The 123,467-nt window shown below is 38.2% G+C and overlaps 1 protein-coding gene and 1 long non-coding RNA gene across 13 annotated transcripts; one reads left to right on the forward strand and one right to left on the reverse strand.

Moving 5' to 3' along the window:
- The first annotated feature begins 2,866 nt into the window (after positions 1–2,866).
- KIF20B (kinesin family member 20B) lies at positions 2,867–107,547 on the forward strand. Of its 10 annotated transcripts, none has more exons than XM_029932206.1 (36): positions 2,867–3,340; positions 26,051–26,098; positions 37,395–38,320; positions 42,334–42,481; positions 46,974–47,060; positions 47,163–47,279; positions 47,882–48,020; positions 48,583–48,767; positions 51,077–51,113; positions 52,103–52,330; positions 53,487–53,598; positions 54,430–54,501; positions 54,593–54,739; positions 55,418–55,580; positions 56,030–56,320; positions 60,181–60,320; positions 61,775–61,913; positions 62,787–63,015; positions 63,894–63,946; positions 65,314–65,430; positions 69,267–69,420; positions 72,883–74,116; positions 74,466–74,604; positions 81,392–81,511; positions 83,598–83,658; positions 87,696–87,821; positions 88,502–88,629; positions 89,992–90,147; positions 94,345–94,521; positions 96,100–96,210; positions 98,350–98,547; positions 99,307–99,375; positions 100,788–100,889; positions 101,291–101,441; positions 105,608–105,750; positions 107,293–107,547. In XM_029932206.1, exons 4-36 carry the CDS (start codon positions 42,335–42,337, stop codon positions 107,368–107,370), a joined length of 5,550 nt encoding a protein of 1,849 aa, XP_029788066.1. In that variant the 5' UTR covers positions 2,867–3,340; positions 26,051–26,098; positions 37,395–38,320; position 42,334; the 3' UTR covers positions 107,371–107,547. The 10 variants fall into 10 exon arrangements, with proteins under 10 accessions (XP_029788066.1, XP_029788059.1, XP_029788065.1 ...); XM_029932199.1 differs by lacking the exons at positions 2,867–3,340; positions 37,395–38,320 and adding exons at positions 3,615–3,930; positions 5,212–5,418; XM_029932205.1 differs by lacking the exon at positions 2,867–3,340 and adding an exon at positions 3,615–3,930.
- Positions 28,117–38,105, reverse strand: LOC115285679. 3 transcript variants are annotated; one of them, XR_003905647.1, is made up of 5 exons: positions 37,841–38,105; positions 35,146–35,340; positions 33,165–33,299; positions 31,170–31,256; positions 28,117–28,155 (listed from the first exon to the last, which is right to left on the reverse strand). It is a non-coding gene; the product is annotated as an uncharacterized LOC115285679 (long non-coding RNA). The 3 variants fall into 3 exon arrangements; XR_003905646.1 differs by lacking the exon at positions 35,146–35,340; XR_003905648.1 differs by lacking the exons at positions 31,170–31,256; positions 35,146–35,340 and having other exon boundaries at positions 28,120–28,155.
- Positions 107,548–123,467: the final 15,920 nt, after the last annotated feature.

Below are 123,467 nucleotides of genomic sequence, written 5' to 3' on the forward strand. Positions count from 1 at the left end.
TTTTAATCCATTTGTCTACTGATGGACATTTAGGTTGTTTCAATGTTGTGGCAGCTGTGGTGAGGATGGGGGTGCAGAGAGCTGTTTAAGATCCTGATTTTGATTCCTCTGGATACATACCCAAAAGTGTGATTGCTGGATCATATGATAGTTCTGTTTTGAAAATTTTGAAGAGCCTCCACATTGTTTTCCACAGTATCTGTACTACATTAAGTTGAAATAGCAACATGTGGCTAGTGGCTACAGTATTGGACAGCACTGTATACAATGGAGATAATAGATGTATCTACCTAATTTATTTATTTATTCTACAAATACCTATTGAGTATCTTCTATAAACATTTGCAGGTATTGTGCTGGGAAAATGTCATGAAGCTCACCCAGTGAGGCAGTTCAGACTCTCAACAAATGGACAAATAAAATAACTACAGCTCTAGCTAGTAGTATAAAGGAAGTAAACAGGATAGAGTTCTGCAGAATAATAGGAGGCACATTCTTTAGTTGGGGCGCCCGGGGAAGCCTTTTTAAAGAGATGGTGAATGACCCAAACTTTTTCTACCATCCCCATTCAGCTCAGGGTGGCCACGTGATGTAACTCTGGCCAGTGAGACAGATGTGGAAACTAGCCAAGTGATGTTTCCAGAAAGCTTTAGTTTTTCTCATAGAAAAGGAAATGGCAAACCAATGTAAGGGCACTCCCAAAGGCCAGAGATGGGACAACCTGAGCATCAATAAAAAGAGAATAACTGCAGTGTATTAAAATACATCAATATATTTAAATCTTTAAGTTCATAAAGACTATTTTTTATTTTTTATTTATTTTTTGAGAGAGATTCTTAAAAATTTTTTTTAATGTTTATTTATTTTTGAGAGACAGAAAGACAGAGAGACAGAGAGACAGAGCACAAGCAGAGAGAGGGAGGGAGGCAGGGAGAGAGGGAGACACAGAATCCAAAGCAGACTCCAGGCTCCGAACTGTCAGCACAGAGCTTGTTGTGAGGCTCAAACCCACGAACCCGAGATCATGGCTTAAGCTGAAGTCAGATGCCACCCAGGTGCCGCCATAAGGACAATTTTTTAAAAAAGGATTCCTGAGTGGCCATCGTTGGAGGGCGCTAGTGAATCAATTCATTATTTTGAAAACTAGCAAACTCAAGAAAAAGAATCAAGTATTTTACCTTTCCTTTATTGTCTCTATCCATTGGGAAATCTAATAATAGAGCAATTTTCTTTTTATAAAAGTATTCCAACTAATAAATGAAGAAAGAATGATTGAATTAAAGTATCAACATTTTATAACCTAATGAATTAATGGATCTAGACATGAATCATCTGAAGCTGCTAATATCACAAAAAGAGAAACAATCAGATGTTAGGTGACTCCAGGGAGCAGAACACAGCCCCTCCTACAAAGTAGTCTTGCCAAACAAACAAGGAAGCAAATACACAAAGAAATGAACAAAAGCTACAGTAACAAAAAACAAACAAACAAGCCTGAGTTTAATGAAACCCACAGGTCCAACTGAGAGTTTATAAGACACCAAAGACAGAGGATACCATCAGGATGAAATTGGGAAAATCCAGATTGTGGGAAACTCTGGGGACAAATGATTTGATTTCTCAAAAATAAATTGAGAGGAAAAAAAAGACGAAAGGGGATCCTATAGATGAAAAGAGATCAAGAATACATCAATTGCAAGTTCTGGTCTCATTTGGATACTTTAAACTATAAAAAAGATGAATTTTCTGGAAAAATTGGACATTTGAATTCTAGATATTTGATGATATTGAGGAATTGTTCTTTTTTTTTTTTTTTGGTATGGTAGCAGTATTGTGGTTAAATTTATAAAGGAAGAGCTTTATCTTTTAGAGGTAAGTAGTGAAACATTTTGAGAAAAAGTAATACAATGTCTAGGACTTGCTTCAAAATAGTAGGTAGAAAGGGATAAGTAGAAGGGGAAGATTGGCTCCGAGTTGATAATTACTGTGGCTGCATGATGGACCCACAAGGGGGCTGTTATACGATCCGATTCTTTATGTTTGAAATTCTGTGTAATAAAAAGTTAGAGAAGAAGTAGGCTTTGCCCCCTAGGCTAGGGGGTGAAGGCCTTAACATGCAGGAGCCATCTTCTGACCATGAGGCAGCAAGGATGAGGCCAGACAGGGGAGGTCAGCCTATCAAGGGTGGTAGAGCTGAACTCTAGAGCTGCTGTACCAGCCTTAGAATACTGACTTCTGGAAATCTTATTATAGGAGATAGACTTCCATGTGTCTAAGCATTTTTTTAGATGAGGTTCTTTTTATTTGCAGGCAAGAAAGACCATTCATAACTGATACAGTTAAGATCCAAAATAAGAGAAGATGGGTGCAATCTAGGTGATGAGCAAGACAGAGGGCACCATGGGATAGGAAAGTTCAGAACTTCCAGAGGGCCAGCGTGGCTGGAGCATCGCGAGGGAGAAGAGTGGGTTAAGATGAGGTCGAAGGTGTAGGCAGGGGCCTGGGGGATAGAGGCAGTCCATAGCAAACAGTCTAGATCATTCTGAACATAACAGGAAACTGCTGACAGTTTCGAAGCGAACAAGTGACAATAACTGATTTATTTATGTTGAAAAAGAGAACTCTGGATGTTACGTAGGGAATAGGGAGGAGCAGGAACAAGAGGGAAAGCATGGAGGGATCCAACAGGAGGGACCCCTTCAGATGAGAGGTGATGGGAGTTTGGCTCCAGAGATGGACAGAAGAGGACAGTTCTGAGAACTATTTTGGAAGAAAAATCAACAGAAATTATTAAATTAACATGGGGAGTTAGAAAAAGGAACAGGTCTAGGATAACTTCTGGTTTCCTGATTTTAGTAAGAGAGTGGACTTGGAAGAAGTAAGCTTCAAAGCAGTTACATGAACTAAGTGGGCAGGTATGTGAATCTGGAGGTGATAAGAGAGGCCTACACTATAGATACACATTTGAAAGCATCAGCATAATATTATATTTCAAGTTTGTGGTAGATGAAGTCATCTAGGGAAATATGTTGGAATAAAAGAAAAGACAAGCCAGGACCGAATCTTGAGAAGTATCGACATTGACACACGGTGTTAAGAAATGAAAGGAGACGGAGGATGGAGGCCCTCACAAAAGAAGGGGAAGCCAGGAGATGAAGGCTTCACTGAAATGAAGAGAGGAGAACATTTCAGAAAGTCCAAGCTAGCCTGATGCTGCTGAGAAGTGGGAAGGAGAACAATGAAGTGGACATTGCTGTTGACAATAAGAAAGCCATTGGCGACTCTGACAAAAACAATGTCGGAGGAGTGGTGGAGCTGGAATCCAAATCCGAGTGAGCTGGTGAGTGAGAGGTGATGGCATCGAGATGATGTCTGTAGAAACTTCTTCGAGAGTCTGCCAGGAAGGGAGCAGAGAAACAGGGCTGTGCCTGGAGGCAGTGCAGGGGTCAAGGTAAGCTTTCCCAAGATGGGAGATAGTGGGGCCTATTTGAACGCTGACAGAATGATCAGTTCTGTGGGGAGGGGGAAGATGAGGGGATTTAGAACCAAATGGAAGGACAGGTCTATAATAGGAGGAAGGGCCCCTCCTCCACTGTTGTTGAAAGAAGAAAGGAGAAGTAAATGCAGGCGCAAGGAGAAGTTTAGGTTTGATGATTGAAAGATAAGGTAGCTTCCTTGTCTTTTACCGAGAAACCTGAGGTCAGCAGCTGAGGTCATCAAACCTGAGGTCAGCAGCTTGCAGTGAGGCAAACACGGTCCTAGGGGAAGTTTGAGAGAGGAAGGAGGTGAAGGTAACATAGTGCAACATTCAATGTTTGTGTGAAACCGCCAGGCAGTGTTAGCAACCTCTCGAGGATGGTGGTAAGAAATGTGAAGTCATTTTTGATGCTCAGTAAACAGTAGCTATCATCATTACGAAACTCCGGCTAGGTAAGTCTCATTTAATTCTGAAAACACACTTCCTAAGTTAGGTGTTATCATCCTCATTTCAAACAGGAGAAAATTCAGTGCCTCCACATTCATTACGCTGCTCAGAATTAAACAACTAGTTTAGGTGTTGGAACTGGGATTTGATCCCAGTTTGGGATACTGTGAAAGCCAGGGTTTTCCCTCCTATCAGTTAGGCTGGGGTAGCCCAATCATAAGGGTAGCAGGGTGACTGGAGCACCTCTGGCAGTCCGAGGAGTGCCAGCTTTCACAGATCACCCTTGTCTTCTGGGGGTGAAGCAGAGGAGGAAAACTGCCAGCGCAGGCCTTCAGCAGCCACTCCTGCTGCGGCTCTGTAAGAGGTCACATGTATGTCTTTTATTTTATTTTTAAAATTATAAACCTTATTTATTTATTTATTTATTTATTTATTTTTTTAATACAGAGAGAGACAGCATGAGAGGGGGAGGGGCAGAGAGAGAAGGAGACACAGAACCGGAAGCAGGCTCCAGGCTCTGAGCTAGCTGTCAGCACAGAGCCTGAGGCGGGGCTCGAACCCACGAACGTGAGATCTGACCTGAGCCGAAGTGGGAGGCTTAACCGACTGAGCCACCCAGGCGCCCCCACATGTGTGACTTTGGATCAAATCATTGCCAATGGTGAGCAGCTGCTTTTACACGGGAGCCAAGTCAGCGGCTAGGTAGAGTAGGAAGAACACTTATTTTCACCCAGTGTTTCTCATTCAAATTATCTTTTTCAAATTTCAGGGTGGATTAAAAAAAGGTTTTGTTTGTTTAGCGGCATTAAAGAGCATGTGTTATGCTTTTAATTTTGTGGATCTGGAGGTGGGCCAGCACTCAGGAGAAACAGCTCATCTATTCATGACGATGGCTAAGAGGCTGGGATGGCTCCAGTGACCGTAGAGGGCAGGGCTGGTTTCACTGGGGCGGTGTGTCTGAGGCCTTGATTCTGGTTGTGGTTTGTTTCCTCCGTTTTTCTCCACGCCGTATCTCCTTCATTTCCACGTCTGGTACCTAGATTGGGACAGTGGGAGTGGCTTGGGCTGATGGTCACTCTCCACAGGAGTCGCAGAGTGCTCAGAGTTACGTGGTAGCTGGCTTCAAAAATGTATATTCATGCTGTTTAGTGTCAAACTGCTTGGTAGCATCAAGGAATGTCACTGAGAGGACTGGTGCTGTAATTTGACCACTAAGTCATTAACATGTGGACATTCTGAGAAGAAGCAACATAGAAGTGTTTTCCGTTCTTTCATCCTAAAATTAGATCAAAGGGCGTATTGTCAAGTTAGGCCAGCTGCCAGCCGAGGCGGATTCATACCAGTGTGCCCCTTTTGGCACTTGTCCTGCAGCCATCCTCGGTCTTCAGGGTACTTGACCCCATCTGCCAGATCCTGGGATCCCGCCTGGTCCCCATCAGCTGGGATGGCCAATGGCCTTGAAATTTTACCTCTTTGGCACAAGCTATGTCATGGTAAGTAAAGTTGTTATTGGAGATATGAAGATCCAAAAAATGTCCTCATCTTGTAATGTATCTTTAAATTCTACTCATAGGGATTTATCTTAAGCCAAATTCAAAATAAGAAAAATAGCTATATATACAATTGTATATTACAGTGCCATCTACATCAAAGGGAGCGATGGAGAGAGGGAGGGAAGGATAGATTATAAGTAACCTATGCATATGGCAATAAAGAATGATTTATTTCCTTTTTTCTGTTAAAGGTTTGTTTATTATTTATTTATCCATTTATTTATTTATTTTTGAGAGAGCGCAAGCAGGGGAGGGGCAGAGAAGGAGACACAGAATAGGTAGCAGACTCCAGGCTCCGAGCTGTCAGGAGAGAGCCCAATGCAGGGCTCAGACTTGTGAACCACGAGATCATGACTTGAGCTGAAGTCAACTACTTAACCGGCTGCGCCACCCAGGTGCCCCAAGAAAGGTTTTGTTATGCCCAAGATTTCAGTATCGTCCCCAAAAACCAGAGGCCGCCAGGGAGACCGAGTCACGCATGCAAAAGCAAAGGGCTTTATTATTACGGGCGTATAAGCTCAGGCTCACAGAACGCAGTGGATCCGTGCTGAGAGCCCCGAACAAAGGCGGGGCAGGGTCTTTATGGGTTTGGAAAGGGGGAGTTACAGGAAATTGTGACACAGGTACAGTGGTCCACTCAAAACATTTAGAGTATTAATCACTTACAGAGTGGACCCAGGACCCTCACGTAGGGTGTAACTAGCCTTAAGCAATAAGCGATTATCTATAGCTTCTATCTCTAGGCCTGCCCTTAGAAATGTTAAGGGTGTTAGCTGGCCTTTCCTGATTGGGTGTTACAAGGGTGGTCCCTCCTGCCTTGGGCAGTGTGTGTCCTATTATTGTCTAATGATTCTGAGAAACAGACACCTAGGTCTCCTAGGTCTGAGGGCAACTTGAAGCCTGTCATGGAGTCAGTTTGATTCAGACCTGCGTCCTTACAGTTCCTTTCTTTCAAGAGACAGTTCAGTGTAGGGAACAGGAGCATGGAATCATACTGCCCAAGATCAAATCCTGATCCTGCCGCTTACCAGCTCTGTAACGATTTGTTGCAAGTTATTTAACCTCTTTTGTCTTCTCATTTCTAAAATGGTAATAATAATAGTATGTACCTTGTAAGGTTGTTTAGAGGATTAAATAGATAATATGTGGAGACTGATTTGAATAATGCCTGAAAATAGTGAATTAGCATAGTAATAATTTTTTTTATTTTTATAATTTTTTTAATGTGTATTTATTTTTGAGAAAGAGGCAGAGCATGAGCAGGGAAGGGGCAGATAGAGAAGACAGGACGACACAATCTGAAGCAGGCTCCAGGCTCCCAGCTGTCAGCACAGAGCCCGACATGGGGCTCGAACTCACAAACCAGGAGATCGTGACCTGAGCTGAAGTCAGATACTTAACTGAGCCACCCAGGCGGCCCAGTAGTTATAAATTTTAAATTGTTCAAATGACATTTCCTGGGACATGCTTTGTGCCAGATGCTGGAGGGTTGGAAGTGACAGCATAATTCCCACTCTGGGGAGAGAGGTGAGCCTGCAGCATGCATGGGAAGTACAATATAAAATGGAGATACGTAGGAAGGTATCTAGGAGTAGGGAGGTGAGAGTGCCTCCCTCCTTCTGGGCAGGAGAGCAGATGCCAGGCGCCCCCACATGTGTGGATCAAATCATTGCCAATGGTGAGCAGCTGCTTTTACACGGGAGCCAAGTCAGCGGCTAGGTAGAGTAGGAAGAGCACTTATTTTCACCCAGTGTTTCTCATTCAAATTATCTTTTTCAAATTTCAGGGTGGATTAAAAAAAGGTTTTGTTTGTTTAGCGGCAGATGCTCTCCTGCCCAGAAGGCCGCGTTTATGCCAAACCTTAGAGGAGAAGGAGGAGTTTGCTGAGTGGACAGGAGGGGGCAGTGTGGGCGAGTTATTCTGGGCAGAGTAAACCCCATACACTGAGGTGTGCATTTCAGCGAACACAGGGAATATGGTTTGGAGTAGGGGATAGGGGGGTAATGAGACTGAAAATGCAGGCAAGAGCCCAAGCCTGAAGGCGTCTTGTGAGCCATTGGAGTGGTTTGGCCTCTAATGCATAGTGGGTTGGGAATCATTGAAGACACCAGTTTCTTCTGTGTCTTCACAGAGGGTGCTGTGTGGAGGATGGGTTGCTAGAAGACCACAAAAAGCAAGGGCACCAGTTAGAAAACATTTGCAGTAATTTAGGCAAGAGAGTATGTTGTTCTGAACCAGGGCAGTGACAAGAACAACAAAGGTGTAGCTCAGCTTTCTGGCGTTGGGGTCTGAGTGGACGGAGGAATGTGGTCAGTTAGGCGGAATGTCATATATTTCTCAACACAATCACAGTGAAGACGATGTAGCAAGGCGGAAAAATGTTAACTGGTGAAAGCAACCTACTAATCATGGCGGACCATTTATGACTGTAAACAAAGCAAACATACTCAAAGACGAGATGAGGAAGGGCTATGAAATAATCAAAGAGCTTGTTTTCTTAGGATATGAGGCCTGTGGATGCTTTCTTTGTTATTAATTTATAGAAATGCTCTTGTAACTTTGAAGCAAAAATAATATACAAAAACTACAAGGAAATATTGTGCTTGGAATTTTGCCTTTGTTTTTAGATTTCCTTTAATTCCTGAATTAGTTTTTTGGTAAGAGCTTAATGGAGATGGAATTCATATACCATACAATTTATCCATTCAAGGGTGCAATTCAGTGGTGTTTAGTATATTCACAGAATTGTGCAACCATCACCAAAATCAATTTTAGAACATTTTTACAACCCCAAAGGGAAACTTCATACCTATTTGCAGTCACTCCCCACTTCCCCTTAACCCCTAGTCCCAGAGAAACGCTGAACTACATTTTATCTCTATAGATTTGCCTATGCTGGACATTTCATATAGATGAAATCATATAGTATTTGGTTCTTTTGTGACTGCTTTCTTTTGCTTAACACAGTGTTTTCAAGATTCCTCCATGTTGTACATTTCTTTTCATTGGCCATTTCTTTTTATGGATGAATGATATTCTGCTGCAAGGATATACCATATTTCACTCACCTATTTGATAACTGACAGACTTTTGGATTGTTTCCACTTTGGGGCTATTATGAATAATGCTAATAGAATATTTCTATACAAGTTTATGCACAATATTTTGGATATATGTTTTCATTTTTCTTGGGTATGTACTGACTCAAAATACAGAAGTGAAGTGTAAATGGGCACCAAGGATAATTTTGGGAGTAATAAATATATTCTGTATCATGATTGTGGTAGTGGTTACATATCTATATACATTGGCCAAAACTCATTGAATTGTGCTCTCCCTTACCTTATGAGACTAATTGTATTTAATTTATATCTCAGTAAAGCTGACCCACAAAATAAAGGATGGAATGGTGGGGAGATGATTTGGAGCATATGAATATGTATAATGGTTTAACATTATATAATGCTTTTCTGTATACCAGTATTGCACATACTTTCTCATTAAAACCAATCAATCGGGGCGCCTGGGTGGCTCAGTCGGTTAAGCATCTGGCTTCAGGTCAGGTCATGATCTCACAGTTCGTGGGTTTGAGCCCCACGTCGGGCTCTGTGCTGACAGCTAGCTCAGAGCCTGGAGCCTGCTTCAGATACTGTACCTCCCTCTCTCTCTCTGACCCTCCCCTGCTCGCGATGTCTCTCTCTGTCTCTCAAAAATAAATAAAAAACATTAAAAAAAAAAAAGGACAAAGTTCCCCCATATGCTGGCTCTTCCATGACCTAGAATAAAAATAAAAAAGTGATAACTTTAATCACAACACCTAGAACAGAATCTCTCAGAAGCAAGAACATTTAAAAATGTCCCACCTTTGATTGCAATGCTCTTTTAAGTTGCTCTAATCCTTGAGCTTTGATTTTATTGAGAATAGAGTGTTCTACATCTCTTCCTTAGAGTTTCTGTATGTCTGCGTTTGTGTGCTCAGATCCTTTAGTCTGTGGTCTGCCTTCTCTGCTCAGTAAGGCAGGTTCCCTGGTTCCTATCAGGCTGTCTTTCTCAGGCTCCTGGGTCCCTTGGGTTCCAGCTGGCATTAGTCATTGGGTGGCACTCGTGACAGAATGGGTAGAATCTTACTTTCCTTTCCTTGGGTGGCATCTCCACAGCTGCTTCCCTTCTTCCACAGTCTCCAGCACCTTTGGGGATGTGTCTGCCATGGCTTCCTCTTTTTTTGGATGATCTTAACTCCTGGGCTCCAATTAAGCCACCTTCTCCCTGTTTTTCAGTCTAAGGGTGGTGGTGGCTTCGTGCTGTTGCTAACATCTGTGCTGCCTCGTTGTCCTCTGATTAGCTTCTCTGCCTCTTCCTCTTTCCCTCACCATAGAGTCTCTCTTCTAAACCATGGTGGTTTCTGTTCCCTTGGTGGGACCTTGGATGACAGACTGTCTCTGATCTTGACTCAGGACTGGACCTAGGCTTTACCCACTTTGCTTTAACCACTTCATTTGGCATCCCTCTCTAGCCCATCCCCTCAGGCACATTCAGTTATGACATCCATTATTCCATTATGGGCAGGTATATCTGTGTTCAGGAGGAAACTTTAGAAAATTAAAATTTATTTATCAAATTGTCTGGTCTAAAACCATCTAGCTGAAATAATGTATTTAATAGATCTGGAATCTCTGAATAAACATTTAGCTGCTCATTGCTGTGTAACATTTAAATTAGTACAGTGTAGATTTTCTTAGCATAATTAACACTAGTTTCTGTAATAAATAATTACAAATCTCAGTGGCCTAATAAAATAAATGTTTATTTGTTGTTTACAAAGAGTTCAATGTGGTCAGCTGGGGGTTTCTGCTCTGTGCAGTCATTTAGAACCTAGTATTGCCCTAGATGTTGACATCGGTCTCACATATGGGAGACAAGAGAACTCAGAGGATGTGGACTAGGCATAGGAATATCATATAGCAACTTTTTCCACATCTCATTGGCCATAACTCAAGCCAATGGCCCCCATCTAATGGCAGGAGAAGCTGAGAAATGTAGTTTAACTTAGTACCTAGAAGGAAAAAGAAATGAGCTTAGAAAACACATGGTCAGTCTGTCACAATTTGTCCTCTGGTCAATAAACTTCCCTTTCACTCTTCCTCCCATATATAGAGTAAATCCCTCTCCACCCTACCGCTGAGAATGTTTTCCAAAGTCACTGAACCTAGCTAAAGGCCCTGGGAGATGATCAAGCACCTCCATCTGCTACACATGTGGTACTTTTTGGTTGAGTAAAAGCTAAAAAAAAAAAAAAGAGAGAGAGAGCTATCTGTCCCCTTCTCCTTCTCATCCTCAAATATACAGAAGCAAACAGAGACAAACAACCTCAGTGTCCCAACTGGAAAGGGAAGAAATGAAAGACATAAAGTCAACACTTGTCCAAAGCTGTAGAGCAGGCATTCCTTTCTCCAACCAGGAATTGTCCTGAAATGTCTTTGTACTTTGTTTCTATGATAGGACTTATGTCATCCATAGTAGATGTCTGCCCTGCCATACTGATGGGGCATTCAAATAAAATTTGTCTCTGCTAATAACTTTTATTTTGGGAAAGATCCCTTATTTAGATTCTTCTACATAGTTAAAAGAGAGGCAAAAGTTTCTCTTGAGGGACGCCTGGGTGGCTCAGTCAGTTAAGCATCTGACTGTTGACTTCAGCTTAGGTTGTGATGTCACAGTTAGTGAGTGTCAGGTCTGTGCTGGGGACCCCGCTTGGGATTCTCTCTCTCTCGCTCTCTCTCTGCCCCTCCCCTGCTTATGCACCTGCACCCATGCACGCTCTCTTTCAAAATAAATTAATTTAAAAAAAAAGTTTCTCTTGAGCCCACAAGGTCTTGATTGCCTTCAGCTCAAAACAGTCCACATGCTAAAGTGGCACATTTTGGGGAAGACTTGTCCTGAACCCCTTCATTACAATAACAATTATAATAACAGCTAAAATTTTCTGAGCATTTATCATGTGCCAGACACTATACAAAGTGCTTTATATTTATTATATTCATTATAAAAACTCTCTATGGTAGACTCCATAATCTCTACTTTATGAATCAAGGAATTAATGATCAGAGAAGTTAATTTGCTTAGAGTCACACAGCAAATACCGAGTGGAACCAATATTTGAGTTTGGGTCTGTTTGACTGCAGAACTCTTGCTCTTAGTCAGTAGGTTATACACTCACATTGCCAGACATTTCTCACCTACTTCTGGGGAGTCTTTCCAAATTTAATTCTGAAGCTGAAATCCTGGGGTGCCTGGGTGGCTCAATTGGTTAAGTGTCTGACTTCTGTTCAGGTCATGATCTCACAGTTTGTGGGTTCAAGCTCCTTGTCAGACTCTGTGCTGACAGTGTGGAGCCTGCTTGGCATTCTCTGGCCCTCTCCCCACTCTCTTCCTTTCTCTCAAAAATAAGTAAATATTAAAAAAAAATAGAGTTGAAATCTTGACCTCACCATTTGGCCAATACAACACTAATAATTGCTATAGGACGGTATTTACCACCACCAATGGGTGGTAAAATTAGTGGGACAAAGTTTGATAAGAAACAGGATATAAGCATATTTTTAAAGTATCTCAACACAAAATATTTATTAATTATAAAGAGAGCAAGAGTAACTTTATAGCGGAGAAGCCAGGCACACAGCACCATAATCATGTAATGAAAGTTAACATACATCACGTGACTCCTGAAATGCTGCACCAAGAAGGGCACAGCATCACTTCTGTGGTATTCTTGCCAAGAACGTACAACCTGAGTTGAATCATTAGGACATCAGGTAAACCCAAACTTAAGGATATTCTACAAAATAACTGGCCAGCGCTCTCCAAACGTGTCAATGTCATAAAAGACAAGGAAACACTGAGGATCTATCTTAGGTTGAAGGAGACTGAGAAAATATGAGAATTAAATGGAATGTGTGATTCTGGATCAGATCCAGAACCGTAAAAAAATCATAAGTGTGACAATTAGTAAAATCGGAATAAGCTCTGTATATCAGTTAATGGTATGATATCAAAGTTAATTTCCTGATTTTCATAATCACACTGTCTTTATGTAAGTTGTGAAGCTGGGTGAAGGATATATGAGGACTGAGTTTTATTTTTGGTGATGAATTGTTGGTTGGGTTTTTTTGGGCACCTTTTTCGTGAGTCTGAAATTATTTTAAAATAAAAAGTTAAAAGAAAAGCCTTATCTCCCCAGTTTACTTGTTAAAAGTTGTTTACCTACCAAATCATGTCTGGGCTAAAAGTAAATCACTGTCAGTACGTCTCCACCAGCTTTCTCGTCTGTGCTGCATTCTGTGTTCTGTCTCTAGTAGGCTGTCACGTTCCTTTGTCCAGATGGTGCTATGCTCAATGGTGCCAGATCTAAGAGCGAGCTATTTACACCCCAGATAGCATACACTTGTATATGCATTATGACAAATTTCTGGCAAATGAAAGAAAAATGTTTTGTGCTAACAAAATCAATGTATTATGACAGTTTACCGTCATATGGAAGGAAAGTGTCTTGGGAAGGGCATTTTTATTCCTAATTCACATAAAAGAACATTACAGGCCCGCGGTAGCCCTGCAGGGACTCCAATCCTTCCAAAGCTACCACCAAGGGTACAACCTCTCTTCCTCTACATTAGCCCTCATCACAGGCCATCTCTTGGCAGGAAGGATAATCCTTTTCCTCATCTAACCCTCAGCAACAGAATGGAAACCGTCTGTTGGATTTTGAAATGTCCTGAGGTGTGATGTCCCCAGGTTGGTTGTGGGACCAGCCAGTGTGCAAAGAGGAATTGCAACAGGAGCAGTTGGCAGACCTCAGAGTTGTGAGACTGGATAGGCGATTCTCAGAGTTTCCCCCAAGGGCTGGCAAACAGCAGAGAGAGTCATATCAGGGAGGATGCTATGGGCTGCCGGTTACAGAAAAATCGAGTTCAAAGTAGCTTAAACAATAACGTTTATTAACAGGCAACTCCAGAGTTCAGAAGGCTTCCAGGCCCAATGCCATGAGGGCTCCCTTCCATTTATTTGATATTCTCTTGGTTTAGTCTTGCTTTGTGCATCAATGCTGTCTCCAGACTAGGACTCCCATGGTTAATAAGTGACTTACAGGAGCCAATGGGGACATATGTTACTTTGTTCATATTCTACAGGAGAAAAAGAAAACCTTTCACCCAATTGTACTACAGAAATCTTTCCTTTCAATCTGATGCAACTAGGTCACCTGCCCACTCCTCTAGCAATAACATTCCTCAAGGGAAAACTGTACTGTGTATGACTGAAGTCTGAGTTCCTTCCTAACACATTGAATGGCAAGGTAGTGGGATTACCGAGAGTGGTTTAGAATAAGTGAGATACACTTCCAAAGCTGAGGATAAGGTCAAATTCTGTTGCATCTCATGAAGGAAGAGTATACACCTGACCAGTCAGGGCTTTGTCGAGAAAAGGAATGGGAGACAATGGAAGCTGGGAAGTGAATTCCTGCCCCTTGTGAATCTAGGGTGTTGGTCTAACATGACCCTCCACAAACAGGATGCTTTCTTGCCATTTCTACTCTTTTTTTTTTTTAACGTTTATTTATTTTTGAGAGACAAAGAAAGATAGAGTGCAAGAGGTGGGGAGGGGCAGAGAAGGAGGAAGACACAGAACCCGGAGGAGGCTCCAGGCTCTGAGCTGTCAGCACAGGGCCCCAGGCAGGGCTTGAACCCACCAGCTGTGAGATTATGACCTAAGACCAAGTCGGAAGCTTAACTGACCGAGTCACCCAGGTGCCCCACCATTTCTTCCTTTTTATTTTTTATTTTTTATTTTTTTATGTCTTTTATTTATTTTTGAGGGACAGAGAGAGACAGCTCAAGCAGGGGAGGGTCAGAGAGAGAGGGAGACACAGAATCTGAAGCAAGCTCCAGGCTCTGAGCTAGCTGTCAGCACAGAGCCTGATGCGGGGCTCGAACCCACGACCGTGAGATCATGACCTGAGCCGAAGCCGGCCACTCAACCGACTGAGCCACCCAGGCGCCCCCATTTCTTCCTTTTTAAAATATGAGTTCTACCATTGTGGAAAATAGTATGGAGGTTTTTCAAAACGTTAAAAATAGAATCATCATATGATCCCACAATCCCACTGCTGGGTATATAACCAAAGGAATTGAAAGTAGAATCTCAAAGAGACATTTGCATACCTGTGTTCAGAGCAGCACTATTCACAATAACCTAGAGGGAGAAGTAACCCAAATGTCCACCAGTAGATGAGTGAATAAACAAAATTTGGTGTATAGTGTGTGTATGTATGTTATATTATATATTATATACATGTATATGAATATTATTCAGCCTTAAAAAGGAAGGAGATCCTGTCAGAAGCTATAACATGGTTGGACCTTAAGAAAATTATGCTAAGTGAAATAAAGCAGGTACAAAAAGATAAACATTATAGAATTCTATTTATATGAGGTATCTAAGTATTCAAATTTTTGGAAAAACCAAGTAGAATGGTGGTTACCAGGGGCTGGGGCAGAGGGAAAGAAGAGCTATTCAATGGGTGTAGGGTTTCCGATTTGTAAGATAAAGCTGTTCTGCAGATTTGTTTCATGACAATGTAAATATGCTTAACACTACTGAACTGAACACTTAAAAACAGTTGAGATAGCAAATTTTATGTTATGCATTTTTCCATCACAATACAATCTTTATTTTAATTTCGGAAAAAAGCAGGTTATAGAAGCCCCTATCCATTTTAAAACATAAGATACATTTCCAATAAGGAAAGAAAAGATACGGAAAAGGAATAAAACTCATTTCAAATAATGCAAAAAAAGAAAAAGAGGAAAATAATGCCAACATGCTCAATGACAAAGGACTCTTCTCTTCTTTTATTATACAAAATACAAGCACAGGATATACATACTTAAAATGGAGCATGGAAACAGAAACATGTCCTAGAAATTCTTCACCAAAAGCAAAGCAAGGTTTGTTTTGTTTTCTTATATATTCAGACAGACACTGCTTTTTTTTTTTTTTTTTGAGAAAGAGAGAGAGAGAGAGAGGGTACTAGTGGGGGAGGGGCAGAGAAAGAGAGGGAGGGAGACACTCTTAAGCAGCTCAGAGTCCAGCGTGGGGCTCTATCTCACAACCGTGAGATCATAACCTGAGCCAGAATCCAGAGTCAGATGCTTAACTGACTGGGTCACCCAGGTGCCCGTAATTAAGTTGACTGGAAAGCAGCCAAATGACAGTCTATCAGATACCCATTATGAAGAGTCTTTTTTTTAAATAGGGGAAATGCTTATTTTATAACAGCAAGCAAGAAAGAAAAGAGAGAATTCAATAGTTAACCATAACTGCAGAAGAAATGGGCAGCAGTAATGATCGTGGAAATGTGAAACACATGTATATAGCAACATTCCAAAAGAATGAGATGAAAATGGGAACAGTGGTTATTCTTTGGGTGATAGATCTGTAGGAGAGTTTTTCTTTGTACTTTTAATTTTCTTGATTTTTTCCCCTACAATTTATGTGATATGTTTAAAATGTTTAGTAAGGGAGAGAGAACTGGGGTAAACACAAAGATTGTGGGCCCAAGGGTCTCCCTTATTGGAAACCTGAACATTACAACACCTGTCTTGACTGTTGAGAGGACTCACTCCACCTCCCCCATCCCTGCTTTTTAATTTTGAGTGTGTTTTTGATGGTCAAGGTCAGTATAAAAATACTACTGCACACAGAAAAATAAAGACCCAAAATTAAATGGCTGTGTTCTCAGTGAGTTAACTCCTAGCCATTAAAAAATTGATTTGAGTAATACCAAAGTTGCAAGTAAATTAATTTATTAGTACTATTAAAAATTTTTAATGTTTATTTATTTTTGAGGCAGAGAGTGCGAGCAGGGGAGAGGCAGAGAGGGAGGGATAAAGAGAATCTGAAGCAGGCTCTGCACTGTCAGCGAGTGGGGCTTGAACCCTCGGGTGGTGAGATCACGACCTGAGCTGAAGTCAGATCCTCAACTGACTAAGCCACCCAGGCGCCCCGCAAGTAAATTAATTTAGAACAAAATAAAATTCTTGGTTGGAACAGGATTAAAATGAGTCTTCCATCTAGAAATATGAAATTATTGTTCAAATGAATAGAATTCAAAAATCCCCTGAACAAGCACATCCATGTGTAAAAAGCCATTTTGCTTTTCTTCTCTCTTACATAATGTATGTATTACAGATTTGAGAAGGTGCTTGGGTTTGTTCATTTAAATGCTCTTTGGACAGTGCTGTCACTGTGTTTCTGGCAAGCACCGCTCTAAATAAGCATAAACCATATGGAAATGCCAAGATTAGAATAATTTGGACTCTGTCCTTGGGACACACTGTGTTTATCAGTGTAACATGATGGAGCGTCCCTCTGTGGGTGAGACAGGTCGGGGGGTTTGGATTTCAAGCTCCTCTCTGTGAAGATGCAAGTCCCAGCACCTCGTCCCCTGGCGATCTCCATCAGAAACGTCAGGGGGCCACTCTGGGATCTGCAGCTGCCGCTCTCCCCTGCCCAGGGGCGCCTGCCCCGCGGCAACTGGGGTGCACACGGGTTCTCTTCAGGTGGTTTGCTCCAAGAGTGCTGTGGATCCAAGCTCCGCCTCTTAATTGTGGGCTTTGGAGCATTCAGTGACCTCATTTTTGTGGCAGGAAAATTTATTGAGAATCAATTTTTCATATTCTCCATATCCTGTGCTCACCACTCCCTTGCTAAGAAGAGTTTTAGTATTTTCCTGCCTCAGACTTTTTTGCACAAGGAAAGCAGCCATTTCCATGGAGCAGCTTTTTATTTTAGAAAAGTTTAGGGGTACCTGGGTGGCTCAGTCAGTTAAGCTTCTAACTTAGGCTGGAGTCATGATCTCATGGTTCATGGGTTCGAGCCCCACATCCAGCTCTGTGCTGACAGCTCAGAGAGTGAAGCCTGCTTCCAATTCTGTCTCTCTCTCTCTCTGCCCCTCCCTTACTCACAATCTCTCTCTCTCTCTCTCTCAAAAATAAACGCTTAAAAAATTTTTTTAAATAGTTTAAATTCTGCTAGATTCACCTAAATGTCCCTAGGAAGAGAGAACAAAGGGAAACTCTTTGAGAGCAACAGGAAGGGAGAGACAGACACCTCTCCATCACTAACTAAAGGGGTGCGGGTCGAGGGAGGATTTCTGAGATCCCAGTGCACCCAGAGCCGAGGCCGGGGAGGCAGCCAGCGCTCAGAGAGGATGGCTGGGCAGGGAGGTGTATCTGGAGATTCTGAATCCTAGGGACTGGGACTCCAAACTCTTGCAGATCCTTGACATCCTACGTCCACAGAACCATGGCATGTCCCAACCCAGAGGAAATTTTTCTGGTACAGAAAATGGGCATCTAGCAGATAGATTCTTGTGCGAAGCGAAGAGAGATGACAGAGAGGCCCTCTCCGTGCTTCAGCACGCTGGGCAAGATCCAGAATCTTGCGAGGGAAGTCTGAATGTTTTGGCTGTCATCCCCTACCATTGTAGTGGAATCCTGCTCGTTTTAATTAAATTAAAAACATAAAGTAAAAGGACATTTCTTACACATTTGGTATTGTGCATATTCCTGCTGTGTGTGTGTCTGAGCCTCTATTTCTTCATCATGTACTGGAGATCGAAACGCTTGCCTCACAGGTCGAGGCGATTAGGTGAGGTTAACAGGAGAGGCCCAGGAGAATGTTTAGGCATACTTAGTGGGTGCTCAGTTGCTGCTGATTCTCTGAAACAGTTTTACTTATTTCTAAGATGAGACTCCCCGTACAAATGGCAGCAGTTGGTACCAGGACTTATGGAAGGCCTCGGGCTAGGGGAGTTGAAAACCAATGTTTTTAATAGTCACTAGTTCACTAAGAACCTATCATAGGTCAGGCACCCTGGACTATACATCATATCAGTGGTTTAAAAAAATTTTTTTAATGTTTTTTATTTATTTTTGAGAGACAGAGATAGCATGAGCAGGGGAGGGTCAGAGAGAGAGGGAGACACAGAATCTGAAATAGGCTCCAGGCTCTGAGCTAGCTGTCAGCACAGAGCCTGACATGGGGCTCGAACCCACAAACCGTGAGATCATGACCTGAGCCGAAGCAGGACGCTTAACTGACTGAGCCAGCCAGGCGCCCTGTCAGTGGTTTTCAAACTGTTCTGCAGAGTTGTGAGAGTCTGTGGAGGGTGAGAGCCGCAGTGCAGAGCAAAGGGAGACCAGTAAGCTCGTATTCAGGGTTGCCTTCTCTACCTCAAGTATGTCAGTTTTGCTTTTACCTGTTCAATACATTGATCCTCTATATATGGTTTTGTTTGAAATGTAGTAGGTCTGTTAAACATGTTTGAAAACTATGATGAGGTTGGATCCAGAAGGCAGTAAAAACAAACACATGTTCATCTAGACTTCCTTTCCTAGTTTAACCCTAAAACTAATCTCAAGTGCATATGTAAATACATACACAGATATCTGAAGATCATGCTGACTTACAAGATGAATTACTCTAAATGGACCAAAAATTCTACGGGAATTGCTGAAAGACAGAAAGTAGAATTGGGATGGCACGGAAGGAGGGCGCTACTGTCCAGTGTTAATGAACAGGACACCTGTAAACTGTGAGAGAGGCTTCAGCGTTGCTCCAAGCTTGGGGGGAAATGGATATGGGGAGCAGGGGGCCACCCCAATCTAGCATTTGGTGTGATTTGTGTTAATGTTACAGTCAGGTTCCTGCTTCCAGCTGTGCTGTGCAGCAAATAGCAAAGACCATTCCAATGGAAAGTACTAGCTGGGCCTAACAGCAAGGAAGTACCCAAGGGGTGTGTATCCCAAAAGGAACTGGGAGTTCCATTGCCTGGAGGAGTTGCTAATGATCTCCCCAGTCTGGTAGTATGTCCTACCTCTTTCCTAGAACCACGGGAAGCAGAAAATAATAAATAGCCAGGCACTGGGACACATAGGCAGGCCAAAGGGTAGTTGAAAATGCAAACATGACACCACCAAGAATCACCAAACATTTGAAGAGAATCAAAGAGGAATTCCAGAAGGACAGACTAGAGGGAATGGAGGATAGAAAATATTAACAACAACAACAACAACAAAAAAGAATAAAATATCTAATCATCAATGAAAGGCAGGAAATTCCCAATGAAAGGGCCACAGATCGCACATTTGATGGTAACATTTTAGAGAACTAAGGATAGAAGATACTTTTAAAAAATTATCCCTAGATAGTGGTGCCTGGGTGGCTCCATTGGTTAAGTGTCCCACTTTGGCTTAGGTCATGATCTCATGGCTCATGGGTTTGAGCCCTGTGTCAGGCTCTGTGCTGACAGCTCACAGCCTGGAGCCTGCTTCGGATTTGTGACTCCCTCTCTCTGGCCCTCCCCTGTTCATGCTCTGTCTCTCTCTCAAAAGTAAACAAACATTAAATTAAAAAATTATCCCTAGATAAAGAAATTAACAGCTAATTTAAGCATATTATTTGGGAGAGGAAGAAGAATATTATCTTTCATAGAATTTTGCAAAAGTAAAAAAAAAAGAATTTTGCAAAAGTTACAGAGAAAGCCTGAAATAACATAGGAATGGGGTCAATAAATTCAATTACATATGCTTAGTTCCTAGGGTCTGTCTCACCGTATAAAGTTAGGTGTCTACTGGTGACACATATCAATGGGGCAGACCTTTAATCACATGCCTGGCTGATATTTCCAGTGCAGAACAGTGACTCCAGGCATTTCTCAGTGATTGATCACTGGAGGCTGGATAATATTAATGACAGAGAGTCCACCTTCTCATCCCTACACGATGGAGTGCCACTGTCTGCCTCCCCACTGAGACTCTCTGTCCCTTGCATTTCATGCTCTCCTGCTTTTGCTCACCCCAATTCAAAAGCAGTGCTCAGGGGAGAATGGGAGCCAATAGTCAGGTTATGTAGGGGGTCACATGATAGAACCAGATTCCTTACAAGAGCAGCTGGGTCATGAGCCAGTGGGAAGAGAGGGGCAGTTCTGATGGGGAAGCAGTGAAGACAACAGGGAAAGGAAGGCTAGTGTGGCAGAGGGGCTGCAGGATAACGTTACTCAAGGCCTGCGGGTAGCAAGTTCTAAAAATAAAGAGGATAAGCTGAGTGCAGTGTAGGAAATCAGATCTGGTTAGGTCAACTAGGACAGATATGGGAAAATGCTCCCAATATAGTGTTAATTAGAAATAACATGGCCAAAAGCCCCCTGTGAATATAGTTTGACCCTTGAGTATGTGAGTGTGTTTTCCTTATATCTGTTATATGCATGCGGCTGTGGGATGCTGAGCAGAGTAGAGAACAGGAAGGAATCACATGGTTTCCACCCTCATAGGGTTTACAGTTTAGGGCAATAGGGACCTGAAAGTAAACAAATGTTAACAGTGATTATCACAGGTTGTAAGATAAAGGTGAGTTTCTTTTCTTCTTGTAAGTAATATTTTCCTATATTCTACATAGTCATTATACGCCTTTTATAATGAAAGAAAAGCAATAAAACTTATAGACCCTACAGAGAAACCAAAACAAAAGGAGACCAACACATAGGAGGCCAACTGACATTCATCAGGCTAGCAATAGTTTTATTCATAAAACAAAATTCCAATTTAATTCATTCAGCTATGTTCAAGGTCTTATGACAGCAGCTGAGGATAGACACCGAGGATTAGGAATAAATCCTTATTCACAAGAAAGATTAAAATATTGTTTATGGGGTGCTAATGGCAGAGCGAGCTGAGGAAATGGTTAGCAGGCAAATAAGCAATCATGTCTTTGTCGAATAATGTAAAGGCTAATTAGAGATGTATGTATTTTATAAAACCACAGTGTAACTTGTTGTAGTGTAACATTTTCTATCCTCCAATTTGGGAAATGCTTCAATCTCCTGGATGAAGAGTTAAGAGATGCTCTAGTACCTATCAGCAGCATTTCGTGAAAGGCTCCCCTAGGCTGATAAAATCTGAAGAATGCTTACTCTTACTGTGCAAGGTCAATTTATTAACTTCAAAAAGACCTTGTCCTACATTTTCCTTTTAAGAGTAGGGGAATGGAATAGTAATGATAGCAATTACATTTAATGAGCATTTGCTCTATGCCAGGCATTCTACATTAATTATCTTATTGGGTCTTCCCAACAAACTCAAAGGTAAGTACCACAGGTCCACAATCTCTTATCCATAACCCTGGGGACCAGATATATTTTGAAAATGAGAATATTTTGGAATTTATAAAGAATTTGGAACATGGTACATATACTATTAACTTTGTAACATTCCAAATGATTATAGAATATGGTCTCTCTGTGGAGAAATGAAAATTCACACTAAGTGGAATAAAGACCATAAATAATGTTACAATTTATTTACATAAATAGATTTATTGGTAAATGAAATTTGTTGGTAAATAAATTTACCGGTAAATTGAATGGCAGGATATATACTACAAGTACTTAAGCTTTTCATTTCTTTTGTTGCTTATCATAAATATTTTTAGGGGCACCTGGGTGGCTCAGGTGGTTAAGCATCCAACTTTAGCTCAGGTCATGATCTCCTGGTTCGTGGGTTTGAGCTCCGCATCAGGCTCTGTGCTGACAGCTCTTCCCCACCTCACATTCTGTCTTTCTCTCTCTTAAAAAGAAATAAACACTAAAAAATTAAAAGAATATATTTTTAGTGAAATTTTAAATTTATATTTATGAAAAATAACCCATAACACATACAATGAATATGCATCATGTCTAGTTGTTTGAGAATCTTGGAGGAGCAGTTACTCTGGTGCTGTCCTCATCTGTGAAACCAGGCTGGAGCTGGAGCTTGAGGAGGAGCCAAGAATGGGACTCTCAAGAGATGAAGAGGCATTAACAACGAGGGGCCTTTCTAAAGACTTTCTCCAGTATCACTGTTCTCGTTAGGTTTCTGATTAAGCAGTTTCTCTTTAATTGGATAAACTGCCATGATCTCTTGCTTACTGATAAATGCACATTGTTCAAGGCTTGTAATGAATCGATCACACATTTACAGACTTTTCCCGCCTGCCCTCATGTCGTCATCATTATTACTACTATCTTCACATTGATCTGTACTTAACACCATCTCGGCCATTTCCCATCACTGAAAGAATAAACACACAACAGGTACATCATTACCAATGTTGAGCATTTCTTGAATGTCAGCCTCTTCCAACTTATTAACACTTTTGGCCAATAAACTTTTGGAATAAGTAATGAATTTTGATAACATCTTCTCATTATGATCTCCGAATCCTTTAAGATCTTCATTGGCCAGGTCATGTTAAAACATCACTGGAGCCCAAAGCCTGTGCCAAATATTAGTTAATGTTGACTCAGCAACTATGTAGATGGCATCTTTAAGACTAAATTTTTAAAGAAAGCATTGAATTTTCAGGCATTTGTTAACTGAAGCAAACATGCTGGTGAAAATAAAAGTGATAGCTCTTCCTAGAGCATAGAGTTCCTTGGTCATAAGGCTGTATTTCGGATGTCATGTTGGGGGGTATAGCAAATGCCAAAAACATTATTTTTCAACTAATTTCAGGAGGGAGAAGTCCGGAACAGTCGTCTAAGAACACTAAAATTTTGCATTTGTCTTGCCAGGAGTATGTACTTATTGAACCCATCAGAAAAGATTTCTCTGGTTACTGATGCTTTCCAGTTTGCCTAATAATGCACAGGGAGACTGCATGCACCTTTTAAACATTTTGGATATAGGCTTTTTCCAGTCACTGCCAATTTTGTCTTGTGTGTGCCTGCACCATTAGCACACCCAACAGCCAACCTTTGCTCGGCACCTTTGAAATCTGCCGGTGCCCTGTGTGAGCCACTGTCAGTCAAGGTTTTTCTAGGCCTACAGCACCAGTGCAGGGCTGTTTCATCAGCCTTGTACATTTGCTCAGGGCTCAGGTTTTCGGCCTTCCCGTATCAGATATTACCTTAGCAAATTCATCAATGTAATTTTCAGTGGCTTCATAATCAGTAGGAGCTTTTTCACATATGATACTTGATACCATGGCACTTTTTAAATTTCTGCTGTCTTCTGAATATTCATACTCACTTTCAAAGTTTAGTTCTTCATGGTATATTCTAGCTTGTTTCACAACCAACACACCAGTCACTGGCATATCTTTACTTCTTTCTGGTTGGATCCATTCAATCAACACATACCCAAGATCTTCATTTTTGGCCCTATGCAATGTTTTTCTATTTCTCATTAGTTCTTGGTTAAAATTCAACATAAAATTTCAACAACTCATCTGTTTCTTTAAGTCAGAGATGGAGCTGGTTTCCACAGCATATGCTTCAGTAAGATGTCTCACAGACAGAGCACATCAATATTCCATTTTCTGAGCTACTGATAAAGCCTGATGCTTCCCTTTCTTCTTCTCACTGTTACCCATATATTTAACACTTTTGGGAATTTTCACAGTAAAATTAATCCCTAAGTCACAAAGTGGCCACAAACAGCAGAGGGTGTGCGTGATAAATATGAGTATTGAGACATAATTGAGGCTTCAAGTTTGTCCATGGCCAGCTCTGCTGCCAAACAGTCTTGGTGCCAAACTGACAAAAATACTTGTGGGTTTCAGAGTTTTTGTTTTTTTTTATTATTTTTTAATATTAAAAATTTTTTTTATCCTACTTCGGAATTTCAGAGTGCCGATTATGGATTTGTATTAATAATTTTTAAAATTTATTTTTGAGAGACAGACAGTGCGAGCAGGGGAGGGTCAGAGAGAGGGACTGAAACAGGCTCCAGGCTCTGAGCTAGCTGTCAGCACAGAGCCCGATGCAGGGCTCAAACCCACGAACCGTGAGATCATGACCTGAGCCAAAGCCGGATGCTTAACTGACTGAGCCACCCAGGCGCCCCTATGGACTTGTATTAAAGATACCATTTTAATGATGAAAAGACTGAGGCTCTGAGGCTCGATTAGTAACTTGCCCAAGGCAATGCAACCACGATTTGTCTTTTCTGCCTCTATTCAGTCTTCTAAAATTTGGTCACTTTACCAGACAAAGGATTTTTGTTTTGGTATCACTGTCTGCTAGGATGATTTGAGTTGGAATATTTTTAGCAAAGGAACTTGAGACTTTTGGTTGTTTGACTGGCACAGTCAATAGCTGAGCCCCAGGCTGAATAATGTGAGGATGTCTTGGCAAGAAGTGGTTACAAATACTAAATGTGTAGTCATTGAATATAGATGTTTCTCTTTGTACCAAATTATCTGTTTGGTACTTATCTGCCTAGCCACTTATTGCCCCACAATGAGCAATCAGGAAAGCTGAAAGAAAACCGTTCATTTCCGATTACATCCTAAACACTCCCACAAATTTCCCTTAAATATCCACTCATTCCAAAGGTTTTTGGCTTGTTTTTTTAACTGTTCTACAAATTATATACCCCAACTGTGACTCAGAATTATTTTTAATCAAGTCCAGAATTAAAACATATTTTAGACAGTCCACTAATATACTTCTTTCAACTTGGAATTCATGAGAATTTTGAATGACTTCTGTGGTTTGGGCCGCATTTCATGTGTTATTTTATAACTTCTTTTTGGATCGCCATCTTTTCTTACTCATTCCCATCATTCCCATAGTTGTTTATATCTTCATCAAACATTTCATATGAACTACAGGTTTCCCCTGCTATCCGAAAGTGGAGTGTTCCTATGAAGTCTTTTAAAAGCCAAACGGCATAAAGCATAGAAACAATTACCTTTAATTTACATGGAAAATTTTCTGAGTGTGCCCATACCGCAAAGATAACCTCTCTCAGGCTTTTCTGATACCTTGGGATATAGCTAACAAATGTACAAAATACATCTACGTGAAGCACAGATGCTCACTAACAGTTCAAAGCTACAGAGGCTGGATGCTGAGATGCTGAGTGTAGTTCCTGGAGGAGGCGCTTGGTGGCGCCACTCTAGTTGCTGGGGCTGGTGCTGCCTCCGTACGGGCTCAGCTGAACACTGACATGACCTTTTCTCATGACAGCAAAAATCCTCTTTGGATTCCTTCCTCCCTTCCTCCCTTTTGGTTAGTGAAATTTTTTTTGGTTAGTGATTTTGGTTAGTGATTTCTTTTGGCTAGTGAAAAGAGTGCTAATATAGATCTTTAGTAAAAGTGAAGTGCAAAATGTGAACTTTCAAAAAAGTGTGGGTGTGGGTGTGGGTGTGTGTGGGTGGGTGCCTGTATGGTAGAAGACTGAAGACTGTTGATTTGGTCCCAAGTCCTCTCTTTTCCCATTAGGTGCAAGTGTAGTCATTGGGGCAGAGGGGTCTATGGAATGAGGTAAAGCACAGGCCCTGTCATCCCAGGAGAGTTTAAAGCCTAGTAAATAAATATGAGAGTGTATAAAACCCAATGAGGATTCTCTCCCTTTGGAATGGAAGAGATCATATTTGTTAGGTGGGGTTACATCACTCTTGTATTATTTTCCAACACTGGTCTCTCCTGTTAGATTGTAATAATAACTACTACTTAATGGGTGTCTTTGTCTGCCAGGCCGGCACAGAGAGAAGCTGTCATTCAAGAAGCAGCGGATTCAGAAAGGTGTGTTGACTTTGCCTACTGTCACAAACTTCCAACTGACAAAGCTTAGAATCTACCTATTTGACTATAATGCCCATTTTTCTTACCTCAACATACTCTTTCCTTTCTCTTGACCAAACATTCTGCATTCTCACTTCTCCCTTCACTATAGTCTAATCTCCTAATTTATGGTGCATTGTTCCAAGGAGTAAAAATTTCCCAACAAAAGAACAATTCAAATGACTGGTTTTGGGGAAGCTCCCTTGAACAATTAATCAAAACATACAGAGACCTGCCTGATGTTTGTGTTTCTTCTACGTATTTCTATTAAGGGCTAAGTGTTGTTTGGAACCACAGGATTTTGGCCAGTAGTGTTGGGAGATTCTGAATTGAATTAGAATGGACAGTGGGGTGGCTGGGCCGCTGCATCTTTCTGGACTACTATCAGAGAATGCAATGCTCTTGGGAGAGAGTTCTATGATAGCAAAGCAAAGTGCTTAAAAAACCCCTTTTTAAATGTAAGTCATCCTTTTAAGCTATTTAAAAAATATTCATCATAGCACTTGTCATTAGCTGGAAAGAAAAGCATCTCCAAGTGGCCTGAATGGTAATGGTTGCAATGCTGATTATTTCTTAATGTAACTGAAATGTTTTTTAGAAATACCAACTTTTAAAAGAGACATTGGTTAGCACTCACAGATAAAATTTTTACAAGATTTCTGTCAGATTAGTTATATATCAGCCAATAAAGTACTAAAACCTATTTTATCAAATCAGATCATGGGATATTTCTTCTGATTATAGTCAATTCCTATTTTATTTCCTCTTCTGAATTATTTAATTTTTACTATCTCCCAATAACACCTGAATTTGCCAGCTGCTGGACCAATTAGTTATTAGCTACATGACAGACATTGGCTATATGCTCATCATCTGGGTGTCCTCTTGCCGAGTGTACAGGAAAACTACATATCCCATTCTCCTCTGCAGTTAGATTGAGTTCCTTCCAAAGGATATGAGCAGCAGGAATGTACACCACTTCCAGACCTCATTATAAATCCTTCTGGCAACCCTTATTTGAGCTGTCTCTTTCCCTTCAAATAGGTCCACTGAGGTCAATACTGCAGATTATCAACTGAGAGGAACAAAGCCTGTATTTTGAAGGCAGTTGTCCAGCACAGTCACTCTCCTCACAACAGGGCAGTGTATGAAATGCATGAGAAATGAAACAGTGTGGAGCTGCTTTTTTTGTTTTTTTTTTTTTTTTTTTTACAGCAGCTAGCTTTAATTACCCTAATTAGTATATACATTTATCTTCTATTAAACACAAGAAAAGTTTGGATGTCTAATGCAATTAAATGATTTTATCTCTGATTTTTAAGCACACTTTTTATTAAAATTAAAAAATTTAATACCAGAATTCAAATATACATGTGTATATTTCCTAAAGAATATCATATGTATTCTTCTAGGTCTTGCTTCATCAATAACTTCTGGTTTTAGCTGGATACTACATTGCCTATACTGCAAATTAAGTAATAAAAATCTATTACCTTGTTTTAATTAACTAATGTAAAATTAATTATATTAGATCTGTATCATTTTAATATCGATTGCTTTTGGAAATATGCAACAGATTCTATAACTTACTTCTCAGTGTTTTTGATACTATTCCTTAAAAAGGACATTAAATTCAGACTTTTTCTGACAAAATAAATCTTCCAATGTGTCATACAAACTGATTAGTCTGACAGTGAGGACTGGCAATTATGTTATATGACAATTTTCCACACATTCAATAAATGAAACCTTAAAGATCTTGACATAAATACATTTCAAACACATAATGAAAGAAATTTTATAAAAAATATTGCATTTGCACAGTTACTGAAAAACAATATTTTGGGGTGCCTGGGTGGCTCAGTTGGTGAAGCCTCGACTTCGGCTCAGGTCAGATCTCACGTTCGTAGGTTTGTGCCCTGTGTTGGGCTCTGTGCTGACAGCTCAGAGCCTGGAGCCTGCTTCAGATTCTGTGTCTCTCTCTCTCTGCTCCTCCCCCTTTCATGCTCTGTCTCTCTCTGTATCAAAAATAAATAAAACATTTAAAAAAATAAAAGAAAAACAATATTTCAATTTTTATGGAGAATATTGGTTTAAATGAAGTAGCCCTGGGTAAAAGAGTAATAGGTGTAATTAATAGTCACTTATTAATTTTTGATAAAGCCTTTTTGGTGTGGTTTAAGAGTTTGAGACTCTAATGTCTGTATAATAAAACTTTTTTTAAAGGTTTATATGATCTTAATTTTTAAAAAATGTTTATTTTTGAGAGAAAGAGAGCGAGCAAGCAAGCAAGCAGAAAGGGGCAGAGGAAGAGGGAGACAGAATCTGAAGCAGGCTCCAGGCTCTGAGCTGTCAGCCACAGGGTCTGATGCGGGGCTCAAACCCACAAACCATAAGATCATGACCTTAGCCAAAGTCAGATGCTAAACCGACTGAGCCACTCAAGCACCCTAATAAAACTCTTTCTAATTTATAGCTTTCAACAAAATTAAAAGAGGACCTAATTGAACTGTTAGGTGATAAGTCTTTAAAAATAATCTCAGATAATAAGTTACTCTTGTATTTGGCATCTAATGGAATGACACTAATATTCTAATTGCTAAAAATGAGCTTGTTCATGTATTTAAAAAAATGTGTGCTTGTCTCAAAATTGCTAATATGAGATCATACCATGTTAATTATTTATAACTTGGTATTTTTTTCTTGTGTGTCTATTTAAAACAATTGGCTACGTGTGCTGTGTATTCATATTCTGGCTCTGCCATTCACTAACGATGAATGTTTGGGCATGTCACTTAATTTTGCAGAACCTTGTTCTTTCCTTCCTAAAAATGAAAAATTTGAACTAGGTCATTGTGCCCCTTATGTCCCTAATATTCTATACCTCTGTGACCAAAGGCTCAGAAATATTCCTTTAGATAACTGAAAACAAAAATTATATAAGTATGCATTTTTCTTCTTCCTTCTCTTTTTCATTCTTCCCTCCCTCTCCTTCCTTCCTCCTAAGGCCCTGTTGAAGTATATCAACAATGGTATTTTTTAAGTGGTTTATTGAAATTGATCTCATTATTTATCAATTAATTATGGTAATTCAATAGCTTCCCTTAACCAAAAATAGTCATACTATTCATGATATTGTTATTTTCTCTAGTAATTGAAATCTGAAAAGCATATTTTCTATAACAAAGAGATCATATTGGCATGATTCTACTTTCTCCTTCTGAGGAAGGTAGAATCTTGAAATAACTCTTCAAAATAAAACTCTTTGGCATAGATAAATGCACCAGAGAGCCTGTAATTATTGTTGAATATGTATGTGAGGTCCACTAGCACTGCCCTGTGCTATTTTCAAAACAATGCAAGATATGATCTATAAATAGCGCCATTTTGGTTTCAAGTAATTCCATTCTGGTAATGGACTGCTGTGCTTTTTCTTATTTGCTATGTTATGAGCAGTGACAAAAGGTCGTGAAATGTTAGCATTGAGCTTTTTTCTTGCCACACACGTCCATGTGGTTAGATCTATCTGCGACGACTTGTAGAGAACTGAGATTGTTAGATTAGGGCTACAAAGAGAAGGAAACAGTTAATATCCAATTGACTGACCTCCAAAAAATGGCAGAGTTAAAAAGAGAGAACCCATGTGAAGAGAGGGTTGCTGGCCGGTGACTGCAGACCACCCCCAACATGTGAGTGAACATGCCACTTTGGGTAGAGGAGCCTTAAGTCCTGTTGTTGTCACCAGCAGGCCCTTATAGCACCTGCACTTGGCCTCTTGGATTACCAAAGCGAAGGATGCCCACCTGTGCCCTAAGACTTTGCTAGGTTCCCATTTGAACTGCTGCTCTCCGTGGATTTTACCCTTGCCAATAGGACACACTTTTCAAAAACAGTGTGAGTTCCTTCACCACTGGAAGACACTGAAGATGAAATAGAAGCAGAAGCCCCAGCTTTGGCACTTGGAAGGGTCTAGACAGTGGGAAATCCGTTCCTGGTTAAATGTTTTTTTTTTTTTTTAGAAAATACTAGAGTCTTAAGGCTAATGATATGGCATATAAGAATGTATACAGCATTAATTGATTTATACATTCAAATAATAAACTTTTATTGAATACCTAATGAAAACTTATAATAGCTTGTATTTTGAACCAGGCCCTGTGCCTGGCTACTAGGGATACTGAGGGGAAAAAAAGGTTACACCATCATTGTCTTCAGGGACATTATAGGACATTAGAGGTGCATATAACACCTGCAAGACTTCATTCACAGAACAAGTATTTATTGAGCAGCTACTGTTTGCCAGGTACTGTTGTAGGTACTAGGGATACAGTGGTGAATAAGACGGATGAGATCCTGGTCTTGTAAGCTTACCCTGTGGCGGGGAAGACATCCGATCAACAGATAAGGAAATTTCCGTTACTATAAGTGCTACAAAGAAAGTAAGATAGGCCACTGTGATAGAACGTAACTGGTTGGGGGCGGAAGGGAGCAGCTTCAGGGAGGCGGCAAGATAGTCTCGCTGGGGAAGGTATGTTTGAGATGAACACTGAATAATGAGAAGGAGTTAGTCCTGCCCAGACATTTGGAAAGAACAGATAGAGGGAAGAGAAAGTGAAGAAGCTCTCAGACAAGTGCTCGTCTAGTGTGTTCTAGAAAGATGGCCAACTGCACAATCTCTGCAGGTCAGGAGTGGGGAGCCTCACTCACTAAGGAGGTGATGGTGCTATACAGACTGACACACAATAAGTGCTCAATAAAGGAATGCATCTTCCCTCTGACACATTACTTTTAAAAAATATTTATTTAAAGAATTTATAATGCCTTCCCCTCCGCCCCACTCCGCAGCTCCAGTCCTGCTTCCCAGAGGCAACCACTCTTACAGTTTGTTTTTGCTTCTTTTGGTAATTACCATGCATATCTTTGATGTGTATCAAAAATTTGCATGCTCCTAATGTTATTTCTTTTCATATTAATTATAAATATTAACTATTTACTTCCTACAATGACAAACATTGAAGCTCAAGAATCTTACGGTTATTCTTTCTTCCTCTACTGGTTACTTCTGCACCTACATGTAGTCAACTTCTATGTCCTGGTCCTTCATCTCTTGACGGCCACACTGTAAGAAAGACTGAGATGGTACAGACCTGGTCCTTCCTGTTGCTTCTCTTCCTCCACTTTTCCCTCTACAACCTCCTGTGGCTCACAGAATATAGTTCTAAGTCTCTTCAGCATGTCATACAGGGCCCTTTAGGATCTAGGCCCAGCCTAGTTTTTCTATCTCCTGTCATTATACATGTTAGTGATGCTCACAGTCCTGCTGAACTATGTGGTTGCAGTTTTTGGAAACTTTTGTGTGCTCCTGTGTTTGTTCTCATTGCCTCGTGTTTTCATTGCCTCACATGGCACCCCTTTGCATTCACTGCAGATCCCAGTCATTCATTTTAGCCTACATGGCATTTGAAGAAATCTTCCCTGCTGGGGCGCCTGGGTGGTTCAGTTGGTTAAGCGTTCTACTCTTGATTTTGGCTCAGGTCATTATCTCATGGTTCAGGGGTTCAAGCCCCATGCCGGGCTCTGTACTGATAGCACCAAGTCTGCTTGGGATCCTCTCTCTCTGCTCCTCTCCTGCTTGTGTGCATGCGCTCTCTCTCTCTCTCAAATAAATAAACTTAAAAAAAAATCTGTTAAAAAAAAAAAGAAATCTTCCCTGGTAGATGACATTTTTAAATCAAAAAATATTTGCATATTTTATGCAAGACACTGTTATAGATGTCAGGGCTATAGTGGACCAAGACACATACTCTCAAGCTCACATTCTAGTGACTTTAGAAGGAAACTTATAAAAATAACCACCGTTATGAGACCTACTATGTGTCTAGACTGTAATAAGTAACTCACATACACTATTTTAATCCACACAACTTTGAGACTTGAAGAAGTGAAATATTCTTCCTGAGGTCACTTCCTGTAAGTAACTAAGCTTCTAGTCATACTCAGAGCTGTTCCTCCAAAGGTGTATTCACTCTGCTCCTATTACTCTCTGTACACTTCTATCATATTGTCTGCCATACTGTTTTGAAATTGTGCACAAGGTTCCCCACATAAACCACAGAGCACAAAAAGTTATTTGTGTGACTATTTTGTCAGATGGTACAGAAGTAGTACCATACTAGATGCATAGGAGAGAAATTAATGCATTGCACACATTGGGTGACTTAAGAAATTAAAGATTAATTCTTTCTTGGAATCTCAGAGTGATAAGGGCTTGCTTTAGACTGCAGGCTTCTTGCAGGTAACATTTGCTGCATAGCGTGTGCTTGACAAATTTTTGTTGAAACTGTCATTCGAACCTCTGTAATCAATATATACTCAGTTTCTGGATTGAAAAACTATGTTAGTCCTACTTTTGGAGGTGGCTTTTGGGCAGAACCTAGGCACTCAGTCTTCTTTTTAATAGAATTACATGGGTGTTGGGTTGAAACTTCGAGAGGCAGTAGGATATGGTGGTTAACTGCCAGACTACCCAGATTCCGATTCGAATCCCATTGTTTACTATTTATATACATTTAAAAAGTGATTATTTCACTCGTGCCAGGCACGTTTATAGGTACTTTACAAATATTACCTGAATTAAACTTAACACCTGTATGTTAACCTCTATGATTACTTTACTATTCTTTAATAGCTCCATGCCCCATTTTCTCTATTAAATGGGGGATAATAACAACAAAATACCTCAGACGTTACTGTTAAGATTGAGTATAAAATGCTCAGAACACTATCTGGCACATGGGAAGTTAGCTATGACTGGGAACTATCAGCAGTAGAGGCTGTGCTGAGGGAAGGAAATCAGCTTGATGGAACTTAACAACTTCTTCATCTTATGCTAATGATCACTTCAAGGGGACAGATGGAATTATTTGGAATTGGGAGTAAATCTTAAGCATTTCCCAGTTAAGTTGGCTCTGTTTTTAAGGGAACACCCAGTGGCTGGTGCCAAAATGGAAAATATAGGAGAAAATACCTCTGAAATCTTCCAGTTTTCTGTGTCTGCTCTGCCATCTCCCAAGTCCACGTTGCTGGGATGGCTGCAATAGTCTCTTAGCTGGTTCAGTGACTCTTTTTTACCTGCCTCTCTTCGCTGCTCCAGGAGACTGACCTTTTCAAAACACAGAGGCAAACTGAATTGCATTGTGCTCATGCCTTAAACAGTCCACTTGTTTCTCGTCACTATTAGAATAAGGACCCAAACCAGTACTTTGCTGACTGAGTCTGGTAGGACCCAGTCTTGGCCCATTCCCACCAAGCTTGCTTCCAGCTCTCCCTACCCGGTGTCGACTCAGCCACATCAGCCTCCATTCATTGTTCAACAAATATTTATCTGATCACCATGGATTTGCATAGTCACTGAGGATATATCCGTGACCAGGAGAAATAGTTCTTGTACTCATAGAGTTTATATTTGAGGAAGTGGGGGAACCATAATACCCACACAAAAATGCAAATAAAAAAAGAGGAACCACTGAGATAAAGTGGACTGGAAGTCTTCTCTAAGAATGTACTATTAGAGAAATCTGGAGGAGGAAGAGCAGTGAGCCACATCAAGAACGGGAGAAATCAGGCAGAGGGATCAAGCTATATAAAGGCTGATATATGCTAGAGACAGGCTGGCGTGTTTGAGGTGCCCAGAGCAGACCCCCTTCCTGCATAGAGAAAAGGGGAGAGCGAGGTTGGCTGGACAGTGATACTGCAGGGCCTGGTAAAGAACTAGAAACTTTTTTCCTTTGCTTTTTACTTTAGAAAATCTCAGTTATTTTTAAAAATAGAAATCAAGGCACAATGTACATCATTATACCTTTGACCTAGATCCACCAATTACGTTTTACCACGTTTGCTTTTTTTGTCCTATTTCCCCCCATTCTCTTTATTCTTTTGTTCCCTCTCAGGTTCTATTTTGTTTCTGTTTCATTTTTTTGCCAAATCTTTTGAAAGTTGCTGAATACCAGAGCAAGTATCTTCCCCAAGCAATCTTCTATAAAGTCACAAATTATCACATGTAAAAAAATTTCATACTGACTCAGTATCATCTAATATGTAGTCCGTATTTAAATTTCTCCATTGTCCACAAAATGCTTCTTTGTAATTACTTAAACAAATTTTTTTTAATGTTTTTTATTTATTTTTGAGAGACAGAGAGAGACAGCATGAGCAGGGGAGTGGCAGAGAGAGAAGGAGACACAGAATCTGAAGCAGGCTCCAGGCTCTGAGCTAGCCGTCAGCACAGAGTCTGACGCAGGGCTCGAACCCATGAACCGTGAGATCATGACCTGAGCTGAAGCCAGACGCTTAACTGACTGAGCCACCCAGGTGCTCCTCTTTGTAGTTACTTCTTAATAAAAAATCTATGAACCAATCAAGATGTAGGTAATTGCATTTGTAAGGTTTGACTCCTGACTAAAGTACTCCTCCACCTTTTTCTCATTTTTCCTGATGCTTTTTGAAGAGCCTAGGCCTGCTGTCTTATAAAGTGCTCTATATTTTTCATTTTGTTTTGTTTCCTCATAATTAGATTCAGGTTAAACATTTTTGGCACAGATATTATTAGGTGATAGATCACTCAATTATCGGTGATACTAAAGTTTCCTCATTTGATTAAGGTGTGTCCAATAAATAAACCTTTACATTGTAAACTTCCCCTTTCCCTTCTAATTATGAAATAATCTCTAGGACATTCTTTGAGATAGTGTTAATGTCCTATTCCCAACAACCCTGCAGCCAATGGTTTTAGCATCTTTTATCCATTGTTTTAGCATGTATTCATAAGGCTTACTCATATCAATGTTTACATTGGAAGTTGCAAAATGGAGATTTTCCATTTATTGTTTCGTTTGTATTCATTAACTGACATTCTTGTGTAAAAAAGAACTTTTCATTTTTATTCCATCTCTCCTTCTTTCTCTTATGGAAAGAACTTAAAAAAAATTAAATCTGCTTTAATCTCTCACCATTATTCTTTTTGATGCTCAAATTGTTCCAAGTATGGTCAACAGAAGGTCCTTTAAGCCAAGTCCAGTGTCCTTTGAAAAGACTCTATGAATCTTTAAGAACCTCTTTGCTTTCTGACAAGACTGCTCCAGGTTCACTTTGTAATTTCCTTCCTCTGGATGTGAATCAGCCTTCTCTTCAAGGAGCACGAATTCCTTTTAGAGATGAGAATGGTATTTAGAAACTACTTGGGCAGCTTGGTGCTAGTGTGCTTATTATGACACGGGTGTCAGAGTTTCTATGCTAGCTCTAGGCCCTGTCAATGGACCAATTCAGATTAAAAAAAATCACAGCTTTATTCTAACACCAATTCAAATCCAACACTATGGGATTCTTTCTTAGCTGCTATCATTCCATATTTGCTATCTCCCTTCTCCCAGTGAGAAACTTGGTTCCAAACAACATGGATATATTTACTTGTTTGCTTTTTCCAGTAATGCAAGCACAGTAGTTTCAAAACTACTATACCAAGACCCCTTTCAACATCAAAACTAAGTGAAATTACTGGTTTCTTTGTACTTTTTGCTCTTACACTGTATCTCAGAACTCCTAATTCATCCCAGAACTCCTAGTTCATGGAGTACTATATGGTTAGACTGGCAATTTGATATACAGGTATTTTCTCTTTTTTTTAAATTAAATTTCAGGGCTTGCTTTTATTTCCATTGTTTTAGACTTAATGTTTTAAAAGGGCAAAACTATATTTTAAAAAAGGTTACTCAGAGAGGTCAAACTGCTATCACTAATCCTTGCATAACATTCTCACCCCCATAGGTGACCATTTTTCAGCTAATTTTCTGACTTACAGTTTTCAAATTTATCTCTTAAAAAAAAGGAAAAGACTGTGTGGGGTATTTATGTATGTAGACTTTCATTTCTCATTTCTCATGTGTTTTGTATATTCTTTTGCATGTTTTCTTGGCTAAAAATATGATTTTCTTAAAATTTTTAAAAATATATTTATTTATTTTTGAGAGAGAGACAGAGAGACAGACCAAGAGCAGGGGAGGGGCACAGAGCAAGGGAGACACAGAATCTGAAGCAGGCTCCAGGCTCTGAGCTGTCAGCACAGAGCCCAGTGTGGGGCTCAAACTCACGGAACATGAGATCATGACCTCAGCCAAAGTCCGAGGCTCAACCAATGGAGCCACCCAGGTGTCCCTATTTCTCTTCTGAAATCACTGAAGGGGTTTAAGCCAGGAAGTGACTTGGTTGCTCTACAAAAAATGTTGCAGGATCTTAATCGGGAGACACGGGAGGCTCCGTATGGTGGTCTGGGTAATGAAAAGGGCAACATATTTATTTCACTTACAACACAACAGTACAACAGATATATTTGTTTATGCACTGGATAAGGGTGGTGAGGAAAAAGGAGGACGCAAGAATGATTCTTTTATTTGTCTTGAGTAACTGGGCAGAAACATTGTCCCTCTGCTCCACTGTTTCCCTAACTCGTAGCCTAGTTTGACACACAGCAGGTTTCAATAAGTATTTGTCAAATGATAAATATTTGTAGCACCTGGAGGGGTCAACAGCTGGGAATCAGTACTAGCTAAAAGCAATAACGGCATTATGAGCTACGACAGGAAACAGATTTAGGGATAGACTTGCCCAAAGGAGCAATGGAGACTTTGAGACTGAACCCACTAGACTTGAGTTCCAGCCTAGACGGGAAAGCTTAGTTTTTATCTTTCCTCCTTTCTTCCCGTTTACATCGACTTCCTTTGTTCATTTTAACTCCTGGCTCTGCATCCTCTTCTCTACTCCGAACTGGCTTACCTCAAATACAATTATTTTCTGGGGAAAGAAGGCGAACTGAATGAAGAGGCAGTGGGAAGTCAGCTAGGGAAGGGGGAAGTTGAAGGATATATAGAATAAGGTAATTAACACTGTAGTTCATCAAAGTAGGTATTCTAAAACTACTAACCAGTACTACTAAAATAGTAAAAAATATGACCACATGTAAGAGGGTGGTTATTCAGCTGAATTTAAATCCCAGCGCCTCCATTAATAACTGTATGCTTTTAAGCAAATTACTTAACCATATGAACTCAGTTCCCTCAGAATCTATGAAATGGGGATGATAATGTTATCTGCCTCAAAGAGTTGTTCTCAAAATCAGTAAGACGATCCATTTTATATGTTTAGCACCCGAACAAGGTACACGCTCAATTAACCTTAGCAGTTTTTTCTTTAAAATCAAGTACAGCAGGGAGAGATGGTACTGCTTGTCATGAATATTACAGCACCACACTGGAAAGAAGAGGATCCCTTCAAAAGACGCAGAGGAGGCTGTACTGGCGGAGATCTGAAATATGTATGGAATTTAGACTGTCGTAGCACAGCGCCTCGCAGCGGTAGGTACTTGATACCCTCAGAATGAGAAAAAGAGAAAAAGAAGAAAGCAATCAAGCCTATACGCGTCTATTCTGGGAAAAACTTATTTCGTCCATGAGGGCGGCTGGGGATGACAAGGTGGGGTCACGCAGCGAGGGAAGTGGCCCTTAGGGTGCAGGAAGGGCTACTTCTAGGCGACTCTCGGGCCGCGAGAACCTGCTCACGCCCGCAGGGACCGGCCCGGGCGGAGGCTAGCCCCCATTCCTTGGCCCGTCCCCGGGGGAGTCGCGCGGCTAAGTGTGGTGGCAGAGGCCTCACCTCCAGGCCTTTGCTACGTCTTGTCTCCACGACGGTATCCGAGTTTGGCGTCCGTGCCAACGGAGGAGGTACCCGCCACAGCCACCAGGCAGCGTCCCACCCCGCGCGGCACGCGGTGCTCTGCGGGAAGCTCCGACCCTCCGCACGCAGACCACCCACCAGCCCCACCGCACACCACCTGCCGGCGTTCCAACATCCGCCCCGGGTTTGAAAGCTCCTTCCCGGAACCTGTGGGAAGCCCACAGCTCGAGCCTCCACGCTCCCAGGCGCCGTTCCGGAAGCCCCGCCCACTCCCAGCGTGCAGTGCGGTGACTTGGCCGCCATTGTTTGAATTTGAAAAAGGAAACATCGCCCTGCTGCTCGCAGGTCTGGCAGGCCTGGCCGCTTGTGCAGGTGAAGAGGTGGGCCCAGGTGAGGGTGCGACGTGGGTGACTGCGCAAATACCAGGCCCGAGGCTGGGAAACGGCGCTGGCTGTGTAAGTAAGTAACTTCCCAGGGGAACGCGGCGCCCCTGAGTTTCCTCTCGGGGAACTGGGTGCTCCTAGGGCACCGTGGGCACGGTCTTCGCATCGCAGGGTTGAGCCATACTACTTGGGTTGGGTGTCAAATCTCGTCTCCACTGCATTTTAGCTGAGTGAGGCGAGGCAACGTATTTAATCTGTCTAGGTCTCGGTTTGCTCATTTGTTAAAAGGGGTAGTAATAATAGTACTTAATCTCTTCTGGCTCTTGTGAAGATAAAATAAGATTTAAAGTTGCCAGAAACGGTGCCAGTATATAGTAGGCACCAGGTGTTTGCAATCACTAATGTTTTTGTTACTATTGCTGCTGCTGTTGTTGACGCGCAGGCCTCCATTGCTAAGCCTAGTTTTCTGATTCCCGGAGGTGAGTAGTTTGCTTGGCAGGTGATATGAACTCTTTTGAGGGGGAAGCCCTGTCGTGGCCTTAGGTACGTTTATTTCCACGCTGCTGCCACTGCCTGGGGTTTGCCCCTTTGGGCTTTACAGTACCAAGCGGAAGAGGGTGTGTGTGGCGAATGCGAGGACTACTGTCATCCCCCGTTTAGAATGTTTCCCACAACTTGTTCTACTTACTGCTTCAGTGATTCCTGCCTGACACAAGTCTAATATTCCTTGCTTCTGAAGGATTAGTTGACACGGGTACATGCCTTAAGCAATCTTTGCTTAAGGTGATCAGATTCAGGTTCACTTTATTTTTCTATTAAACTTTTAAAAAATGTTTATTTAGGGGCGCCTGGGTGGCTCAGTCGGTTGAGCCTCCGACTTCGGCTCAGGTCAGATCTCACACTCGTGGGTTCGAGCCCCGCATCAGGCTCTGTGCTGACAGCTAGGTAAGAGCTTGGAGCCTGCTTCCGGTTCTGTGTCTCCTTCTCTCTCTGCCCTTCCCCCTCTCATGCTCTGTCTCTCTCTCTATCAAAAATAAATAAAACATTAAAAAATGTTTATTTATTTTGAGAGAGAGAGAGAGAGAGAGACAGAGGAGAGAGGGGAGAGAGAGCAAGCAGGGGAGGGTCAAAGAGAGGGAGAGAAATTTCCTACTGTCAGCCTGGAGCCCTAAGGGGTGGGGCTGGATCCCACTAACACTGAGATCATGACCCAATTGGAAACCAGGAGTCAGATGCTCAGACTGAGAGAGCCATGCACCCAAGGTTTACTTTTGCTTTTAAAACAAGGTAGCATGTTTACCCAGAAGCAGCAGTAACTATGTGTTTTATTAGATGTCCCCGACCCAGGACTTCAAGTTGCAAAATCATGTAAAGGACTCCTCAGTTAGGAGGACGGTTCTTTTGAGACTGTATTTGGTGGATGACATTCAGAAACTTCATTCTGTAGCATATTTGTTATTTTCCCCAAGTGTTCAGCCATGGAATCTCACTGGAGAGAAGATAAAAAGATGCTGATTCTATCACTAAAGTAGTAAAGTAAAGATAATATCACTAAAGTAGTACCAATTTTTTTTTTGGTATAGAGGATTTTATTATTTTTATTTAAGTCATTAGGGAATTTTTATCCTCATACATCTCTAAAGTTGTTGTAGGGGGAACAGAGTAGTTCTTTTTTTTTTTAACTTTTTAATGTTTTATTTATTTTTGATACAGAGAGACACAGAGCATGAAGGGAGGAGGGTCCGAGAGAGAGGGAGACACAGAATCCAAAGACAGGCTCTAGGCCCTGAGCTGTCAGCACAGAGCCCGATGCGGGGCTCGAACCCACGAACGTGGGATCATGACCTGAGCCAAAGTTGGAGGCTTAACCAACTGAGCCACCCAAGCACCCCCAGAGTAGTTCTTCTTGCCCTCAAGAGATTTCCAGTCTGGTTAGGAAGAAGTTAACTTCTCACACTTAAATAAAAGCTCACGAGAATTAAGGTTGTGACAGTAAATGTCAACAATTTTATGAATGTTAAGAGTTCATTGAAACTGAACTATGAATGCTTACAAATTACTATAACCTTGCTTTTTAAAAGAGATATAAATATTCTTTTTAATTCAGAAATTTAATAGAAGACTTAACATTTTTCTTAAACCAAAAATTAATTGAAGGCAAAAAGTGAAATTTATCTTCCATTTCCTGGGTATTTCTGTAAAATCTGAGTTATGTAATGTTAAGCCAGTGCTTAATGTTTTTGTATGTTCTAGATCAGTGGTTATTTCCACTCTATCAGAAACCTCTTTTCTTAATTTTCATGCATACATTGGGTGTTTGAAATATTCTATCAGACTGCATTTTAAGTAATTATCACATATTTATTTATCACTGATAATACAATAAAGACAAAAGCAACCAAGATACTAAAGTGTATGGTTGGTTGATCCTGCAGTTTGCTGGGCTTTGTTGAAGGTAAATAATTTCCTTTGTCTTTTTGAGATTTAGGAAAAACAGTAAAATGAAAACAACTCTGTCGTATTGAGTTTGTGGGTTTCAGGGCTGATCTAGGAGAAAGATATGACCACAGTGTGGCAGTATCACACAAGGAACTTTATTGGGATAGCACTTTAACAGGATTACCTGGGCGAGAGGTCCACCCCAGTGGGGCTGAAACCTTTCAGAAACTAGAGTGAAGGACCACCACATAGAAGGGGAAGAAGGCAAGGGAACCTATGGGGTTGAGAGGGGTTGAGAGGGGAGGGAGAGGAGGATGAGACTTGGGGGCTTATTATATTAAGTGATGTTACGCAGAAGCACAGTGGGATGTCCCAGAGTCAGATGTGATTTTTATAGTCTGGAATTTGTGTGAGCAGAAGTTGGGTGCAGTTTCTGGGATGTGCAAACTAGTTAGGCTCTAGTTGACTTAAAAAGATTACTTGGGCTGTATTAAAAGCAAATTGATATGTAAAAATTTTAATTTGGCACCTAATAGTTTTTTGAACTAACATTCCTGGCATTCTGTGAAGAAGTAAACAACATATGACCAATATACAGGGGCATCCTTGGCTTATTATGTAATATGTATGGATGCCCATTACTATTTTCTTGAGCCAGGAACCCTAGTTTGGGAATCACCATTATGGATATTTCAGAATATTGTCAAAGAACAGCAAGGAGCTCTTTTTCTCCCTGGTATTCTGTACTTAGTAGATTGTCAATAACTATTTGAATGTTCAATTATTTTTATTTAAAGTCAACCTGTAAGTTTACCTTTAAGTTTAGTGACATGATGCTTTAGTTGTAATACTTTGATACATTATTCCATATTCATCTGAATTTTTGACACATTTGTGTCAGGTACTGTTTTGAATGTGTTCACATACATTATTTCACTTTTCACTTGCATTATTTGGAAGAATTCAGTCGAAAGAATTCAGATGTCCAGATAACTGAATTTAACTCCTAAATGCTAAAGCATTACACAGGCTTGTAAGTAACATTTTCAGAAGACTTTAAGTAACTACAACAACACAAGATTATAATTTACAATTACTTGATTTCTGAGAAGATTTCAGGCTGTCTTACTTAATGGACTACCTTTACTCATAAAATCTCTGGCTGAATCAACCTATGAGTTGGATCATATGAATAGTAGTGGTAGGCTCTATTCAATATTACTTGATTCAGAATCTTAATAATTTGGGGGTGCCTGGGTGGCTCAGTCGGTTAAGCACCCGGCTTCGGCTCAGGTCAAATCTCACGGTTTGTGGGTTCGAGCCCTGCGTCGGGCTCTGTGCTGACTGCTAGCTCAGAGCCTGGAGCCTGTTTCAGATTCTGTATCTCCCTCTCTCTCTGACCCTCCCCTGCTCGCACTGTCTCTGTCTCAAAAATAAGTGAAAAGCATTAAAAAAATTAAAAAAAAGAATCTTAATAATTTGATCATTTGTCTTTTCCATGGGCCATCATCGTGTTACAGACGTAATGATTTTTGTCTAGAAATGTAGTTATGTGGGGGTTATTAGTGGGCTGGACTCAGGCTTTTTAAACTATGAGTGGCTTTTATGCTAATTTATTAAAATTCTCTGAAGTTACTCTTATTCTTGCAGAATGGAATCTAATTTAAATCAAGATGGAGTGCCTAGACCATCTTATGTTTTTAGTGCCGACCCAATTGCAAGACCTTCGGAAATAAACTTTGATGGCATTAAACTTAATCTCTCTCATGAATTTTCCTTGGTTGCTTCAAATGCCGAGGTAAGTACAAGGAAAGTATTATTTTGTTTGCCTGGAAAAGTGTGTGTTGTGCACACACTTGCCGACACGTATGTTCAGAGCTTTCCAGACTGTGGATTTAAGGCAACCTTCTCTATCTCAGTAATGTTTTCATGATGTCCTAAATAAATACCAGTTCTTCCTAGTAGTAGGTCCAAGCAACTTAATATATAACTGTACCTTAGCCTAGAGCCATTTGAAAAATATTAATGTAAATGAAAAAAATTTGTCTTTCTTTAGTTACCACAGTTATCTGCTGTAAGGATATGTATATCTTTTGTGCACGTCATAGGTTTTCAAGCTTTGGAATCAGATTAGAAAGTGCCAACCTTCCAACCTTATTTCCTGTTCTTCAGTGGTTTGGGGTAGTACTTGTTTTTTTTTTTTTTTTTTATCATAACAACCACTGAAAAATCCAGCTTCACCAAGATACGACATCAAAAGGAACAGTGTGATCTAATGTGGAAACTGCACTAGTTTGAATGAATAGTTCATGGGTTTGACATATGTTAAGTACTGCTGTGATTTCCTCAAAAATAAAAAATATTCCACAATGCCCTTAGGAATTGTAAGCCTTACTTGAAATAACTCAGTAGTGTTTAAAAGGTAAAAAATCCTTCCTTCTACCACCATACTTACTACCACTGTTTTTTTTTTGTCTTTGTAAACTTTATTGATAATTTTTTAAAGTTTTATTTATTTTGAGAGAGTGAGTGAGCATGTGAGCACAACTGGGGGAGAGGCAGTGAGAGAGGGAGAGAGATAATCATACACAGGCTGCATGCTGTTGGCACAAAGCCCAGAACAGGGCTGATCTAATGAATCATGAGATCATGACCTGAGCTGAAATCAAGAGTCAGATGCTTAGCCTACTGAGCCACCAGGCGTCCCACACTGCCTTGATTACTGTAGCTTATAGAATGTCTTGAAGTCGGATGTGTCAGTCCTCCAACTTTGTTCTTCTCTTTAATTTTATATTGGCTTTTCTGGGTAGTCTTTAGTTTTAGCCATTCTAATAGATATATATGGGTATCAAGTTGGTATTTGCGTTTAATAACTAAAGGTGTTGAATATGTTTTCATGTGCTTATTTGTTATTAGTGTATTTTTGGTAAAGAGTCAGTTTAAATCTTTGCCCATTTAAAAAAATTGGATTGTTTGGGTGCCTGGGCAGCTCAGTCGGTTAAGCACCTGACTTTAGCTCAGGTCATGATCTCACAGTTGGTGGGTTTGAGCCCCACATCGGGCTCTGTGCTGACAGCTGAGAGCCTGGAGCCTTTTTCAGATTCTGTGTCTCTCTCTCTCTCTCTCTCTGCCCCTTCCCCATTCGTACTCTGTCTCTTAAAAGTAAACAAATATTTAAAAAAATTGAATTGTTTTTATATTATTATTTAATTTAAGTGTTCTTTATATTTTTCAGATGCATTTGTTCATCAGATATATGCTTTGTAAATATATTTTCCTACTCTCTGAGTTGCCTGTAGTCCCTAAACAGTGTTTTTTTTGAAAAACAAGTTTTTTAAAAAATATATATATAATTTATTGTCAAGTTAGCTAACTCTTGGCTTAGGGAGTAGATTCCTGTGATTTATCACTTACATGCAACACCCAGTGCCCATTCCTACTAGTGCCCTCCTTAATGCCCATCACCCATTTTCCCCACCTCCATCAACCCTCAGTTTGTTCCCTGTGTTTAAGAGTCTCTTATGGTTTGTCTCCCTTTCTGTTTGTAGCTATGTTGTTGTTTTTTTTCTTTCCCTTCCCCCTTGATATTCTCTTGTTTCTTAACTTAAACATATGAGTGAAGTTGTCTTTCTCTGACTGACTTATTTCACCTAGCATAGTACCATCCAGTCCCATCCATGTTGTTGCAGATGGCAAGATTTCATTATTTTTCATTGCCAAGTAGTATTCTATTGCGTCTGTCTATACACCACATCTTCATCTTCTGTCTTCATTCATTAGTTGATGGACTTTTGGCCTCTTTCCATAATTTGGCTATTGTTGATGGTGCTGCTATAAACTTTGGGGTACGTGTGCCCAGTGGATCAGCACTCCTGTATCCTTTGGATAAATTCCTAGTAGTGCTATTGTTGGGCTGTAGGGTAATTTTATTTTTAATTTTTTGAGGAAACTCCACATTGTTTCCAAAGCAGCCCCACCAGTTTGCTTTCCCACCAACAGTGCAAGAGGGGAAAACTGAAGTTCTTAATTTCATCACCTTTTTTCTGTTGTGGATTGTCCTTTTGGTGTTATACCTAAGAAATCTTTGCCTAACTCAAGTCCACAAAGATTTTCTTCAATGTGTTCTTTTAGAAGTTTTACAGTTTTAGTTTTACATTAGGATATGATCCATTTTGAATTTTTATAAACAATGTGAAGTGTGTATCCAAATTCTTATTTTTTTATAGATCATCTGTTCTAGCATGATTTGTTGAAAAAACTATGCTTGCTGTACTACATTCCTTTGTACCTTTATTATAAATCAAATGTCCTTCTTTGTGGGAGTTTATTTCTGAATATTGTTTCTTTCATTTGTCTGTCTTTCTTCCAGTACCCCGTTTTGATCACTGTAGTTTTGAAGTGAGTGTTGAAATCAGGTAGCGTTAGTCCACCCAATTTCTGTTTCATAGTTTTGAGTATTCTAGGTACTCCCTAGCTAAAAATTCTGTGAGAATTTTTAGATGAGTTTGTCAGTTGCCACAACAAAAGCCTCTTGGGATTTTAATCACAATTGCATTGAATATGTAGATCTATTTTAGAAGAATTGACATCTTAACAATATTGAGTTTACCAAATGATGAACAAGGTGTATCAATTTCTTTTGACCTTTAATTTCTCTGAGCAGTGTTTTGTAATTTTCAGGGTGTAGGTATCTCACATCTCTTGTCAAATTTATCCCTTAAGTATTTTATGATTTTTTGATCTCTTCCAAATGGTATTGATTTTTAAAATCAATTTCTGGTGTTTCTTCCCAGTTATAAAAGAATAATTGATTTTGCACGTTGATCTTGTAACATGTTACATTGCTAACCTCATTTAATAGTTCTAGAGATGTTTTTGTAGGTTCTGTTTAATTTTTGTATGTAGATGCTAATGTGTGTGAATGAAGACAGTTTTATTTCTTCCCAATCTGGATGCCTTTTCTTTCTTCCTCACTTGCTTCCTTTTCTTTTTCCTCCCACCCTTCCTTCCTTCGGTTTCTTTCTTTTCTTTCTTCCTTCCTTCCTTCCCTCCCTCCTTCCCTCCCTTCCTTCCTTTCTTTTCTTTCTTACTCTTTCTCTCCCTCCCTCCCTTCCTTCCTCTTTCTCCCCTTCCTACCCCTCCTTTCCCCTGCTTATCATGTGCTAGAACCTCTAGTGCAAAGTTGAATAAAAGTTGTGAGAGCAGAAATCCTTGTTACTTGCTACCCATCTTAGATTCAGTCTTTGACCATAAAGTATGAGGTTAGCTGTAGGTTTTTGTAAATTTTCTTTCTCAGGTGAAGGAAGTTCCTGTCTTTCTACTTTGCTGAGAATTTTTGTGAGTAGATGTTGACTATATATGTCAATATCCTGTCATCATTCAATGCTTTTTTTTTTTTTTACATTTATTGGCGATAAGTGTTTCTTGATTCTTTTAATGTGGTTAATTACCCAAATTGATTTTTGAATGCTAAATTAACCTTGCATTCCTGAGATAAAACACTTTTGGTCAGGATGTATTATCCTATGTTGTATGTTGGCTAATACTTTGTTGGGGAATTTTTGCACCTATCTTAATTAGGGATATTGTTCTATAATTTCTTCTGAGGGTATCTTTGTCAATCATGGTGTCAAGGTTATGTCATACTCAAAATTAGTTGAAAAGTGTTCTCTTTATTTTCATAAAGGGCGATGAGTTAAGTTCTTAAAGGGCTAGAAGTTTTTCTTAAGATGAATTTCTTTAATAAATATAAGGCTGTTCAGATTTTCTGGCTTTTATAGTTTGTTTTTAGTAAATTCTATTTGTTTCCTTTTTATTTAAAAAACACATTTCTTTATAATTATTTTAAAAAGTGAATTAATTTCTTCTCCAAAGGGAGTAGTAAAGAAAATGTGGTTTAGGAAAAAAATTTTTAAATAGAATTGAACATTTGGGTTAATAGACAATTCTGGTTGCTTATAATTTATTTTGGAATTCGATGTTTTAGTGATGTAGAGCCCTAGTAGTTGTTTTTAGTTATAAAGGTCAGGATTTTAGGGAAAAGAGGTGTATTATAAACTTCAAACATAAATATATAAGGTAGAGGAAATCAAGTGTTTTGTGGTATTTTTTTTTAAGCAGATTTGCATTTCTTTTGACTTACAAAATGGTTACAAACAGAAGAACCACTAATTGCGTAGAGATTCTATATGATCTCAGATGGTTATGCAGTAGCCACTGTAAAAAAGGTAATTTCTGAAAAGCCATGTTTTGTATTTTTAAAATACAGTTATTTTGTTCTTCTTTTTAAGGCAAATAGTTTGGAATCCAAAGATTATCTCCAGGTTTGTCTTCGAATAAGACCGTTTACACAGTCAGAAAAAGAGCATGAATCTGAGGTTTGTGTTGTTTAATTGGGTTTTAGTTTCATTCAATGGGCAAAATGCCAGAGTTTTTATTTATTGTGGGCTTTTATTGATTGATTAATTGATGTGTTCTAGGGCTGTGTGTATGTTCTAGACTCACAGACTATTCTGCTGAAAGATCCTCAAAGCATCCTTGGTCGGTTAAGTGAGAAAAGCTCTGGGCAGATGGCACAGAAATTCAGTTTTTCCAAGGTAAGTCTTATGTGAAACTGCAGATTTTCTTTTAAGTAGAAGAGATTTGGCTTGTGCTATATTGCTATGTTATTGTGTATAATGAACTATATATGTCTTGTACTTATGGAACGTAGGTGCCAGGCATTGGTACTTTTTTCTTAAGAGTGGAACTCAAATTTGAGGTTTGTAAGCATATAATTGGAAGTGAATAAATTGCTGTGTAATGGTTTAATCTTTTTAAGGAGATGTTCTTTCCAAAATTTACTTGAAACTTGATTGACTGGGTCAGATTTCTATCTTGAAAACTTCCTGAAGTAGTTAATCTGTCAGGTATCTTTGTGGGAGTTGGGGATATGGCAGTTACCTTAAGTATGAATCTTGTGAAGGAAACCTTTTAAATTTATAAGATACAAGAGGGTGGCTGGCTGGCTTAGTTGGGGTAGAACCAACTCTTGATCTCGGGGTCATAAGTTTGACCCTCAGGCTGGGTGTTGAGATTACTTAAATAAATAAATAAACTTAAAAAAAAGTTTTTAAAAACACGAGTTATAGGGTAGAACTCATTGTAAAAATTTCCTTGAATTTTCTAAAAAGACTTGTTTTAAAAAATGCTTGTTTAGGTTTTTGGCCCAGAAACTACACAGAAGGAGTTTTTCCAGGGTTGCATTATGCAGCCAGTAAAAGACCTTTTGAAAGGACAAAGTCGGCTGATTTTTACGTATGGGCTAACCAATTCAGGAAAAACATATACATTTCAAGGTAAATTGTATTATTTTTGCTTGCAAGGACAAAAAGCAGTCATATTCACTCATTTTCATAGTACTTACATGTAGTTATGTTTCCATTACCTAGTACATTTCCTCTATTTTTAATACTAATATAGTGAATGTATTGCCAATGGCTTTTAATTCAGATTGATTTAACTCATTTGGAAAATTACTTTACCCATATGATGGAGAATTAGATGACAAAATTTGGAAAAGATTTATGTGACATAGTGAACTAAGCTTGGATAACCAGGGAAGCGTTTTATATTTCATTTTACTTTTCTAATTTGTGATTATGGATGACTGCAAATACTATGGCTTGATCTGAATGTAAAATTTCAAGTTTTGCATCAGTATGATAGTTGATAAAATGTCTATTATACAATGAAGACCAAAGTGATAGAAAATTGAGTAATGCTGCAACTTCTTTCACTTTTGTCTTAGATGCTTATTCTTCCCTCTTGGTGCTATGAAAGGAGCCATGGCAATCTCGGAATGTTTCCACTTTGCTAATAATACTCTGAGAGAATATGAAACAAAAATTCTTTTCACAGGCACAGAAGAAAATATTGGTATTCTGCCGCGAACTTTGAATGTATTATTTGATAGTCTTCAGGAAAGACTGTATACAAAGATGAACCTTAAACCACATAGATCTAGAGAATTCTTACGGTTATCACCAGACCAAGAGAAAGAAGAGGTTGCTAGCAAAGTTGCACTGCTTCGGCAAATTAAAGAGGTATGGAAGTAGTCTAGTATGTGAAATATATATATACGTCATGACCTTTTATAAGCTCTTTAGTTTGTTTCAGCCTATACTGGAATATTTTGCGGTGGTGGTGATGGTGATGGTTGTCTTTTCTTTTCTAGAAAAGTATTATAACTTTGAAGTTTCTCTTCTCCTTGCTTTATATTGTACAAATAGCTGAAATGTTTAAACAATACAAATGTAAATGATTCTGAAATTTCATTCAGTTGTTGTAGAAATGGCACTATACTTTATGTAATGATTAAAAAAAATTCTTTTGGGGCGCCTGGGTGGCTCGGTTGAGTGTCCAGCTTCGGCTCAGGTTATGATCTCACGGTTCGTGGGTTCGAGCCCCGCATCGGACTCTGTGCTGACAGCTAGCTCACAGCCTGGAGCCTGCTTCGGATTCTACGTCTCCCTCTCTCTCTCTGACCCTCCCCTGCTCGCACTGTCTCTATCAAAAATAAATAAAAACCACACACACACACACACAAAAAAATTCTTTTTAGGGTGCTTGCAAGACTCAGTCAGTTGAGTATCCAGCTCTTGGTTTTGGCTCAGTTCTTAATCCCTGGGTCATGAGATCAAGGCCCACATCAAGCTCTGTGCCAACAGTGCAGAGCCTGCTTGGAATTCATTCTCTCTCTCTCTCTCTCTCTCTCTCTTTCTCTCTCCCCCCCCCGTCTCTCAAAATAAATAATAAATAAATAAGTAAGTAAATAAACAACAACAAAAAAAGATTTTCTCCCTCTGCCCCTTTCTACTACTCGCATGCTTTTTCTCTTTCTGAAATTAAAAAAAATATTTTTTGATTATAAAAATAATTTGTGCACACAAAATCTAAACAAGGGAATGTGAGAAATATAAAGAGAAAATTTCTTGTGACTTAATTTCTAAAGAGAAGATCACATTAACAGATTGGAAAGTATCTTTGATTCTTAAACAAAATCTGTAGAGCTTTCTGTATATCTCTGTATATACATAAGCACAGTCACATGTGTAGTTGCACATATCTTCAAATCTTTTGATTTTTTGCTCAGTGAAGTTTATTACTTAAAAAATCTTTTTTTACATTTGTTTATTTTTTGAGAGATAGAATGAGACAGAGCATGAGCAGGGAGAATCAGAGAGAAGGAGATGCAGAATCCGAAGCGGGCTCCGGGCTCTGAGCAAGCATTCAGCACATGACCTGAGCCAAAGTCAGATGCTTAACTGACTGAGCCACTCAGGCTTACCTTGCTCAGTAGAGTTTAAAGTTCAGAGTCCAGGATTATGATCTCTGAAAGTAAACTAGTATAAATAGAAATTATGGAGATTAGTAGAGGATTGCACAGGTAATTCTTAGAGAAAATTAAAGTCAATGAAAAATTTTCCTAATGAGTTATTCAGTTAAAACATTATTTTGCTATAAAATTATTAGAATACTTAAAAAGTGAAATCCTGCTTTCATACATTGATTGTAAACTGTGCTTCCTAGAAGCACATCTCTAGGAAGAAAAAAATTTTCATATCTTTCCATCCACTATTCCAATTTAGGGATATATCCTAAGGAAATATTAGAATGCAGAAGAAAAAATAACAAATTGAGGTATTTATTTTAGTATTATTTTTACTGGCAAAAATTTGTGAATAAACTAAATGTTCAATAATAGGGGAATAATTAAGACATTTCACATCTGTTCAGTTATACAGCCACCAAATATTTACAAATGATTTTTAATTATAGCAAGTAAAAGTAAAAGCTTTCAAGGTAACAAGTGTGGGGAAAAGAGTAGAAAGGCATATATTAAAATATTAATAGTAATTGCCTCTGAGTGGCGGATCATATATGATAATTTTTCCTTTTCCTTTTTTCTTTAAAACATTTTAAAAAACATTTAATTTTGAGAGAGCGAGCAAGCGAACAAGCAAGCAGGTGAGGGGAGGGACAAAGAGAGAGGGAGACACAGAATCCGAAGCAGGTTCCAGGCTCTGAGCTGTCTGCACAGAGCCTGATGCGGGGCTCAAACTTGCAAACTGTAAGATCATGACCTGAGTCAAAGTCGGTTGCTTAACCAACTGGGCCACCCAGGCGCCCTTATGATATTCTTTTTAATATTCTTCTGTAGTATCCCAGATTTCTTATTATGAGAATGTATTTAACTAGGATGAAGAATTAATAGAGGGCATTGAACTGAGTAGATGAAAGGTTGTGATTTGGTGGGTGACTTGTTTGGATGGATAGATAGATAATTAACACACTGGTTATTTAACCTTAATTAAAAGTGACTTTTAACTTAAAAAAGCTTATTCCTTTTTAGGTTGTGATGCAAAATGACAGTTATGATATTCTTCACGGTAAGGTTTCCTTTCTCACTTATCAAGTGTTGATTATGTGAAATACATTTGAATAGCTTTTAATTTTTGAATCAGTCCTAGAGATTTAATTTTTTAATGAGATAGTAATTCTTGGAAAATGGTACATAACTATATGAAATATCAATGACTGTAAAGTTTTATTTGGATTTATTATTATAGAGAAGCCCTTTCACTTACAACTTTTATGTAGAATTCAAGAGAGCTACTATTTTTCCTCTGTCCTTTACCTGAAACTTCAATTTGGTTCATTGGCTTTTTTTCAAAAAGGAAAGAAAGATAACAAGAAGCCAGGCTTTGGTTAATATAAATTTTATTTATATCTGCTTTGGTCCAAAAAGTGATCAACGTTGCTGAATAAAAGAGTAAGGAAAGCTACTTGGGTGCCTGGGTGGCTCAGTTAAGTGTCCGACTCTGGATTTTGGCTCAGTTCATAAGGTCACTGGGTCTGAGTTTCTGAGTTTGAGCCCCATGTCTGCGTTGACAGCATAGAGCCTGCTTGGGATTCTCCCTCTCCCTTACCCCCTCCCTCTTCCTTCCTCCTTCCCTCCCTCTGCCCCGTGTTGGCACTGATAGCACACAGCCTGCTTGGGATTCTCTCTCCACCCCTTTCCCTGCTCGCTCGCTCTCTCCCAAGAAAAGTAGAGATTAAGGATACTTAGTTTTTAAGTCCAAAAGTCCTTTTTTTAATTTTTGAGACAGAGAGACAAAGACAGAGACAGAGTGAGAGCAGGGGAGAGGCAGAGAGATAGAGACAGAGACACAGAATCCGAAGCAGGCTCCAGGCTCTGAGCTGTCTGCACAGAGCCTGATGTGGGACTCAAACCCACAAACTGCGAGATCATGACTTGAGCCGAAGTTGGACGCTTAACTGACTGAGCCACCCAGGCGTCCCAAAGTCCAAAAGTCTTGATCTGTCTTATTTTGTCTATTTCTTAATTTTGTGATTATCCTTTTTTATTTTTTTGTAGGAAGTTTAATAAACTCTTTGGATATCCCAGAGTGTGAAGAATCCATGAAAGATTGTGAACAAGCCAGCTTGAATATTGATAATAATATAAAATTTTCTGTGTGGGTTTCTTTCTTTGAGATTTACAATGAATGTATTTATGACTTGTTTGTTCCTGTATCATCTAAGTTCCAAAAGAGAAAGATGCTACGCCTTTCACAAGATGTAAAGGGGTATTCTTTTATAAAAGGTATAGTGATGAATGCTTTTTATTTTATTGTCCCAAAGTTTCCTTCTAGACTTTGCTATAACAAACTAGAGATCGAAAATTTTTATATTAATTGTTAGCATCAACATAATAAGAGAAATTTGTGCTTTCCAGGTATGTTTTGGTATTTAATCAAACCTGAATGGAAGGGGTCAGTGTTAATCTTGTTTTCCTTGAGTATCATTGCAGGGGTTTGATGGGGGGGAAGCTGTGTGTTGGTGTTCACGTTATTCTGCTCCTTTGCAGCAGTGCACAAACATTGGAGCTTTCCACAGTGTGTTTTTCCAACTTTTTAAAACCACTATTCAAAGTAGGAAGTACTTACGCATATTAACATTATGATCTAGTAGTTGCATGTGTACATAATATACATGTATATTTACAACTCCGAAGTTTCATGAATTATACTTACCCTTAGTACAAGCAATGCACTTTGGTATTTTCTGTATTTCAATTCAGTTTTATAAAATGGTGGTGTCGATTCTAAATTTGACTTAATGATTCACTAATGAATGCAACCTGCAGTGTCTCACATCTAGGTAGTTTTATAGGGTTAATCCCAGGTGTGCTTTGTCTTTGTCTTTGTCCTCCCCACCCCCACCCACCCCCAGACTTTTAATTGTAAGGAATCTCTTCTATTTTTAATTTTCCCTTTGGCCTACTTTTGAAAAACTTTTGTCTGTGCTTGTATAATGTAAATATTAGAAAGTAATTATAATATCCTCCTCTTCTGTTTCACTTTTCTAGTGGAATATGGAAGAGCTGAGTGGATTCCACGTTGGGGAATTATCTTATTAAAAGATTTCATCATAGGGGCATCTGGGTGGCTCAGTTGGTTAAGCATCCGGCTCTTGATTTCAGCTTAGGTCATGGCCTCATGCTTCATGAGGTTGAGCCCTGCATTGGGCTCTGTGCTAACAACGCAGAGCCTGCTTGAGATTCTTTCTCTCCCTCTCTCTCTGCCCCTTCTCTACTGATACTCTCGGTCTCTCTCTCACAATAAATAAACTTTAAAAAATATTTAAAAAGTCTTCATTATATGTCTTTGAGAAAAGAGGTTACAAATCTCCAAAGAAATTACATTGTACAACAAATGCTGTTTGTATAAACTGATATGTGTCCTTTTTATTTTTTAAAGATCTACAATGGATTCAAGTGTCTGATGCCAAAGAAGCATACAGACTTTTAAAACTAGGAATAAAACACCAGAGTGTTGCCTTCACAAAGCTGAACAATGCTTCTAGTAGAAGGTAAAAAAGAGACACCATCGTGTGAACTTGAAGCCCTCAGGGTATCTGTACTACTGTAAATACAACTAATTTAAGATTGAAGTGGGCAGTAGTTTCTCTGATAGGTTAGATGAATTCATAGGCATAAAAAATATTCTATTAACTGAAGATCACTAAAACACAGAAGATTATCAGAACTGTTTCTTGTACTAACATAAAATTTACTAATTTGCACAAAATCTCAGGTGTTTTTATATGAATATCTAAACTCTATTTTAAGAGTAGCCTATAATACACATCTCAAGGTTAAGGAATGATATTTTTGAGCGAAGGGCTTGGGGCATAAGAGATAAAAGGAAAAAGTTTAAGCAGTGAGATATTTAAAACAGGTTGTCTCTTAAGGGGGAAAGAGCCCTGATTCCCATACTTAGTGTGGCATGAAGATAGTATCTGATCCAGATAAGCCATACTTGGGCTAAATGTATGCTTTGCTTTAGGTAGAAGATTAGCAGTGTATATACCATTTTAACTAATAATATCTTTGCAAGTTTCAAATTGAAATTTTATTGTAAATGATTCCACTAATAGAAGTTGGAATGTTAGGAGAAGGAGAGGGCTCGAGGAATTTGGGGCTAAATGAAAGATAGGACATATAAATTTAGGCAGTTAGGTAATTAGGTGACACTGGAACATTGGATTGAAATATCTGGCAACTAGTTGGAAAATGCAGTGCTAGAGGTGTGGCTCATGTTAGGGTGTAAACAAATGTCAGTTTAGATTCTGGTTTCACCCGTATGGAATGCAGAAATTAAAATTGAAAGATAACATTTGATTTTTGTATATTTCTTGTAGTCACAGCATATTCACTATTAGACTGTTACAGATTGAAGATTCTGAAATGCCTCGTGTAATGCGAGTCAGTGAGTAAGTTGAGCATTCTTTAAATTGTAATTATTTTGAATTGTTTCATTTTGAAGAGCTTTTCATAGTTTTTTGTTTTTGTTTTTTAATTCAGATTGTGTTTATGTGACCTAGCTGGTTCAGAAAGAAGCATGAAGACACAGAATGAAGGGGAAAGGTTAAGAGAGACGGGGAACATCAATACTTCTTTATTGACTCTGGGAAAGTGTATCAATGTTTTGAAAAACAGTGAAAAATCAAAGTAAGTGTTGCTGAACATGCTATTAGCATATTAAGTGTTACAATAATCGAACTTCCGACTCTAGTTTTAGAAAGTTCTTTTTTGTTTTTAACTTGCTTCTTATGTGATGACTATATATGGATTACAGTGGGAATACTTAGCGTTCTTGGTTTAAAAAAATTGAAATAAAAAATGTTAGTTGATGCCAGTGACTCATCAAGTAAAACACATTGTTTTCCATAACAAATGTATGTCAACACACTAGATAATCTTCTTATGATCCTGGTTTAGCATCTAAAACTACTTTATTCTTACTGATCTTACTAATGCATTATGTTCTAGATGTGATAGATTTCTGCATTAATTACCACTTTAGGCCTAGTAAATTGTAATTAGCCTTCATTTTTAGTTAATGTGTTCCATGGCATATATTGTATAATTACTTTTCCCTAGAAAACACAACCCAGTTGAATGTGATTTTCTTAACATTTTGCATACTGAGTTATTGTTAGTATTCGTATTAGTAGTAGTATTTAAAGAAAACAGAAACAGAAAATGACTTTTATAGGCAGAACTAATCACTAACCTAGAGTTTAAGTCCATGATAGCTAGATTAATTATTTCTTTGTAAATTTTATCAGCATTCTTACTTTATGAGATTTGTTTTAACATATAGTTTTTTGAAAAATTTTTTTATAGGTTCCAACAGCATGTGCCTTTCCGGGAAAGTAAACTGACTCACTATTTTCAAAGTTTTTTTAATGGTAAAGGGAAAATATGCATGATTGTCAATATCAGCCAGTGTTATTTTTCTTATGATGAAACCCTCAATGTGTTGAAATTCTCAGCCATTGCACAAAAAGTAAGTATATCCATATTTCTGAAGAATTGATTGTTTATTAGAATATGAACCATTTTTTCTTGGTGTAGCTAATCCATTTTGTACTTATAACTGTAAACCTGGGAAATAATCAAAAATTTAAAATGTGAATATTTTATGAAGTCAGAGAACATTAAAAAGATTGGAAGTTTCTCCTGCAAGTATTAAATAACCTTAATAATAAGTGTTAATAATACACACTCATTACAAATTACGAGTATTATTGTGGTGACTTGTCTGCCCTGCCGTCCATCTGGTTCACTTTGTGGCTAATCAGGAACCCTTCTGCTAGGAGTCATTCTTGTAGGTTTGTTTGCGTAGTAAGTCTTTTTAAACACCAGAATTATTATTTGACTTAAATTTATAGATTTCTTTTTTAGTTGACAGTTTTTCCTTTTCTGTTTTAAAAGTCACATTGGATATTTTTATAGGTTTGTGTTCCAGACATTTTAAATTCTTCTCAAGAGAAACCATTTGGACCTGTCAAGTCTTCTCAAGATGTATCATTAGATATTAATAATTCAGTTAATAAAATATTAAATGTAAAAAGATCCACGATTTCATGGGAAAGTAGTCTAGAAGACCTGGTGGAAGATGAAGATATAATTGAGGGTCTAGAAAAAGGTGAAGAAAACCAGCGTGTACAAAGTGAACTTACTGATGAAGATCTAGATAAAACATCGGAAGAAGATAAGGCTTTCATTAGCCATGAGGAGAAAAAGGTATGTATTAAGAACTCAAGTTTTAAGCTGGATTACTATTATTATTATTATTATTATGAAAGTTAGGGTTAATAACACCCTTCTAGTTTTTTCATCAATATGCTAAATTTTTATGTATCTCAACTTCATATATATTTTTTAATATTTTAATTTTTTTAATGTTTGTTATTTTTGAGAGACAGAGACAGAGCAGGAGTCGGGGAGGGACAGAGAGAGAGGGAGATGTAGAATCTGAAGCAGGCTCCAGGCTCTGAGCTGTCAGCACAGAGCCTGATGTGAGAGTTGAACTCACAAATAGATCATGACCTGAGCAGAAGTCAGACACTTAAATGATTGAACCACCCATGTGCCCCTCAACTTTATATTTTGAAAAAATTTAAACCTACAGATAGACTAGTACAATGAAACTCATTTATACTTCACCTGAATTTGCCAGTTATTAACATTTTACCATATTTAATTCTCCATGTGTATGTGAATGCACATTTTTTTTTTTTTGCTAGTACCATTTGAAAACAAGATGTAGACATAATGACACCTTACACTGACTACTTCAGCATATATTTCCTAACAATGTAGACGTATTCATGATCACAGCACCATTTTCACACCTAGGCAATTTAACATTGATACAATAATATGAGTATTATACTGCCCCTATTGATACTTCTTCAGTGGTCCCAGTATGTCCTTTATAGTCATTTTTCAAAAAATTTTATCTTGAATGAGAGACAGCGAGCACATGTGCCCAGGCTTGTGTGCATGTGCATGCTTGTATGCATGAGTAGGGGAGGGGCAGAGAGAGAGCGGGGAGAGAATCCCAAGCAGGCTCTTGCTGTCAGCACAGAGCCTGCTGCGGGGCTCTTCCTCATAAACCATGAGATTGTGACCTGAGCTGAAATGAGGAGTCGGTGCTTAACTGACTGACCCGCCCAGGTGCCCCACCATTATGTTTTTGATCTTCAACTCAAGTTAACACATTGCTTTTGATTGGTACGTTTCTTGAGTTATTTGTAATCTAACAATGATATTCTTGAGAAATTGAGGCTAGTTGTCTTACAGAATAACCTCAATCTCAGTTTCTCGGATTGTCTCCTCATGTTTCAGATTTTATAGTTCATATATTCTATTATTTAGGTCAGGTTGTGACTTTTCCATTGGATCCTATCAGGAGACACATGATTTCTGATTTCCTCATTCTTGGTGATGCTAAGTTTGCTAACTTGGTTAAATCTCCTTTCATTGTGAAAGTATCATCTGTGGGATCATACTTTGAGACCATGTGACTATCTTGTTCACCAGTACCCTTTACTCAGTGATTTTAGCATAATACACCAAACTTACTTTGCAGTCAAGTACAAGCACTCAGAGTGTCTGCCCACTACCAATTCTTCTGTTTCTTCAAAAACAGGATGGTTGGTTGTCTTACATTTATAGTAAATACATAAAATTGAACAGTTATTTATATGTGTGTGTGTATATATATATATATATGTGTGTATATATATATATATAATACATGCAACATATATATTATACATACATATATATAGATTTACTTTTATTTATTTTTGAGAGACAGAGAGAGACAGCACAAGTCAGGGAGAGGCAGAGAGAGAGAGACTGAGACACAGAATCCAAAGCAGGCTCCAGGCTTTGAGCTGTCAGCACAGAGCCTGATGTGAGGCTGTAAATCACAAACCGTGAGATCATGACCTGAGAGGAAGTCAGATGCTTAACCAGCTGAGCCACCTAGGTGCCCCTGTAGTAGTCTTTTAATGTTTGTTTATTTTTTTAAGTTTTTTAAAAATGTTTTTTATTTATTTTTGAGAGACAGCGTAAGCAGGGGAGTGTCAGAGAGAGGGAGACCCAGAATCTGAAACAGGCTCCAGGCTCTCAGCTAGCTGTTAGCACAGAGCCTGATGCAGGGCTCGAAACCATGAACCCTGAGATCATGACCTGAGCCGAAGTCGGGCACTTAACTGACTGAGCCACCCAGGCGCCCCTAATGTTTATTTTTGTGAGAGAGAGAAAGAGCGTGAGTGGGGGAGAGGTGGAGAGAGGGAGACACAGAATCTGAAGCAGGCTCCAGGCTCTGAGCTGTCACCAGAGTGCCCAGTGTGGGACTTCAACTCAGGAATAGCAAGATCATGACCTAAGCTGAAGTCAGACTCTTTTTTTTTTTTTTTTTAAATGTTTTATTTATTTTTGAGACAGAGAGAGATAGAGCATGAGAGGGGGAGGGGCAGAGAGAGAAGGAGACACAGAACCAGAAGCAGGCTCCAGGCTCTGAGCTAACTGACGCGGGGCTCGAACCCACGGACGTGAGATCTGACCTGAGCCGAAGTCAGAGGCTTAACCGACTGAGCCACCCAGGCGCCCCACATCTGACTCTTGATTTTCACTCAGGTCATGATCTTCTGGCTTATGAGATCTCTCTCTTTCTCAAAATAAATAAACACTTAAAAAAAAAATAGAGTGGGAAAATATGGTTGTTTGAAATTATAAAAGTATTATTTAATCATTGTGGAATCTGGAAAAAAGGAAACTATAAAGATTTCTCCACATACTGCTTGTATTAATGGATTTTTACTCTTCATTTTTGTTTTTTAATTCTTTATTGATTGATTTTTGAGAGAGCAAGAGAGAGAGAAAATGTGAGCGGGGCAGAGGGGGAGAGAGAGAGAGAGAGAGGGACAGAGAATCCGAAGCAGGCTCTGTGCTGACAGCAGAGAACCCAACATCAGACTTGAACTCATGAATGGTGAGATTGTGACCTGAGCCAAAATTGGGCACTTAATCAACTGGGCCACCCAGACGCCCCTATACATTACTCTTTTGTATCCTGACTTTCTTCACTTAAAAGGAAATCATGCAAAGTGTGAATTATTAATACAAGTCATTGTTCATTACAGTAGGTTTCTATATGATTGTGCTATAATTGAACCAATCTTTTTTGTTTGACTGTTGAGTTGGGTTTCCCTTTTCCTTTAAGTACAACCACTTAAATAAAACAACAACACTGTGATAACTATTTTCACAGTCAAAACCCTGGGTCCTGTTATAGAAGTATTTCCACATTGTAGCTTCTTAGAAGCAGAATTTCAAAGTTGGAATATTTATGGAAATATTTTCAGTATCAAATTGAGACATTGAAAGATCTACAGTTTTGAGAGAATTTATTGGTTAATTTGTTGTTGAGAAAATTTAAGTAGAAACCTTAGGAATATCAAGCTGTTATGCTATAATATTTTATTAAAGATCTATACTGGCCATGTCAAGTGTTAATTGCTTTATTTATCCACTGTCCATATTTACATAATCATGCTTTTTCCAAGGTCCTAAGTTGTTGCTCACCAAATACGTTTATGAAACATCTCGTTTTTCCATTTTGGAATGTGTTTGGGAGTTCTTAGAAACTACTCTTTGTAACAATTAGGGTTTAGCTCTTAATTTAAAATCCAGCCTTTAACACTTCTCACAGACCTGGTCCTTACTTTACCCACCTACAAAGTGTAGATGCTGCTACCAAGCTCACAGAAGGTATGTGGATTGAAAGGCATCAAATATGACCTCCCCAGTGTAGTTCCTGGTAGATAATGGACCTTCAGCTTTTTTCTGTACTTTCTTGCTTAGTGTAACCACACAGACATCTGGGTTACTGTAAGTGTATTTTTAAAATGTAGAGAGGTCTCTCAGATTCATGAGTCCCTCCAAATACATAATTTTCAGTGAGAATATTATCATTATTAAAAGGATGCATAATTATAGTCAACTAAATGAAGAATTGTTGAATGCTCGGACAGTAATATTTCCCTTGTGATATACTTGTTCTTAGGATGTTAATATTTATGTTTTAGAAACTGTTGGATTTAATAGAAGACTTGAAGAAAAAACTAATAAGTGAAAGAAAAGAAAAGTTAACATTGGAATTTAAAATTCGTGATGAAGTTACACAGGAGTTTACTCAATATTTAGCTCAACGGGAAGCTGACTTTAAGTACGTTATTTCTTTTATGTCCTGGTAAAAATTGAGAATTTTATTTGTTCAGAATTTTTTAAAGTTATTTACTTTTTTTTTAATATCAAGTGCTTTCTGAATTCTGACATCTTTCTAGTGCCTTGAAAGTAGCTGTTGCGGGGTGCCTGGGTGGCTCAGTTGGTTAAGCATCTGACTTCAGCTCAGGTCATGATCTTACGGTTTGTGGGTTCGAGCCCCATGTCAGGCTCTGTGCTGACAGCTAGCTCAGAGCCTAGAGCCTGTTTTCGGTTTCTGTCTCCCTCTCTCTCTGCCCCTCCCCTGCTCATGCTGTCTTCCTCTCTCTCTCTCAAAAATAAATAAAACATTAAAAAAAATTAGAAAAAAAGAAAGTAGCTATTGCTAATTCTGACATTGGTTCTGAACTGTACATGAATGATTTAAATTCTGCTTTTAATTTACAATATATTTAATCTTAGAAATTTATTATTTTGTCATCATAAGTATACTTTTTTTAAAAAAATTAATTCATTTATATTTGGGAGAGAGAGCCAGGGTATGAGCTTGGTAGTGCAGAGAAAGGGAGACGCAGAATCTGATGCTGGCTCCAGTCTCTGAGCTGTCAGCATAGAGCCCGATGCAGGGCTTGAACCCACTGACTTTGAGATCATGACCTAAGCTGAAGTCTGATGCTTAACCAACTGAGCCACCCAGGTGCCCTGATAAATTTACTTATTAATCCCCATCATCTATTTGACCCATGCCCCCATCCACCTCCCCTCTGGTAACCATCAGTTCTGTAGAGGTAAGAATATGTTTCTTGGGGCACCTGGATGGCTCAGTCGGTTGAATGTCCGGTTTCGGCTCAGGTCATGATCTTACGGTTTGTAGGTTCAAGCCCCGCATCATGCTCTGTGCTGGCAGCTAGCTCAGAGTCTGGAGCATGTCTTCAGATTCTGTATCTCTCTCTCTCTCTCTCCCTGACCCGCTCATGCAGGAGCTGTCTGTCTCTCTCTCTCTCAAAAGTAAATTTAAAAAAATATATGTTTCTTGATTTGTTTCTTTTTTTTTTTTACCTTTGCTCGTTTATTTTCTTTCTTAAATTCCACATATGAGTGAGATCATATGGTATTTGTGTTTCTCTGACTTAGTTAGCTTAGCATTATACCCTCTGGCTCCATTCGGGTTGTTGCATATGGCAGGATTTCATTCTTTTTTATTCCATTCCATATTCCATTGTGTGTGTGTGTATATATGTATATACATTTATGTATATGTGTGTATATATACATACACCACATTTTCTTTACCCAGTTTTCTGTCGGTGGACACTTGGGCTGCTTCCATAGTTTGGCTATCGTAAGTAATGCTGCAATAATGCATAGGAGTGCATGTCTCCTTAATCTTAGAAATTTAAAAGAAAAACACAAAGTCGTGCTTTTATGTTCCTAATGGGGTTAATTTGTGTTATGAAGGGAAACTCTCCTTCATGAACGAGAGATACTTGAGGAAAATGCTGAATGTCGTTTGGCTATCTTCAAGGATTTGGTTGGTAAATGTGACACTCAAGAAGAACCAAAGAATGAAGATTGTGACATGAAAGTTGAAAACAAAGTATGTTCACTGAAATGTGAAATCCAGTGATGTTTTTGGTCTGTGTGTAGTGTACCACATCTGTGATGAGAAACACTAATATGCTTCAGAATTAGACACTTACTAGGTAGCTTTATTATAATTAAGCATGCTTTGTTACTAATGTAAGCACAATTAGTTAAAACATAGCTATTAGACTAGAAAGAAACTATGTGTCATGTTTATATTTCTTTTTGTGTTGCTTTTGCGACATATTGATTGTAGGTAGATTTCTTCTAGTCTGATTTGTGTTAATCTTAAACAGTTTTGCTCTGATTAAAGCAAAAACATTTACATATGAAAAGGATTGCTCTTGTTGGCTGATTGACCATTCCCTACTATTGAGAAAACATACTTTTCTTCTGCTTCCACTGCAGTTGATGTCTTTTAGGGGTTGATTTTGGCTTTTTTAATAACTGAGTTTAGGGGCCTTGGACGGTGATGTCCTGGCTCTTGCTGTCAAATCCTCTTTATGTGTGCCAGACATGGTTTGGCTCTTGGTCTGAGTTGTCATGATGGAGGTTTGTTTCCCGAGCTGCCCCACCCGAGCCATAGGAGACGTTATATAACTGAAAGTATACCTGAACTGACAGTCATAATTGTTCTAGAAGGATTTCTCATAGCTTATGGGGTTTTTAAAATAGGAAATGGTGTCTAATGTTCCATAAAACAGTAATGAGTAATGGAACACAGCTTTTTAATAGTTGGAGATATTTTGATATAATTTATTGAAAAAAATTTTAAGTTGTGAGTTTTTTTGCTATGTTTTCTTTAAACTGTCTAAATTAGAGAGTGCCACATTGCAAGAGTGAAAGCCACTGTTAACATTAGGCATGTGGTTTTTGCTATTTTTAGGAAGCACATAATTATGTAGGAATTGAAGATATTATTGATTCTCTTCAAGATGATGTCACTGATATTAAGAAACAGGCTGAAATTGCTCACTTATATATTGCATCTCTTGCTGACCCCCAGGAAGCTTTTGCTTGTTTAGAAATAAAGTTTAATCAAGTTAAAGCTGAATTAGCTAAAACTAAAGAAGAGTTAATCAAAACCCAGGAAGAGTTAAAAAAGAAAGAAAATGGTAAGTAGATGTATTTTATCCATATTTACATGTTATAAATTCATAAAAATATTTGGTGAGTATAAGAGATTTATGCTTATTATTTATTGTAGCGTCTAGAAAATTCTTTGATCTAGGCAACAGTTAATATTTTAACATTTTAATGGCTTTGTAGTAATGTATTAAAATTTTTTGCCTTCATTTACTTTTAGACTAATATTAGTAGAAAGTAGACCCTTAAAAACAACAAGAACAACAAACACCAAACTAAGCATTAGTTTTATCAGCAAATTAAGATCTTAGGAAATTATAAAGCTGGGAATTTTGTTGTTCTGTAATTTTTATGTTCTCTCATAGTATGGTAGATTCTGCTCTGAGCTTATAGGTTTGGGATAGAGTAACTCTTATGGACTGGTTTTAAATTTGTTAGATTGGGGCTCCATTCCAGCCTGCGCCTACGCGCGCTCGCTCTCTCTCTCTCGCTCTCACACAATGTCTTGTCGTCTGGTTTTTAAAAGTGTTAGAGGAAATGTTCTGCCCTTTTCTTTGTGAAACAAGATGGGTAGAAAATAGTAGGTATGTGGTGCTCTACCTTACGAAGTGGCCCAGGAAGGTTCTATTTTCCTTTCATCTCTGAAGTTATACCAGAACATTTTTCACTATTTAGCATGTCATTCATTCTTACCTTGCATTGGATTTTGAATGTGGCTTTTACAGAAGCATTGCCCTTGGGTGGCAGGAGTGGCAGCTGAGCCCATGTGCTTCTGGTGCCGTGAAATCGTTTTTCTGACTGTCACACTAGTGTCAGGTCTCCTGTAGAAGCGTATGTGTCCGTGATTATTCAGTCATATGTTTTTTAGATGCTTAGATATTTATTTTCAGTATTCTTATTTTTTCAGAATCAGAAATTAATGTAAATTCATTGGTTCAAGAGCTTGAGAAATCTAATAAGGTAATACTTCAAGTTTTATTTTGTCTTGATAAGAAACAATAATTAAGCAAATGAAGGAGCATCAATTATGACAAGGTACAATTGCTTTAAAGATAAAGAAAAAGTAACTAATGAATGTGATAAAAAAATGGGAAATTGTAAGCGCTTTCACCCTCAGGCGTTTTTTTTTAGGGATAACAACTGAAGAGTTTCTTCAGTCTTTCCAGAAGATAATTTATTTGTATATCAGAAGATATTTATTTATATGTAGAAAACACATATACACATCTTTTTAAAAGTTTACACAAATTGGTTTAATTAGTTTTGTGTCTTGTTTTCTTCCCTCAGAAGTTGTCTTGGAGATCATGCTGATGTAATTGTACATCAGCACAGAAAGATCTGTGTTATTCTTTTGGTGGATGCATAGTGTCAGTTGATGCATTTAAGTGGTGTTTATTTCACATAAAATGACTGTTTTAAAATAAGAGATATGGCCTGATCAGTGTGCAGCACTGAATTCTGAAGATCTTTGGGACCTTGTACCTTTAGATCAGATAATCATTCCAAATGGTTATAGATGGATTTAACATTGATACGTCTAAATATGAAATCACAAGTATACATGACCTTGAAGTGAATTTATAGCTATAAACTTGCTATTTTTCATGACCTTCTCTGGCATGGTTTTTATACCAATTTATATTTATCCTTCTAAAGAATGAAATATTGTAAGACATGATTAGACATAAACAAGATCTTTGGTATTTAGTGTCCAGTATTTGAAGAAGTGACCAAAATAATGTACTTAGCACAAGACACTATAGCTACTGTTTAAATGATTCCTAATCTTTTCCTTTATTTTTTCTAGTTATAAAAATAGTAGATCCTGGTTATAAAAATTCAGTTTTATGTAAAATAGAAAATTAAAAAGTCTCCCATAATCTTCCTCCTAAATAAAAATGAGAAAGCCAAGTTGGTTGGTATCTTTTTTAGACTTCTACTTTATATGTATTTATTTTTATGGAATGTTACTGTGTACTCTTTTAAGTGTTTTACATCTCAAGAAAACGTTATGACACTGTTGTTTTTTATTTGTACAGAGGCATAAAATAACTTGCCCAGGATCGTACAGCTAGAAGGTAGAGAAGCTAGGGTTCAATCTGATTCCAGATTCCTCTTACCCAGTTCGTGAAATTGCTTTTCTCTTTTTCTTTTAATTTAAACGTATGTTCTTTTTTAAACAAAAATAAGATCATGCTATGCCTAGTGTATTGCTAGTGTTCTTTATACGTAGTCTTAAAATTTGAAGGAATTCTAAAATTGCATCATATTTGCATTTTATCCTAAAATATATTTACTCAACATTGCTATTTTTCTTCTTCTTAAAGACAAAACTGCAGAATCAAAAAATTCAAGAGTTGGAAAATATGATTGCTCAAAAAGAGGATACAATCAACAAATTTCGGAACCTAAAATTTCATACGGAAAACACTTTTATAAGCAGTGTACGTATTTATTTTTCTGCCCTACAAATTACATGAAAATGTCTATGTTTTGGTTCAAAATAAAATAATTAAAAATAGCTTATATAGCTTAAAACTAATATAATAAGAATGTTGAATTGTTATTTTGGTGTTGAAATTTAGTTTACTTTTGTGCAAATCTGAATTTTTGAGTAACTTGTAAGAGAACATTTGACCTCTTTGAACATAATATCCCATAGACTGTGCTGGCACCTATGAGAGAGTGAGCAGCCTTTGGAAACATAAGCCTTAGGTAGTTGGAAGGGGGGCTATGGGGCGAAAGGAGCTTAGTGTGCTTAGCTATCTGCAGATCATAAAGGTTTCCCTCCCTGTTGCTGTGTCTCTCCGTAGAACCTTAAATGAAATTCAGTGGTGGGAGCCGCCTGGGGGGCTCAGTTGGTAAAGCGGCTCACTCTGGACGTCCATTCAGGTCACAGGCTCTTGGTTCGTGAGCTGGAGCCTCACGTCCCACTGTGCTGACGGTACGGAGCGTCCTTGGGACTCTCTCTCTCCCCTGAGCTCATGCATGCCTGCATACTCCTTCTCAAAAGTAAATAAACATTAAAAAAAAAGAAATTCAATGGAATTACGGTTTTTTTTTTGTTAGAGGCATTTTTTTTTATTATATGCATTTTTGCTAATGTTCATATGCTTATAACAAGGATATTTTCTTTTAAAAATTACATCATGTATTGTGTGCCATGTGAAACCTGTAAGGGTTTTATACATATAAATTTAGGTAATTTCATAGTCTAGTCTAGGATAATCAGCATGCCTTTTAATCCTTTTTTTTAAACAATGATTTTTAGTTTTATGTTTTTTATTGTAAACTCCTTTAGAGATTTTTTGAATAAAAAAGGTACAGTATATAGACATAACATAATAGGCTGAGTAAGCTAATAGCCAGACCTCTCTGCTTTGTTTGGAGGTGCTTCTGTATGTCTTTGACAAGATGAGGCAAGCTTGGTGTCTTGTAAAGAGTGACTGCTAACTGCCCTTTGTATGTTTACAGTCAAGATCCATTACCCACCAATATTCATTCTCTGAATCATCTCAGCGTTATGTGGGCTTTTGATACTGCATAGGTATATAAGGAGAGTAGCTTACCTTTTGTCTAATCTCTGGTAGCAGGCCTATCTTTTGATATTTATTAGATGCATTATTCAGGCTATCTGACTTTTTTGTACCTGAACTGGGAGAGACACCCTTGTAATAAAGAGGAGAGAAAGGATAAGCATAAAATTTCAGTCAAGACACACTTGTTGAGTGTTTACTGGATGCCAGGTAGTGTGTTAGATTTTGAGAACTATATAGGTTAATAAAAACTAGTGCTCTTAATGACTCCTCAGTGAGAGAGAATCTGTAGAAAGATAATTACAGCGAAATGTACAGTGTAGTCAGTATATGCAAGAAGTTGAGAATAGGTAGAGGTTTAGGGATTACTTTCTGGAGGTGAATGATTAAGTTGAGCCATAACGGGTGATTAAAATTCAGCCAGTTGAAAGTAGGGGGAGGGGACAGTTCCTAGCTGTGACAGACAAGAAAATTGGCTGGCCTTTCAGGTTTAGGAATCGGCATGTACGAAGTCATGGGAGTGAGAAGTCTTTCAGTCATTGTAGGAAAGCGCAACCGTTTATTCAAGAAGAAAGTTTACAGCAAGGGGCGGTGAGAAATGAGTCTGGGAGTGGGAGGTTGGGGTAAGATGGTGGAAGTCCTTAAACACTGCGTCAAAGAGTTTGGGTTTTATTCTATGGGCAGTGAGGAGTCGTTAATTTTAAGGAGAGGAGTAGCAAAGTTGATTTTTTATCTTAAGTGATGTATTTGGAAATTTGTAGGATGGGATTGAGGTAGAGTTAGACTGGAGGCAGAGAGATCAGAAAAGCGTCTTGGAAGAGTCAGGTGATAGTTGAGAATTTTGATTAAGCCTACTTCGGTAGTGGTGTTAGAGATTAAGAAGAGAAAATTGACTTCTGAAATAAGGGGAGGTAAGACCTTTCGGGACTTAGGGCCTGACTTTTTACAGGAAATGAATTTCTGGGCCTCCAGACTCTCAGCACTTTTGTTTGGTTATTCACTGCATGCTTTTGCTCTGATCACTGGATTTGCATTTTAAGTCTTATTTGGTTTGGTGAAGGAAAATAAAAAAAAGAAAAGTCCGAGAGAGAGCATTCTGGCGTCTACAACTTTGAAGAAAATTATTAGAAATTTAAGGTAGAATTATATTTATTTCTGTCGTATGTTTGTTTAGGTGCCACAGTGTGTTACTAATGTTTAAGTACTAGTTAAAAAGCAATATAAAATAAACCATATTCCTAATTGAATAGCCCTTGTCTGTAAATAAACTTTTTAGATAGGTTCTAGGCTACTTTACCAACCAAGTTAAAACAGTGTGTGATATTGTTCATGTAAATAGGTAAACAAATGCAAAGTAATTTGGAACTTAACCCGCATGTGCTGTTAAACTAATTATTAATCTAAGGTCACTGTTTCAAAGCTTGTCTTGAAAGCAGACTCTTCTTCCTAATGATAAAAAAGATTATTTTGAATGTCGGTTCTTGATTATCCTTTTAACCAAAAGCATACTCGAGGGTAAGAAAAGACTCCTTTCCGTACTGAGTTGTGGAGGATCAATTTTTTTTTTTTTTTGGAAGTTGTATAGTTTGAAGGAGGAAAAAAATGATCAGATCATTCTGGTAAGTAGTGAGGAAAGAGACAACTCGAACCTGTCATGGACTGTTTGAAAACTCTCAGGCTCTGTCAGTGGTGTGATCTGTCTGTTCCAGGATTTTGTTATTTCTCAGTGACACCAGGGGACTAATTGTGAAAAAGTGGAGGTTTTTCTCTATGACATCCTCCTCTATTTAGGGATATCTAAAAAAAAAAAAAATTAATTATTTTAGGCATTTCATTTATATCTTCTGAATAAAATGTTGGATTTTATGATATAAAATGGCATTTTGTTTTTTCATACACTTTTCCCCCCCCCAAAATGGATTGCTACCAGCATGTAGGGATTTAAGTGATCTTCGCGCTAAAAAAACTCAAAACAACCCCCTGCCATTACTATACCTTTGATTACTGTACAGACTTAACTGCTGTGCTTCATCCTTCCTCTTACTGGAGAACAATTCTCTCTCTCTCTCTTTTTTTTTTTGTTAGCCTTTCAGGGAGGTTTAGTATTTGTCTTAAAAAATAAAATTCTAAATGATTTTTATTGTTTAGATAAACTAGGAGCCCAGTTTTGAAGCTGTATGTGGGCTGAATATCTATCTTTATACCGAGGCTAGAAGCTAAGGCCAAAACTGTTTTTCTGGGAGTTGATAAGCAAAGTGCTGCTTATCTCTGAGAGGCTTTGGTTACAAAACAGTACACTTCCAGAGTTTCTAGAGGGGGCGCCTCAAGATTTTAAGTGTAGCTATCTATAAGAAACAGTTTTGTGGTAGTATTTTTGTATTTTTCTTCTCAAAGCACATTTGGAATGTGACTGAGGGGAGGAGCGTTTTAGGGTTCTCTAGTTATCCCCACACAGGTCTCTAAACCCCCTAAGGATGAATTTGTTTTTAGATATCAGGGTGAAACTACATGCCTAACGGACTTTAAGATAAGTGTTTTTGTTTTCCTTAGTGAGTGTACAAGTTAGTTAATATTACTGTCAGTTATTTTAGGGTAAGATTTAAGAAATAAGCTGAAAAATATTTTTATTTGAAAATAAAATTTTTATGATACACTACTAAAACATAGTTTATATAGCTTTTACATGTGTTATAGCTTTCTATATGTGATTAGTATGTGAACTAATCTTAATTATTTTATTTTAGGACAAGGCTGGTACATCTTCTTTAATAATAAATAATACATTGGCTTGTAATGAAACACTTCAAGTGCTTGAGGATGACAAAAACAACACCGATTCGGGAGGAAAAAGACTAAATGAAAATGAACTTCAACTAGAAGAACCACCAGCAAAGAAAGGTACTACTTCATTGTCAGTAAGAGGACTTTTAAGAAAGTTAATTCCTAAGCCAGTAAGGGGCTAAGTTGCCAGTAGGTGGAAATTTACTTATCTAAGGAAAAAACCTGAGGAAATGTTAATGTCACTGTTTTTTATGCTAACATTATAAGCTGCCTAGAGGATGGTGTGTGTCTTTTATTTTTATTTTAATATCTTATTTTAATTATCTAAAATAAGATAATTTTAGATACTGTGTTTTTACCACTCTTTTGCATGCCTATGATTCTTTTTAGTTCTGTGGTTAATGGTAGTCTATTTTCATAATTACAGTATCTTTTTATGCCAAGATGTCTTCCATTGTTTTCTCCCTTTGCATTTTTTATTTCTTCTATAAAAGGACATTTGACAGCAAGACATTGAGCTAAACAGCACTAAAGAAGATGTGCTTGAGTTATTGTATTAATGTATAGTATATATCCCTATTTATGTGGATGAATATATCAACTATTATGTTCTTTTTAAGCAGTTCTTTTTTTTTTTTTTTTTTTTTTTCGGAAAACTTTTGTAGTTGATACAGGACATAAGGGCTTTCTAAGAGAAGGTTTATCAACTTTGGCTTTGCTGCCTAGCTATTTTACCTTGAGAAAAATGAGTAAGTTAAGTATTTTTGTCATTAGTAAAATAAAATAAGTATCGTCTGCCTCCTGAGGTTGTCAAAGATGAAAAAAATGAGATAATATACCAGCATAATAAACACCTCATAGAACCTCAGTGAAATGAATGCTTGCAAAAGTAGATGCTGTAGAGGGTACTATAACATCAGATACATGGCTTATAGGAACTGGCGGCGCTCGTGTGGGCTGCTGGGTCCGACTTCTGTCATGCAAGGAAGGAGGTGCCTTTGCTACTGAGAGAATAACCTGGCTCTGATTTCCCAGAGCACACTGTTGCTCTCCCTCTTTCACTTTGGTCAGTGCCGTAGAGTAGCTGTGAATGTAGGATCAGTAGGTCACTAGGAAGTAGATGTGGCCAGGAGCAAGTGATACACACAGTGAGACTAATCCTAAGGGTAGTCCATTCATGGAGAACAGTAATTACGGACTGTAGTTGTTAGGCATCAGTAATTTTGATACGGGTAGATTTAAGTAAGTTTATGTAATACAACAAAATATTTTTTTCTCCTTAAATTCACACTTTGGCGATTTCTCAATTTTTTTTTTTTAAGTTTTAGAGACTACAGGGATTATATATGGTACTCTATGAAAATCGTAGATATAACCACACTCTTTCCCCTTAGCTTCTACTAAAATCTCTAGAATAAAATATGTAAGTCTTGTAACCACTAAGATAGGATCAGGGGGTTGACAGTGTTTCATAAGATGCATGTTTTCTCTTAAAAAGGAATGCAAAGCAATTTTCTTATGAAAGTGAAATTGCTTGTTTGAGGTCATTGTATCTGTACTTTGGGGAAGCTGGTAACCATGTAAACAGTCTAGGAAATAAGCCTTCAGGTAGTAATAAAGGGGGCAAACCAGAGACATGATACAGTCTGCCTACCTGTGATTGTTCAGTCAAAACTGTAACTGTTATAATAGCTTAAGCAGTGTACATATATGTTGAATATAGGGTAAATATTGGAAAAGTGTTAACTGCATTCTTATTGTTTATGTTTAGTTCTTATCAATTAACTGAAGAGTTTTTCCCATTTCGGTTGCTCCACTAATACTTTAATTTCTCCCTGACAAGTCTGTTCTTAATATGTTCTATAAATCTTTTGATATAAAACATGTAAAATTTTCTGAAAGAATAATATGAATATCTTAAAAAATTATGTACAAAACAAATTAGTTTGATTTACCTTATATTATATAATTATCCCAGTCATGAACTGTAGTAAAATTAAAAGAACAACATTATTTGATCACAAAAGTTTCATTGAGCTTTCTGTATTCACTTCAGGGTTTGGGGACTATATATCCATATGGTATGCGTGACTCAAATTTCTCGACTTAGGATAGATAGGATCTATTTGTGAGTTCTGAATTTTTGATTATTCTCATTTTAAACCTGCTTAGATCCCATCTCTCCTCATGAAGGGTTCAGACAATTTTATAACTTGGCTTTTTAAAGGGCAAGAGGATTCTTTTTTTTTTAAAAAGTTTGCAAGTTATGGAAAAAAAAAGTCCAGGACTCTAATCAGCCTCATTTAGTTTTCTTAATTAGGCATTTCCGCTGATGAAGTCATAGGTATAAATACAGCATCACAAGGAGAGAATGACATGAACTGGGAAGTAGAACAGAAATCTGACCCAGTGGAGAAGACTGCATCATTCCACTGTGGGATGACTTGACACTACTTTGTAATGTTTTAGGAGACACTGATGGAAGAATAATGTATTGGTTGAAGATTATTTAAAAAAAAAATCCATAAGAATAAGTGGGCTCGTTTGTTGTAAAAATAGTGTAAATCTTTAAGATTCCAGAGTAGCTGGAATCCTTAGAATAAATTAAGAATCTTGCGGCAGTAAATGGGGAAAATGTAACTACAAACATAAAGCTTCAAAAATAAATTCAGCAGCTTTTAAGATAGTGAGGCTATACAGCAAGAGTAATGCCATGTTTTCCCCATGCTCTTTGAGGCAGAGGAGACAATGTCAGTTATAGATAATAAAACCTTATTCAGTGAGCTTTTAAAATTAGTCTTTAAGAAGAGAGATCTTGGGATTCCATAATGAGATTGCACAGTTACCCAAGAGCATTTAGACAATTGGGTGAAGGAAACAAATATGGATTGTATTTGAAAAATAGAAACTTAACTGGTAAGACTTGTTTTTGTGTATATAGTATGGAAACTGAGAGAGATGATATTATTTCTGCTTTACATTTCAGGAAGTGGTCTTAGGGTTTGGGAGTTTATTGACAGTTATACAGCTAGCGAAGAAGGGTAAGGCAATATTAGAGTTCTCAGAATTTTAACCATTTCCCCCCTAATTTTAGCTATGAAAATAAGTTACTCAGTTTTCAAGTCATTAATTTAGTAGATCTGTAATATAATTGTACTTAAAAATTGTTCTTTAGGATTTGGGATGTCTACCTTAAGTGTTTCAGTATGTGATTTCCATCCCGCTGTCCCGTGTTACAATGATAACAAAGACTTATAGTAAGAAAAATTTGATAATATTGAAAGTTATAAAAAGAATACAAATAACTGGTAATCCTACTCAAGTAGCTACCATTGATTCTAGTGTACTTCCTTTGCCAACTCTTTCTGCATTAATTTAAGGAACTATAATTTTACATAAATGGGCTTATGTTGGTGTATGTTTTGCAACCTATTTTTTCTTTTTCACTCAATGGCCTATCTCTGTTTTTCATCCAAAGTTTGCTTTTATATTTTTGTATGTTTTAATATTGGTGTATTCAGTAACTTGTTCGTTTTATTAAGGTTTGCCAGGTTAATAACAGTTTTCTTATTTTTAAAGGACCTATCAACATAAGCCCAACTATTACTGAAGATGAAAAGAAAAGGGAGGAAATGCAGAGGATCGTTTCAGAAGATGAGGAAGGCATTAGAATTTTACAAGAAAATAATGAAAAGCTGAAAACATGTCTACTCATGACTGAGAATGAACTTAAAAATGAAAAGGAAGAAAAAGCAGAATTAAATAAAAAGATCATTAGTTTGCAGGAGGAACTTTCTTTTTCTGAGAAAAAGAGTTTTACTTTAAATACAGAGGTCCAACAAATTCAGTCAAATTATGATAATGCAATTTCTGAATTACATGTGCAGAGAGGTATAAATCAAGAACAGGAGGAAAAGATTGAGAAATTGTCAAAGGAGATAGAAATCGCTAGAACAAATATCACAACTAATGTTTCACAAATAAAATTAATGCAAGCAAAAATAGATGAACTACGAATGCTTGATTCAGTTTCTCAGATTGCAAACATAGATTTACTCAATCTCAGGGGTCTGTCCAGTGGCTCTCAAAAGGATAATTTACCGAATACACACCTTTTAGATAATGATGATTTGGTAAGCAAGCAGGGTAACAAATATCATATTCAAGAACTCGGTAGGGAAAGTTCTTTCCATGCTACTGTTGAAGCCATTTGGGAAGCATGTAAGGAGATTGTAAAGGCCTCTTCCAGAAAAAGTCATCAGATCCAGGGACTGGAACAACAAGTGGAAAAATTACAGGCAGAATTAAAAGGCTGTATGGATGAAAACAACAGACTCAAAACAGAGGAGAGAGACGATAAAAATCAAGGTGACCTGCTAAAAGAAAAAGAAAATCTTATACAGCAGCTAAAACAGGAATTGGAAGAAAAAAACCTTTTTCTTGATGTTCAAGTACAGCATGTAGTTGAAGGGAAGAGGGCACTTTCAGAACTGACACAAGATGTTACTTGCTATAAGATGAAGATAAAGGAACTTGAAGCAATCTTAGAAACCCAAAAAGATGAACGTAGTTGTTCAGCCAAGTTAGAACAAGAAATAGTGGAAAAGGAATCTATCATCTCAAAGCTAGAGAGAAATCTGAAGGAATTTCAAGCAAATCTTCAGGATTCTATTAAAAACACCAAAGATTTAAGTGAAAAGGAAGTCAAGTTGAAAGAAGAAATCACACAATTAACAAATAATTTGCGAGATGCAAAGCATTCTCTTCAGTTAAAGGAAGAAGAAAATGAAACCAACCGCCAAGAAGCAGAAAAGTAAGATAAATGTTATTAAACTATTTAAAAATGTGCAAAGCATTTATTTTACTGGTTTTCCTATGTAGCTTTTAAATAATAGATGGGCATAATTTACTCTAATAAAATATAGCATGTATGGTAACGAACTTGAACTTTGTTCAAATAAACCTTTGGGACCAAAAGTTATATGCAAAAATTTGTTTATAAAATCACATGAAATGCTCTCTGAAGGACTCATTCACATTTGGACATTGCAAGTTTATGCATCTATAGAATTTTGTAGATTGTAAGTAATTGGTTAAGTTACATGTATGATTTTATGTGTTTACTGGTGTGTCACTATAGAAAAATGATTTGTGTTCTTTAGGTTGAAAGAGGAGCTCTCTGTAAGCTCTGCTCTTACCCAGAATCTGAAAGTAGATCTTCAGAGGAAGGAAGAGGACTATGCTGAGTTGAAAGAGAAACTGGCTGATGCGAAAAAACAGATTGAGCAAGTACAGAAAGAGGTAGTTTATTTGAGAAGTTGTGTGGTCAATTTAAATAACAAAGATTGTTTTCCTTACATAGCACATGTTTTTAGACACAGATTTTAGAATTAAACAACATTTGCCAACTCCATAATTTTTCTTAAAATGATGAGAACACTTATTTCACAAAAGAAAATTTAGCCAGCTTAAACAAACTGAAGAATGTCCAACATTAAGAAAAATATGTGAGGGAGGTTGGTGGGGGAATGGGTGAAATAGGTGAGGGGGATTAAGAGTCCACTAATCATGATAAGCACTGGGTAATGTGTAGAATTGCTGATTCTGATTAGATGTAGGATTAGAATCTTTTTTTCTTTTAAGCACTGCCAAGTTCAAGTTCCCCCAAAAGTAAAAATCAAACTTCTGTTTGCAGATCATATTCATGAGAATAGTATAGTTGTAACCAGTTTTTGTTACGGTTCATATTAAAATAGGAAATGCAATCACTGATTGCAAGTACAAAATACATAAAAGTATATACTGTGAGGAAAAACCTCCCTCCTACCTAGCCATCAAGTTTCTCCAAGGCATCAAATGATACCAGTGACTTTCTCTTTACTTCTTCCTCTTTCTAGCAGCCCCTCTTTCCCTTCTGTAAAAAAAAATGAAAATATCCTATAGACAATGTTGTGATTCTTGTTTTTTTTCACTTATTAGTGCATCTTGGCTGTCTTCTCATATCAGGATAATGTAAAGAATCTCCAGGGGCATCTGGGTGGCTCAGTCAATTGAGTGTCCAACTTCAGCTTAGGTCGTGATCTCACGGTTCGTGGGTTCCAGACCCATGTCGGACTCTGTGCTGACATCTCAGAGCCTGTGTCCTCTCTCTCTCTCTGTCCCCCCCCCCATCACACTCTGTCTATCTTTCTCTCTCTCTCTCTCAAAAATAAACATTAAAAAAAATCTCCAGATGAACTACTTTATAGTACAGACTATGTTTGCCATTAGTTAATTGGTCCTGTATTATTAGACAGTTCAGATAATTTTGTTCTCTGCTGATTAGCTTATGCAGCAAAGTCATTTGAACCTTTTTAAGTCATTCTATGGTATATAAATTCCTAAAAGTAGAATTTATGGTGCACTGGTTTGTACATTTGTAATTTTGATACTTATTTCCCTCTTTATGCCAATTTGTAAGCAGAGGTAATTATGAGACTTACTCTTACAGACTTTTTTTCCCACCCTAATCCACAAAGTAGTATTTTATCATACTTTTTGAAATTTGCTAATCTGACAGGTAAATAGCATGTATCTCACAGTAATTTAATTTGCATTTTTCTAATTATGAGAGAGCATTTTTTGTTTAAAAGCCATTTATATTTTTCTATGAACTGTGTATTCATATCTTTGGCTTTTTAATTTGGGCTATTGATCTGTTTTCTGTTTTTCAATTATTTTTGCTTTATAGGAGCTTATTACATATTGAGAAAATTAGCCTTTCTAAAGATATGACTTGAAGACCGTCTCCCTCATTGCTGTTTTTTTGATAAGGTTCTTTTTTGCCTTACAGCAAATTTTGATTTTCATGTATTTAAATTTATTAATTTTTCTTTTGTGACTTCTTGATTTTGTCTTGTACTTAGAGTTTTTCTAAAAGTTGAAAGTTTTTTTAAATGTTTTTTTTAATTTTTTTAATTATTTTTTTTAATGTTTTATTTATTTTTGATACAGAGAGAGACAGCATGAGAGGGGGAGGCGCAGAGAGAGAAGGAGACACAGAACTGGAAACAGGCTCCAGGTTCTGAGCTAGCTGTCAGCACAGAGCCTGATGCGGGGCTCGAACCCACGAACGTGAGATCTGACCTGAGCCAAAGTCGGAGGCCTAACCGACTGAGCCACCCAGGCGCCCCTTTGTTTTTATTTTAAGTTTTTATTTTTAAGTAATCTTTACACCCATTATGGGGCTTGAACTTACAACCCTGAGATTGAGAGTTGCATGCTCTACCAACTGAGCCAGCCAGGTGCCCCTAAAAACTGAAACAATTTTTAAATTTTTTTAAATTATTTTTTTAATGTTTATATTTGAGAGAGGGACAGGGACAGAGTGGGAGCAGGGGAGGGGCAGAGAGAGAGGGAGACAGAATTTGAAGCAGGCTCCAGGCTCTGAGCTGTCAGCACAGAGCCCAACGCAAGACTTGAATTTAGAAACTGTGAGATCGTGACCTAAACCGAAGTCGGTTGCTCACCTGACTGAGCCACCTAGGTGCCACAAAGCTGAAACAGTTTTTTTTTAATTTTTATTTTTGAGAGAGAGAGAGAGAGAGAGACAGTGTGTGCAGAGGAGGGTCAGAGAGAGAGGGAGACACAGAATTCCAAGCAGGCTCTGGGCTCTGAGCTGACAGCCCGATGCAAGGCTCAAACCCATGAACCACGAGATCATGACCTGAGCTGAAGTCGGACACTCAACTGACTGAGACACCCAGGTGGTTTATTTTAAAGAATTATTTTTTATTATTACTTTGACTTAGTTAAAAAGAATACTTTAATATTATGGTCTGAAGAAATTGATATGGCAAATGCTTATGGGCCCCATCCCTACTTATGTTTCCTACCTCCATAGAAGTTATTACCTTGAACCTTTTATGTTTATCTTCTTTCCTTCTAAAAGTATAATTCAAAACCATATTTATTCCTCATCTCTAAACGAAGACTTATTTTACACATCATATACCTGAGATTGATTTATGCATAGTTGTGATAATCACTTTTACTGCTGTATAATACGCCCTGTGTGACCTTCTGCTATTTATTTATCCATTTGCCTATTGACCAGTTAGGCTTTTTTTCTGTTTTTGCTCTAGAAGCAGCATTCCTCTCTTATACATGCCTGTGTGTATACTTGTGTGGGAGTTTCTATTCCAAGTGTGGAGTTACTGCATCAGAGGATGTAAAGGGGTATTATTGCCATTTGCAAGTGCATTCCTCTGATTATTAATGAAATGCAGCGTCCTGTTTATGTTTTTATTGGTTATTTGTTCTGGTTACTACTTTGTGAAGTCATTTGTTCATATTTTCTCTTAATTGTGCTGTTTTTTAAGTTAGTGTGTAGGATTTCTTTATTCTTGATTCTTTGTTAAATATGTTACAGATATCTTCTGGATTGTTGTATTTTGATGATTGAAGTTCTTTATTTAAAATATTTTTTTTAATGTTTATTTTTGAGAGAGAGACAGGGCACAAGTGGGGGAGGGGCAGAGAGAGAGGGGGACAGAATCTGAAGCAGGCTGCAGGCTCTGAACTATCAGCACGATAGTGGGGCTTGAACCCCTGAACTGTGAGATCATGACCTGAGCCAAAGTCAGATACTTAACTGAGCCTGAAGTTCTTTATTTTAATAGTTTATTTTTACCATTTCTTTTGAAAACCAGACCACCTCATTTTCTGTCAGTGCTCTGTTTATTTCTGTGATTCTTATTTTCACCGTTTTTATCTCTGTATTTTTTACTTTTTTTTGTTTTTGCTAATTCTTTGATTTATTTAAAAAATAAATTTATTTATTTCATCCAGTATTTTTTTTTTCTTCAACAGAGGATTGGTTGGTTTGTTTATTCTAAACCATTTGAAATTGAAGTTCTGGAACAGTTTGTTACTTAACATTAAAAAATGCCCACAATAAGATAGTATTAATGTAAATTAAAAATGAGCGAAAAAGTTAGAATGGGTATGAACTTTCTGATTAAATAAACAACAATTTTCATGACTATTAGGCCTGTATAGTAAGGGAAAGGAAGAGGGAGAGAAGCTCTTGCTATGGGCCCATTTCCCCTCTGCAGTTTTTGTGGGTAGAGGTTCTTTTCTGTCCCTGCCAGCTCCTTAAGCACTGTGATGCCTGGAGGGTTTGGCCTAAGGTCTGTTGCTTCATTTGTAGTGATGTTTAGAGGTGTGTAAATTGTATTTCTCATTGCGTCATCAGCACAATTTATAATTTATAAAGTTCTCAGACTCATCGTTCTGTATATTTGGCAGGATTTTGATTTAAGGACAATGTTAAGATGTAAGCTTTCATGATAATTTGGGACAATGCTTGTATTATAATATTAAATAATAGAAGGTGGACCCAATTTTATACAGTTAAACCTTGGACAGATTTGAGCTATGCAGGTCTACGTTTTTCTTTTCTCTAGCTTGTTATTGTAAGAACACAGTATATAATACACATAGCATACAGATGTGTTCATTGACTATTTATGATATTGGCAAGGCATCTAGTCAGGTTTTTGAGGAGTCAAAATAATATGTTAGGGTGCCTGGATGGCTCTGACTCTTGGTTTTCAGTCAGGTCATGATCTCACAGTTAATGAGATCGAGTCCCACATCAGGCTCTATGCTGAAAATGCTTGGGATTTCCTACTCCCTCTCTCTGACCCTCCCCAGCTTGCTCTCTTTCACACTCTCTCAAATAAATAAATAAATAAATAAACAAACATTTAAAAATTTAAAAATTAATATGTCAGTTTTTGACTGCACAAGGGATCTGCATCCCTAACCTCTGCATTGTTCAAGGGTTAACTGTATGTGGTAAGATTAAGAGTTGGTCAACAATCTACATTAAAATATAGACTGCAAGGAAATATATAAAAATGTTAATTATTTTGATTAACTTAGGTAATGGCATATGTAACTCTTTAAAAGCTCTATTTGTTGTATTTCTTAATATCTTGTAATATGTATTCATTATAATAAGAGAATACAACAAGTTTTTAATCATTGGAAGGAAAATACAAACATACCACCATAGGTAAAATGCATTAATCTATGTAGTTTCATATAAATTTATACAGAAAGTTTCCAAGTTATGTGGCAAATATTTTAATGGTAAATTAGATTAGAAATGTTAGACCATAAAGATGACCTAACGTATAACTAAATAGTAGGAAAATTCTTCGATTAGTAAGCTGAAAGCAATGTGGTATAATTTGGAAAAGCATTTGTCACTCAGAAGATTTGGACCTTTTACTTTCTAGGCATGTAATTCCTGGTTTTTAGCACACTGCTTCTGAGCACCACGACCGTCAGTAAGCGTTCTCAAGGGTGGTGTACCTAACTTCTATTCACATGGAACTGGTTACTTACATAATAGTTTGTTTTTCCAGTTAAATAATAGCTCCTTTTTTTAATTAAAAACTTCATTGTGTGTATCATTTGGAAATATTTTTTAACAAATGAAGATACAAGTGAAAGCCTTCTCCATCATTTCTCTCTTCTTATTTATTTTTTATTAAAAAAATTGTTTTTGACATTTATTTATGTTTGAGAGACAGAGAGACAGAGGGTGAGCAGAGGTGGGCAGAGAGAGAGAGACACAGAATCCAAAGCAGGCTCCAGGCTCTGAGCTGTCAGCACAGAGCCCGACGCGGGGCTCAAACTCACGAACCACAGGATCATGACCTGAGCCGAAGTCAGAGGCTTAACTGACTGAGACACGCAGGCACCCCTCTCTTCTTTTTAAATATGACCACTCTTGACAGTCCATCTATGTTCTTTTAGATCTTTTTATATGCATTTAACATATGTAATTACTGTGTGTACTTGTATGTGTTTATTTTTATGAATGGAATCATCTATATTTAAAATTGCCTTTTAACTGAATTTTTAGGTTTTTTTTCACACCACTGTTTACAAGGGTATCTCTTTATATTGTATAGGTGACCACTGTTACCCTAATGATAGTTATTAAGGGTATCTTTTTCTTTTTCAAAATAATGTGTAGTGTCACTGTAAATAATAATAATGACAACAGCAATAATAGTTTACTCTGGGTCAGTTATTCTGAGTTTACATATAACGTCTCATTTAATTCTCAGACATGTTAGGGGTGGGCATTGTTTTTAACTACCATTCAATGGATAAGGAAACATGTACTGAGAGATCTAACTTGTCCGAGTTCACTTAGCTAATAAATGGTAGAGCCAGGATGGAAACTGAGGTGGCTCTTATGTGCATATTGGTGTAACACACATTCTTTATTTATTGTTGGTTGACGGTTTATGGCTCTAAAATTGATAAGGATGATATTTATTACTCTAAGTCTGATATTTTTAAACAAAATAAACATAATATATACTATTAATGTATGATTATAAAGGTAATATGTATCTATTATGTAGTAAATTTGGAACATTCAGAAAGCCTAAAAAGGAATGTAAAAATTCCCTGAAACCAAACCACTCAGAGCTATTCTATTATGGTATTTCCATGCTTTTTATGACAGGGATTTTTTTTCAGTTTATTTCCTTCATTTTATAAGATCTCTAGGATTGGTAGAGAATTGTAGAATTAGTTGATCAGTAATATCAAAACTCAGTTGACTTTCACTTGCATGGAAAACTCCTGATCTTGTAATTGTTCCATTTTCATCCTCTGTGGGCCATTATTAGCTTTTAAAGTATTTCTTGTATTTCTGATACCATTATTCAGTAAACCTGGGAAGTCTGAGCCAGTATTTTCCCCATTGAGTATCTCTACTGATTTTTCTGTGATAATGATTTTGTTGTTGCAAGGTGCTGTTTCTTCTTTTTTTTAGTGCACTTAGAGAATTTGAAATTCTTAAAATATTATGAGAAGAAAGTGATCTTTTTATATGCATTATTCTTTAGTGTAGTAAGACATTTTCTATAATTTGAAGCCATATCATAGTATGTTAGAAACTGTAATTTTTCTAATGGGTTTTAAAGGATATGAATCTTTGAACCAGTGGCCATGAATTTTAAACAACAAAAAGTGTTATAAAAGACATTTAATTTATTTTATAAACATTACCTTGTAGGTATCTGTAATGCGCGATGAGGAAAAATTGCTGAGAATGAAAATCAATGAACTGGAGAAAAAGAAAAACCAGTGTTCCCAGGAAATAGATATGAAACAGAGAACCATTCAGCAACTGAAGGTAACAGTTGTTTTTTAAAGGTAGTTTAAGTAGATTTTGTTAGTATATTTTAGTGTCTACCAGATGTATCCATTCTTTATAACAAATTCTCTTTTGGCTATTTCTGGAATCTAAAATTTTTTTTAATTACTTAAAATTAACTATGGCCATAGTGATTTGCTTCTAATGAATAGAATGTGGAAAGGAAACAGTAGTAACTTTACGGTAGAGAAACATGGCAGAGACCACCGTAACTGGGTGTTTAAGAATAGCATCACCAGTAGTCAGTCATGTGGCTACCACGTGCTTCCTGATTCGATGTGACCGGAAGAGTGGGCCTGTCTCATGTGATATTTTACCCCCAAACCCATAATCTCAGTCTAATTATGAGAAAACACCAAACTGAGGATGTTCTACAAAATACCTGACCAGTAAAAAGTATTGAGGTCATTAAAGAAAAAGATTACCAAGGAATTCTCAGAGATTAGAGGAGACCAAGGGAAAATGATTACTAAATGCAGTCTTGGATCCTGTGTGGGATCCCTGAAGAGAAAAAGCACATCACTGGAGAAACTGGCGAAATCTAGTTAAAGTCTGTAGCGTTAATATTATTGCACCAGTGCTGATTTCTTTTTTCATACAAAGATGATTTTTCCATATTTTAAGTAATAGAGAATGGAGACTCAACTGCTCATTTTTCTGTCCAGTGTTTTGCAATTTTTTAAATAAATGTACTTTGGTAACGTAAGAGTTAACATTAGGGGAAGCTAAGTGGAGGTTATATGGGGAGTCTCTTCTATCTTTGCAACTCTTGTAAATCTGAAATCATTTCAAAATAAAAAGTAAAAAAATGAAGCTCATGTTCTTATAAAAATTATTTTTCAAAAGGACACTTAAAAAGCAAAATCCCTTTAGAAGGGATTTTACTTTGCTTGGCATCAATTAAGTGGACTGGGCAACAACAAAAAGAATGGAATTGTTGAAGTCTTTGCATGTTTGCTTTTAAATGAAACAAACCAGTGAATATTCAGATATAAGCAATGACTTAAAAATTTTTTAATGTTTATTTCTTGAGAGAGAGACAGAGCATGAGCGGAGGAGGGGCAGAGAGAGAGAGAGAGGGAGACACAGAACCAGAAGCAGGCTCTAGGCTCTCAGCTGTCAGTACAGAGCTGATATGGGGCTTAAACTCTCAAATGGTGAGATCATGACCTCAGCTGAAGTTGGAGGCTCAACTGACAAAGCCACCCAGGCGCCCCAACACATGATTTAGGTTTTAACTGAATGTAATCCTAATAAAGCAGCCTGTACTTTCATAATATGATTCAGAAATTTCCAGGTTCTGTAACGATTCATTGTAAAATTTACAAAGTAAGAAGATAGTGTTGACACTGAATGAGATAGGGAATGAAAGTTGAATACCAGATAGTTTAAAATGAGAATTGGAAGATTTCCAGTGTCGATAATTTACTCCTGGCTTTTTGGCTCCTGATATTTTTTTTCAAATGTCCCAGCTACTTTCTACATAGAGGGTATGGAGGACCCTATGTTTTCAGCACTTCTAAGTTTATTGATAGGGAACTTTTTTGTGGTTTTCCTTGTTCCTCCCATGTTAAATGGATAGTGAGCCTCCATATCCTCATTTCTGCTTTTTGTGGTGTGTAAGAGAAACCTGGCAGCTTAATATATGGAGCAAATAAAGTGACTGGGCAGTAACTTGGAGGTAGATTAAAGGTATCAAATTTTTGGTTTTTTTTCTTATTATTACTCTCACCCTGTGCTTTTCTCCAAGGTGAAAAAACTTGGAAGTTAGAGACTAGTAGTCTGCCTTGTGGGAGAGAGATTTCAAACCTAACATTGAACCCTATTTTAAAACGCCACTATTTTTTCTTTAATATAACACAATTTATTTTTTTTAACATATGCAGTTATTTTTCCATCATTTACAATACAGTAGTTACAATGACATTCCAAACAGAAAAGCAAAGTAAAAAATCAAAACCCCAACTTCTATTTCATGTCATTAGACTTATAAAACGCCACTATTAAATATTGCTGCACATTTTAGCTAACATTTGCATTTAATTCATGTTGTTTCATTTTGCAGGAGCAGTTAAATAATCAGAATGTGAAAGAAGCTATACAACAGTATGAGAGAGTGTGCAAAGGTCAGGAACAAATCTCTATTTCCGGTACTAAAATAACTGCATAACAATTGATTTAGCATTTTCTTTTGAAAATTATAAGGTGTAGTCAACATAAGATGTAACTTTATCAAAAGAGAAAAGCATTGATTTTTTTTAAAGTTTATTTATTTGTTTTGAGAGAGACAGAGAGTGGGAGAGGGACAGAGAGAGAGAGAAGGAGAGAGAGAATCCCAAGCAGGCTCCATGCCGTCAGTGCAGAGCCTGATGCAGTGCTCGATTTCGTGGTCCCGTGAGCCGAATTAATGACCTGAGCCAAAATTAAGAGTCAGATGCTTAACCAGGCAAGCCCCCCCAGAAAAGCATTGACCTTAATGAGTAACTTGTCAATGTAAAATTTATTCTTAGAAAAATAAAACATTAAAAAATACTTAAAGGAATATTGATTTCTAGATAATGGCCAGTATTTTCTAAAAAACAGAGTCAATCAGTTACATAGGTCACAATGAATGTAATAGATTTCTAGCAAAATCATGTAAGAATATATGTCAAGTAAAGCATCTTTAAAATTAAAATATTAAAAAAAAATTTTTAATGTTTATTCAATTTTTGAAAGAGACAGAGTGTGAGCAGGGCAGGGGTAGAAAGAGAGGGAGACACAGAATCCGAAGCAGGCTCCAGGCTCTGAGCTGTTAGCACTGAGCCCAACGTGGGGCTCGAACCCATGAACTGTGAAATCATGACCTGAGCTGAAGTCAGATGCTTAGCTGACTGAGCGACCCAAGTGTCCCCAAATTAAAATATTTTTTAAAAGTTTTTAAAAACCATTAAATACTTTAGCTTCAAATCTTATGTGCTGAATTGTGCTTTTTTTTCTACATAAATTTTATTTTTAAATTTGAAATATAAAATTACCTTTGTAGATGATACATCTTTCTATTTGTATTATTACGTACATTCCTGTCCTCCCCCTCACTCACTCCTCCCTCAATCTCTTAGTTGTGTGGGTAGTAGAGTTGGGATTTGAACATAGGTCTGTTTCACTCTTTCTCTTTTTTTCATTTTTTCCTATAGTTTATTTTTTATAATTTATATCCAAGTTAGCATGTGTACAACAATGATATCAGGAGTAGATTCCTTAAGCCCCTTACCCATTTAGCCCATCCCCCCTCTCATAATCCCTCCAGCAACCCTCTGTTTATTCTCTATATTTAAGAGTCTTTCATGTTTTGTATCTTAAAGTCTTCATATGAGTGAAGTCATATTTGTCTTTCTCTGACTAATTTTACTTAGCATTAATACCCTCTAGTTCCTTGCACATAGTTGCAAATGGCAAGATTTTATTCTTTCTGATTGCTGAGTAATACTCCATCGTATACATATATATACACCACATCTTCTTTATCCATTCATCCATCGATGGACATTTGGGCTCTTTCCATACTTCGGCTATTATTGATAGTGCTGCTATCACTGGGTGCATGTGCTCCTTCAAAGTAGCACACCTGTATTTCTTGGATAAACACCTAGTAGTGCAGTTGCTGGGTCATAGGGCAGTTCTATTTTTAGTGTTTTGCAGAACCTCCAAACTGTTTTCCAGAGTGGCTGCACCAGTTTGCCTTCCCACCAGCAGTGCAAAAGAGATTCTTTCTCTGCATCCTCACCAACATTTGGTGTTGCCTGAGTTGCTAATGTTAGCCATTCTGACAGGTGTGAGGTGGTATCTCATTGTGGTTTTGATTTATATTTCCTGGATGATGAGTGATGTCGAGCATTTTTTCATGTGTCACTTGGCCATCTGGATGTCTTCTTTGGAGAAGTGTCTATTCATGTCTTTTGCCCATTTCTTCACTGGATTTGTCTTTTGGGTGTTGAGTTTGATAACTGCTCTATAACTAACCCTTTTATCTGATATGTCATTTGCAAATATCTTATCCCATTCTGTCAATTGCCTTTTAGTTTTGTTGATTGTTTCCTTCAGAGTGCAGAAGCCTTTTATTTTGGTGAGATCCCAATAGTTCATTTTGGCTTTGGTTTCCCTTGCCCCCGCAGACATGTTGAGTAAGAAGTTGCTGCGGCCTGTTTCACTCTTAAGTTTCAGATTCTCTTCACTAATTCATGCTATTTGTATTTGGTCAACTAAAAAGAAGGAGTAGGTCAACCAGATTATTGTTAGTTTAGATGACATGGACATTTGTGGGATTAACTAGGATCAATAACTTGAGTGTGTATGTGCATAAAAATACTCTATATAAATCTGCACACTGCCCTATTTTCTCCTGGCTGCCTTCGTGGCTTTTGTCCCTTAACGTCTCTTGTTTCCATTATGTTTTTAGGGATTTTCTCTACTTTGGCTCTTTTGTCATTACTGATAAATGTGAACAGATCTTAACTATTCTGAAAATGCATGCTGTTGGACCAGCATATAGTTTTTAACATATTTTAATTTTTCCTCTCTTTGCATAGTATTGAGAACTGACTGTGACATAGGCCCATTCTGACTACTTTAATCTTCTCTATGTTCTTTTTTTTTTAAGCCATCATTTTTATTACTTTTATTAAGATTTTTTAAAGTTTGCTTATTTATTTTGAGAGAGAGAGAGAAAGCATGAGCCGGGGAGGGGCAGAGAGAGGGAGAGAGAGAGAATCCCAAGCAGGCTCCGAGCAGTCAGCACAGAGTCTGACATGGGGCCCAAACTCACAAACTGTATGATCATTTCTACAAGTTAACTTCTACCTTACCAGAGTTGTAAAATAGCCTAGGAAAAACAAGCGCCTTCACCTCCATGGGATCACGTAGTCCTGCGAAGTATCCAATCTTCTCTATGTTCTCGAAACTTCCTCGCAAGTCACTTGTAACCTACATATTTTCAAATCTATTAGCTTTTTGCACTCCCTCCTTTCCTTTGTCCTTTACAGTATTTTGGCATAATTGTCTACTTTCTTTTTCCTCATTTTCATTTTTTATGTAGCATTTATTGTGTGTGAGGGTATTTTTTTCTAAGTAAAATAGTCCTATGTTGCTTCCCCCTTCTTGAGACTTGTCTCACCTGTTGTGATCTGTTCTGTACCACTTACTACCTGTCTCTCAGAATGGGCCTTAGCCACTGTGGCAGCCTTCCTAAGGAAGGCCTCATGTTCATTGTTCTTTTTGTTTTCTCACTTGAGAGTCCATTCACTCCTGTGATTTCAGCTGTGCATGAGACATACCCCAACAAACAAAAGTGCATTTTCAGTTTGGCATTTATATGTCCATTTAAACACTGAATGCCATTTACTTAGCTATCTTAATATAAAATTCTTTTTTTTTTTTTTTTAAAGAATTGAGCTATAATACATGATGATTACCTTTTAAAAGTGTACATTGGGGAACGCCTGGGTGGCTCAGTAGTTTAAGCATCTGACTTCAGCTCAGGTCATGATCTCACGTTCATGATCTCATGCGGTTCGAGTCCCACGTCAGCCTCTGTGCTGACAGTTAGCTCGGAGCCTGGAGCCTGTCTTCAGAATCTGTGTCTCCCTCTCTCTCCAAACCTCCCCTGCTCACCCTGTCTCTCAAAAATAAATAAAACATTAAAAAAAATTTTTAAATGTACATTGTACAATCACCGTCATTATCTAATTCTGGAACATTTTTGTCACCCAAAAAAGAAGCCCTGTGCCCATTAGCTGTCAGTCATCAGTCCCTATCAACTACCAATATACTTTCTGTCTCTGGCTTTGTCTGTTGCAGACATTTTGTATAAATGGATGCATACAACATATGGCCTTTTGTGTTTAACTTCTTTCACTTAGCATAATGTTTTCAAGTTTCATGTAAGGGAAAGCCTGATGTGAGGCTCAAACCCACGAACCGTGAGATCATGACTTGAGCTGAAGTCGGACGCTTAACCAACTGAGCCACCTAGGCGCCCCATTTTAATTTTAGAAGAACTCAAGAAAAATTAGATAGCTAGATGTACATGTTAGTAGTTTCTAAACTGTTGTCAAATTTTTAGATCTAAATGTTGGATAGCTAGATGTACATGTTAGTAGTTTCTAAAATGTTGTCAAATTTTTAGATCTAAATTTTAAAGAGAAAATAATTGAAGACATGCGACTGACGCTGGAGGAACAGGAACAGACTCAGGCAGAACAAGATCAAGTGCTCGAGGTGAAATTAGAGGAAGCTGAAAGATTGGCCACAGGTAAGACACAGTTGCTTTAATATCTCAAGATCTACTCTTCCCTTTTCTGTATTTTCCTAGATTTCTTTTCCTTTTCGGTGTTGAATATTTACAATAATTCATAGTACGAAGTAATTATGTGATTTTGGAATGTCTTATCACTTACTGTTTTCCAATGTGATGAAATTGTTTTGTTTCAGTAAAACTGTATGTAGTAAAGAAGGAATAAGGACACTTTCATAATAACTGGGTGATAGTTTGTAATGTTTTCCAGATGTAAGAATAAACTTCTCCACTGAGTTTTACCTCTGTTCACCTTTTTAGTACCATCTTAGATGTTTATCTCAGTAAATACTCTGATTTCGTCCTTCAGAATCCCATCACGGATTATTTTATATTATTTTTTGTTTATGAGAACTATGTGAAGTTTCCTATATAATTAAGGTTAAGATGTGTTTACACTGAATTCTCTGAACACTATTCAGTGGGTTCCTGAGAGGTCCTTGTACTTCCTTTTCTCTAATTTGGATTTGGTAAGAACTCTTAAAAGTGAAACCCTTGAAATTGTCTCAGTTCTTAGCTGGGTTTATGTTTTTCTTCTGGACTCTGCTGATTCTTGTCGGTATCTCATGCCACATGGATCTCTGTATGGCATAACTTTTGTATGTGCTTTAAACAATAAATTTATGTTTTCAAATTAGAATTGGAAAAATGGAAGGAAAAATACAAAGATCTGGAAGCCAAAACTAGTCAAAGGTCAAATAAAGAACTTGGGGATAACACAGATGTACTTAGTGAAAAGCTCAGTAAACTTCAGGATGAGTTACAGGTACGGTTTTATGTGTATATTTACCTCTCTATTGTATTTCTCAAGAGAGAATGCAGTAAATATTTTATAATTTAGATATGGGTGAAATACAACCTGGGAAATGTTAGCACATAGGTATAATTTTTCAATATACATTGAAATGACATGTGTGGAAATTGTCAAGATAGAGATCACCATTACTGCCAATGAAAACAGAGTGGTTGGGTGTTTGATTTTATCTTCTATATATCTAATTCTTAAATCAAAACTTCTTAGTGTTTGTACCTATTTTTCTTCTCCTTAAGCTTCTTAGTCATCAACTTCTGCTGAGGGGAAGAGGACATTTTGTAAATATTCATTTTAATTTTCAGTTATGAAGTTGGAAAAAAATGCAGTTGTATATATGGACACTGGAATATATTTGAAACACTGTCATGTAGAAAATACTCTGTTTTGCATTTGCATTTTTTCCATGTTCAACTCTAAATACTGTATGAAATACAATATATGGGGGAAATATTTTTTTAATGGGGTTTACCAAATACTTAAAATTTTGTACATTTTATTAGAAGGGACTAGTTTTGAGACTGAAGAAAGCATAATAATGATTTTAAAAAGTTGGCTGTACCTAAATTGTTTTCTTAAACTCATGCTACGTATATAATCTGATACTGAACAAATAATACTTTCTTTTGTTAACTGTTCGTTATGTATTCTAGAATTACCCTTTCCACTGGGAAAACCCCCAAGCAACTCAAAGTAAATACTCCATTATTTATGAAAAAATATATTAACTATATTGAGAATGTTCATCTTAAGGAGTATTGGTTTATTTTATATTGTCCTCAAATGATGTAATTACATATCTTAGATTATAAACTTTGTAATTCTGGAAAGGAAATTACTTCAGTTTAGCCATTTCTAGTGTTCCTCAAATTAATAAATGTCCTGTTGTACAAGTTGTTTTTTATTTGGCATCCTGTATACCCAGGAATATTTTATTTTTGATACCATGCAATTAGAAATGACCATCACAAATCATCTTTTTTTTTCTCTGGTGTTTAGAAAGGGTCTTTGTAACTCTTTCAGAAATAGAAATTGTTTATTTCTTCTTAAGGTCACTGAGGAAGGAGAGTCCTTAAATGGACTTCATAGCAAAATAAGGTTTATAAAAGGAAGTCTATTCAGAAAAGGAAACCAGCAGCATTTATTTTATAATCCAAAACAAACTATGATCTTGTTGTTTAATGAAAAATGCTTATGTTTTAGTTTTCAAAAAGGTAAAAAAGTGATGGGTTATATGAATATGTTATAAAAATACATTTACAACTGTTACTTATTACTTGAGGATGTGATAGTTACTTGTACTATTTATATACACAGGAATCTGAACATAAATATAAAGCTGATAGAAAGAAATGGCTAGAAGAAAAAATGATGCTTATCACTCAAGCAAAAGAAGCTGAGAATCTACGAAACAAAGAGATGAAAAAATATGCTGAAGACAGAGAGCGTTGTTTAAAGCAACAAAATGAACTGGTTGGTAACAGTTATGCTTTATCTTTGATGTATTTCACCAGCTTTCTTTGGTTTGTTAAATTCATCCCTGGGGTTCTTATCAGTCTTTACATGGCCGCCTGATTTTCTTGGCTTTTTAAAAAAAGCAGTCTATTTGTAAGATGACTTTTCTGTCCCAATTTTGAAGTTCACTTATGTTCTTATTTTAACTTTTTTCAGTCCATTTAGCAAGTTGGGAAAATGCCTAATTACATCTCAGTATCTAGATACAGAACTTAAACACCTCTTCCTTTTGATTGCCACAGTGGTGATCCTTACTATATTATAAAATTTTGCTTTTGAACAGATTCTACTAATATGGTGTTTATATTTTAGCACATAAGCTGATTTTATCAGGACTTTTAAAAAGCCATTCCTTGAGCTTCTAGAGGACTCCAGGTAGAAGTGCCCTTGACCCGCTGTGGCTCTTACAGCATCCTATCCTAGCTTGTTCTTCCCTCCTGTTTTCATGACTGCTTAGTAGGCTTGACCCCTCATGTTGGCAACAGGTAAAAAAGTTAAAAGGCATCATTGGTCCTAGGAAAACTGTTGAGCAACACATTAACACTATTTTTAAATCAAAAACTGTTCTTCTCTTTATAATAATAGTAACTTGGCAGTACCACATTGTCATTGCTGGTATTTTTTGTTTATGACAGAATTTTATAGATAATAGCTAAGCTTTTCTGTAAAAATAGGATGTTCATTTTCCATAAGGTAAGGGTTTCCCACTGATTGTTTTCTTAATTCTGTAAAAAAATTTATTTATTTTTGAGAGACAGCGCGCGAGCAGGAGTGGGTCAGAGAGAGAGGGAGATACAGAATTCGAAGCAGGCTGCAGGCTCTGAGCTGTCAGCACAGAGCTCGATGCAGGGCTTGAACCCATGAACCATGAGATCATGACCTGAGCTGAACTCGGACGCTTAACTGACTGAGCCACCCAGGTGCCCCTCCCACTGATTTTTAAAAATAATTTTACCTTTTGGGATACCTGGGTGGCTCAGTCAGTTAAGCATCTGACCGCAGCTTAGGTCATAAACCCACAGTTCGTGGGTTCAAGCTCCATGCTGAGCTCTGTGCGGCAGCTTGGAGCCTGCAGCCTGCTTCAGTTTCTGTGTCTCCTCTCTCTGCTCCTTCTCTACTTGTGCTCTGTCTCTCTCTGTCTCTCAAAACTAAAAACATTTAAAAAATTTTTTAATAAAAAAATAATTTTACCTTTTAATTTTGAAATCATTTTATTTACAGAAAAGTTGCAAAACTTATGCAGAGAGTTCCTATATACTTACCACTAACTTTTCCTGATGTTAGCACCTTACATAACAAAAAGATGATGAAGAGAATGAACAAATTAACATTATTATAGTATTGTTAGCTAAATTGTGGACCTTATTAGAATTTTATCAGTGTTCCCACTAATGTCTTTTTCTGGGTCCAGAATCTCTTCTAGAATACAACAATGACATTAGTTGTTGTTTCCTTAGAGTATTGACTCTTGGTCATATGCTAAATCACGTGAGACTAATACTGGTCATTACTGCAGCTCTGAGATGGCAGTATATTTCATGGGCCAATCCAAGCGATTGGAGGTATCCTCAGGAAGTGGTGGGTTAAGCAGGATTCTGTGGCTACATTTGTTTTAAAAGGAAAGATTACTTCTAGTTCTCTGCTCCTGTCCCACAGCCCATCACACCTTCCCGGGCAATAGTAAGAGTCAAGAAGTAAAACCAAAACTATTGGCTTTGAATCACTCCAATTTAAAAACAGGAATAGAGCTATTTTCTTTCCCAGTAGTCCCAGTCATTGGCAGCAATGCTAGCAAGTAAACCTAGTTTGAGTTTTTAATTCTTGAGAAAGGTAGCTTCCTTCTTTCTCCCATATATTTCTTTACCATCATACCTAGGATGTATGTTTCTGCCATATTAAGGTATATAAATTGTTACTTTTTTAAATTATCACATATAACACAGTAAGTGAAATAAACAATAGTTCAGGGAAGTATTTGTAAAGTCAACATCCACTTAAGTACCATCAGTTCAAGAAATAGAACATTATCCCAGAGGCAGCCCAGAAGGGCCCTCTTCTATTTCTTTTTTGAGAGCGAGCGAGTGAGAGCGTGCACATGCACGCGTGCTCATGTAAGTGGGGGAGGGGCAGAGAGTAAGGGAGACAGAATCCTAACCAGGCTCTGCGTTGTTACACAGAGCCTGAACTTGAACTCACAAACTGTGGGATCATGACCTGAGTGGAAGTCAAGAATGGTATGATTAGCTGACTGAGACACTCCGGTGCTCCAACTATTGGGTCTTTTAATGTTGTATTTTAGTTTTGACCATTTTTGAATTTTATGTAAATGGAAATGTACAGGATGCATTTATTTGTACTTGGCTTTTGTCAGTACTATATTGTGAGAATTATTCATGCTGCATGGAGCTGGAATTATTCCACTGACATGGCTGAATATTGCAGTGTTTGACTATATCACAGCCTATTCATTTTAATGTTGAAGATATATGAATTATTTTCTCTTGTGAGCTATTATGAGTAAATTTTCTTATAAACATTTTTACACGTTTCTTTCAGTGCACATGTGCATGCATTTCTGTTGCATATTTACCCAAGAATAGAAGTGTTAGATGATAGGGTATGTGTACAACTCTTGTAGAATGTCAGGTTTTCAAAGTAGTTGTACCCATTTATATTCTAGTACTGGAGTTGCTGTATATTCCTACCAACGTAAGTTGGTGTTGGTTATTTTTTACGATTTGAAGGTGCTTTTCCCTGAGTGCTAATGAAGTTGAAGGTTACAAGTCCCCTTGCCCTTTTCCTATGGACTGTTTGGCTTTTTCTAGATGATAATAGGAGCTCCGTATACTTTCTGAATAGGAGCCCTTTGTCATGTGTTTCAAGTACCTTTCTTCAATCTCTAGTTTACTTTTTAGTCTATTAATGCCTTTTTATGAATGTAACTTCTTAAATTCACTTTAGTTCATTTTCCCAATCTTTTCCTTTATTAACCCCAAAGACATGAAGATGTTCTCATACCATTTCCTGTTTAGGTTTTACCTTTCATATTTTGATTATAGTATTAACTTTTATGTTGGAGTGAGTTAGGCATCAAGACATTTTTTATTGTGGATTACCAATTTTCCTGGTGGTATTTATTGGAAGAACTTTCTTTCGACTGCTCTGCCACTTTGTCATAAATCAGTTGGCTAAGTGTTAGGTTTCTGTATATGGTATGAGATTAGGTTTGGGTTCATTTTTTTTTTTTTCATTTGGCTATTGTTTCAGCAATCTTTGTTGAAAGGACTGTTCTTTCCTCCACTGAATTTCTTTGGCATTATTGTAGAATGTCAGTTGACCGTGCACTGTGGACCCTCTTTTCTGTTCCACTGATGACTCTGTATTCTAGTATCACACTGTCTTATTTATCATAGTAGGTTTGAAATGACAGTGTGTTTGCTCGCTCCTACTTTGTTCCTCATTATCAAGATAATTTTGACTATTCTGGATCATTTGCATTTCCACATGACTTTTACAGTGAGATTCCCCATTTCCACATACACTCACACGCATGTACACATGCACACATACATGCGTGCATGCCTGGATTTCAATGTAAATTGCTCTGAATCTGTAGATTTAGGGTGAACTGACATCCTAACAATATTGAGTATTTTGATTATGGAGCACAGATTATCTCTCCATTTATTGAAGTATTTTTAATGTCTCTCAACAGTCGTTTGCAGCTTCTCATGTTTAGGTCTTGCATGTATTTTTGTTACTTCACCACTATTTCATGGTTTTGGAAGTCATTGGAAATGATATTTAAAATTTTCATTTCTCTTTTATTTGTTGCTATTAGTTTTGTCATTTGTTTTGCTGTAATTTTACCTCTCATTTCCAAAATATTGGGGGAAAGGCTAGTATTAGTTTAAAAGCCATAATTGTTGAAAGAATTGAAAGAAGTGACCAATAAGCTGATTTTTGAAATGAAGTGGGATAGAGATAAATAAAGCAAGTGGATATTAGAGATATAAAGGCTTTGTGTATTTTGTTTTACAAGTATCTAGCCATAACCATGTAATTTGTTATATGTCTTATTCATAGTTGTGTTTTTTCTAATAAAAATTTCAAAAAGCTTTTAGTTTTATAACGTTTTCTCTGTCTTATGGTTAGGAAATACTTACAGCACAACTGGCAGAGAAAGATGACAACCTTCAGAAATGGCGAGAAGAACGGGATCGACTGGTCGCAGCTTTAGAAATACAGCTGAAGGGACTGATCTCCAGTAACATACAGAAAGATAATGAAATTGAACAATTAAAGAAGGTCACATTGGAGCCTTCTGAAACGGTGAATAGAATCATATTCTTTCTATGCCTTTTTTTATTGAGCATAAGGAATTTTTCACGATAATTGTTAGAGGACAAAAAAGTAAGTTTCAATAGATCACAGGGGAACCAGTGTTATGAAAAATTATTTGGATAGTTATCGTGTATTTCAGGTTTCAGAGTTTGTCATTATGATTGATCTGTCAGTGACCAAGAAGTAGTACTTTTGCAATCTTTTGGTCATATTTTCCAGGTAGAGTAATTAGAAAATAAACAGTTTGTGATTTAGTCCCTAATCTACTTTTAAAATGTGGAAATGTGATTCAGTATTAGTCTTGGTAATATTTAAATACTTGGGACCATTCTAAGTTTACTATAGAAAGGCATGAATTGTTTTGAAAATAAGCACAATTGTAGTCATTCAGGAATTACTTCTGTAATGTTACGTTGGGCTGGGAACCCTGCATGGAGAGAGGATTGCATTTCACAGAGGATTGTTATTTCTTGGTGAAATGCAGCATCTGAAGCTAGTCTTTCCAGAATAAATGATCTACACTTAAAAATCTGCTGCTCTAAAGCCTCCAGACAATAGGAGAATGAATGTATGTACCTGTCTGTCACAACAAAAGACTTCATGACTCTAAGAGGAGGACTGCTAAAAATAGGTAGTAGCATGTAGTATAAATAGCACAGACTAGAAACTTAGAAAAATTGGGTGTCTATTGCTTTGGGATCTTTGGGAAAATCACTTACTATATCTGAACTTATCTAAAACAGAGATAGTAATGTCTTCCTAATGGAATTGTGAAAATTGAGAGTATTTAAAAACAATTAGTACAGTTTTTACCACAGTGGAAGTTAATACGTCCTAGTTGCTTTCCTGTGGATTCAGTGGAATCTTTTTTTATTTGGCAATAATGGGTAGATGGCATAAGAGATAATTTTATATTTGACTTCTGCTTTTGATGGCAGTGGTGAGAAGGCCCATGTTAGAATTTATCAAGTTTAAAAATGTAATCTGATTCTTCTTTACAGATCCCTTAATTAGGGTTTAGGAGTAGAACATATCCTATGACTGAGAAAACAGGATGAAGTGTGCAGCAAGAGAAGGTTGCGTTATCAATGTGGTCTTTTCTTCTCTGATACTACAGTTCTATTCTCATGACTCCTCTAGTGTTTCACAATGGCATTCTCAAAGCAGTTGGCGTTCCAACACTGAGGTTCGTGCAGACCTTGGCCATGTTATTTAACATCTCTAGGTCCTGGTTTCCTCATTTAGCAAGGAGGAATAATGATTCTTGACAAATCTAGCTGAGAGAGTTGCAATGAAAGTAAAATGAGAGTGTATACGTAAAACACCTTGGAAATTGAAAGTGAATTTCTAGATTTCTCTGTCAATCAGACTCAGATGCTGGCAAGTTGCCCAACCTTTCCGGAGTCTCTGATGATGAAAGAGAGGAGGAAGGGGAGTTAGGTGGTCATTGAAGAAGTCTCTAATTACTTCCACGTTATAATCCACTCAAATCTTGATTTTCTTTAGGTGAAGCATTTTAATATATTTTTGGTTACAGTGGCTTTTTTTTTTTTTTTTCCTCCTTAGGAACAACAAAATGTGGATATCAAGCTTAGACAAAGGAGTTCAGTGGATCCTGGCAGAGTTGAAACTGAACCTCAGTCAGTAAGTTTTGAAATTTCTAGGAATGATGTAGAGGTAGGCATTTGCTACACAGTCTACTTTTTTATCTTCTTTACCAGTGACCATTAATTAATAAATAACACCTTCTATTGTTAGTAGGTGCCTTGCTGGGCAGTTCGCTAGTTATATGTGGTCTTGGCTACGGGAAGGAAAACCTAAAGGCTTTTGAGAAGTGGAATTCTTTTGGGAGATTAGGTCCCCAAATGATATTAATCTCTCAAAATGACTTATTGCAAACAATAGATCTGTTAATATAAATAGACTTAGTGGTTGGAAATGGGAAAACCTACAAAACATAACATATGGATGATTATTTGCCCTCATAAGAGATTTTTTTTTTTTAATTTATTTTTAGAGAGAGAATCCCAAGCAGGCTCTGTGCTGTCAATGTGGAGCGGGATGTGGGGCTCAGGCTTACAAACTGTGAGAGTATGATCTGAGCCAAAATTAAGAGTAGGACATCCATCCAACTGAGCCACCCAGGTGCCCCAAGAGGTCTTTATAATAAGCATTCTATTCACATAGTGTTTTTTTTTATTGTACCCATTTAATAACTTTGTTATCACATCTCAGTGACTTAATTTGCAGTAGGCTTAGGATTCTGTGAATCACTTTGGACAATATAGAAATTCTCAGATTACATATGAAATAAAAATTTTATGACAGAGTTTTGAAGATGAAATTCCTTTGTTTTTTTTTGTTTTTAAATCACATTTATTGGGAGCATTCAGTGTTGGGAACCTTGCTAGACACTGAGGATACAAACACAAGACATGAGTGCCAGCCTCAAGGAGTAAAAAATCTAGTAAGACAGATACATACATGATTATTTGTTTGACTTATTCTTATGGCCTAAGACTCATGAAGAGAGTGCTAAGAAGGAACATTGCCTGTGGAGGGTATGATGAATTTTGCCTGAGTGGCTGTGGTTGTGGATTAGAGAATGTCACATAGTGAGTCTTTTAGGTGAACAGAATTTTTCCAAGGTGAGAATGGGAAGAGAAGGGCGTTTTAAAATGGGGAAATAGCATGACCTTTTTCTTTGTCTCTTGGCCTTTCTTTGATAGTTTTTGGTAGAGTTTCACATATTTAGCATTGACCTTAGAGATTACGACAGAGCATATCATTTGAAGTTTGGAGTTGATTCATAAACAAGATTAATCTTGATTGCAAAGGCAATTATTAAAAAAATTTTTTTTAATGTTTGTTTTTGAAAGACAGGGAGACAGAGTATTAGCAGGGAAGGGGCAGAGGGAGGGAGACACAGAATCCGAAGCAGGCTCCATGCTCTGAGTTGTCAGCACAGAGCCCAACATGGTGCTCAAATTCACAAACTGTGAGATCATGACCTGAGCCGAAGTCCAACTCTTAAATGAATGAGCCATCCAGGCCCCCCAGTAAAGGCGATTATTTCTGGAACATTTCTTCCTCTATAAATTTATATTGCTGTCCTAAAACCTCCTGATTCTAATACCTATTAAAAGTTTTGACAGTTATTGTATATTCCACGGTTTTGGGGAATGGTATTGGTAAGGCTATTGTGTATATTTTTCTTGCCTTCATGAAATCAATATGCTGTATCATCTTAAAGTCTAATGAATGATTCATTCATGTAGCTGATGGTTGATTCTGGGGATAGTTGATTCTGGGAGCTTAGCTGGAGCTATATTGGCCTCCCCCTGTGCTTAGGCTTTTCACAGCCCAGTGGCTGGATTCCGAGATGGGGGAGTGTCCTGAAAGTCCTTTTCCAAGAGGACAGGGTGGAAGGTACAAACCTTCCTCTGCCTCTTATACTCTTCCTCTTATGGTCGAGCCTCAGAAGAGGATGTTATTGCCACCACATCCTATTGGTCGTGGACGTCATTAAGGACAGCCCAGATTCAAGGAAGGGGATTGAGACTCCAACTCTCTTGAGGGAAGAGTAATAAAGAATTTGTTACTCTGTTTCCTTGGATTTTAATATACCATGTATAAACCTGGAGAGGGTAGATGGTAACTCCATCTGTCTGTCCTTGCAGTGGTAAATCTGACCCAGCACACTTTTAATTTTTCCAATTCATTGTCTTTGATGGTATTTGAAAGAGTTAACTCTTTGTGATTCATAAATTCATGTTCTGCAAATAAGATTGGCTTTTCTTTTTAATTCTGTTGTAGGATGGCTCTGTGGTCCTTGACTCTTGTGAAGTATCAACAGAAAGTAATCAAACTACTCGATTTCCAAAACCTGAGTTAGAGATTCAGTTTACGCCTCTCCGGCCAAACCAAATGGCAGTGAAACACCCTGGTTGCGCCTTACCAGTGACAGTTAAAATTTCCAAGACTCGAAAGAGGAAAAGTAATGAAATGGAAGAGGTAAGTACTTAACTAATGAGTGAATTTAACAAGCAAATCTTAAGCTCAGTTGTATAGTTAAACTACTATACTACCCTCCTGTTCATAAGCAGTGCTGTTAGAGACCAAAATCATAATTTATGGCATATTTTATATTCTTTAATAATATTATTATAGTCTGATAGTCTTTAAACAAAGAGCTTATGGTTACTGGAATATATGGCTTACCCCTTGTTTCACCGAAGCTGTGCTAGGTCAAGTGATGGTGGGTTCCACTGGAGAGCTACTTCAGTATACCAGTCCTGTTCAAACTTAGCGCCTTTTCCTCCAGTGGAAGAGAAGAGTTGATAAAGAAATTAGAGAAACTTTGAGTAAAAGCTTTAGGTCTCTCTGGGCATAATAGGTTTAGGAAGAGAGACTTTTTCTATCAGCCAGTATATTAAAATTTTGGCCTCCATTTAGTGGTTGGATAAAAATTCTTGACTACTACTTACTGCAGCTTTCGGATTGTAGAGTTACCAAACCTCCTGCCATATCCTAGCCAAGCAGGTTTGGCCAGTCACAGGAATTTCTGATCTGCAGTTTTCTTCTTTTGGAAATACAGGATTAGAGATAACATGTTCAATATGCTTATTAGCTTTTGTTCGCATGTAGTGGATACATAATAGATGGTGATATTTATTTTAACAGTAACTTGTTTTAAATTTAAAACTAATTTTAAACTCTAGCATAATAACTTTTTCTTCAATTTTCTTTCTTTCTTTCTTTCTCTCTATAAAGAGTAGTATATTTTCGAGCTGGTGGAAAAGCAGAAATAGTATTAACCATACTCCTGAGGCTCTCTGTCAGGTAATAAATTTGCCAAGTGAATATTATTTAGCATATTTCCTACTACACATGGAACACCTTTAGTGATTGTTTTGTAGAGTTTTAACTTTTTATTCACTAATTTATATTTAATAAATTTTAGATAACTATAAAATAGTAAGTAATTTCATTATGATCTGTGTTAAATGGACTTTTCCTGGATTCATTTTTTTCAAGGGAAAAGGAAAAAATTGGTTGTGTACTCAGAGGGTTTAAATACAATTATTTTTTTCATTTTACTGTTAGAGTATACTCCCCCTGTATTTTTTAGAATAGACACACAGATTATTGTAGATGTAGAATTATGTAAAACTTAAATTTGATTTATACTAGCTCTTCAATGCTTTAATAAACTGAGTGTTAGAACAAGGCCCTCATGAAAATCATGTATGCAGTGCTACACTCTAAGCCAGTGAAGACCCCAGAGAGCTCTTTATTGCACACTGCAAGTAGGATGGACTCTCCATGTGTTTTTACGTGGATTACCATGTGTCTTTCCCCTTTTGGGAAGTCTGCTTCTTATCACCCTTACGAGTCTACTTTGTAACTTGATTTCTGAGGTTCGGTTGTGATCTTTTCTCTGCTTCTCTTCTTGCCTTTTTTGTTTTCCCTTTTATGCTTATGATCTTTGGTACAAATAGGATTTGTACCACTTTGAATCAGTTAATATACTATAAGAGGCATTGTCCTAAAAGAGGTGATGTGGGGGAAAGAAAAGTAATATGTCGTCTATTTAATAGGGAAGATAGATTATATTTCTTGATGTTAGCATTTTGCGCGTGCTTATACTGAAGTCTTTTACTTGATCTTGTTCTGTGTTGTTTTTGATGTTACCAAACATAGATGCTCTGAATGATTTGGGAGTTGAGGAAAGTGTTGGTATATTGCTGTATTTTGGAAATGGGGTTCAAATAAAAGATGCTATCCCTGCTACTGTTTTTTATTTAGCTTATGTAATTTTGTTATTTATGGTGTGTGAAAAATTCATATGTTCAGTCATGTTGCCGTGTATGTGTGTATTAAATCCTCGTGTTGTACACCTTAAACTTACATATCTTATACCTTAGTAATACCTCAATAAAGGTGGGGGGAAGTCATACCTTCAGTCAGCATTTCTCAGCTTCAGCGTGATTGACATTTGGGCTTATATACCTTTGTTTTGGAAATCTCTCCTGTGCGATAGAGGTGTTGAGTAGCATTCTTGGCCACGACCACTAGTTGCCAGTAAAACCCCCTCCCCATGGCGATGACAACCAAAGATACCTCCAGACAATGTCAGTGTCCTCTGGGGTCAAAGTCACTCTTGGTTAAGAACCATCATCTTCCTTCCTTTGCGTCTAGAGAAAGAAAATATTGTTAAGGAATTAACCAGTGCTGAATTTCATTATTTTTAGGACTTGGTGAAATATGAAAATAAGAAGAATGCTACACCCAGAACTAATTTGAAGTCTCCTGTTTCTGAGCATAGAAATTCTTCTGACAAAAGGGAACAAAAGGTTTGTCTTTTAATTGATCCAGAATTGACCATTTTCTTAACTTACAGTTATAAAGTAGAAAAAAAATAAAAATGTCAGACTTGATTAGTCATTACCCAGAAATCCAGTTTTATCCAGTTATAACTCATTTATCTTCCATTTTCTATTCATCTAATTCAGCTTAGAATGTAACCTTTAGCATTTGGCCAGTAGCAGGCCCTTCTCAGTGCTTCTGAGTCAGCGTTCTGCCTGTCAAACCCATTTGCTCTTCTTGGGTTTTTCATCCCCTCATTATATATTTAATCCTGAGCTTCCTGCCTGCAACTGTGACCTGGTCTGGCCTCTTTAATTCTGCTGTGGTTACAACTATTTCCTTCTTACATTTTTTCATCAATGGTAACAAAAAATGTTTGTTTTCTTAGGTTTCCACACGTCCATCATCTAAAAAAACATACTCTTTACGGAGTCAGGCATCCACAGTTAGCACAAACGTGGCCACTAAGAAAAAAGAAGGAACGCTGCAGAAATTTGGAGACTTCTTACAACATTCTCCAACAATTCTTCAATCAAAAGGTTTGCAGAAAACTAAAAGACCTTTTATGTTAGGTATAAGGTGCTTTCTAGTATCTAGTTAGTGTGTAAACTTAACAACAGTGATCATCTTATTTTGAATAGACATCTTCCTATGTTAAGTAACTGGGAGGGTGCATGAAGGGTGGATGACATGCTTGGGTGTCCACTGTAGAGGAGGAGAGAGGATGGTATGTAAGGACAGCTGACCCTCGAACCACATGGGTTTGAGTTGCACGGGTCCACTTACATGTGGGTGTTTTTTGGTAAGTACGTTACTGTAAATGTATGATTTTCTTAATATTTTGTCTCTAGCTAATTGTTGGAGTACAGTATATAACACATATAAAATCTGTGTTAATCAGTAAGGCTTCAGATCAAGTGTAAGGCTATTAGAAGTTAAGTTTTTGGGAAGCCAGAAGTTGTACGTGGATTTTTAACATTATGAGGGTGTCGTTATCCCAAAGTTCTGTGCTGTCAAGGTTCAACATTTTTTCATCCAGAACAGGCTGCTTAATGTAGTTATAGGGATCCAAGAAAGTTCTGTGGTAGTACTGGAGGGAAGAGAGCTCTTTTGATTCAGAGGCTAAAGGAAAATTGTAATTTTTCTGAGGAGGTGGGGATTAACTAGGATATCGAAATGCTGGCAGGATTACACCCTCTAGATACAATCACTCTATTATGGTATATTCTTAATAGTATTTTTTTCTATCCATGGTCAAACATTACCCATTCATATATATCAAAAATAGGTATTTCTGTAAATCTATAAATTGAGTTTAGTTGTGTAATACTTTCTTCTTTATAACATAGCCATATTATCTGTGTATAAATATATACTAAGATACATACTTTTTCTAAATATACTCACACACGTAAACACAAACATATATTTATGTGTCCTCACACTTGCACGCACACATACTTCCCAGAGGGAACAGTTCTAACACAGGTAGAGTGCCAGGGAAGTGTAGAGAACGTGCAGGCGATTTCAGGTAGTGAAATGCATCCGGCTTGTAGAGTGAGGAGGGGATACTGGAGGGCAAGGGGCAGACAGAGGACTGGATCTTGTGGGATAAATTTGAGACTTCCCCTGAGGAGAACGAAGGAAAGGGACTGACTAAAAGCAGGGGATAGTTGCGTCAAAGAGGCTGTGGAAAAATACTGTAGAAACTTACTACCGAGGTTCCCAGACTTTCTTGGTTCACACTGCCTTTAATGTCTCAGTAATTTTTTTCATTGTTAGCCGACACCTAAAGAAACAGCTAATATTTTATCCATTAGTGCTAAGGCCAAACAACCACTGAAAATTCAGCTTCTGAAAATCCAGTTGGTAAAGTTAACATCATCATCAAAAGGAATGTAATGCGTTCCCTCTTGAAACTATACTACCATGAGCTGTTGCGTGTCACTGCTTTCTTTGAAAACTTGCAGTATTTCAAGGTGCCCCTGTGAGTTTACTGTAGTGTGGCTAGCATCATGCACAGTTTGGGAACTTTAGACTTATGAAACCCCATTTGTATATATATATTTTTATGAGATATGTACTTTTTAAAAAGGTATCTAGAGGGACAAACAGCAACTGCTAAATGTCTAAATGTAGAGAGGGAGGGCTTGTTATTTTTCTTCCTTTTTAAAATTAATTTATTTTTTAATTTACATCAGTTAGTTAGCATGTAGTGCAACAAGGATTTCATCCCCCTCCCACAATGCCTCCAGCAGCCCTCGGCTTCTTCTCTATAATTAAGAGTCTCTTACGTTTTGTCTGCCCATTTTGTATCTTTAAGTAAGGACTTGCTATTTTAGAGTCCTAGGTATTTTTGTTTAAATTATATTGATTAGGACTTATAGTAAAAGAAAATAAGTTTTCAAGGAGAAAGGAGCACCCATATGGTAATTGACTCCCTTACTTGGTGGATTCAGCTCTCTAACAGCTTCCCTACCTGTACAGCAGGTTTGGTTGGTTTTGTTTGTTCATTTTTGAGTTCATTTATTTAATCTCTACACCCAACATGAGGCTGGAACTCATGACCCTGACATCAAGAGTCGCATATTCTTCCGACTGAATCAGCCAGGTACCCCTAGTGTGGAATTTTGAAAACTTACTTCTAGGAGCAGAAGATACCCCTGGATAGGGTTATAAGTATACTGTGTGTTTGCTGAGCACTGAGAAATCTAGGGGAAAAAAAGAGATTAATTTTTAGAATGCTGCTCTTGCTAACTACTGTCAGTTCACTCCTCGGTCTCCCTTCTTTTTCCTCTTGTCTGTCTCCTGTCCTCCTAGTGCATGGCCACCAGAGTGATCCTTTCAAAGTGCAAATTGAATTATTTAAACTACAATTTTTGTGTTCTTATCTTTTCCACTACAATATAAGCTTAACGAGGGCCACATGTTTCTGTGGTTCACATCCACACCCTTAGAATACTAGCTGGCACATGGTAGCGGGGGGTTTGGGGCTCCAGACCAAAATCCTACATGTGGTTTTTTTTTTTTTCTCTTTTAGGCTGACCCATAGGCAGTTAGAAAATCTTTACCTTTTAGGCCTCATGGCTTTGACATGGGAAAGCTGCCCTCCCCGCACCAAAGGAGTGCAGTTTCTGAAGGGAGTTACACTCAAGGACTCTGGACCTGGCCAGCACTATCCTAATACAAAACACATCTGCAGTCCTGTCTGAGGTGCTGTCATTCAGAGCCTCCTTACTGGGGGGCCTTCAGCAGAGAGATCCCTCAAGCACCTCTTCCTAGAACCTTCTTATGACAGGAAAGGATTAGAGGGAACCTGGAAGACACTTTTCTCCACTTGGACTTTACTTTTCCACTCTTACCCCTTCCTTCTGGCCTCCTGCCCTCAGGTCCGTAAAACAGCAAAGAGAGGAGCTTGTTTTCAGTGCTCCCTTGGCAGTGAGAGGAGCCCCCACTTCTGAGCTGACCCGCCCCACCTAGACCACACCTGCGGAAGATGGAAGGTGGTGGGAGTTGGTACTTTCTCAGGTTTTGCCTCTTGTTTATTTTATTGCAGTAAGTGGTTAAAGGCCTCAGTGTTGCTTTCATTTGGGCTCATTACATGAACTGGCTACTGACACCTGGCAGCTCAGTCTCTCAAGCGCAGCCTAACCCTTGGCAAGTAGACTTTCAATTTAGCATATTTTCTTCAATCTTTTTTTCATTAAAAAAATACATATAGTTGATATCTCATGTATATAGGATTTTCTATCCATCAGGTTTCCCAAATAGAAATATGTTTTCTATTAAAATCAGTATGGACCTGGTTGAAAAACAAATGTCGGGATGCCTGGGTGTGGTTCAGTTGGCTACGTGTCTGACTCTTGATTTGACTCGGTCATGATCTTACAGTTCATGGGTTCAAGTCCTGTGTCGGGCTCTGTGCGGACAGTGTGGAGCTTGCTTGGGATTCTCTCTTCCTCTCTCTGTGCCCTCACCCCTGCTTTTTCTCTCTCTCAAAATAAAGAAGAAAAGAAAAGAAAAAAATAGGGGCACCTGGGTGGCTCAGTTGGTTGAGCATCTGACTTCAGCTCAGGTCATGACCTCAGAGATTGTGAGGCCAAGCCCCACATCGGGTTCACTGCTGTCCGTGCAGAGCCCTCTTCAGATTCTCTGTCCCTCCTCCATTTGTGCTCTGTCAAAAATAAATAAAACATTAAGAAAAACAAATGTACAAAGAAATTGAAAAAAAATTTTTCCACTTCTCAGAAACAATCGACCATTAACAGTTTGATTTCTTTTACTGTGTGTGTATGTGTATGTGTGTTAACTATAAGCAGGGGGCTCACAATTATAAACAACTTCACTTAATATTGATTCTGGAAATCTCTACATGTGAGCACTGCTGCATGGTCTGGTGTATATGGACTTTTTTTTATATAACAGCGTAAGATATAACCATTAAAGATATTTATTGGTTGTACTGCAATTTACCAAACCTTTCACCACGTTGAACATTAGTCAAATGATGTTTTATTTGTTTTTGTTTTTGCTATTCATTGTTCTGCGTGTGTTTATGAGGCATTTAATTTTTTCTTTGGGACTTCTCTAGTCCTGTCCTTTCACCATTTCTAAGTTGCAGTGCTTTTCTCTTTACTTTATTAAGGATTTCAAACCTTTCCAGTTAGAAAGTTACTTCAGGATTTAAACATTTTTTTTTCCATAGCAAAGAAGATAATTGAAACGATGAGCTCTTCAAAGCTCTCAAATGTAGAAGTAAGTAAAGAAAATGTGTCTCGACCAAAACGGGCCAAGCGGAAATTATACACAAATGAAATTTCATCTCCTATCGATATATCTGGCCAAGTGGTAAGCTACTCCTTTGGTTTTCTTGAAAGGAAAACTGTTCATGCTCTTTTTAATTCTGAGGTATTCATATAATTTGGATTTTATAATGGTTTGAATTTTTATTCTTTAGATCAAATCTCGAAATAGGCTTTAAGTGTTAAACTTTTGCCATGCAATGTGCTAAATTTATAATTAAACTAAGTGCTGCATTAATGTATACAAGTGTCATGCATTTATATTTGTAAACTCCTCAGAGGAATTTTAATTCCATTAGCAGAATTGTCACTGTCGAGTAATTTATTTGCTTGTAACATCTATTTCTCTTGTTAACTGTCTCACAGGAGTTGTACCAATCTGGCCTAGGTGGGCCTGGGAAAAATACAGAATTGACATTCAGTCATTTCCTCCCACCTTTTCTCTAAGCCTTCCAGGTTCTTTTCAGAAAAGACTGTAGTTTGTCATCCTGACTCGATGACTCATTCTCTTCACTCAGAACAGTCTGTGCTCTTACAGGGAGAATCCTAATTTCCCATCATGCTTGCATTTGCCCAGTAGATGAAAGTGACAGTAGAGAAATAATTAAAGGAGAAGGCTTCAACAGGAAGTGGCTCAGAGAAGTCAGGGGAGAGACCTTTCATAACAGTAGTGATCAGACTTGAAGGCAGGTGGTGAAGAATTAAGGTCAATTAGGACACGCTGTTGGAAATGCTATTTTCTTGGTCGCTTTTCACCATCTTTCTGATTAGTACACAATTTTTCCTCTCGCTAAAGTTCTTTCTTTTTTTTATAATACACTTTCTACTTTTCTGAGTTATATACCATAGTCCCTTGGTTTTGCTTTCCGTGATTTCAGTAACCCGTGGTCATACGTGGTCTGAAAGCAGATGATCCTTCTTCTGATGTATTATCAGAAGGTCAGTGGTAGCCTGGCACTACATCACACGCCCACACCACTCACCTCACTCATCTCCTCCCGGAGGGATCTTAGCATTTCTAGTCCTCACGAGGAGGAGGAAGAGGACAGCATGGTAACATTTAGCGAGAAAGAGACAGCATTCACACAGCTTACTACAGTGTATTGTTGTCATCGTTTTGTTATTAGTGATTGTCACTATAACAATGTGCCAAACTTTTAAGTTATACTGTATCATAGGTATGTATATGTACAGGAAGCAGCAGTATACGCAGGGTTTGGTCCCTCCACTGCGGATCTTGGAACATATGCCCCAGAGGTAAAGGGAGATTATTGTACTTGTTGCTGTGAAAGATCACTTCTTACAAATTATTCGAGGCACTTCTCTCTAAATATTTCAATAATCACTTCAAGATATATATGTCCTGAATCCAATATGAAGATGATTTTAATTCTATGCTAGGAAGTGTTGAAAAATCTTTACAAAATCTGTTACCTCTAGACGATGCTTTTTTATAGAAGGTTAGCATACCTGCAGTACAACAGGGCAAAAAATATTAAAATGTACCTGTTATTGCAGTTATTAAGCACATGAATATCTTATTAAATTATAAATAATTTATAAAACATGGTGCTATTGCTAATTTCAGATTTTGATGGACCATAAAGTAAAGGAGAGTGATCATCAGATTCTCAAACGACGGCTTCGAACTAAAACAGCCAAATAAGTCACTTGTGGAGGATGTTTTAATATAAATTTTATGTTCATAATCATTGTAACTTGTATGCTGACTTTTCAAAGAGAATTGTATATATTATGATGCACTTAATCCCTTTGTGTAGACCATGGCATTTTATACATGGTATAATTTTAATTCAATAAAGACAATGTCAACAGCCCAGTTTATCTACTTCTCTAAGATTTTTTTAATAAAAGCTTTTTTTTCTTTTGAGTATAGTTGACATACAATGTTACATTGGTTTCAGGTGTACAACTTAGTGATTTGACAAGTTTATACATTGTGCTATATAATTGTTTATCAAACTGTGCATTTTCCTTTTATCTCAGGCATAAGGATCAGTGAGGATCCTGGGAAAGATGCTGTTATTTACATATATCATAGGTCAGATATTTGGTTGACTTCTATTTAACAGTGTCTTATGTATGGTTTTTATTCATTTGTTAGGAAACACAACTGATTTTACATGTCTGTTTGGATAGCTGAAGCCCAAGAGTAGTTGTGTGCAGGTCTCCTTGTTGCCAGAATTTGTAGGCACATAAAGACTTGAGATCCTTTCTAAATTAATTATAATGTCTTGTTAGGAATCAAATAGGGTTTGCTTTCCTATTTTTCCAGGACAAAGAAGATCAGAAGCAGAAAGAAAGCAGGATCTAGGGGCCAAAAAGTACTGATAACTAGAAAATATAAAATTTTAGATCTGGAGGGACCTTAGAAATGCATTTTCTTAATTTTATAGATGAGAAAAGTAAACTTTATAAGTCTCGGTTTTCTTAAGATCATATAGCTAAGGTATACTGAGCTTTGGTTTAAAAAAAAAATACCGATAAGAAACAAAAAACAAAGCCGAGGCCTCAAGAATTGTTGCCAACTGGGGTTTTTACATCTAAGAGCATACATTTATATGTCTAAAACCTTAAAAGTTTCACTGGATTTCATCACTGTTCAGTTTATTACAATGGTGACCCTGAGTTGGGGGGAAGTCATTAGTGTCTTGTTTAAGAGCAATACCATGTTTAGAAAAAATTTCCATCAAAATAGTTAACAGCCTTTTAAACCAATACTATGTTTTTGTTATGTTACCTGGTTTCATTATGCTAAAAATACATACTGTTGATTCTCATTCACAGATTGTGTTTGGAAATTTGCTATTGGCTAAAATTTTCTCGTAATTCCAAAGTCGGCACTTCAGGCTCTTTTGTAGTCTTTCTCAGGCACGTGCAGAGAGCATGTTCCCAGCTAAGGTTGAACAAGTGTCCACGTCCCTCAATATAGACTGAAATCAAGCCTCAACATTTGCAAGAGAGACAGAGTTTACCAAATTAGAAGGGCTTGAGATACACCTTGTACTTCCCAAAGATTCACACTAACCAAGCACAGAACCAAGCCTATATAAGGTTGAAAGTAGTCAGTAATCAAAATGCCTCCTGGGACAGAAATCCACACCCTTCAGAAGATACAATACAGATTCTCTATCATAAATGTTTTATAATGTGTGATACAAGAGTCAAAAACAAGGTTTTGGGGCGCCTGGGTGGCTCAGTCGGTTGAGCAGCCGGCTTGGGCTCAGGTCAGATCTGACGTTCGTGGGTTTGAGCCCATCAGGCTCTGTGCTGACAGCTAGCTCAGAGCCTGGAGCCTGCTTCTGGTTCTGTGTCTCCTTCTCTCTCTGCCCCTCCCCCTCTCATGCTCTGTCTCTCTCTCTATCAAAAATAAACAAACATTAAAAAAATTAAAAACAAAAAAAAAGGTTTGACATGGTCCATATGTTGAATTTTGCAAAAACTTTAAAACAACTTGTAAGTGAATGTTCAGGGATTTAAAGGAAATGTCATCTTAATGACTGTAGACATAAGGAATCTCAGCAGAGAAGAGGAAAGTATAAAGAAAAATAAAATGGAGTTGTTACAAGTAAGATAATGGAAATGAAAAATCTACTGGAGAGATATAGCAGCAGAGATGTCAAAAGAATGATCAATTTAAATTGCCCAAGCTGGAAAAGAGATTGAAGAAAGAACAGAGCCTCGGGGTCCTATAGAATAATCGCAAATGGATTGACACACATGCAACTGGAGGTTAAAAAAATGAAAGTAGGGCAGAAAAAGTATATGTGAAGAAAAATGGCCATTGTGTACGTTTTATGAAGAAATACTTCAAATATCTGTAACCCCCAATTAACATAATTCCACAAAAGATCACACCTAGGATGATCATAGTCAAACTATGAAAACTAACAGTTAAGAGAAAATTTTGAAAGAAAAATCACAATCTCGAAAATGGTGGGAAAAACACACGACATATGAGGCACTGACTGGGAGAAATATAAGAATTCTTTATGAAATTGTAATGAAAACATAACCAACCCAATAAAAATCTGGTGAAAGACTTGAAGAGAGCCTTCACTGAAGAACATACAAACAGTGGCTGACATACCCATGAGAAGATAGTCCGGTCATTGGTTGTCATGGGAAGACAAAGCCAAAAGCAGAGGCAAAACAGTGATTTCTTCAAGGCCGGGTCAGGAAATGGGGTCGGAGGACATGAGGAATCAGTGGGAATTAGTAGGAGTGACCAGTGTGATTTGATCTTCATTTGAATGTCTTCTGGAAAGTATAAAAAGCTGTAAATAATACGCATTCTCCGTGGTACATGTATCCTATACGTGTAGATATGCCTTTGGTGTTATTTTCAAGATTATCAACTGTGTTTGGCAAATGCACATTAAGTAAATCGGTAATCAGTTGGGGGAAAAACAAGCTGAGAAGGCAGATTTTGGAGAAGTTTTAAAAACTTAAAAAAAAATTTTTTTAACAGTTATTGATTTTTTTTGAGAGGGAGACAGCGCGAGCTGGGGAGGGACAGAGAGACAGGGAGACACAGAATCTGAAGCAGGCTCCAGGCTCTGAGCTGTCAGCACAGAGCCCAACGTGGGGTTCATACTCACGAACTGGGAGATCATGACCTGAGCTGAAGTTGGACGCTTAATTGACCGACAGCCACCCAGGCACGCCTTAAAAATTATTTTCAAGAAACTTTTCATTTGTAAATAACTTCGAGATTACAGAAAACTTGCATAGATAAGAATATTACATGGAATACTTTTAGAATCTTTACCAGATCCTTTTGTTTTTAAGCTCTACTGAGATAAAATCGACAAAAGAATAAGATATTGGAAGTGTACAAAGTGATGATATATATATACATTGTGAAAGGGTCCCCCCTTGACGAGGTAACACATCCCTCACCTCATGTACTTATTCCTCCGCCCCCATCTTTTTTGGTGAGCAAGTTCTAGTAGGAAATTTCAGTTCTACAATACAGTGCTGTTCGGCGAGTCAGTTTTAATGAGAGAAGATGAAGGGGAAAGCAGGGCTTGAGTGGGCACCGAAGATGCTCTAGGGCTCTGTTCCTAGATGAGTGTGAACACTCATGGAAGAAGGAAGACCCATCTTCATAAGTTTTTGAGAGAATCAAGTGAGAAAGTATGTAAAAAGTTTGTAAACACATTAAGTAATTAAAATAAGGTTGAGACTGCTTGCCAGCTTTCCTAGGGACAGGTCTGATTGGGTATCTATCTGCTCAGCACATTCTGTCTCATCATACGGAGAGCCACACAGGAAGGAATTTAAATTTAGATTTCTTATATTTTTAGTATCAACTTGCTAAGTCTGCCTCTGGAAGGTGGAAAAAGGTCCCTGGAAATATAGAATTTACCTGCATATATTGCTTTTTCCTTTATGGCAATTTTACAGGAAGGATGAATGGCTAGTATCCATCACCCATTTAGGGCTTCTAACTCAGTGGTTCTTAGCGGTAATTGCACATCAGTATCACCTATCTACCTTAAAGCACACACATATGCAGGCGCGCGCGCGCGCACACACACACACACACACACACACACACACACACACACACACACACACACATATATATATATATATATATATATATATATGTATGTATAAATACTGAAGTGCAGGTTCTTTCCCAGACCTGACTGAACTGGTCTGTGGAGGAGCCTGGTATCCAGATTGTTTATGAGCACCACTGCTGATCCTGAAGTGCAGCAGGCTTGGGAACCACGGCTCACGTTGCAATGATGAGTTTATCCACCAGATGGAGATAAAGCACTTCTCTGTGCAAAAGGCTCCACACAAAACCCATTCTCTGACTTTACATCTGTACCGACTCCAATTTATGTAATGTACAGAGCAGGGCAAACATGTGGGAAGATAGGTAAAATTCTCCATCGTACCATCGCTTGCCAACCAAAGATATTGTTGCCACCACTGGGGAAAATTCCAGGAACCAATTTAAAAAATACCATGTGGTTAAAAATAAAACTTATTCACCCAATTACCTGAGCTAGCATCTGGAAATAATTTTTAATCCTTTTCCTAGATCACTTTGATAAAGCAGACCATATAGAAAAGGAGGGTAATATTTTTCATATAGAGTGGAAATTTTTGTCATAAGGTCACTCTAAGAATGATGCAAATAGATCAAAGTCAGCACATATTAAAATATTGCTCACAAGATTTTAGGAAATATGCAGATATAATAATGTGACTTAGATTTATTCTTAAGTATGAAATACTTGATTGTCAGTTCCCAATTTTTATTTCTCTCACCCCTTGCCGGGCTCTGTCGTGGAAGCTATAAAAGCTACAAACTTCATCTCTGTCCTCTTACAGCTGGAGATGATCGGTGAGATCTAGTTGAAAATCACTGGGGAGGACTTCTCTTCCTGACTAAAGTTTTTTTTCTCCCTTGCCTCTACCCCCTTCCCCCTGTCTTCTTAGGGACACAAAACTTGGATGTGGAGCAGCCAGCAATCATTCTAGGAGATGACAAGCAGGGACAAGTCAGTGGGACTCGGGCTGGCAGAGGGGACAGGCAGGAGGAGCCTGGGTCTCAACGGTCCCTCTGGGCACTGCTCTGCTAACAAGACCTGCCCGTCCCTGAACTTACGTGAGGGGAAAGGAGGCTTCCTGTGATTTGTAGATAAATTTATTCCTGACTGAGCCATCACTGAAAAGTTATGTGCCATATAGACACAAATACTATTTATCATGTTGACCTTAGATGTTAACCTTTCTAGTTATTTTCTTTTTAATCTTTCTAGGTAAAGAAACCCTGTTGGCATTTGACAAAACTAGGAATTTAGAAGTTCAACTTTCTTTTTTGGTTAAGTTTTTGTTTTGTTTTGTTTTTGAGAGTGGTGAGCACACGTGTGAGCAGGGGAGGGGCAGAGAGCAAGCTCTGCATTGTTGGCACAGAGCCCGACACAGGGCTCCATCTCACAAAGTGTGAGACCATGACCTGAGTCAAAATCATGACCTGAGCCAAAATCAAGAATCTGACACTTAACCAACTGAACCACCCAGGTGTCCTGTTTTCTAGTTATTTCTAAAAAGCATATATTAAATGCCTAACTGTAACTATCACACTATCTACAAAGCATTTCTGCTATAACCACATTTTCTGAGCCAAAATGCATAGTTTGACATACCGCCTGGCTATAGGGTGAGTATTTTCAGCACAACAGTGCTTGAAAATCCAGGATGCTCTGTTACCCCGCCTGGAGGAGCCTGTGGTTTCTCCAGGGTACACAGCTGGTCAAAGCACACAGACCCGCTGTGGCCGAGCACACAAACAACAGAATACAACCGAGAAGCCAGTAATAATAGACAACAGGTGTTCACATCAACACAGGCCTTATTTGATAAGATGAGAGAAAGATACCTAATTGGAAAAAGAACTGGTAGATCCTAAGAACTTCAACATCTTGATTAAGCAGAGTGGCAGTCTGTGACTTGATGGTTAGGATATTCAGGATAATGGCTATCCTGCGGTTCCTAGGAGGATTTAAGGGAAGCGAATTTCACTGAATCCAGGGGTTGTTTAAAGAACCTGGGAGAACTGACGTGGCAAAATGAGGAGAAAGATATTATAGGCAGATGATGTTGCCTTGGGGAGGTCATAAAGGCACAAGTGAGCCCTGCCTGGGACACCACCTAGAAATGTGTGCCTGAGCCTGTCATTGCCAGCTCTGTGAGCAGCCCAGGGGGTAGTGAAGGCAAAGGTAATTGACCACGAAGTAGGAGGAAGCAAATCCCTTGAAATGTTGAATTTCATTAGGTCTGCTCCTGACGCTGTCTCCTCATGTTCATGCTTTTATCACTTGCTGGAAACTCTCACATCTTTATTTCCAAACCTATTCTTCCCTCAAGATTCCGCCTTGTTGCCTGCTGCCTCTGATTATCCACACCTGGGTGTTTTGCACAGTCATTGCAGACTGACCGTGTCCAGAAAGCAATCTGTTAGATTGCCATCTATTTTCATGTACAGTCCCTTTCTCAATCTGTAATCTTTGGCATTTAGTTATTCAGCTTTGTAATTGACAAAGTTGCAAGGTATTTAAGGTATACAACTTAATAATATGGTATATGTACGCACTGTGAAAGGATTCCTCCCATTAGTTAACACGTCTATCACCTCACATGTTTACCTTTTTTGTCTGTGTGAGAACATTGAATTTCTACTCTCTTAGCAACCTTCAAATATACGCTGCGGTGTTATTAACTACAGTCACCGTGTTGTGCATTAGATCCTCAGATCTTGTTTATCTTACAAAAGGTCCGTACCCTTTTTCCAATTTCTCCGTCTCCCTATTTTACTTGTCCTCCCCACGGCCCCTGTTTTTCGTTTTGTTTTTGTTTTACATTCCACATATCTGGGATACCACGCAGTATTCGGTATTTGTCTTTCTTGTGGACAACTATTCACTGTGTGCTGGCTCCGTGCCACCCCCAGGGCTGGTGACACCAGGGCCTGCCGACCACACGTGGTTCTGCACCCTGCGTTTTCCGTCCAGAGGGGCAGGCTGCCACTGAACAAGCGCACAATAATGACATATTTCAATCTGCGATGACAAAGGACTGCACACACGATGAGGTCTCAGAATACCGGAGGGGCCTTCATGTCTCATGTGGCAGAATTTTCACCCACCTGATCATCCAAGCTAGAAAATGGGCCGTCACTCTTTTCTTTTCCCTCCTACCATTTATACACCGTGAGCCACATCTCACCTATTTGACCTTGCAAATATTTTTCAAGCCCGCTCCTCTTTCCCTTCATTACCCTGCGTGAGACTGCCTCCGTCCTCTGTACGGACCATACACTGCTAATGTCAGACTTTGTACACTTGTCCCCCTGCCCTGCGCTCCACCCCCCTTCCCAGGCTGTCTCCCGACAGCGTTATCCAAAACCATGCTGTGTTTCCGGCTAAAGCTTTCCCGGTAGTTTGCTATTCTAGGTTATAAAGTCAGCTTACAGTTTTAATTTCATCACTTTTTTCTCTGTCTTAAATTTTACATTCAAACAACATGAAACTATTCAACTAGTGTTTCTTGAACACACTGTTATGGCATTTCACGCCTTTGAGCCTCTGATCCTGCTGCTGCATTTATGTGGTCCTACCTCACCTTCTCGTCTTTGTCTGACTTCCAATTTGCTGGCCTCCCATGGCCTTCCTATGCCCATAGTGGTTTATGCTTATTTGCCCTCATTATAGCACTCAATACTACATTATATGTCACATTTGTCTGCCTTTCTGGAATGTGGGCACCTCAAGGATGGGGGCCTCCTTTACTCATCTCCATGCCCAGCAGTGTGCTTGGCAAGTGCAGTTTGTAATGGAGCTCAGCACGGAATGGAACCAAAAGTGGAGAAATAGTTACATGGGAAGAAATGTGATTTGATGGCTAAGACCAGGAAGCAATTGGCGGTTTATGGTTTGATTGTCCAACTGGCCTCAAAAGTCACCAGCATAGGGTTATGACTCCCGGACACAGACACATACTTTCATCAATCCCCGATGGGCACAGGCACTTGATCTACTAAACTGTGAACACATGTGGGCATGATCTTTAAGGTAACACTGACCAACTACACCTTCCACTTAGGAAAACAGAGCCCTTATTTTACCCTGATGAATGGTTGGGATTGTTGTGGTAACGGCTGTTTGGTGCTGACTCCATCCATAAGCGCATGCGAAGGAGTGTGATTTATGGGCTGGGTTTTTCTCAAACAGAGTTAAATAATAGTCTCCTGAGAGCACCTCGCTGAGAGCCCAGATGCTACACAGCAGCTCCTAGGGCGCGGCATCCGTGGGCCCTGGTGTTTGGACAGCTGGACAAGTGCAGCTGTATTTGAGACACAGTAAAAACATGTTATTGTTTATCTGATATTCAGATTTAAAGGACATCAGGTGTTTTATCCGGCAACTCTACACAAAGGTGACTTGAAAAAACATACCCCAAATTAGGGGCTGTTTGATGTGTAAGGAAGCATTCTGGAAAATGTCTGAAGAACCGGTTTCTAGCCACAGCTCTTACATCCCTCAGCTGCTGTCTCCCTAGGAAATGAGAGGGTTTCAGAGTCCATGGTTTTCAGATTTTTTAGTTTCAAAGACTGAACAAATGAAATTTTATTAGAAAACCGCTATATAAACAGATAGGAGCAGAATTGCTGTTGAAGCAGAGTATGGGTCACTCCCCACCCCACGGTGCTGACTGAGCGCAGCTTGAAAACTATGGGACTTGATGATTTCTAAAATTCCTTCCACCCACGACGGTCTCAGATTCCAAGTGAATCATTTTACAGGGAGTGAGGATCCCGTTAGTGGTTGATCATACCATTCTTCCCTAGTTACGGTGGCAAATATCTGTTTTTCCTTCTCTCTCTACAGAGATATTATTAGCAATGAAGGTGGCAGTTAGGAAGGACCAAATAGATTAACTCCTTTCATTTATTTTTTCAACAGACATGGTTACGCACTTACTGCTGAGAAGGTGATGTATTCAACAGACACTTTGGAGGGAGACTAAGGGGAAACGTCGGAAGGACCTCCTAATTGAGCAGGAGAGCTAAACCTTGCATACAAGTAATCACATTTGCACTTATTGGGATTCACAATGTGATAGGCTTGTTAAAAAATACTTCAGTGAGCATTGATCCAGCTCACAATTCTCCTTTCCCACCTGCTCTCATCACAACCTATTTCCTTTCAAATGTTTTTCTAAAACATAAGATGACTCCTCTACTTATTATCCCTGAATTTGTCTAGCTGATTTAGGATTTTACCATTTATAGAAACGCTGCCTTTGCTCAGTGTAGAATGATAAAGTCATAATGTGTTCTTCCCAAAAAAGTGCTTCTGAGACACAGCCCCCTCCCACAGTGGGATGCGTCCCCAGGTCTGTGGTGGAAGAGGTCATTTTGGACATTATTCTCATTTTCGCCCATACACATGCAGAGACTCTTATCAAATCTCACCATTTCTTGTCCTGCAGGATTCCCTGCCATTTCTCCTCCCTTCTTTCCCTGCCGTGCCTGATTGCTCACCTAAGCTCTGCTCATCCCACATCTATCTCACCACCCTTTTCTGTTTCCAAGTCTCTTTTTCCCTTTTCTTTAATATTTGCAAGGCTTAGCAAAAGTTCTTTTTAGCCATGTTAGGGCTCACAGCAAGGGCTTTGAACCCACTGCTCTGTCCTTGTCTCTCTGTGATTAAAAATTCAGTGGAATGGTGGCCCCAGTGTTGAAGATGGTGGAGAAATAGGGAGTTTGGTACTTCCCGCCCACATCTCTCAAATAAAGAAGGGCTGAAGCCAAAGGACACTGAACCACAAGAGTCTGGGAGGAAAAGAGACAGAGTCCAATAAGAAGACAGCATCATAGGAGCGTGATTGCGAACTGGGGAAGACAGAAATCGGCGAGGCCATGGAGGCTCCTCGGAGGGGAGGGAGCCCCCTCTGCGGAAAGGCGAGGGGAAGAGAAAGAGCAGCTGAAACTGCTCATCGAACTGTCCCTGGAGAAGAGAAAAACCTCAGCCAGGGACAGAGAAGGATCTCATCATCCCACCTCTAACTGAAGGGCGTTCGGAGAGAGATCCTCTCTCACTGCGGAGCATCCTCTGGGCTGGGTGCCCAGATCCAGTCGGCACCAAGAGGAACTGCTCCCCTTCTTCCACTACTCAATCCCTGGCTAGGAAGCGCCCCGGCTAGGAGCACCCCAGCCTGCAGGATTACATCTCGGGGGGTATCATTAAAGTGTGGGGACTAAGATCTGGAAACAAGGCTGGGCTTGGAACATACATAGAACACGGCCCACCTTGCTACACCCGTGGCACAGGGAGATCGGACCCAAAAGAGGGATTTGCAACACTTGGTTCTAGAAGGGACTGAGGGCATTTTTCTCCCCACAACCACCACGGTGGCACCTCAGGGAGCAGCCCTTGGGACCCACAGTGGAGGGAAGGCCTGCCTACACCAAACCACGCCCATCCGCCCATCCCCACTGGAGAGCGGCCTTTTCTTTCTTTCTTTCTTCTAATTTTTTTTTTTTTTTACAGGAGCCTCGGCAAGACCAACATTGATGCATTGCTGTGATTAACTCTAAATCAATTCCTGTTATTCAGATATATTTTCCCTTATCTCATTCTTATTCTCCTCTCCACTGGACTGGGCATTCTGGATATGTTTCCTTAAACAGTCGCATTTAATCCATTCTCTTGATGCATATTCTATACCTCCCTCGTTACCTTCCTTTCTCTCTCTCTGGAATAATTAGACTATAAAGTTTCTCTGGGTAACATTATTTTCATTTTTTTCTTTCCGCCTCCTACCATATTCTCCTTTTTCTCCCTCTGAATTAAGCCTTTTAGTCTCTCTGCCTGGTCAATGTTCAGTTTCTCTTTCTCCCCACCCCTGTCATTTATCTCTTTGTATATGCTCTTCCATCAGCACTGCCTCCACTCTGCTCTTGTAGCTGGGATTTTTGGCTTTATGCTTTTAGACTACGCTCTGTCTTCTGTTGTTTTTGTTTTCCTTTTCGGTTTGATTGTTTGTTTGATTTGTCCGTGTGTTTGTGTGCTTTTGTTCCCTGTTTGTCTGTCTGTTTTCCCTTCCAGGGTTACCTCAAGAAACAAGCCAAAGTACACATGGTGGAGAGTTCCAAATATCACTATGAGAAGGGAAATAAAATAACCAAAGGCACAACAAGAGAGACCAAGGGACACCATTAAAAGAACACTTCCTGAATGGACAGGCCCTGGACAGTCAATGAGCCTCGTTAACATAGCAATACTAACAGGTGCACAGTGCATAACAAGCTTTGAAAACTGACAAGAGACAGAATGCTAGCCAAAATGATGAAATGGAAGAACTCTAAAGAAATTCCAGGAAGAAATGACAGATAAAGAATTGGTCAAAACAGATATAGGCAACATACTGACCAAGAATTTAGAATAATAGTCCTAAAATTAATCGCTCGGCTTGAAAAAGGCATGGAAGACACTAGAGAAGCCATTGCTACAAAGATTATGGACCTTAAAAATAGTTGTGATGTCTTAAAAAATGCTTTAAATGAGATGCATAATAAAATGGAGGCAGCCAATGCACAGATTGAAGAAGCAGAGAGGAGAATTGGTGAATTAGAAGACACTGTTATAGAAAATGAGGAAGCCAAGAAAGAGAAGAGATAAATTGATCCAGGAGCACGAAAGGAGAATTCGAGAACTAGGTGATGCAGTTAAATAGAACACTATCCAAATCATAGGAATTGCAGAAAAAGAAAAGAGAGAAAAAGGGGCTGAAGGGGTACTTGAACAAATTATACCGAGAACTTCCCCAATCTGGGGAAGGAAACAGACATTGAAATGCAAGAGGCACAAGGAACTCCCCTCAGACGTAACTTGAACTTTGGCATGACCTATCATAGTGAGACTGGCAAAATGTAAGGATAGAGAGAGAATTCTCCAGGCAGCTCATTCTACAAAGCCAGCATCACTTTGATTCACACACCAGACAGAGACCCAACAAAAAAAATGCAGGCCAATATCCTTGATGAATACAGATTCAAAAATCCTCAACAAGATACTAGCAAACTGATTTCAAAAGCACATAAAAAGAATTATCCACCATGATCAAGAGGGATTCATTCCTGGGTTACTGGGCTGGTTCAATATTCGCAAATCCATCAATGTGATACATTACATTAAAAGAAAAGATAAAAACCATATGATCCTGTAGATAGATGCAGAAAAAGCATTTGACAAAATATAGCACTCTTTCTTAATGAAGACTGGAGAAAGTCGGGATAGAAGGAACTTGCTTAGAGAGGAGGCAAGATGGTGGAGAAGTAGGGAGCTCTATAGTCTTCACCTGCCCGCATCTATTAAACTGAGAAAGACCGAAGGGACTATACTCTGATATGAAAGAGTAGTGGAGAACATGGAGACCCCAGAAAGAGGACAATCCCAAGGATGCCTGAGTGAGTGCGAATTGGGGAAATTCAAAAAAAGGGCCAGCCCCAGAGGTGCCGAGGGAAGGGAGCCCCAGACCAACGCAGGGAGAACACGCTGTGTGCTGGAGAGACGAGGGCGGGGCGGGGGGGGGGGGGGAGACTGAAAACGCTCACAGATCAGTCCCTCGAGAAAAGATAAAGAACTCACTCTGAGACGGAGATACTGTCACCCCATATATAACCATTGGCACGGGGAGAGAAATCTGTCTCATCTAGATGGCAAATCTTTCCTTGAGCTTGGCGGCAGCAGCGCCCATTCTAGGAGGCGCCAGAAGAGGCAGCCTTCCCCTTCCCCCCATAGTGAGCATATCTCATCTCTGGGCTCAGTGGCACCAGGAGAGACAGCCCTCTCCCACTCCCCTGTGCGTCCCGGGCTGGGAGGACAGCAGTGTGAGTGGGACCTCTCATCTCAGGCGGTAGCATTAAAGTGCATGGACTAGAATTTGGAAGTGAAGCAGAGATTGGAAAGTGCAGCTTGGCTCATCCGTGGCATAGGGAGATGGGACTCAAAAGAGCAGCTTGCAACATTTGGTTTGAGCAGAATTTGGGGTACTGCCATTCTCCCCACAACCACCAAGGCGGGGTCTCGGAGAGCATCCCCTGAGACTTACCTACACCAAACCATGCCCATCCTCGCAAGAGAGGGCCCCCCCCTTTTTTTTTCTTTCCCCCTTTTTTTTTTTCCTTACGCCATCCGGATATATTTTCCCTTACCTAATTTTTATCTTTCCCCTTTGCTGGTTATATGCTTTTAGACTGTCCAGTCCTTTGGTGTTTCTGTCCCCCTTCCCCCCTTTTCCCCCTTCTCTTTCCTTTCCTCTCCTTTTCTACCTTTCCACTTTTGGTTTCCTTGTTTGTTTGATTTGTCTGTGTGTTTGCATGTGTTTTGTTCCCTGTGTGTTTGTCTGTTTTCCTTTTCAGGGCTACCTCAAGAAACAAGCCAAAGTACACATGTTGGAGAGTCCCAAATATCACTGAGTAGGGAAATAAAATAATCAGAGGCACAACAAGAGAAACCGAAAGACACCATTAAACACACACACACACACACACACACACACACACATCCTAAAACCACAGGTCCTGGACAGTCAATGAGCCTCCTATAATGGACCAATACTAACAGGCGCACAGTGCAAAATGAGCTGTTAATACTGACAAGAGACAGAAAGCTAGCCAAAATGACAAAAACGAAAGATTTCCCTCTAAAGAAATTCCAGGAAGAAGTCGCAGCCACAGAATAGCTCAAAAGGGATTTAAGCAACATAACTGAAAAAGAATTTAGAACAATTGTCATAAAATTAATCGCTGGACTTGAAAAAAGCATCATCAAAGAAGTCACCGATACACAGACTAGGGACCTACAAAATAGCTATGACGAGTTTAAAAAGGCTGTAAGTGAGGTGCATAATAAAGTGGAGGCAGCCACTGCATGGATTGAAGAGGCAGAGAGGAGAATTGGTGAATTAGAAGACACAGTTATAGCAAAAGTGGAAGCCAAGAAAAAGAGAGATAAATTGATCCAGGAGCACGAAAGGAGAATTCGAGATCTGAGCGATATAATCAAATGGAACAATATCTGTATCATAGGAATTCCTGAAAAAGAAGAAAGAGAAAAAGGTCCTCAAGGGGTGCTTGATCAAATTATAGATGAGAACTTTCTGAATTTGAGGAAAGAAATAGACATTGAAATCCATGAGGCACAAAGAACCCCCATAAGACGTAATGTAAATTGACCTTCTGCACAACATATCATAGTGAAACTGGCAAAATATAAGGATAAAGAGAGAATTCTGAAAGCAGCTAGGGATAAAAAGGCCCTAACATACAAAGGGAAACCTTTCAGAGTAGTTGCAGACCTATCTAACAAAACTTGGCAGGCCAGAAAGGGATGGCAGGAAATCTTCAATGTGATGAACAGAAAAAATATGCAGCCAAGACTCCTTTATCCACCAAGTCTGTCATTCAAAATGGGAGAGATAAAGGTGTTCCCAAATAAGCAAAAATTGAGAGAATTCATCACCACCAAATCAGCCCTATAAGAAATCCTAACTGGACTCCATGAGGGAAATGTTGCAGAGACACCACTACAAACTTGAACTCTACAGAGAACACAATGAATCCAAATCCATGTTTTCCAGTAATTACACTGAATGTAAATGGACTGAATGCTCCAATCAAATGACACACAGTAGCAGAATGGATAAAAAAACAAAATATATCTATTTGCTGTCTACAAGAGACTCATTTCAGATCTGAAGACACCTTCAGATTGAAAGTAAGGGGATGGAGAAATATCACGCAACTGGTAGTCAAAGGAAAGCTGGAGTAGCCATACTTATCTCGGACAAACTGGACTTTAAAGTAAAGCCAGTAACAAAAGATGAAGAAGGACATTACATAATAATCACAGGCTCTCTCCATCAGGAAGAGCTAACAATTATAAAGATCTATGCGCCTAACTCGGGAACAACCAAATACATGAGACAGTCACAAATAGAAACAACCTTATGGATAAGAATGTGTTAATTACAGGGGATTTTAATACTCCACTTACGGCAATGGATAGATCAACCAAACAGAAAATCACTAAAGAAACAATGGACCCGAACGATGCATTGGAACAGATGGAATTGACAGATATATTTAGAACTCTGCATCCTGAAGTTAGGAAATTCACCTTCTTCTCAACTGCACGTGGCACATTCTCCAAGATAGACCACATACTGGGGCATAAAGCAGCCCTCCATAAGTATAAACATATGGAGATCATAACATGCACACTTTCAGATCACAATGCTATGATACTTGAAATTAACCACAGGAAAAAGTCTGGAAAACCTTCAAAAGTGTGGAGGTTAAAAACCGCCCTATTAAAGAATGATTGGGCTAATCAGGCAATTAGAGAAGAAATTAAAAAATATATGGAAACAAATGAAAATGGAAATACAACAATCCAAAATCTCTGGGATGCAGCAAAGGCAGTCCTAGGAGGAAACTATATTGCAATCCAGGCCAATTTCAACAAACTAGAAAAAGTGAAAATTCAAAACCTAACGGAGCACCTACTGGAACTAGAAAGGAAGCAGCAAGAGCACCCCAAACCCAGCAGAAGAAAAGAAATAATAAAGATCAAGGCAGAAATAAACAATATAGAATCCAAAAAAACCAGTCAAGCAGATCAATGAAACCAAGAGTTGGTTCTTTGAAAAAATAAACAAACTTGATAAACCTCTAGCCAGGCTCCCCAGAAAGAAAAGAGAGAGCACTCAGATAGACAAAATCATGAATGAAGAAGGATCTATTACAACCAATCCCTTAGAAATACAAGCAATCATCAGAGATTACTATGAAAAATTATATGCCAACAAACTGGACAACACAGAAGAAATGGACAAAATCCTAAATGCACATGCACTGCCAAAATTCAAACGGGAAGAGATAGAAAGCATGAATAGACCAATAACCAGTGAAGAAATCGAATCTGTTTTCAAAAATCTCCCAACAAATAAGAGCTCAGGGCCAGATGGCTTCCCAGGGGAATTCTACCAGGCATTTAAAGCAGAGCTCATACCCATTCTTCTCAAACTATTCCAAAAAATAGAAATAGAAGGAAAACTTCCAAACTCATTCTACAAGCCAGCATCACCTTGATACCCAAACCAGACAGAGACCCAGCAAAAAAAGAGAACTACAGACCAATATCCTTAATG

The sequence above is a fragment of the Suricata suricatta genome, chromosome 2 (genome assembly GCF_006229205.1).
Source record: "Suricata suricatta isolate VVHF042 chromosome 2, meerkat_22Aug2017_6uvM2_HiC, whole genome shotgun sequence".
Taxonomy (NCBI): Eukaryota; Metazoa; Chordata; class Mammalia; order Carnivora; family Herpestidae; genus Suricata; species Suricata suricatta.

Coding starts and splice junctions, on each gene's coding strand:
- KIF20B (XM_029932199.1), top strand. Junction 52,331..53,486: donor GGGGTATTCTTTTATAAAAG/GTATAGTGATGA, acceptor TATTTTTTAAAG/ATCTACAATGGATTCAAGTG. Junction 54,740..55,417: donor AAAAACAGTGAAAAATCAAA/GTAAGTGTTGCT, acceptor ATTTTTTTATAG/GTTCCAACAGCATGTGCCTT.